Raw genomic sequence first — 142,602 nt, forward strand, 5'->3', positions numbered from 1 at the left:
GATTACAATTTGCACCGAAGTTTTAAAATTCTTGCAGTGAATTCAGATCGAAGAAAAGTTGAACAGAACAAGATTTTATGCACTAGGGTTTGTTATTAATTAGGGTCTTTGATTTAGGTCTATAAATTACGTGCGTGACAATGATTTATTATAGGATGTATTATGGCCACCTTGATCTACAAATAGCATTATCGTGCACAATGCCATGAAGACTTTGAACTTATAGATCCCAATCTACGTCTTTCGCTGACAATGCAGTCCGAAATTATGTGTTTTTGTATGTATTATGATATATTCGATGTGTAAATTCAGCTTTTCAATAGATCGATGAATGACACTTTGAACATTTTGATAGCTCCATGGATCCTTTAATTGTTTTATCTTCTATGGACGGACTATGAGATTTAAGAATTGATCTTGGACTTCTCGCGACCTCTCAGGCTTGTGAATTGTATCGATCATTCGACTCAAGACGTCGTGACCTTGCGACAACCCAGTTTGAGTACCCATAGGCAATGAGGCGAAGATAAGATCGTAAGAAGCGGAAAATGGTGTTTAAATTGTCTACTTGTGAAGTATTGTCCTATTTTGACCTTTCTTGTATGTGAAGGTATGGAATAGTATTAAATAGAGCTACAATTATTGTGCCACACTGACCTTTACACCTAAAATCGTTTGTGTTCCTAAACTTCTAATTTGATCACATATGCCTTTATACTCTCCAATATGATCAACTAAGGTCATTAATTAATAAACAGTTTATCAATTTTTTCATAAATTGGTGATGACGAGAGTCCACTTTGCTCTAGACATGTAAATGGTGTGTTTCTTGCATGATTGAAGGCCAAAATCTAGTTTGAGTGAGCAACACTACATGAAAAAATTGATGGGTTAATTAAGGATTGGCTATAATCAATCACATTGGAGAGTATAAGGGCACAAGTGATCATGTATATTAGAAGTTTAGAGACACAAATGATTTTAGGTATAAAGTTCAAGGTGGTAAAATGAGTTTAGCTCTATTAAATATAAAAACAAAGATATAAATTTTTTTCCTTCTGTAATATATGGAAACTGTTGTAACAATATATTAATGATTACATCTTCCATTTGCGGATAATATGGATTCAACATATAAAATATTACACATCGATCATGACAGCAACAAAAGAAATTCAAGATCTGTTTCGGTTTCTTGATCATTTTCTTGATATGGGGCCAAATTAAGAGAGATTGGTATTTTCTGTATGTATTTCGTCACTTACCATAAATCACTGAACCAATAAATCCCTGATCAAACATGAAATCTACCAAAATTGTTATATCTAATCTTTTAAAGAAATCGCTAATTGTTGCCTGACCACCTCCATAATAATACGTTGTGCCTCAAGGACTTTCTACATATATAATTAAACAATTAAGCTGTATATGTCTTTCAATCCATATTAAAAATATGGTTTAGTGAGTGATTTGGCAGGATCTACTCTATAAAAATTGAGCTGTGAACTACAAGAAGACACTTTGAAGATTTTGATTGCTCGTTCCAGTTATTTAATTCAATGTCGCCTACCAATCAAATAAATGATCACCAATTGATATGAACAATAACTAATAAAACAACTATTTAAATCATTCTCTCCTTTCATTAATCACCAGTCAAGATTTGAATATGCAGCAACCCAATAATGCAGAATTCTGGTATCCCAGTCTTATCTGTGTGATCTTATTTAACTATATATCTACATTGCTTCGAGTTTTGGTTTTCAGGGTTTGTTCCATTAAGTTGTTTATCTGTCAAATATTAAACAATATTTAAATAAGTAATCTCACCATCCATTTTGCTCAACAGCACAGAAAATGATGAAAATGTTTCTTGTATGTATATATATGTAGATGGATCTCATATACACTGAGATGAAATTGAGTAAGAAATCCCACACCTCGAGTTGAGCTGTGATGTATCTGCTGTGAGAAACCCTAAATTAACTTGCAAGAATCTTGGAGGAGATAATGTGACGTGGACGAGGCAGAGAGAGAGGCATGCATTTGAGTGGTAACCAAATATTGAAAGATCGAGATCAGGGACTGGTTTGATATATATTATATCTCTCTGTGTGAAAAACAACAACAAATGAAATGATGATATATTGGAATTGGACCACTGAAAGCTCAATTAAAGAACAATTTGTGAGACCTGCCTGCCACAACTAGTTCTCCAGCAATATATACAATTAATATAGAATATATATATATATATATATTTATATTGTGCAGGTCACCGTGTCTAAAGTGTATATTTTCATGGTAATAATATAACAACTCAGACTTGTATTTATTTATGAAGGAAGCACGACGTATTATTGATTCGAAAAGTTGAACTACTACAGAGAATATAGCAGCCATGTATCAAGTTATGAGTCTTAAAAAATTATAATTTCAAAAATAAAGATGCTCATGTAATTTTAGAAATCTCCAAGTTTTTTTTTTTCTTTTAAGAAATAGCTACAACAAATTTTTTTTTTGAGTTTTGCTATTGGAACCTTCAAATTTACTCACTTAACCTCTATACTTTTTACACCTCTTATCAAATTTCCAAATACTAAATTTACTCACTAAACTTCATTAAAGTTCCTCAAATAACCTCACTCATAATTTGCAAACAAATTATTATCTTTAAAACAAAAAAGTTAGTCATTTCAATGATTTAATTACTCTATAAATCTTAACTACATATACATTAAACAACATGCATAGATATCTTTTCCAATAAAAAATAAAAATCAAACACAAGGTATTGAGTTTCAAGAATTAATTTCTAATTCATAAGAAAATAACATGAACTATTCTGTGTTTTTTTTTAATAATTTTTTTTCTATTTTAGCAGTGCAAAAAAAAATTGAAGAAATCATTTTTTTAATGTTTATTTTTTTCTTTATGTTTTTGTACCTCATGATTAATTATTTAAATATTTTTTAGTTTTTAGTTTTTTTTTTTTTTTTTGCAAATATGATGGATAAACTTAAATTTAGGTCAAAAATCATAATAGGATTTATATTGTTTTCCCTCACCAATATGCGTTTAACATATATATCATACATTTTTCTGTCACATGATCTTACTCATATTTTTAATTCTTATTAAATATATATGAAAGCTTTTATGAGTATGTAGTGAAATTGGAAAATGAAAATAGATAAAGAAAATAATAAAGAATACAATCTAATATTATTGAATTGGAAAGTCTACATAAAATAAATATAATATTTTTTGGGTATAATTATTGTCCTTAATAGTCATTTTATAGTAGGTTATATATGTCATTTAATAATTGATAATAGAGTGAGGTCAAGTGAGCAGATTTTGAGGTCTTAATAGAAACTTTTTTTTTTTTTTTTTAAGACAACCAACACAGAGACTTTTTTTTAGGACAATCAACACTGAGACTATCAAAAACTGAAGCAACAACAACATTAAAAGAAAAATTATGGCTCTACGACTTGTTTTTATTGATTGAATGACCAATCTTTATTAGTTTATTGGGGCCGCGACCACTTACCCAATTTCAGCTTCAAAATTGCCCGCTTACTTCCACTAAGAGTTTTTTAACCCCATTTACCCAATTCAGTGTTAAATGACAATTTCAACCTTCAATTAATTAAAAAATTACAGGGTCACTCTCTCTCCTCTATCTCTCTCTACAGCTGCTGACCGATCTCTCTCTCTCTCTCTGCAGCTGCTGACTGATCTCTCTCTCTCTCTGCAGCTGCTGACCGATCTCTCTCGCTGGGATTTGCAGCCGGTGCTAGGATTGGTGCTGCAGGATGAGTGGCTGGGTAGATCAATATCCGGAGGAGCACCGGTGTCCGGCGGCGATGCGTGCAGAGGCGCTGGGCAGCGAGGTGGCGGGTGGGCTGCTACGTCATCGCCGATATGGGTGCTGCGACGGTGGGTGGCTGACAAATCCGATCTGGGCGCGGCAACGGTGCAGAGGAGTCGTCGTTGAGGTCGAGATTAGGTCTCAAGGGCAGCGCGGAGATCAATTGCTCTGGTCATGCTGTTGGGTGCGAAGATCAATTTCTCTTGGCTGGGTGTCGTGAGGCTGGCGGCCAAAACAAATTTTTTTTTTTGGGATGGCGGCAATAAAGAAGAAATAATTTTCCTTCTTAGGGTTTTTTTTTTGGACTGAAAGAAACTAGAAAACTAGAGTTTTTTTTTCTTTCTTGGCTATTGGCTCTGAGCATGCTAATAACGTATAAAAGTAATATGAGTATTGGGAGACAATAATATGAGTATTGGAAGGCAATAATATGCATATAAATTGATCAATTATGCCTGTAGTGTATTCATTTTGGTTTTGGGAGTTTATGCAATTCACTGGAGGGCAATAATATGATTATTGGGAGGCAATAATATGAGTATTTGGGGGGGGGGGGGGGGGGGGGCAATAATATGATTACTGGGGGGCAATAATATGGTTACTGGGTATTATTAGGGGGCAATAAATTCAGACGCCGGAATCTGGTCACCAGTCCAGTAGTCGGATTCCGAATTCCGGATTACGGTCACCGATCGCCGTAGTCCGCTACCCGAGTCAAGCAAGGTCTCCAATGACTTATTTCTTTAAGTGACAAAAAAGGAGAGGCAAAATTGTCCCAAAAATAAATAAAAATGAATTAAAAAATACTTAATTGGGTATTAGGGAAATAATCTCTTAGAGTGTTTGGGTAAGTGGACAATTTTTAAGCTAAAATTAAGTAAATGATCATTTCCCCTAGTTTATTAGCAATGAAATCTGTCGAGCTCGCACATAATGTGATGGAAAGAAGCAGATGGACGCATGATGTCTTGGATATGTTTGTTGTCTCCCATTAATGCTCTTTAAACTCGGATATTTTTCTAACAGTAGAAGGATAACTTTGTAGTGATCAGTGACACCTTTTTTTCCCATGTTTTCTCCAAAAATAACTTCTATTACACATGGAAAACAAGTTAAGAGAATTTGTAGTATCTTTGAATACATAGAAATAACGCAAATACCATCCAAAGAATGCGATACAAATCAAGCATAAGTCAATAAGAAATATCAAGTGCTCAAAAGAGACAAAACTGAGGGCAAAAATCTAACCAAGGTCCTCAGAGGTTCTAGGCTAATGAGCCGAATCATGAAACTCATTTGCGTATTTTCTTTTTTCATTTCGATGAATTCTTTTTTGGTAATATTAACATCTTTGGGTAAACTACTATAAAAATATTCTAATTATGAAAAAGAAAATAAAAATCAATAGGTCGGGTGTTCCTCTAAACGGCTAAAACTAACATCTTGGACAAAAGTCATTCAGACTCCAAACGCAGAATACCAGCTAACCCAAACTCGACCAATTCCAATTTTCCTAGCTGTAAAATTCCATCAGGACTTCCTATATAACAGTGATTGGTCACTCTGTACAGGCCAAAGCAACTAAGAATTTGCTTGTCGTTTTGATCGCAAAGAGAAAGCAATGTCCAACCAAAACCAAGTAGCTTCTCATTTCCTCAGTTGGAACTTTTTTGTCTTGCAACCACAAACCAACTTGGGGTAAGAAATTCTGGCAGACAACTCATTGCTTAGTAGAAAGTCACTATTACCAAGTCACTCTTACATGTCACCTCCCTCCTTTATAATTATGTGTTTCGAAATAGGGTATATATATCTATCTCATGTACTGGTGTAGTTCTGTGTTGCCCAATTATCCCAAACACCACCTCTCATTTTACTTGAGTGGTACGCTTTGTGGGGTTTGAGAAAAAGAAAATAAAAGACCCAAGTGTTTATGTAAGACAAAAAGAACTTGATTGTTTGAGTGCATGCGTTCTAGCTAGGGTCTTGTTTTGTTTTGTATTTTTGGTAAAGGTATGTTGAAGCTGGGTTTAATTTATCTCTAAATTTAAGGTTTCGTTTGGTTGACAGAAAAAAAAATTGGTTCATTAGTCTTTCTTATGAGCATAGAAAAGTAAATTTTCCACTAGTTTCCCAGCCAATATATGTTTGGAAAATGGAAACACCAGAAAAGTAATGAGAAAATGTATTTTACTTTCATTTCCGATGTTTGGTTTGTGCATGAATAAGAAAGTAGATAATATCAATTTTCCAATAATATACCTATTATCAAAATATAAACAATTCAAGATTCAAAAATTTAATGGATAATTTGGTAATAACAAAAAGTAAAATAATCTTTAGGATAGGTAATTAATGTGCAATCAATGCAAGCAAAGTATGAGGAAAAATGAATCTCATGGGGTGTGGGAGGATACATTCCCCCCCCCCCAAAATTTTCCCTTCGTGCAGGATAATTCATTTCCTTGAGTGTGCCAAACACAGGAAATGATCAATTTTCCTTTCCCAACATTTTCATTCCGCAAACTAAATGAAGTAGGCCTGGGAATTCAAAGCTAACAAAATCGATACAGATCCCGTCCGATCCGAGCCGAAACCGATAGGCTCGGTATGAAAAGATAGTTCTCTGGCATCCCGATCCAAACCGTACCGAAAACTATGTAAACGGATCGGCACCGGCATGGGTCAAATACATACCGAATTATCCTAGCCGAGCCGAAACCAGATCATGACCTCCGAAGCTCCGCTACCCGTGGCGGTTCTGTGTCAGATTGAGTCGCTGGGATTCGTGGTGAGCTATGGATACAGTTTGACGGAGATGGCGCGGGTAGTGGTGTCGTGTGCATGGATGTGGTGGAACTGCCATGATTGGTCTAAGACCAATTATTGAGGGTATGAACATGGGTTGAATATTCTTCTGCTTCTCCTTCTTCTTCAACTAACAATTCCCACATATCTTTGTCCCAAATCCCAATCCACCTATGCACCTACAGCAGACCCACATTCTTCCTTGCTCTAATCCACCTCTGCACCACCAACCCAGGAACCTAGTTCACGAAGTGAGTTCAACGATGAAAATGTGGAAAACCCAGATCGTGAAAATGAAAATGTGTACCGAAATATACCGAACGAATCGGTTTCGGAACCAATCGGTATCCTTGACAAAATTCCGGCATCCCGAACCGATCCGAGCCAACTATAAAGTCAATATCGATGTCAATATAGGCTCATTCCAGAGCCGAGCCAAACCGATCTCAGCCCTAAAATAAAGCCTAAAAGTTTAATCAAATCTTGAAAAGGTCAACAATGGAAGATGAGAGATGTGAGAAATTAAAGTTAGGAATATTTACGAATCAGACTAGTTGGCAAAATGTGTGAAACTCTGCCATACGTTTAGAGATTCTTTTTGGTTTAGATAATTAGAATTTAGAAGCAAGGAACTTCACATATTAGGCCAATTTTGTGAAATATTTTTAGTTAAAATAATGTAGCAGATGCGTCACCTCCTCAGCACTTTATGATTTCGCTAAAGATAAGATTTATTCTTACATTAAAGAGAATATTTTTAGATTAACATAAATGATTAAACGAGATTAACTTCTTTGTACAATATTGATACTATTCTCAAGCGGGTAAAATCTTTATATGATACCCGAACAATCACGAAATGTACTTTTTGGTACTTTCAAATTTTTAGGGAGTCGAGTGATACATGAATTATCTCTCCGTTAGCTCTTTAGTATTTCCGTCAATATTTCATTAAATTAGGGATAAAGTCGTAAAAATTCTATTTTTTATCTTTTTTTTACAAACTTTTTATAAAACTAAATTAAAATAAATTAAACCAGGTTAAAAAAAAAAAAAGGGCCAGAATTGAATTTTTTTAGTGCCAGATTAAACCAGGTTAATATATAGATTTACCTATTACCTCCATTGGTTTATCCTATTAATTGTTTGAGAAAAAAATTATCTCATTAATTGACCAAAATTAATATATATTAATTTTTGATAAAAAAAGACAAAAGACAAACAAAAGTAGTTAAATTAATTTCCCCAAGTATCCCTTGAACAATGAAGAATGGATTGGGTATTTTTTTATGTGTCAAAATATCTTTTAATTATAGATATTCAATATATTAAATATTATAATTCTAAATATGTTAAAGGAAAAACATATTATGTGCCTTCGTCAAAGCGACTGACGGAAAGGGAATCAAGGAATCAACGATTACCATCAATCAGCACAATTATAGATCAATCAGCATTCAATGTAATTAATATTTCCGTTGTAATTCTATCCCTATATAAAGGGACTATGAAATGAAATGAGTAGACAATTCCAATTATCATTTTACTTTTACACGTTATCAGCACGCTCAGAGCAAATAGCAAAGAGAAAAAAAACCTAGTTTTCAAAAGAAAAAAAACCAAACCCTAGATTTTTTTTTCTGCCGCACCAATTCCACAAGCAAAAAAAAAAATCCCATGCAGATCGGGGACCGCCAGCCCACGTCGCCGGCCTCTATCTCGATCCAATGGACTTCCCCCCTCGATCCTAGCCCTCTAGGCCGCTCGCTGCAGTCTTCAGCCTACAGCACCACCTGCAGCCTACACCCACGCCTTCAACCAGATCGGGGACCGCAAGCCCTGCCTAGCCACCGCCTGCGCAGCCACATCCTGCTCGCCCAGACTGCCCCCTGAGCCTGCAACATCGGCTGACCAACCATTCCAGCCGGCCTCAACCAAATCCCATCACTGCACCGATCCAAACCGACCAGCAGCACCGATCCAAACCTGCCAGCAGCCCTGCTCCAGCCTAGTCCGTCCTCCTACCCACGCGGCCAGCCCACAGCGCCGATCCCAGCACAAATCGCTGAAGAATCCGGCAGCCCATCTGCAGCAGCGCCTCTGCCAACGCTCGGATTGGCCAGCCGGTATCCGCTCGTCTCCTGCACCGGTCCCAAAGAAAAGGTCCGGTCGAAAAAAAAAGGGGAATCCCAGCCCGAAAAAAAAAAAAAAAAAAAAAAAAAAAAAAAAGAGAAGGGCCCAAGTATACAACCGGCCCAAATAAAAAATATATATATATATAAAAAGCAGGCCCTGTAGGCCCAGAAACAAAAAAAAACAGAAAAAGAAAAGAAAAAAGAGAAGGCCCAAAGAAAAGACCAAGCCCAGGAAAAAAAAAAAAAAAAAAGAAAGAAAGAAAGAAAGATCAAAGCCCACTGCTGAAAAGGGAGAGGAAGCGGCCTAGTTTCGTAAGCCCAAAAACATCGCTACGCACGCCTGCACCAACACGCTTGTGCGCTAGGATTGTTTTATTGTTTTCGAAATCAAGTATGTTCTCTTTAATTTATTTAATTTCATACTATGGTAGATTCTCATTATTTGTTTTCTTGAGCATGTTATATATTTTATTGTTTATGCTTTTATTATAAATTTTTCGAGCATGTTTAGTTAGATTATATTAATCATTTTAAGCATGCTTTGTCATTTATATTTTATATGATTATCATTAAGCATGATTTATATATTTTTACTGTTTAGTAAAATTTCAAGCATGTTATGTGATTTTCATTTACGCTTTATAATTATGCGTACACATGCATTTTCATTATGTTATTGCTTATATTTTTTTTAGCATGCCATATATATTTTGTGATTTATGCAATTTTAGCATGTTTTATTTTATTTACGCTTATATAATTTTCCTATGCATGCCTTTATTTGCTATGTTTTATTATTAAATATGCTATGGCTATTTTTAGAATGCAATATACAAAAATTGCGTTTTGCCATGATAATGAAAATTCATGCGTATACACACACACTTACTGTGATAAAGTATTTTCACATAGCATCGAAAAATGTGACCATTACGAATCTTGGTCTTGAAATCTAATTCATATTTTGGAAAATAATTCACGTGGATGTCTTTATGACTGCGTAATTTATTTCTTCTCTCTTGTTTATGTAGATGGCTGATCCAACTCGACCTGAGTTTGACATTTTGGACTCAGAAGGACTTGAGTACCATCGTTGGGTTTCCGATATGGAAACTGCTTTTGTGGCAAAAGACTATACTGACCCCAAAGATGATGAACTATCTAATAAGGTGAAAGCAGATGCCTTAATGTTTCTGAGGCGACATATTGATCCTACCCTACGCTGGGAGTACCTTCAGTTGAAGACACCCAAAGAATTGTGGGATGCCCTTAAAGGACGTTTTGGGAACATTCATGACACTTTACTCCCAGAACTAGCTATTCAGTGGAATGGAATCCGCTTGCTTGACTATAAAAAGGTCAGTGACTTCAACAAGGACATGTTGCGCTTAAAAGCACGTCTCAATTTTTGTGGAAGGGAAATCACAGAAGATGATATGATCTACAAGACTCTTACCACCTTTCCTAATTCAGCTTTTATACTAGCGAACCAGTATCAGTTGGATTATGACAACAAAAAAATCACAACCTTTAATAAGTTGATAAGCCTACTGCAAGTGGCTGAGAGACAAAATGAGATTCTCTTGAATAATAATGCCAGGCCCACTGAGACACAGAAAATTCCCGAGGCTCATTATTGAAAAATGAAAGGCGGAAATAACTCCAATGCAAGGGGGTTTAGACGTGCTGATCCCTACCCACGTGGCAACAATGCACCACGTGGAAAGGGACATGGGGATCATGGAAACAAAATGCAAAAGGAAAGAGTTGCCAATGAACCATGTTATAGGTGTGGATTCATTGGGCATTGGTACAAGAACTGCCAAGCAAACAACAGAGTAGCAGCCAATTACAAGAGGTATAGAGAGTCTAAAGAACAAGAGCCTCACTATATGGAAGAAGAAGGTCATGACCAAGATGTCAACCTTACAATTGCAGACTTCAATGGCAAAGAGGAACTTGCTAAGTCAATGGATGCTCTCAATCTTGACTGATCTGTTTTTATTTTCCAAAGACAGTTGCGAAGGCATAATGCTTCACTTTTAATTAGACTATTGTTTGGTCTTAAAGTTTATTTTCAATCATGAATTGATGAATAAGATTTCTGAACAAGACCTTGATTTGATTATCGTTGGCTTATTAATAAATTTTGAATTTTATTCTGACGCACTGAATTTATTCAAATTTATTTACTATACACATATTTACATGGTTCGACATAGCACTATAAAGATGTAAAGCAATACATCTAGAGAAAAATTATTAGAATGAAAAGAATACCATTCTACGCAAATAGAAATACTCTAAAGAATATGAGTTATATTTTCTAAATACCTCCCATTTATTTGTAAGAATGAATGGAGGAGAACTTGAGTGCTTAGATGATAGTGGGACTACCCACACAATATTAAGAAATAGGCAATTATTCATTGAACTAATAGCTTATAATTCCTCTGTGACTACGATGATTGGATTATCACAACTAATAAAAGGGCGAGGAACTGCCAACAATTTTTGCTGCCTAATGGCACAACATTTAAAGTCACATACGCTCTATATGCACCAAGAGCTAATCGAACCTTGTTAAAGTTTCAAAGCTATTTGTGCCAACGGTTATCATGTAAAAACACACCGTGAGAATGGAACTGAATACCTTGATATTACATCTAATGACTGTGGAAGGAAACACATCTTAGAGAAACTTATTAGTCAATCTAGTGGACTGTACCTCACTACGATTCGGATCATTGAATCCTATACTGTCACCAACAATGAAATGTGGGACACTGACTCATACAGGCTTTTGCATGACCGCCTATGGCACCGAGGTCGTGACATGATGATCCTTATTTTTAAAGAACTCACACGGACATCCCTTCTTTCGAGTGAAAAATGAGAGAAAAATCCGCCACACTGCAAGGTGTCGGTTCTAGTATTGCTCAAATGCAGTTATTGCCTTCTGAAGTACCAGAAGCACTACCTCCCTCCCATTATGCCTCATTGACTAATTCAAAGGCACATCACTCGTTTTGCAAAGCCTGCTCTTTAGCAAAAACAGGATCGAGACCTTCCTATGCTAAAGATACAAAACAAAAAAATTCCATTCTTACAAAGGATACAAAGAGATGTGTGTGGACCTATCCATCCAGAATGCGAACCATTCAAGTACTTTATGGTTCTGGTGGATGCTTCGACAATCTGGTCACATGTCGTTTTATTGTCCACAAGAAATGCTGCAATACTCCTAGCACAGATTATACATTTAAGGGCTCACCACCCTAATCACCCTATCAAGTCTATAAGGCTTGATAATGCTGGAGAGTTTACATAAAAAATATTTGATGATTATTGCATATCTATTTGGATCGATGTAGAACATCCTGCATCCCATGTGCATACACAAAATGGTCTCGTAGAAACCACCATCAAAAGGCTACAGATGGTGGCTAGGGCATTGGTTATGCGCACCAACCTGCCTATATCTGCATGGGGTTATGCAATATTGCACGCAACTTTACTTATTTGTTTCAGACCCACAACTAGCCAACCATTTTCTGTGTACTAGTTGGTAACTGGATATGAGCCTGACATTTCACACTTACGCATATTTGGTTGAGCAGTATATGTGCCTATTGCGCTCCCACAGCGCACTACAATGGGTCCTCAGAGACGATTAAGTATTTATGTTGGATACAAATCCCCAACAATTATCCGCTATTTGGAAACCTTGACAGGCGATCTATTTACCTCTAAATTTGCGGAATGTCACTTTGATGAAACAGTCTTCCCGTCGTTAGGGGGAGATAGGAAAAAGGATTTTCCAAGAAAACGACAGGAATTGTCGTGGTTTGTCCTCACTCTGTCTCATTTTGATCCCCGCACTTCATAAAGTGAAAGTGAAGTGAAAAGAATAATCGATCTTCAGAACGTAGCAGATTCGATGCCTGATGTGTTTATTGATATCGTAAAAGTGACAAGATCACATATACCAGCTGCAAATGTACCTGCAAGGTTAGAAGTCCCCAACAAGGGGCACGGTGCCGCAGATAGAGGCACTACAACCGCACTTAGTGGAGGTGTGGTTGAGGTCGTGGCTCCCCAAGGAAGAGGGGGAGGTCACTTGGTTCGATTGACACTCACCCAAGGAAGAAGAGGGTGGGTAAGGCACAAACCAATCATCAATGTATAGAATCCCTCTCATGAGATTGTCTCTGATTATAGTTATGTCCATGAATCAATACTGGAGGACGCTCCGATGATAAAAATGATTCCAGAGAACAAAGAAATCTCAGAGGATTATGAGAGTGCGTATGAGTTGATAGAAAGATCTTCCATACACATTGATGATATATACTGTTGCTCAAGGAATCATAGAGCACGATGATATCGAACCACGCTCTGTTGCAAAATGTCAACAAAGAGCAGATTGGCCTAAATGGAAAGAAGCAATCCAGGCAGAATTAGATTCTCTGACAAAGAGACAGGTATTTGGTCTGGTAGTGCTAACCCCACCAAGTGTAAAGCTTGTAGGACATAAATGAGTCTTTGTCAGAAAGCGTAATGAGAAGAATGAAGTCTTGAGGTACAAGGCTCGCCTTGTGGCGCAAGATTTCTCACAACGCCCTGGAATTGACTATGAGGAGACATACTCTCCCGTAATGGACGTTATAACGTTCCGCTACTTAGTTAGCTTAGTAATTTCCGAAGGACTGGAAATGCAGCTCATGGATGTGGTTACTGCATATCTCTATAGGGATCTAGATTCAGAGATATATATGAAAAGTGCCTGATGGCCTTGCATTACCCAAGTCAAGTGACTCTAAACCACAGAGTGCGTTTGCAATTAAGTTGAAACGCTCACTTTACGGATTGAAACAATCCGGGCCGATGTGGTATACCTTCTAAGTGACTACTTGATTGGAAAGGGATATAAGAACTATGAAGTATGCCCCTGCGTATTCATAAAGAAAACAAGTTCCGGATTTTCAATTGTAGCTGTATATGTCAATGATATGAACATAATAGGTACTCTTGATGAAATAAGAGAAACTGCGAGCTACTTGAAATCCGAATTTGAGATGAAGGATCTTGGGAAAACTCAAGATTCTATCTAGGCCTTGAACTAGAACACCGAGTTTGTGGAATACTAATCCACCAGTCTGCGTATGTCCAAAAGTCAGGCGATATAACATGGACAAAATGCATCCTGCTAGCACTCCCATGATCGGTCGAAGCTTGGATGCAAGGAAAGATCCATTTCGTCCAAAGGAAGATGATGAAGAGGTGTTGGGAGCTGAAATTCCCTATCTAAGTGCAATAGGCGCATTATTGTACCCAGCCTAATGTACTCGACCATACATTGCATTCTCAGTGAACTTGTTAGCTAGATTTAGCTCAGCGCCAACGCAGCGTCACTGGAATGGTATCAAGAACATTTTCGATACCTAAAAGGAACCATTGACTTGGGACTGTTCTTTCCCTACAGAGAGACAAGAGGGACCGCAGATGAAACTGCAATCCCTGAAGGAAATATTGATGGCGAAAGTGCCACTCACTACACCGAAACGCCAAATGATGTTCTGATTGTTTTTGCTGATACTGGGTATCTCTCTGACCCACATAAAGGTCATTCCCAAACTGGTTATGTATTTACCATTGGGAACACGGCGATATCTTGGAGATTAGCCAAGCAAACCCTTGCGGCTACCTCCTCGAACCACTCAGAGATCATCGCTCTATATGAGGCGATCCGTGAGTGTGTATGGTTAAGAGCTATCATCACACATATTCGAGGGACTAGTGGTTTGAGTTCTACCACTGAAGAGCCTACTTGCATTTATGAAGATAATGCAGCTTGCCTCGAACAGATGAAGCTAGGATATATCAAGGGTGATAATACAAAACACATGTCGCCAAAGTTTTTCTACAATCAGCAACAACAGGCCCTCCTCAAGATTTAAGTGAATCAAGTAAGGTCTGAGGAGAATGTGGTAGATTTGTTCACCAAATCATTATCTAAGGCCATATTTGAGAAACATGTGAAAAACATAAGAATGCGAAGACTTTCCAAGCTCCCCTGATTAATGTAAGTATCAGGGGGAGGTGTAGAAGGTGCGTTGTGCTCTTTTCCTTCGACCAAGTTTATTTTTGTCCCACAAGGTTTTTATTGTTACTTGGTAAGGTTTTTAGTGAGGCAACAACTTATGCACCATTTCGTCTTTGACTTGGCACAAGGGGGAGTGTTAAAGGAAAAACATATTATGTGCCTTCGTCAAAGCGACTGACGGAGAGGGAATCAATGAATTAACGATTACCATCAATCAACACAATTATACATCAATCAGCATTCAATGTAATTAATATTTCCGTTGTAATTCTATCCATATATAAAGAGACTATGAAATGAAATGAGTAGACCATTCCAATTATCATTTTACTTTTACAAAATATGAATTAAAAGACTATTTTACCTTTGTCATTTTACTCACATAAGTGTCACATGGCCGCCACATTAGCATTTTTAACGAAATAATGGACGAAAGTATTAGGGGCTAACAAAGGAATAATACAGATACCATTAGACTCTTTTAAAATTTATAGGTACAAAAAATTACATTTCGTGATAATTTAAGTACTATATGAGGATGTTTCCCTTCTCAAACACTTCACATGAATAGATGACTTATATCCATGTTTCCATGCAAGCAAATTATTCTCCAAGGAAGTCTGGCTGGTAATTTGATCTATGGATCATTTCATATCAGTAGCTTGAAAACCCAATTAACAAGCCAAAGGGCGAATTGAAACCTTCTCATTCAGTACTGCTCACCAATAACTTCCAAGAAAACGAAAGCAGCTCAGCTCGATCAGCTCAACAAAAAGCAAAACATCTTGAAAATTCATACAAGAGACATTAATTGGCGATGATAAAAATATATATCACGACAAGACTTGACGAACAAAACAGCAGCCTCGTTTGCCTCGTCAACCTGCAACAGCACCCAAGATTCTGCTTGAAAACTATGAAACCCTTCTCGCCGATCGGATCTTTCCCAGCGTCGTTTTTCCAGTTACCAATCTCATACGTCTCCCTGTGCCCTCCTCACTTGGCTTGTCTCACCACCAAACAAAATCTAAAGGAAAAAAAAAATAACAAGACTCTGAGCATATCAGCATCACGGGGAAACCAAACGGATTGGGTTGGTTTTTGGGTTTATTTGGCGGTAGCTGCTGGTGACAGTTGGTTGATTCAGATTTAGGGGGGTCCCTAGCTGCCTGCCTAAACGATATTGAAGGGTTAGGATTGATTGGACGGCCTAGTAATACTGTTGGAATGCCGGTTGGGAATTGACACGACGGGTCATCTGTCTATCAATCCATCCTCAAGCAACTACTACCGCAGTTATAGAAAAGAGAGGCAAATCTCACAAGCAAGGTGTCTGGCGATAGTCAGTTTACTTCTAAATTACTTAAGCTCTCATAATTAAAGCAAACTCATGGCCTGAGAAAAAACTCTCGTCTCATATGAGTGAAGACTGTGAAGCACTCCTTTCCCCTATAAGACTATATATGCACGCAGAAAAAGAAAAATTGCTTGCTATAACATAAATTTTTTGGCAAAAGTTACATTTTTGAAATGAGATTTCTAAGAAAGGTTCATATCGGATTATTATCGGCTCTTGATATAGGAACCATAATGGGTTTCAAAAAATCAGTCTTGAGAGGTTTACGTACGTGAAGCGTGTTACGGAGTGATGCAACTCAAACCAAACTCGTTTTCCAAGCAAGCACCTCAATTTTAAACATGGTTTCTCTAGATCGATCACTGATTCAACTTCCAAGTATAGAAGTTAAGGAAGAATGAAAAAGGGAGCAAAGAGTATTAATTGATCTTACAAATGAATCAACTGATAGCTAGTTAGACAGAATCAACTGATAATATTGTAGAGCCGAAGGGTACACCCAATCGGGTCGGAACCTTTCTAACTGTGATATGAATATGATCTGTCTCTGACATTAGTATGTTACTCTGCATTCCTCTCCCTGTTTCTGCTACCGTACAATGGTTTCTTCCAACTTTACATCTACTTGTCAAAAAACTAAAAGCAGGATCAACAGAAACGTCACGTACGGGATCTTTCGCTATCATTATTCTTAATCTTTTCTTGCCAAAGAATCTTACGGTTCCTGCAAATCCAGAATTATAAGCACAAGAGAATATAGTTGCTCCAGTCTCAATTAATGGTTGGCTATATATCGAGTTCTGCATGCATCAAGGCACTTCCATCATGTTATAGCCATGGTTATTTAGTTTCTCATGAAACAATTATCTTTGAAAATTTCAAGCCAATCTATTTATCTTACTTTTGGTTACAAGATATTTCATTTATGCGTCCGAAGTTAAATGTAGTACTTAATCTCATATTTGTTTGGGAAATTGAGAGTAAGCTTGACGTGCACTCCCTTTTCACATCTTGCAGTGATTTGTTACTTGTATTATGTGCTCCATGCCATGGTGAGAGAAAGTTAAGCTCAGCAGGTATAACATCTTTCCAGAACACCATCGCATACAGCTAGGTATCCTTCGAACAAGAGAATGGAGAATGAAACTGGAGGTTATCAATTGATGGAAGTAACCACGTCCTGAACGGAGCAGAGTAAAACATGTACACGTTTCGCAAGGGTACTGGTCCGGACCCCTCATGCATAATCTTTTGAGATAAAAATATTTTCACACAAAACTTTGACCAATTATATTGGGATCTTGCTCTCCCAAAACAAGTCGTCAACACTGCAAACCAAAAAAGAGGATAGCTGCAGTAGTTTGTTCTCTCTTTTTGTTTGTTTTTTGAAAGGGTAGTTTGTTCTTGTATAACAGAAACTCATAAAAGCAGTGATCTACAGTTTATATCTATAACGATAATCGTTTCCGGGGCGGGCCGATCTCAGTATATATAACGGTGAAGGATTAATTGGTTTATACTTGAGTTGTAGAACAGTGAAAGCGAGATTGATATAATTCCCTTACATAGCTCAAGTTAAAGAATAGTTGGTAGGAATTAGCATTGAAGATGATAGGTTCCAGCTTTTACTGGGTATATATTTTGCAATAGTCGCTCAAATTTTCCAACATTTCAATTTCTTGATGCCAGCCATATTAGATACAAGTTATCTAGGCCCAAATTTAAGAATTCTTAACGGGTGTCCAAATTACATAAATAAAAGTACTGCTATCTTAATGGATGCACAGCCCAATCTACAAAGAAATCTTACTCACACACTTGTGGGTCATTATAGGCATTGTTGATCTGTTAATTTTGGGGTCTGAATCTGTCCAATCTGATCAAGATGCACAAGCTATATGAAATGGGTTCCTCGATATTACATAATAGATGTGCAGTTAGGTTTTCGATTTGGTTCAACGACAAGAAAGAACCAAACTGGCTGAGCTTCTTCAAACACTAGAATATAAAAAACTAACTCATCAGATATACAAAGATGGAATGCTGGGACGGAGGAAAAAAAAAATTGATTTTATTACCTGCCCAGACCTTTCATTCAATTTACTTATATGCAAACCATGGGAGGCGCTAAACTGCTTTGAATCAGAGCAGTATTCACCACCCCATAGGGGAAAAAATGGAAAAGAATAGGTAAAACTAGAGACAGCAATGAACTGACTATTAGTCAAGTTGTTCAGAAGGAACTTGGCCAAAAATATCGGGACAACCATCCCAATTTCTTCGTTCTCTTGCCTCCCAATATCCACCAGTATACCGGTAAGTATCGCTTGCTTTATCCTTTGCAAACCACTGCGGTTTCCAACCACTTTCTTGCATCTTTCGAGCCTGAATCTCAAACAATATACAGTTAACCGCCATTATATGCCAGTCAAGAAATTTAATACACTCCATCAAGAATACCATAGCTGAACCTACTACATAAACACCTAATTGGTCGCCTAGCACTAATGCAAGGTTATCCTAGTTTGTCGTTTTGTCAAATTTATAATCCTGTATTCCTTCTCATTCTCACTGATATACATGTTTCTGCTTAGATATCATTATTCCAAAAAATCTAACTGATTCACAGTAGTTTATTTTAATACTTTGTGTGCGCCTTATTATGACTACAAGTGTAAAAGATTGGGAAATGCACGGAGTTAAACCCAAGATCAGTTATTTTGATACATGTAAAACTTGGTTAGATTAACATACACTTAAAACAGTGGGAGTCGTACCTACAGCAGATGCTGATATAGAGAGTTCACGACATATGGATAAAATGGGAAACAGAAATACATAAATAGGTTGATATTATTTATTCAAAAATGCAATATTACCTGCCGTTGCCTCTGCTCTAGCCTCAACTTCTCGGAATTTGCCATTTCATATTCCCCATTTTCCAGATACCTTTGATCTGGTCTGAGCCTTGAATCTGTTGGGGGCAACTTCTCCTGCACATGATTAAACTCGAAGAATCATAATCTGATAGCAGTGCATTCAGAAAAAGCAAAAGAGATTAACTCCATTCCACTTTTATCGCAATCAAATGAGTTTATCATCAGTTCAGACGTTTTAAAGGTCTTATTTAATTCACACATAAAAAAAAAAAATGTAAAGTAAGCCAGGTGGAATAGTTTCAAGCAGTCCTTTTCATACTCAGTCAATCTGAGGAATAAACAATCACCTTCAATCCAGGCAAGAGTTCGTTCATTGTGATGGCAAAGCGTGTTAAGTTATATCTAGTAGGGAACTTAGGTGGCTTGCTCCTCTTCCAGAGCAGGCGGGCATCAGATAAAGACTCGAATTTTCCCTTCCCTGAACAGTCTCCATTAACATAATGCATGCTCTCATCCCATTTTCCAAACAACGTTGCCACTGTTTTCCCATGCTTATCTTGAACTATACCTTGTACCTGAAGGGGCAAAACATATGTAAAGTGAAGATTGTATCAAAGAATATGTAGCTGGTATGAAACAGACACTATGTCATATTTGTTTATTTTTACATGTCTTATTCCTTTATTTTCTAAAACATTTCAGAATACATTCCAAGCAATACCCTGTGTAGAAAAATGTGGCAACAAAGTCATGAGGATAAAAGAAAGGATTGTACCTGGTGAGGATTTCGGTCAATGATAGACTGCTCCTTAAATTTCAGCCTACATTGATATTCATGCTTTCCCTGTATTCGCATGGTACCGTAGTGATCACAGTAAAGCTTTCCTAATATGAGGTTGTAAATGGAAGTTGTAACCTGTCAGAAAAGAGCTTATGTTCAGATAAGAATCCAGCAAAAGTATTAACATTAGCTGAGTTTGTCAGGTTCGCACTTTACTCCATTGAAGAATTTCACCATCATCAAATTCCAAGGTCAGAACACCAACAGGATCAAGCTGAATTGAGCGGCCCCAGAATTTGCTTTTCAAATTGCTATCTCCATAGAATTTCCATCCTCTACCCTCACAATGGCAAGCAATAATCATGGGGTGATGACTAACCTGACACCCAAAATATAAGGATCTTCAATATGTGATCCACAGATGAAAAAGAAATAAAATGAAAGGGACGGTGACTAAGATGTAGTGAGCCAAATACTGAACTTCTACCACAAAACTCTTAAAGGCTGGCTATTTTCCTTATTCCTCAAATAGACAAAGATATCTTCCCAGAGTAATTTCAAACCCTTACACATCTTTGAGGCATTAACCCTTGTCACAATCAGGGCTCATCACTTTTGAGTCCTTTATTTTTAAGAGTTCAGGATGTATGGGGGTTATTTCTTATTTCATTTCACACACCCCTCAAAGATCCAGCATACAATGTTCAACATTCAGTAAACAGGAATGTTACATTCAAGATTTACTTTTTTATTGAGAAAGATCATGTTTAGCGAGAATGCAAGCACGTTAAATATGAAAAGCTCGATATATGCACCACTCTATTTGAACAAATAATTCTTGCCAACCCAGCTAGGACAGCGTAAAGCTGGTCCAACCTAATTTAAACAATTATTCATATGCATAACAGATCACCAGTACAAGAACAAGGGAAATGCTATTGATAGTGAAAATATGAATTGCAAGTTGAGGTCTGAAGACTTTTTCACACCTTCTCTGAGAAAAACCGAAGGCCTTTATCTGGATAGTCAGCCTCATATGTTTCCCCTAATAATGGATTGAACGGTTTGCACATCCTTCCTTCAGTTGAAGCATATCCAGATACAGCAAAAGCAGCCACATTAAGAATCCTCATAAGGCTATTACCCTGCAGGACTTCAAGGGAATTCAATATTAAGTTGAGGGAGCACTAAACTAATTTAATTTTTTTTTTTTTTCTGAAAATAATTTAACTTATTCAAATTCCCTTTATAGCATTGCAGTAAAGATGACGTCGTGGTCTTACCCTTTTGCCCCATTCATATGCTCGATCAAGGAGGTATGAATATTCCAAATCCTCAAAACATTTTTGTAGAGAAGATAGAGGCTCATTGAAGTATACAGGGAGACAGATTTTCGTGAGGTCCTTCCCAATGTTGTCCTTAATCATCGACCAAAGACTAACACACTTCTCTTTCTCCACAGGGTCAGGCAATTTCTTACGTCGCTTGACAAATGGAAAATCAGCTCTGAGTGCTGGATCTGTACCATCTTCAGATTCAATGGCATACAAGCCATCATCATCTGAAGAGACGGAAGATATCCGATAATCAGACCCATTACTTTTGAAAGAACTTGATGATAGAAAATCACGCGTATCAAAGAAAGCATTGTCCTCTTCATCCGTTTCTTCTTCTGCAGCATCAACTCTTTCATTATCATCATCAGATTCAGTTGCACTTCCTTCTGAAAAGTTCAAATCAATGTAGGTCTAAATCAGCCCAAGGAAGCATGACCTAAGCCCTAAACCCATTTCCCTTGCCCAAATTTTAACATTGCAAAGGCTTAGTCATTCAGGAGCATGACAATGACAATCAGTTGTCGCAGGTAACAAGTAATACAAGATCTTAATACACTACAAAATACTTACCACTAAATTTGTCTTGTCTAGATCTAGAGGAAGCTCCAGAATCTTTGAACTGTCGGCTCTCATCAACCACTGTATTCTCCAAATCTACCTTTTCTGTCTACACAATGAAGTATAAATAGCAACTTCGTTAGAAAGATAAGGATATAAAAACCCTGCACCAGAAGATAAATTCTCAAGGAAATAACCTCTATACGAACATAGAATACATAAAATAAGTGACCATACACATCAGCAAAATGAGTGGCACTGTCCAATTAACTAGTGTCTTTTTTTTTCACACCCTTAAAATGCCACGTGTCCACCTTTCTTTCCTCCAGGTAGTAACCAAACTTTTTGTTCCTTTCTCATTTAATGAAACTCTGGTGCATTTAATATGAATAATTGAGTGAGTAACAAAGGGAGTTTTGGGGGGGGTAAGAGGGTGTATTGACAACAACATAGATTGTAGAAACTGGAGTATGGGCAAGCGGGCTACTTCTACCCGTATCTTAAATGTAGGGAAAGCACAGTGTAATCCTCAAACATATTGATGCTTCAAAGCCTCACCACTTATTCAGGACAATAATTGAGGTCTAAAGGTTATAATATTTACAAACACAAAATGTGTGAAAATGAATGTGGTAAGAAGAGACAGAAATGATTGCTTGATACTTGTCCAGTGTTAACACAGAAATTTAATTTAAATATATAGATCAAAGACAGAAGTAAACTTATGAAAAAAAAACTCAATGCAACTACTTCCACCCTCAAGTAAAAGCACTAAAAGCAAATCTTCTACATTAGACATGAACAAGCAGTCCACCAAAACCGTAAAATAAAACTTGAAAACCTTGGCAACTAAGTCAAGCAGTTAAAACTGAAGGACCCAACCAGCTCATGAAACAGCAGCACCCTGATCAGTAAGAAAAAGGAAAAATGGAAAACCTTGAAACTCACCGGATACCCAGGAACACATATATGCTATAAATTCATATAATCCCACAAGTACACACACAGTTGTTCACAAAGATCCTTCTATTCCCCTCTATCCAAATATCACAGTAAATCAGCATCACAACACAATTTGACAAAACAACTGCATTACCCTCCTCTTGATTACATGTTTCTCAATGAAGAAAGAAACACGAGGGAACTATGCAGTCAACCATACTTCTTAAACAGTTTCTGCAACAAACTCAACACTATGCTAGAGTGAATAAAAGATGATCAAAACTTGACACACCAACAGCAATACTATAAATTAGGCACTTTCTTCACAAGTTTTAACCCTAGAAATCTGAAAGTATAAAAAATTGAACCAACAAAAATTTGTATAAACTTTCCCCAAGCAGTACCATTTTCAAAGGAGAAGAAATTTTCCTATGCTGAAATGAGAAGGCAATCATATGTACCACTTTTGAACTAGCAATTGATGGATCATGTATATAACAGAACATTTATATGGTTATATGAAACATTTTTCATAACAATAAATAAATAAAATGAAAGAACAAACTTTGGCCTCGACGCTTTCAAAAGTCTGCATGAATGCTACATAAAACTTTTATCATATCTTTACAAACTTCCAACTGGCTTGTTTTAATCACTTTTAAGTTATATTCTATGGAAATCAGTGTAAACTGCAAACTAAACAACACTGACCACCAAAAGAAGAAACTTAACAACATCTACAGGTAGAAACTCTTTGATGAAACCACAAAGCCACCAATTGATCCCACCACTGCCAGCACACAGCCGCAGTCACTACCTGTGTTAACCACCTTAGCTAAGCAGTACATTCATTTAAATTTTTAAATATGTCCTTCAAAAGAAAGACACCAAAGTTTTACTGAAAGAAGAAAAAGGTGAAAAACTACTATAATAGAGTTCTACCAATGTATCTTAGTACTTTGGCAGGATGCAGTACATTTTTATTATTTTCAGAAAGGAGTGAAACTACTATAACCGAGGTCGACCCTTTGTAACCCAAAACATAGGAGGTAGTACAAGTGCAAGTCAAAGAAAGTGTTGTTCATATCAAGTATCTATCATAACAAGATCCACAAAATACAACATACACAGAAGTCCTAATTTCTACCTGCCTTATAAACTACAGAATTGAGAACACATCAGATACTCAAAAAATCATAAAAAGTGCAATCTCAAAAAGAAAATACAAAAGAACTTAAATTTCCAAATCGGGGAGCTGTGTGAACCTATACACACTACACAGTTAGCCTTAAATTACATAGATAGTCTAGTCTTACTGTAACTGAGGAAGGATACTACAGTGATCTTAAAATTTCATAAGTCCTTGAGGGATATTAAATGTCAGGGGGACATCCTCAAGAGGAAATGCAGGTCTCTACAAAAGATTTCTAAGCCCATATCGATTTTCAGACGTCCAATTTAGTAAATATAAACCAACATATTCAGTCGTCTGGATGATTTTCTACTTTTTACTTTTCCGTATTAGTAGGGACGCTCAACAAGAACGTTCTGGTTGTGCAGCCCAACATCATCTTCTGGTCTAGTGGACCCGGCATGGTTTTATAAATTGAGTCGATTCTATATAACCACCTCCATTAACTAACACACCGAACACTCAAATCACAATCAGAGGAATATTATATTGAAAGAATTACAAATTTTTGAGGAAAGAATAAACAGGAGCCTCAACCTCCCACTCTGCACAAACAAATCACAACAAACTTCTACTCCGCAAGCTGAATCTCTAAAACAACAGCCTCCTAGAAATTTACTGGGTGGTTTAAAAAAAAACAAGAAAAAAAAAAAAGAATAGAAAAAAATTCAAATTTCTACATGGTAGGAAACCAAAGAAGAACCCCAAATTCAACTGACGTAATGTTTCCATACCTCTAACTGTCGTAGCGTGTCAATTAGGAGCCACTGTTTCTGCTTGAGCAGAAGAAGCTGGTTATGCAATGCAGCAAACTCTGTCTTCATAATCTGTTCACTTTCCTGAATGGCTGCCTCCCTCACACCTTCTTCGACCAGGCACTGCCTCAATTTCTCAGTGGACACCGCTACATTGTCTACCGGAGCCATCAATTCACTGTTGGAAATCCGCGGAAACATGTCTTTCACAGCCTGCAATGCTTCCACCCAAGCGAGACGATCATCGCTCGATTCTGCCCTCAAATGCAGCCTCTTTGTACCGGTGAAGATTGAGAACCGCCTATCATCAGATTTGCTTTCACGGATACTAGAGACCTGTGCATCAACTCACCACAATTACCACCACATAAATTTCATTCAATTCAACAGATTTACGAACTCGAAAAATCCTATAAACGCTTTCAATAATCAAAACAGATAAAGAAACATCTTCTTGATTAGGAACTGAATCAAAACGGCAAAATGGAAGTCGTTTCTGGTATAAAATACAATAAAAATTGGAAAACCAAAAATCGAAAAACGAATGCAAAAAATCAAAACCTTGAGATGAACTTCGCCGAAGGGCTTGCGGCGTAGCTGTTGAGAATTGGGACTCCTATGCCTCGAAAGTCTCCGAATCGACGTTTCGCCGATGACCTTAGAACCTTTCTCCGTCTCCGGCGTAACGACGATCCTATCAGGTCCGTGAATCTTATAATACGAAAGAACTCCATCCTGCAAAACGAACCACCTCGGCCGCCAACCTTTACCGTAATTCACCCACTTAAACAGTATTCCCGATACGCCATTCCCGACGATGTCGTTTATCTTGACATCCACCGGCTGCTCCCTTCCGGTTGAAGGCCGCGCCACAGCCTCGGCCGCCGCGATGGCGGCAGCGGCGGCAGCCGCCGTCGTCCGCTGGCTGAGGCGGCTGTAATCGACGCTGGAATGGTTGCTGTGATTGTTGCTGTTCGGCTCCTTGTGGACGCTGAACCGGGTATGCGGATCGGATCTACCGTAGGAGGTCATTGGGGTGCGGCCGTGGAGGTCCGGCGAGGGGGAGTGGTGGTGTTCGGAGAGGGTGGAGATGCAGCAGAAGGGATGCATATGGAATTAACATGAATGCGGCGATCGGAGAAGGCTGACGTGGCGATGGAGGACGGAGGCGGTTGGGGATTTCATGGTGGAGAATTGGGATTGAGGATTTTTGGATTGAGAGAGAGAGAAAGAGAGAAATTTGATGAAAGCGAGAAAAGCGTGAAAATTGGGAGGAGACGGTTACGAGCTGAGTTTGAAATGGTTAAAGAAGAGAGAATGGTATTCGATTTTTTGACGACGGTGGCGGAGCGGTCAATACAAGAGACTTTTTTTTTTTTTTTTGGGGAGCCGGGGGGGTGTTGCTTTAACGAACCGAACTGGTGCGGAACTTTAAAAGGCGCCAGGCGGTTGGTCATATCAGTCGTCATTGTACGTGTTATGAGTTTCCGGGCTTTTTTCTTCTCTTTTGGAGGGGATATGTTAGGGTGCGGGAAGGATGCAGGGGATTTATGGTGGAGACGGCCGCCGGGTTGCTGGGAGAGAGACATGTGGACGTGGGTGAAGGGGACTCGTGGCGGGAAAGTAGTGGAGAGTGAGTTACTGAGTTGTTGGGGGTGTTTTGGTGAGTTTTGACGGGGAAATTGTTAATGGCTTTCACGTCTTTGACTTCGGATTCGGCTCTAAGCAGTTTTGTCTTGGGGGCAACTCCAACCATAAAGTCTTATTTGGGGGTGCTATTAGCACCCCTTCTTATACTATTCTGCTATTCATATAGCACAAAATTTTCATCTCCAACCATATAGTACTTCATGGGGTGCTATTTTCACCATCTATTCTTGAATAAAATATAACCAGCCCCTTAACATATGCTCTGCACATGTCACTTAGGTTTTATTTTTATTTTTTTAAATTAAAAAAAGTTATAGCAGTTTCTCTCCTGATTTTGAGAAAGTTTATCATTTTTTCATGAGAGGTATTGCAATATTTTGAAATATGATATAGTCAATTGACTATCTTATCCTCATATAAAAATAATTTATTTATTAATATCTATATTAAGATATGAGTACAATGTTTATCAATATTATATCAAAAACCTGTCTCAAGTCTCATTTAAGTCTTAAATATGGGATAGAACCCCAATGGTTGGAGTTGCCCTAAGATCACTATCTTGTTTTGCATCGCTGTATTAAATATCCCATTTCTTTTTTATAATTAGTCTTCTTCTAACTTTATTTTTTGGTCGAAAACAACCGAATTATGATCTTGCTTGCATGGAGTGGGACAAGTGAGATTGTGTCGGATTTTCTATTTTGTTTGGGTCGATTTTTACAAATAAAATACTTAATTTAGAAGAAAACTAATACATTAGTAGTTTATTTCACAACTGCGTTAATTCACACTAACATGCTTACAACTGCGTTAATTCACACTAACATGCTTAACTAATTATGTAATAATGAGTTTTTTTTACCAAGCAACACCGTTTTTAAAGAAACATTCTTCGTATTGGTTTCCCTATTGGTCAAGCTTCTCTCCTTTAGCTTCTCTAGTGACGTTGTAAATGACGGGCAACCCAAAAGAGCGAGATTGAAATCAAGGAATTGCAAAGACACGAAAACTCAACTTAATTCCAAAGCAAAGAAGATTCCCGTCAGCTTGAACCCAATTATTATATAATTAATATATATATATATATATATATATATATGGATCTATATCAAATTATCAATAACAAATCATAAAGATGGGGTTTGTTTTGACTATAATAGTCGAAAGGGAACCTTCTATAGTCTATACGTTCTCGATAAACAAGAATGACTTTTGCTTTTCAAAGCGAGTAATATTATAAGTTGGATAAGTCCTATGTTTATGGTCCTTAGGTCAAAGTTACCAGCACCAGATTCATAGATATTTATGTAACTTTTTTATACTAGCATCGAAATTATCAGCTACGTTGACTTTAAACTCTTTTTTTTTTTTTTTTTTTTTTTGAGAAAAGAAGAAAATTCATTAATCCAAGAGATTACAACGACAGGGATGACTCCGATAAATCTCAACCACTCTAACTAGAAAAGAAGACCTACTCATACCCCTAATATAGAACCAGCGCATACCCCTAATATAGAACTAGCGGTTACAGATATCATGAGCCGATAATGGCTCAACTCTAACCACATAAATCCCCCTTTCTTTTGGGCTACATAACATCAACTTATCCCATGAGTCCCGATACATTCTTACAGTCAACCTCAAGAAGAAACTAACCCTTTCCAACATCATGTCATCATATACCAAAACAGCCAGTATATGTGTAGGGGCGTCTCCCCATTACATTGACAACAAGAAAACATAGAAATTAAAACTAGTCCCTGGAGATGACACCATAACAATGACATAATCACAAAACCAAGACAACCAAACCCTCGCTCAAATGAGGAAGGACTACTTATTAGACCTGACCAAAAACCAAAAGATAAAAATCTACTAATGCAAAAGAAAAATCTGCAACGAACCGCTTTCCATTCCCCCAAAGTTGACTCTAGCTTCCCAGAAACAGCCACAATAAGATGAGAGCTTGGAAGGTCAGTTAGCTCAAATCCAAATCTCAAGCATCTAGGCCAAGGATAGAGGCGCGGGCAACCCCACTCTTGAAAGAAATCCCACCATTCCTTTCCGTAGCCACCAAACCCAAATCTAATCTCAGTGGAGACTAGAGATCGAGAACCATCCTTCCACCATGCTAACCTGCTCCTCCCTTGACCAGAAACTCCTACTCCTTGCGAACCAATCGAGAAAACCAAACCTCGTTGCTCCATCAATCCCATTTCAACCTGCCATGTAGCACCAGACAGCTTTGTGGTCGACTCCAAGCATTGGAACCCAAATCGACTACGCCGTCCTCTACCAGTGTCGAGCCCCTATTCGCTTGTAACGCAACCGGGCTCCACCATCGAAAACGTATGAGTGAAAGATAAAGAGAGGCGCTGCACCCTCAAACTCCGACAGCCACCCGCCACCCGCCGCAACCAAACAACAACCCGTCCGGCCACACCCATCAAACAACGACGAGGCTGGAGCCATCGTCAGTGTGAGGGCGCCGCCGGACAGGCGACAAAAACCCTAGTGCTTTTTCCAATACTAATTCTCTCCTATTTTTGCAGAGCGAATGACTATTGCAAAAAAAAAAAAATTGTAAAGACACTTATATCAATTTAGAAAAAAAACTTTAAACTCTTAACTAAATTTGAAGTATTTTGTAATACTATATGGTATAAATATAGAGTCAGAAACTAATAAAATAAAATGTTAGATACTTAGATGACACATCTTAAACAGTAATTAATCTAATAACTATCAACTCTAGAATTCCAATACTCCCAAATATTTTTGATAAATTTGGCAATAAGTCAATAACTACCTCTGTTAAAAGTAATAATATAATGGAAAGACGACAGTTCAAGCTTTGAAAAGACCCAAAGCACGTCCAGTTGGACTATGTTCTGTGTCTTTAATTATTATTACTTGGGGGGTTCTGGGGTTTAAGGTCAAATTAAGATACGAGCTGGGATATGCTGGCAGCCTACCACTAGTGTTATTTTACGTGTCCTATAGTAGTGTGCATGCACTTATTGATAATATCTAAATAAAGACAAAATGTTAAATTAAGTTGGATTAAGCCAATGACGAGGCGGATGGATTTGGAATCAGTACCTTCGGATATCCGAGCGTGCTAAACTGCTAATTGTTTATTAATCATTAATTGCATGCATATAGCATGATTTTCGTCAGAGACCAATTCTTCCCTATTACCTTAAGTGCACATTACAAATTTACAATATTTGTATACCACATCTTCGAAACTAACACAACCATGATGCAAATGCTTAAGTTATGCAAAACATGTTCACTTACACAATCATGATTCACATGCTTAATCGCATGCATATTTCGTCAAAGACCAATTCTTCTCTAATATCTTCAGTGCATATTACAATATATGTATACCACATCTTCAGAAACTAACACAACAATGATAAAATATATTTATCGTTCTCACTTAAGTCATCCCTCATTTGCCTCACAATTCATAGTTTGAATCTTTAAAGTATTAGCCTAATAAATTCGCGAGTGCTGCCCAACTGCTTGATCACGTAATTGAGATGTAATGTTATTATAATGTATAATTCATCATCTTTTCTCTTCTTTTCGAAATAACATTAAATAAATTTTTAATTTTTTTTTTTAATAATTATATCAACAACTTATATTTTTTTGGTCGAACTCACGACCTTATATTTACAGAAAAAGAAAAATTTACACCGGTAGACCAAATGCTATCGGGCAACATTGAATAAGATTTTAGTCATTTTATGGGGACCATAATTTTGTGGGTGTATTTCACTAATCGTGGGTTAATAATTTGCATGGTCGGTCGTTGCTGAGCGCTTCTAGAATCTAGAGTTTGCACGTGTAGTAATAAATATCACCAATCTTCTCTGCAAACGGCCCCTCTCTTGTAACACTGTCTGCATGCGACACGTGTCACTTAGGCAAACATTCGCAGACTGTCAATGACAATTTTGATCGCAGTAAAGAGATAAAGCAAACGACGACGGTACACTGGCGCGTAATAATTAACGTGTAACGGGTCGCAGAGAATCAGAGTTGGTTTGACTGAGAGGACGGTCAAAGCGTGAACACGCGTGACGATGTGACACGTAGAGGTCGTACCTTGTGAACAGCGAGAAGTAATTGTTCACTGCATCATCGTACGACCTGTCGGAAACACACAGTATCTCAGTGGACAGAAGCACAGAGAGCACTGTGCTTTGGAAACTGTACCTTTTAGTCTTTTTCTTTTTTCATAAAATATTAGAAAATCTTAGCAATTAATCCTCCACTGCATCAAAACTTAATGCCTGCCATTGTTGTAGTTGGTGTAATTTATTGATAGGTTTGAGGATATGTATTTGGGTACAAAGTATTTGGTGATACTATGGTACAAGTTCTTCATTATGTTTGAGGAAACTACCAAACGATTTATTTTTCTGTCTTTAAAAAGAAGGATAAGTATTTCCAAAAAAAAAAAAAAAAAAGGAAAAAGAAGAAGAAGAAGAAGGATAAGAACAAGATCTTTCGTAACAGATGGTATTTTGATATAATGAATCAATGAAACAACGCATGAATCAAATTGCTTTGTTGGTCCCAATTTTGACTCCCTCGTTCTTTTTTTTATGATGCAATATGTCAAAATAGAGTACTTCTATTCATATTTTTAAAATTGTGATTTGAACGTCTTATATTTTTTAGTGACAGTTAATTTTGTCAACTCGTATAAAATTACCGATAAAGACACATGCATATGAAGAAGAAAAAAAATCTATAGCAATTCGACCAATACATCATATTGTCTTCTTGTTCAAACTACATTTCACGTTTATTGGGTTGAATCAAAGTCACTTTTATGATACTCCCTTAAGTATTTTTAGCCACTTTCATAGTTTCTTTCTACATCTCCTACAATATAAAACCCTAGTCTATGCCTCAAATCTAGTGGTATCAATAAGCAAACTCGACATTCTTGCATTAAGATTAGTTGATGATTACCGGGTGTGTTGCTCTCTAGGCTTTAGTTCAATCTTCTGGCATAAAGGGGAGTGGATGAACATGGTTATATTTATGATTATTGTAAGGCATTATGCATACTTTTGGGTTTTGGCTGCTTCACAATACACACTCTGGATCGATGTCTTGGCCAGTGGCGGATCTAGGATTTGAAAATAGGGAGGGCTACATATTTATGTGTTTCTTTGGGCGAAGCCCAAAATTTTTTTTTAGTACAATAATGCACAGGTGTGCGAATGCAAGAGTGGAGAGATAAGAACTTGAGAGTTCAAGTGTTCAAAGATTGAATTTAGTCCGTAATTTAGACATTTTTGCGAAGAAGAATAATAAGAATTTGTGATGGACGGAGAGAATGGAAGAGCCAGAGAGGAGTTTAACTTCGATAATTTGAGAGTTCGGGTGGCTTTGTTAAACAAACATACATATAAACAAAAAATATACATCATATATATAGTTTTTTTTTTCAACCCAAAAGTTTGTTCTGAATATAAAGCCATGGATAGGACGAAATAGTTAGCAAATAAACCCAAGCCCAATCTGCAAAGTTAACTCTATAAACTTGAATTGATTACTCGACATTCGAATGAGGCCAAGCTCCTGGCCGAGATATTGAGATAGCACAACAATTGATAAAATGATAAGTATTGAAATCAATTAAACCCACAACAATTACACAGCAGAAAGAAGACCCATTGATCGACCTTGATAAGTTTTGAAATCAATTAAACCCTTTACCCACGTCAATTAAACATTTAAACCCACATCAATCAAAGTATATATTTAATTTTTTTTTAAGCCTAAAAATCTCGGACGGGCTCCAGCTCGCCCAAGCTTCTACTTGGATCCGCCCATGGTCTTGGCAATATCATGGGTACCAAATCAATGGAATAGGATACATAATTGTTATTTCCAACGTGTTATCATACTAAGATGTGGAATGCGAGATCTAGTTCCTTTGAAATGGATTATGTTTTGAGTTCTATTTGGTCGTTTTACTGGTTGATTATTCTCCCAATGACATCGACAAGTTCAGCTGAACTCTATGGGTAAAAGCATTTTAGAAAAAATAGGGAGGTATAGTTAGTAAATTGAATATTCAAAAAGTAAACAGGATTTCTCATATCTGGAGAGGTCTAAATACTAATTTTAGATATATGAATAGAAGTACTCGTAAAAATATCTCACTGCTTCCTAACAAAATTTAAAATGTGTATTAGACTGTTTTGCAATTCTTAACCATAAAAAATTGAAAATTGGAGGGGATTGATGTTATTTTTTTTCTTCTTCCATAAAGTGAGTGACTATATGAAACGATAACAATGTAATACATAACAAATTGATTGGTTCGAATTATTCCCTTATATTGTGAGTTGTAATTAACAATTATATTCCCAGCTCAAAATTTAAGAAGGGCTGTCACTTAGGACTACATGTATTGGTGGTGTCGACAATAGTGACATCTAATAATTAGTCACTACGATGTGCTACCATTGATGGGGATCATTAAAATGGAGACACCATTTTACTTAAGATGCTTGGCATATGGGGTTGCTCATCTTTTTATATTCATTTGACTTGTGAAAACGATGTGTAGTTTGATTTGTTATTAACACATGTTCCACCAAGCAACTGAAATTTTTATTTATTTTTAAATAGTTTATATTATTTCAATATATATATATATATATATATATATATATATATAGATGCTAAGCCTTTTCTATCACATTTTCACTTGATCAGGGGAGTGTATTCCATGCACCGTCAGTGTATGGGTACTTGCAATATGAATGAATGTAATTTTTTTGATATTAAAATATATAAAGGAGTGGATTTGATGAGTGATTGTTATTTTTTTAGAGATTAAAATAACCTACAGTGCACTTGCACTGTCGGTGCATATAATCCTCTCCACTATCAGTATACATCTGTCATAAACATATCATGTACATAAACGAGGAAAGGAATGATATTTAACAATATACATGTAATCAATATATATATATATATATATATATATCTCTTTTTTTTTTTTTTTTTTTTACAATTTCTCTATATCGGTCTAATTTTTCCCAATGTTCCAACTTCCAAAGAAACTCATTTCTACCGTTTATAACCTAAAAAAGATAGGAATTCCTCTTTCTTTCTTGGTCCACCAGCCTAGCATTTCCCTTAATGCCATGTGATGATCCAATGCATCTTTGACTAAACTCCTTCCTTCCCCACCTAAGATTTCCAGTTTTCCACTACGACAAGGTAAGTATCTGTTTGATATTAGTAGCGCACCTTTTAAATGATGCATGAGAGCTTTTAGGGGCTAAACTTCATTTTTTATCCTTCAAGTTTTGACCCAATTAACTGGCATATAAATATTTCACTTTAGCCGATCCATTTATTGGATGCCATTCTTTTTCCAACCACACAGCATCTATATTTCATACCAAGCTGGAAGGCTAGAAGGAATATCAAAAGTAAGTCATAGCATACAGCACATCTGATGCCATTTTCTTGCCACAGATCTTCAAGAACATTAAACTGAGACTTTAAGTTGCTTTCCTCTAGATGCAAGAACAGTAGCACCAATTCTTAAATCTGTCTGTAACATTATGAAAATTGACCGGCAATTATTAAGTACCAAAAGCATAATTAACATATCTTTCAATCTTTTACACTGCACACCATCCTTTCATTTGCTTGGTTTGCCACTCAGATGAACAATAATTTATGTCAACCAGTACACGAATAAACTCCTGTGAAACTCAACTCTCTCTCTACTTGATTGGACGCGACCTTTGATTCAAACAAGAGAAAAACATGAGTGGAGCTCGTATCATGCATGTGGGAGCAAGTGCTACACCGTGTAACCAGAACTGTTCCACCTTGGAGCTACAGAAACTCTCTTACGAGAGCAGAGATTTTAAACACAGATTTAGCCACTGCAACCTTTTAGTAATGGATAACATGAAATTCATCAGGACATTCCAAATGTGAATGCCAGCTTTTATAACCCAGGCAAATACAAATCTTAGGGAGACAAAAGGGTGCAACTTGATGTGGGTTGGTATTGGTAGACCCTAAGCTTGGAAATAAATCTCATACGACCTTCAAATATGTCCAAGGACTGGAACCTAATAAGCATTTCATCTTTAGTTTAACTTGACCTTTTGCACCCTGTACAAGATGCCCCTAACCAATTTTTGGGACACTCATAAAGTGTCCTACATGGACGGCCCAACAATAGGGTGGTGTCCAAAACAATGTAGCTCACTTTGGACAGTCTGTACATCACAGAACGATGTGCATGTGGGATGCGGGGTTTTCTCTGTGTCAATTTTGTGTAATATTCTCTAATTCAGAGAGGACAGCATGTACCCTACAACCATAAGACATGCCATTAAAACATTGTTGGCTTCTACAAAAGAAAGATTCTATCCTACTTGTTTCAACTATTCACAGGAGAAGCCTTTTCTATTTGCACCACAAATAAACAGCCTTGCAAACACGAAACTTTGATAGGAGGTCATAATTGGTCCAGAAGGCATTCATGGTTTGTGCACACATTGAAAGATTAAAGAAAAAGAAAAAAGAAACTACATATATATTCACACTACTTCAAAGAAGGTAGGATGGCCAGATTTTCTACAAATGATTGATTACTCAACATAATCTTTCACTTTGTTTGCAAGTTAACACAGTACAGTGGTTGTAATCATATGTACTGACGGTGCGATGCAAGAAAATACATATCTTAGTTTGAGAGAGATCTATAACGAAAGAGCAACTAAACAAAATATAATTCTTTTTTGAATAAGTTGACAGACGTTTAGGGACAAATGAAAAGATATAAAGACCAAACATTCTCCAGCGGTGCACATGAATCAGTGAGACGTAGCCAGTGATGCATCCTCTTTTAGTGAAGTTTTTGTCTGACTAATCCCTTGAAGAAGTCAAAACTATGGACAAAGAGAAACAATATAACATGGTTACCTACGTTAAGAATAATCAGGCTTATGTCTAAACAAGCTCTGAATTATAACATGCCAATTCATCAAATTGCCAAAATGTTGTAATTCATCTTATAGAGGAATGCACTGGATGTAGCATACAGAAGGAATACTTTCTTAACTGTACTTGATCATAAAAAAGTAAAATAGGCAAAAAAAAAGGGCTAAAAGGTTTCTCAGGAGAGATTCTCAGCGATCCTCTAGCTCCACCTCAGAACCTTTTTTTTTGTTTGGACAAGAAAAAAAAAAAAACACCCACATATTTATACAACTATTGGTTTTGAGACTATTAACAAAAAATCACATGTTAATGATACCCTACCAGTCCTGCCTAAAATCACCCAAGAAAGTAGATCTGGATTTAGAACAGGAGGAGAAGGCAATGATCAAGATGTCAGTAAATGAGATGGTAATGCCTGTGAGAGATTCCATAGTAACTGTACTTGGACAGATACGAATAATACAGCAGACATGGGCAGAATTTTACTACACTTTTGGACCATGGGCACGTGTGAGAAAAACTCTGCCCATGTCTGGTGGAACATGGAATTTTCATTTCTTCACCATGGGATGCCTCAAGTTTATCTAGATTGTAGTCAAGGACAAATGGTTTTAAACAAATAGCTTGTATAATGCAAAACAGGGACCAAACCAGGAGACTATTCAACTGATGGTAGGATAAAATCAATCAATATGTCAACACTGGAGCAAAACTACGTTAAGATATAATAACATGATTGCATAATACTTATACCACAGTAAGAGTTTTATAATTCTGGACTGGTCCTTGAATTGGAATGTATGCGTCTGATACATGCATATAGAGGGTTTTTGCTTTCCTTTCACAAACCAAAAATATTGAAAAAGGCAAATGGAGATGACTAGCAGTGAAGACTCGAGAACTCTTACACAACATGGGGCAGAGGGAAGAAAGTAGAACTAGAACAGTAGATGAGAAAAAAGACGAAGTTCTCATAGGGTAAAAATTGAAACATATTAAGCAACTTTACCTATTTCCATCAGGATGGAGTTCACACATCTGATTGTCATCACCAATAGCTAACAAATATCCCGCAGATGTTAAACCCTGCACAGATTAAAGATTTAATTGACACCAACATATGGTCTTGATGATAAGTTATCCAAACCATCTACACCCTTATTGTATGTCCTAGAACTTTCTATTGAAAACATTTGAGAATTTCATGATAAAATTATGGAGAAATGCATATACACTGCAGTGGAAACAAAAGTAGTTTTATGTAAACTAATAGGTTTAGAATTTGTCATTTCCTTCACATCAACGATTCTCACACCTCTTTACCAACAGCTTCTACAACTGCAGTATATTAAAAGAAATGGGCAAATCATTTTGCAAATACAAAGCTAAAATTCAGCAACTAAACTTTCTGTCTGAAGAATTGTGTAAATTTCTTTATTTATTTTTTTAAATCATGAGAAAGCTAAGCTTAATATCATCAAAACAATTTTCTAGTTTGTCACACCTGAACAGTAACCACGTTCTCCACCACCTGGTCGTCATTCTTTTCCTGCACAATAATCCTCTGCCCACTGCAGATATCAAAACAAACTTGAGTTCAAAAACAGGCCTATGTTCTTGGGCAGAGTTATTCTGATTGATATGAATTTTTGCAAGAATAAATTAAAAGAATGAAAAACAAATTTCTAACCGTATTTAACTTCTCAGTTTAAGGTATTACACCAACAAATAGAAATGAAGAAAAGTAAAGGCCTTATGATTACTAGAGCATATGGTCATTCTCTAATCAGCTAAAAATGGCCCCATGCCCATATGTTTATACATCACTTATTCCATAAAAATGCTGGAGATGTTGGACTATACTAACAGAGGGGCTAACATCATCCATAAAAAAAGAGAGAGAAAAGGTCTCGCTCCTGGACTACGCTTTACAAGAGGTTGGGATATGGCTTCTGTAGGCTGAGTCAAACAGTTATGGTGTACTGGGTGAGATGAGCTTACAAAAACATTTAGTCTTAGGTTTTTTTATGCCAAAAAAGACTAAACCATAAAAATGCACATAGGAGAATCCAAATAAACATGTTAGCATGTCACCTGTGTAGCCATGTCTTATAGTATAGCTCCTCTAGAGGTTGAAATCCTGCATGACATGAAGAAAACTTTCATTAATGAATACACTTTTGTTCTTACTCATGAAAGTAGAATCTTATTGCTGAAACAAATTGGAAACAAAGTCTGTTAAATAATTTTTGGAGTAAGAAATAATTATGTCTACCATTTCATTTTCCATATGTTTCTATCAGAAAAACATCAAGTTTAAAAGAGAAAAGAAAAAAAAGAAACAAACAGCAACCACAATTGAGAGAGGATCCAGGCACAGGATTATAAGAATTAAAAGGAAAACTCTTTTGATGGACTAGGGACTTGAAAAAAATGAAGATAACAAGGTATCAACATGCATAGTAGAGGTGAAACTGTAAAACTAGTATTAAAAACTCAAAAATAAAGGAAATGGTATAATTGATTTATACCATTTACGTTTATGGTGAATTGACATAAGATTTTTGCTTTACCTTGATTTATAAAAAGATCATAAAATTTCTCAAATTTGTTAAAGAAGGCAGCAAGAATCTCTTCTCTTCTAAACTGGTATGTCGTAGCAGACAATTCTCTAAGAATTGCATTCAAGCATGTAGTTGGTTTCTCATTATCGATATTCAAGCCGATACCTGCAAGAACAGAAGTAAATTAAGTATCTTATCATGATGTACATATAATTTAATACCTTTTTTTTTGAGAAAAAAGAAAAAGAAAAAAAGAAAAGTATTTATGTGCATGCGTGGTGGATACTGTACATTCGTTTAATCCTTTAAAGGAACAGGTTCTAGTTGCCAATAAGTGAAACCATGCAGTTTAGATATGCTAATCAGGACCAAGGACGAGACTAATTACCAGCAGACACATTGAACTTCGTCGACTTATATGTTGACGTGCATAAAATGCCTCCAACTTTGAGGCCATTCAAATATAGATCATTTGGCCATTTTATTCTAACATCAATATATGGCAAGCCCTGAAATGGAGAAGATCTATCAATGTCATTATCATAGCATCACATAATAACAGAAAATATGCATTCTAACAATCAAATACACGTGCAAGGCTGCCAAAAATACATGGTAAAAGAGCCTAATCGTTTGCATAACATTTTATAAAGCCTGGACAATTTTGTAGTAAAATCTATTACAGCGTGCTTATTCTGTGTGTCTTAGGTTTGTAACCTTTCTGCAGTAAAATACTTGCTTCTATCTGTCCAAGTGCCCCAACTAAACCATGAATAAACTATAAACAACGCACTTACATTCCTATCACAAACATCCTTTATGGCCTCAGTGATGGCTAGAGACACCACATATTGTATCAGTGGCACGATCCGCCCATCCTCCATCTGCAGAGTAAAGGAAAACAGCAGGCAACCTTTGGGAGACTCCCACACATTCTTCGACCGGCCTGCGAAAAATCACAATCTTCTAACTCTAACCACAAAATGAACAATGCAGAGAACACAATACAATCTCACTGAATTGGTAATTGCCGTTTTAAAGTCAAACCTCGCCCTTTGTACTGAACATCAGCAACACAAACCGCACCGTTTGGAAGCTCACAGAAATTCCTGAGATAAAACTAAAGCATGATTCACTCTTCCGGCACAGTGTTTACTTCTTCAAATTTTTACAGACGGAAAAATAAAGAGTAAGCCGTTACGAAACTTACTGAGAAACGACGTCCTGCGTCGACGGCAAGCGCGGCGACCAAAGCAGCAACCTACCGAACCGATCGGTGGAGAGAGAGTTCATGAACGAGTCGATTCCAAAAGCGTCGTCTTCCTTGAACGGTTTCTTCAATTCCGAGTCTAACAGAATTGAAAGCTCACAGTTGTCACTGAGCTTCAGAGCGTTACTGTTCTTCAGCCCCTCAGCAATTTGACTTTCCGCCGGCGATTTGCCGCGCAGCACCAACGTACAGCTTGAATTGCAATCCATGCCTGAACCAAAACAAAAACAAAAACACATAAATTATTTTGCTGAATTTTCCTTGGTTACGAAACAGTACGAACAAGCTAACCTGAGGCGGCTGAAATAGCCGAGCTCGTTCTGCGTGAGAAAATTGCTTTCTTCAGTGAGTTCCGTACAGAAAAAAACCCCAGCGCGCTAGTGAAGAAGAAGGTGGAGGAGGAGGAGACCATTCACTTTCATTGAGAATATTGAAACGTTTCGGGTTTTTAGGGACGGAAAATACAACTAGTCAAATCAGAACGACCTCGACGGACGACACGTCATCAACTGTGGGACCCACCGACTTAAACCCCAATATAAAAACCTTCACCCCGCCCACTTTAGCGGCATTTCAGTTTCAGCGTTACACGAAACCACTTAAACGGCATTCATGGAGGAATTGCAGAGCGCTCTCGGGAATCGCGGCCTGACCGTTTCGAATCTTCCGGAGAAAGGCCGTTGCATCTTCACCACCGAAGACTTCTATCCAGGTCTTCTCTCTCTCTGCTTGCTCTGGTTCTCATTTGCTTGTTTGGACTAGTGAAAACGGTGCGTTTTGAAATGCAGGGGAAGTGATCATAAGTCAAGAGCCCTATGTGTGCGTCCCAAAAAACTCCATTGCTGACCACAAGTGCGATGCTTGCTTCGAATCCAGTAACCTCAAGAAGTGCTCCGGTTGCAAGATTGTGTACTACTGTTCCAGCACCTGCCAGGTTTGCCCTCAAGCTTTGAATTTCGCTCATGGAGCTCTTTTAGTTTTCAACATTTTCTTTCTAAGGATCGGTTCTTGTGAATTCGCAGAAGTCTGAATGGAAACTGCACCGTCTCGAATGTGAAGCTTTCTCGAAGCTTCCCATTGAGTTCCGTCATCAAATTACACCTCCTATTCGTCTCACGATCAGACTCCACTGCCGTTCAAAATTACAATCTCAGAAGGTAAATCAATTATTAACTGCAATTTTTTTTTTTGGAGATGAAGTTTTTGCTCTTATTTTACTATTGTGTGTGTAGACTATTCCTACTTCTGCTATGGACAACTACGATTTGGTGAAGGCTTTGGTGGCTCGTATGCTTCTGAGCTTTTTTTCTTTCTGATTTCTGTTTAGTTGTTATATTCTTTGGTAGTTTGGTTCACATTGTTGATTTCTTTTGATGAAGACATGTCAAAGATTGATGATGAGCAAAGGTGGCTGTATGCTCAGATGGCTAACCTTGTCAGCTTGATACTTCAGTGGCCAGATATCAATAAAAAAGAGGTTGCAGAGAACTTTTCAAAGGTGAGCAAAAAGAAATTTCTGGTGTTCATTCTTCCTTGTTTTGATTAGGACTTTTTTAAGCTGCATGATGAGATTTACTGTTAGTATTACAGCACTTCAAACATTCTCTTTCCAAAGCTTAGTATTATGTATTTGCATCGGTGACTGGTAAACGGGTTAGGAAATGATAGGTAGTAAAACTCTAGTGTTTGAAGTAGTTCAGGCCTTTATGCAAAAGAGATAATGAGATGTGTAATTTGTATTGTCAATTCGGCAAGCACCCAACTCAACCAATGAACCAAAGCAAATTATCATGTGTATGCTGCCGTTTGCATTCATTTTAGCACTCATTTTGTTATTAGAAGTACAAATTATTCATTTTACCAAGGGATGCCCAAGATTCATCTCCATTAGAAGATTAATTTGGAGAGCAATCATTCTAATTCTTAGATCTTTCTGAATTTTGATTCTCTACAATCCGTGCAGATGGTATTCAATGCACACACAATTTATGACAGTGGATTAAAGCACTTGGGTAAAGGACTGTATCCTGTCATTTCAATCATGAACCACAGGTAACTATGTTAGTCAATGGCCCAGTTCTTAATTTTAACCTCTTGCTGTTGGTTTGCTAAATTGTTCTGGTCCTGTAGCTGCTTGCCCAATTCTATTTTAGTATTTGAGGGGAGGTCAGCTGTTCTTCGTGCTGTGCAACATATACCCAAAGGAGCTGAGGTAGTCTATGCTTCTTTTCTTTGTTGGTAATTTGGATTTTCTATTAAAATTGAGAGATTACATCCACAATTTTTGGGAAGAAAATTTAGAGACTATTTTCTGATCTCAGCTTATAATTGATATGCTTCAAGTACTTCACAGATAGACACTACAGAAAAAAAAAATGCTAAAAAAAAGTTATTGCATAATGTTACATTGAAGGAAAGCTGGATCCTCCTTCATTTTTCCAAATTGAGTCTAGACATATCCCTTGGTCATTTTATAAACTGTTCCTTTAACAGAAAGAATGAGAAGCTTTACTCTTCAAGAACGCAAATATTTAACAATTTTCTTCAATGCACTCATCAAACTCACTCCTAAGAGGTTTATCCTCGCGGATGTTATGCAGATTTAGAAAATGTTTTATATCTAGATTTTTTTCTATTACTTTCGTAAAAAGGAAAAAAGAATCTTGTTCTCTTATGAATAGTTGTAAACTTGTAATGTCTTATATGCTGTAAAGATTTATCTTTTTTCTTTTCTTTTTTAAAGTTACTTTGTGTCATGCCATTGCATTATTTTTAACAGCAAGTCAATTTTTAACTCTAAAGGATTCTCTGTTGGTGAATTTTTTTAAGGTGTTGACAAGTTACATTGACCTTGTTGGAAGCACTGTAACTCGGCAAAAGGCGCTAAAGGAACAATACCTTTTTACCTGCACATGTCCCCGCTGCATTAAAGTGGTACTCATGACTATTCTGGTTTCTGTTTTTATTGTATTGAAGCATGTTTGCAAATTATGTTACACTTTGTCTTTTAGTACTATACCTAAATCTTTTTCTGTCTTCTGATGATAAATGAAGTCGGTTGGTTTATATTGAAGGGTCAGTATGATGATATCCACGAAAGTGCATTTCTGGAAGGCTACCGATGCACACATAATGAATGCGACGGCCTTTTGCTTTGCAACTCTGGTATGGAATTACATGTAGACTAGTCAGTGTGGTGAAACGAATTAGATATTAAATGCAGGTAGCTAGTTCAAACAAGTCAATCTAATATCTTGCAATTTGGATGTGCAGATGATAATGGATTCATATGCCAACAATGTGGACGTCTTAAGAGCAAAAAAGAGATACAAGAGGTGGAAAGTAAAATAAAATCATTGCAGGAAAAGGCTCGTATTGCTGCAGAGTCCGCAAGCTCTTATATCAGTATCCTTCTTTCTTTGTCTTGAGCATTACTGATATTATTTTAGCAATTGGAGGTTTTGATTATTGACAATATTTTCCATGGTTGTCACCACTGGGATTGACAGTGGTTGCTTGTATAATAGCTTTTGTACTAAGGAAAGAGAATTAATTACATATTTTGATATTGAACAGCTTGATCTTTGACTAACTTTAGCTTATCAGGAAGTAATAGCTCTGTATAAGGCAATTGAGACACTCCAAAGGCAACTGTTTAATCCTTGCTGCATCTATTTGATCCCAACTTGGGAGGGGATTATAGAGGTAGCTCAATGAGTTTAATTATTTTTTTGTAATAATGAAAGCAGTTGGGTAATATTTGTAATGGAAAGAAGTATATATTAATCAAAAGGTTCTGGAGTGTTCAGAATTGTCAATTTGGAAATGAAACCAGTCTTTATGTAGTTGATATGATGAATTCATCTTTGTCTTCAGAATTCAATGAAGCTGGAAGACTGGAGTGAAGCTCTAGCATATTGCAGATTGACCATTGCAGTGTATCAAAGTATGTATTTTTTTTTTTTTTTTTGAAATAGAAGATTAAAATTCTTACAGTGAAGCTAAAATTGAAAAATATGTCCTGTGTCTAGTTTATTTAGTGTACACCAAAGTTCTGGCTTCTTCAAGTTGGTGTCCTCATGGTATAACCGTATAAGTGATATTGGATTTAGTTTTTTTTTTTTGGCTAATATATTGCATTTTAGTTTAAAGGTCAAATTAGCGATGTTGATTCCTGTTGCTCAGTCAATTGGCATCTGTAGAAACTAAACAGAAATAAATTAGTTTTGCACTTTTGCTGGAAGAAAAGGAATGGAAGGTATAAGGATATTTTGAATTGATCAGTGGAGATGTGTGCGCTCCTTATGATTAGAAGTTTATACTTCTTTTTTGACAAGCACACTGCATTTAACTTATGACAGTATTAGTAGTAGGAAATTGTGTTGAAAGATTGAAATTTAATCATGAGTCTTCATGAGTCATGCTTATCTGTTTATAAATATTCATACATCCTCGGCAGTTGAATTTGGTGACTTATATGTTGTTGAACTTATGGTTTGTTCTTCACACATGACTATTGCTGAGAAGTTGCTAACATGTGAAACTACTCTATTTCATTGTAGGAGTATATCGGAACTTTCAATCCTTTCATCCTTCACTTGGATTGCAATACTATACCTGTGGGAAGCTTGAAGGGTTAGTTTATTGTAGCTTGAATTATTGAGGAGTCTTCTATTGAATGATTTGAATCTTTTGAAAAGCTTATCGCTTGTCACAGGGTACTTGGAGAGGCTGAGAATGCTGTGAAATCTCTGACCAAGGCAGTCGATATACTGCAGATTACTTATGGGACAAGTACACCCTTCATGAAGGATCTTTTCAGTATGTTGGAGGAGCAACGTGAAATTGAAGCTCTCATCAATGGAACAGATTACTAGATTAGTCTGTTACTCCTGTTAACTTGCTAATTCGTGGTATTGAAGCTCTCATCAGTGGAGTAGATTACTAGATTAGTCTGTTACTCCTGTTAACTACCTAACTCGTTTAGGATTTGCTGTTGAACATTGCACTTCTGCTATTACTTCCACTTATATTGTATCAACCTGTGGAAGAGTTACATTAGTAGACACAAAAAAAGAAGTTCGAATAGGTTATGAAATGGCAGGACTGAATTTAAAGCGTGGCTTTTTTGGGATCATAAAGCTCACTACACCTCACTGAGCTCACAACAGACCCTTGTTCAATACACTTCCAACCCTGGCAAACTTGGTTTAGGTTCTCAAATTATGTTCAACTCAATGTAGGACTATATCCGAGCTTTCATCCTTCCTAGGATCGTTAATAATGCGACACCCATTAATTTAAAGGAAATCACTGCCTCGTGCTTCACTTAATCACCGGCTAATTTCTCATTAGAGTGCTGCATATCAGCAATTCAGCATGGCCTTTTTCCACTCCCAGGTGCTCTTCATTCAATTTCAATTTTCTATTTTTGGCCGAATTCATTTAATTTCTTCAAGGCATCATATCATACTATGATTTTTTTTATCTTAGCTAGAAATTGAAATTCCATTTGAAAGAGTTAAACGAAGAATTGCTACTAATTGTTATTGTCCTGTTTGCCATGACCAACCTGAGACAATTTTACATTTGCTTAGAGATTGCCCTGTTGCCCAGATGATTTGGAATAGTGTTATATGCTTGGATCCAGGACTATGCAGCTTGATTGGTATGGGTGGTTCTTTGCTAATTCTTAATGTAGGAAAATCTGTTATGGTAATCTCCAATGGTGTTCAATATTTGTGTATACATGTTGGCACATATAGAAGTGGAGGAATAAAATGGTGTTTGATGAGGGGTTTCACTATCCTTTTAATCCTGGGAAAGTTGTTATTGATTTTGCCAGGGAATGGAAATCTGCTAATACTTTCAAGCCTCAAGAGTCCAGTAAAACTTCTGTTAGTTTGTTGTGGAAGAAACCTCCTGAGCATTACTTTAAATTAAATGTTGATGGTGCTAGAAATCTTAATGGGAAAATTGGTGTTGGTGGTGTCTTGAGAGATTTCACTGGTGCTTGGATTTCTGGGTTTTATGCTAACCTTGGTTGTGGTTCTGTCCTTCAAGCGGAAGCTTGGGAATTACTTTTGGGACTACAAATGGCTCTCTCTCACCATTGCCGTCATCTTCTAGTGGAAAGTGATTCTCATGTGTTAGTTTCCCTAGTTCAGTAAGGTGTGGATGATTTGCACCCCTTAAAAACTATTATTATTATTATTATTATTATTTTTTTGAGTGGAAGACGTCAATAGAACCAACACACACACCCATGCAGTGTATCCCAGCATAGCCAGACTAATCACTGCACCGCAGACGCACGAACCATTGGGTGTTTTAACTAACCCAAGTCCCTCAAATCTGCTTTGTTGCCAAGCTCTCCAAAGACAATTGCACAACTATGATCTTAAGCATGTCTATCGTGAAGTAAATTAGGTTGCCGACATTCTCTCCAAAGCTGGTTTGGATGCAGAGATTGGAGCTCAATTCATGGAGCAACCCCCTCCACAAGTTATTTCTAGCTTGCTTGATGACTTGTGTGAAAGTCTTAGAATTAGAATTATAAATTCTGAGATGTAATTTGTTCTTTGTTTTTGTTGCGCTTTTTGGTCTCCATATATCCAAAAAAAAAAAGAAAAAAAGAAATTGAAATTCCATTGAAACTCGGGGAAAATCCGAAAATACGAATGTGATAGACAAGGAGTCCATCACAGGTCACAACGCCCTCGATGGACGACACGTCATCTACGGTGGGACCCGCCGACTAAGCAAAAAGAAAAAGTAGTGAAAACCTTCTTCGCCACAACAAGTTTTGGAGCGAACGCCGGACGAACATCATGGAGGAATTGCAGAGCGCTCTCGGGAACCGCGGCCTGACCGTTTCGAAACTTCCAGAGAAAGGCCGTTGCCTCCTCACCACCAAAGACTTCTATCCAGGTCCTCTCTCTCTCTCTCTCTCTCTCTCTCTCTCTCTACTGCTCTGGTTCTCATTTGCTTGTTCCGGTATAGTGAAAACGGAGCGTTTTGAAATGCAGGGGAAGTGATCATAAGCCAAGAGCCCTATGTGTGCGTCCCGAACAACTCCGCCGGTAACTCCAAGTGCGATGCTTGCTTCGAATCCAGTCACCTCAAGAAGTGCTCCGGTTGCCAGGTTGTCTACTACTGCTCCAGCACTTGCCAGGTTTGCCCTCAACCTTTGAATTTCGTTCATCGAGCTTGTTTAGTTTAGGGACCTTTTTGATTTGAAGTCTCGGCGGTTGTAATTGCAGAAGTCGGAATGGAAGCTGCACCGTCTCGAATGTCAAGCTCTCTCGAAGCTTCCAGAGGAGAAGAGAAGGGCTGTTACGCCTTCTCTGCGTCTCATGATCAGACTCTACTGTCGTTCTAAGCTACAGTCTCAGAAGGTCTGTGATTGATTTCTCAAAATTTGGGATTTTTTTAATTTTTGTTGCAGATGGAGATTTTGACTATGTTCTTGTTTTGTTTGTAGACTATTCCTACTTCTGCTATGGACAATTACAATTTGGTAGAGGCGTTGGTGGCTCGTACGTTCCTGAGATTTCTACTGATTTAGCTTTCCTTCTGGTTGTGACTGTTAATTTGTTTTGTATGACTCATTGTGTTGATTTCTGTTAATGCAGACATGTCGGAGGTTGATGAGAAGCAAATGGTGCTGTATGCTCAGATGGCTAACCTTGTCAGCTTGATACTTCAGCGGCCTGATATCAATATAAAAGAGATTGCGGAGAATTTCTCAAAGGTGCACTTTTAGAAGCAATTTCGGTCTTCTTTTTTCCTTGTTTTTTGATGATTGGGAATTCTGATTCACTGTTAGTATTACAGAATATTAGATATTCTCTTTCCAAAGCTTCAATATCACATATTTGCAGTGTTGAACCCGTAGGAAATATTCGGTAGTAAAAGTTTAGTGTTTTTGAAGTACTTTTGGCATTTTTGTAAGGACACTTGGCAATCCCCATTTCAACCAATGAAAATCATCATGTGGTTCCGAAGAATATTTTCAAGGCTATATTACAGTGCTGCTGTTTGGATTAATTTTAGCATTTCTTTTATTTATCAGCTGCACATATTATTTATCTTACCAAAGGGTGTACAAGATTCATCTCCATTGGAAGATTATTATGTTTTAGTGCAATCTTTCTAATACTGAGGTCTTTCTGACATTTGATTCTCTATGATCCATGCAGTTTGCGTGCAATGCACACACAATTTGTGACAGTGAATTGAAACCCCTGGGCACAGGACTCTATCCTGTCATATCAATCATTAACCACAGGTAACTATTTTAATGGATGGCTGTGTTCTTAGTTTTACCCTCTTGTTTGGTTTACTAAACCGTTTTGGTGCTCTAGCTGCTTGCCGAATTCTGTTCTATTATTTGAGGGAAGGTCAGCTGTTGTTCGTGCTGTGCAACATATACCCGAAGGAGCTGAGGTAGTCTATCCTTCCTTAATTTGTTGGTCATTACGATGTTCAATTACAAAGGAGAAATTGTGTTTAGGGTTTGTGTCTAGAGATGTTTCTTGACCGATAGGGGGTGTAATTTGATAAGCTTCAACTGCTTTACAAATAGACATTAAAGGAGACACATTACTACAAAAAGTTATTGTATAACGGTAGAGCTGGATTCTCCTTTATTTGGCCTAATTGAGTGTAGAATTCCTTGGTCATTTTATACAGTGCTTCATTAACAAAAAGAATGAGTAGCTTTATTATGCAAGAATGGAGTTATCTTAACAATTTTGTTCATTGCGTTCACTAAACTCACTCCTATGGTTTTTATCCTTGCTGATGGTAATGCTGATTTAGAAAATACTTATATCTAGAATCTTATTCTCATGTGAATATTCAAATGTCTCAATAGTTGTCAAGATGTTATCTTTTTTTCTTCTGTGTTGCAAATTTACTCCTTATCATGTTATTGCATTATTTTCTACAGCATGTCAATTGTCAAATCTAAAGTCTTCTCTATTGGTGAAATTTTGTAAGGTGTTGATAAGTTACATCGACACCGCCGGAAGCACTGTGACTCGGCAAAAAGCACTGAAGGAACAATACCTTTTTACCTGTGCATGTCCCCGCTGCATTAAAGCGGTACTCAACTATTTGTTCTCTGCCCTTCTATTTTTAATCATATTCAAGCATATTTGGGAGTTATGTAATATACTTTGAAAATTGATACTGGATTATCTTAACCTTTTATTTGTTCCTTTTGATGATAAGTGAAGTTGGTTTTATATTAAAGGGTCATTACGAGGATATCCAAGAAAGTGCAATTCTGGAAGGCTACCGATGCAAGGATAATAAATGCGATGGTTTTTTGCTTCGCGACTCTGGTATGGAATTACCTGTAGACTAGTCAGTGAGGTAAAACAAAATAGATATGCAGGCAGGAAGTTGAACAACTCATTTTTATTTCTTGCAATTTGGATTTGCAGATGACAAGGGATTCATATGCCAACAATGCGGACGTCTTAAGGGCAAAGAAGAGATAATAGAGATGGAAAGTGAAATAAGATCATTGCAGGAAAAGGCTATTATAGCTGTAGAATCTACACCTTCTATCAGTATCCTTCCTTCTTTTTGTTGAGCATTACTGTTTTTTTTTTGACAATCAGATGTTTCAATACTGACAGTATTTTCAATGGTTTTGTATTTGCACAGGCTTGCTTAATTTTTTCTTCGGTACTATGGAAATAGAATTCTGTTACATATTTTGATATTGAACAGTTTGATCTTTGACCAAGTTTAGCTTACCACGAAGTTATAGCTACCTTGAAGGCAATGGAGACACTCCAGAGGTATCTATGTCATGATTTCTGCATCTATTTGATCCCAACTTGGGAGGAGCTTATAAAGGTACCTCATTGGGTTTGATTTTTATTATTGTGTTATAGTAATGAAAGTTGTTGGGTAATCATTTGTAATGGAAAAGAGTATATATTTATCCAATCATTCTGGAGAACAGACTTTAGCTTTGGATACTAAACCAGTCTTTATATAGTTCTTTTTTGGGCGAAGTCTTATATAGTTAATTCAATGAAATCATATTTGTCTTCAGAATTTGATGAAGGCAGAAGACTGGAGTGAAGCTCTAGCATATTGCAGATTGACTATTCCAGTGTATCAAAGTACGTCTTGTATCTTCTTCTTTCTAAAGAGATTATTTAATTTCTTATCATTTTAAACTAAACATCAGAATATGTTGTGTCAAATTTAGGTATTAATTTCTTTACGTTCTTTCTTCAAGTTGGTGCCTTCATGTTATAAGTTATTGCATTTTAAGTTTAATGATCAAACTAGTATTCGTTCTTGTTGCTCAGTCAAGTGGCATCTGTGGAAACTAAACGCAAACAAATTAGGTTCACTAAAAGAAATGGACTATAAGGTGTTAGCATATTTTGAATTGACTCAATTGAGGTCAATGTGCGCTCCATACGCAAAATAATATATCCCTAAACTTCTACAAAGCTCCTTTAAACTTCTTCTTTGACAAGCCCACTGCATTTAACTTATAACAGTATCAGTAGGAAAGTGTGTTGAATCTTTAACTTGAGTGATGCATCTGTTTACGTATATTCATACAGCCTCTGCAGTCCAATTTGGTTTTTAAAAGTGCCTGAACTAAATGCTTGATTCTTCACATATGAACTACTGCTAAGGAGTTTGCTAACATCCGAAACTGCACTCTCTTTCCCTGTAGGAGTATATCCAGGTTTTCATCCTTCTCTTGGATTGCAATACTATACCTGTGGAAAGCTTGAATGGTCAGTATTGAATATTAAATTATGGCGGAAGTCTTCTGCTGAATCTTTAAATAAGTTGATTACTTGTCACAGGTTACTTGGAGAGACTGATGATGCTGTGAAATCTCTGACCAAGGCAGTAGATATACTGCGGATTACTCATGGGACAAGTACACCCTTTATGAAGGACCTTTTCAGGAGGTTGGAGGAGGCACGTGCTGAAGCTTTTATCAATGGAGTAGATTAGTATGTTACTCATGTTAACTTGGTAGCCTTTTAGGATATTTTGTTGAACATTGCTCTGTGCATTACTACCATTATCTCAACTGATGAAGTGTATCAGTTTTTGTTCGTCCATCTGTCATTGTCAAACTGGACGCATGGGTGAAGAAAGGGTATCATATTAAGTGGTTTCTACTTTCTTTTGTATCAAAGATCTTGGATGAGCGAGGAGACTAAACTTTAGGCTTCATACGGCAATGTTAATAGCCATGGAGTTGAACCTAGACATTCGTCATGGAGTTTGTTTAGGGAAGCTTGTTTACAAATGAATTAACAATCCCAGCATGTAGTTTGCTATCTGTCCCATCCCGAATGATTTAGGGGGGGGGGGGTTGGGTTAGGGGGCAGAACAATTTACACAACAGTATAACTACAGAATCATTGTTTCTGAAGCCTTGGGGTGTTTGACCTGTTTCCCGACAGCAATTAAGCAAATCTAATTCAGCGTTCAGAAGTCTGGCTGCAACAACTGACCTTCTCTGACCAAGTAAAAGACAATATCACATTGTAAACGACCTGGTCTATATGGAAACCCTCGATGTCGTAGTAAGCCCAACATGAATCATTTGCGGCGGAACAGTGGAAGAAGAGAGAGAGTAGATTACAAGTGTGTGGTAACTGTTGGTTTTTAGGGAGCTCTTAAGATGAGCCTTATAAAACTTTCTAACCACTAATTTAAACAGGTAAGACTTTGTTTCCATGTTGTATCAAATGATGGAGTGAGCAGAGTAGAAACTTAATCATGCTAGGATATTGTTCCAACTTCCAATAGTGGCAGGCAAAATTGTCCTGACAACAATTATGTTGGTGGTGTAATTAGAAGTATGTAGACTTAGGGAGCCCTTCTAATGAGAACAACTTTAATGAGGATTCGTTGAGGACTTTCTAATCAACGGTTTGGGAGATCTACTTTTTTATTACATCAACGGTCAGTGTCTCATTTTTTTCTTCTCCGGGATCTCTCCAACTACCTTTCCTCGCATAGGTTATGTTTTTACTTGCATAAAGTTCCATCAGTTCTTGTCATCATCAATTTCTCATCTGAGTTTTCTTCTCTCATCATCTTGTTGTGTTATTGCATATTCGGATTTTGGGCCCGAAATTCTACTGGATGATCCTTATCCGATCCCTGTTAGGACATACACTTGTTTTAGGGCCGACCCCCTTTTCTTTTGAGTCCGATCCCGAACCTAGCAAAATCTATATTGGGTCCGGCCCGTGCCCAGCCCTTATTAAAAATTTAAAATCTAAACTTTTATCCTAGTCTCAAAATATCTCATCGGGCCACCATGTAAAACGACCCGGTCTCAATGTCCTTTATTCCGAAATGACGTCATAATAATAAGCCCAATGCGAATTACTTGTCGAGAAGTCTCGACTCTCGAGCATTTGGGCGGAACAGTGGAAGAGGAGATAGTGCTGCAATTGCAATCCTCTCTTGGTGGTTTAGGGTTTTTGGGGAAGTTTTACTAGGGTTTAGAAGAAATGGCCGCCGTTCCAATTCCTTCAACGATTAACAGCTTGCCGTCTGGGATTGTCGAAGACATTCTTCTACGGCTCTCTCTGAAAGAAATGATCAGATGTGTCTGTATTTTGAAGTCCTGGAATGCTTTAATTCGCAGTGAATAGTTCTACAAGAATCATTTGAAGAGGTCCCAAGAAACCAACAATTACTAAATGATTGTGATGCAAGAGGATGAGCCATTATAACTATGGTTTCTGTCTAAAAGGAAGAAAATTTCTTGTTCTAATTCTGCAAACAACCTCCTTTAGAGCGAAATTCTTGAGAAAACCAATGGGCGCTTGATCATTTTATCAAATTTGCTGCTTGGGAATTGAGATTTAGAAGTGAAGGAGTCGGAGTTTTGATGGAGGAGGCTGAAGGAAGTCGAAAATGACTTCAGCTTGAGACCTAAAGGAGTTTTAATTCTCAAAACACCAAAACGACGTCGTTTTGGTGTTATAAAAAAAAAAATTTGAGCGTCCACGTTGAACGCCTTTGGACTTGTTTTTCGTTCCTTCGCCGCCTCGCCAACAAAACACACTCATTTTCTCATGCACCTTGCGCCTTTTCAGCCTCAAGGCGCGCCTCTTAAGAAGAGGTATTAAATCATGACAAAATCATCGGAGGAGTACGAGGAGGCATATATATTCAAATTGGTCGGTGAGAGAATGTTTTTGCCTTGCAAAGATATTCCTTTGTACTCAAAGTAACAAGTGTTATATATGAAGGAACATTATAGGAAGTAACAAAGAGGATTCAAATTTGCTCACCACAATTAGTTTTGTGGTGATATCACCATCTTATTAAAATATGACATGTTCTATAGAACATAGAAGTTAACCACGGTTATCATTATCTTTAAAGAAAAAAAATCATGGTTATCATTAATTGTTGGTTCTCCCTTTTACTAGTCATTCTCCATTATCACATCTTTTCTGGGTTGTTTTGCTGGTTTACTTTAAGAATATGGAAGAAAGGAAAAGTAGAGGACAAATTTTGCTCACTTGGGCCATTTTGCCATCTCTCTCCTGAGAGTTCTCTCACTTGTGTATCTCTATTCGAGGGACAAATTCAGCAGTGCTCGCAAGATTGTGCAACCCTTGGCACACCCTGAGAGAGTGACAGAATTTGTGGGCTGCTGTAATGGTTTGCTGCTCCTGCACAATCGATATCACGATCTAGACCTGGCAATTTGGAATCCGACGATTCAGAAATTCAAAAGAATTCCCTTTGCACCCATTGAGTTGCCGGCTGGGACTCAAAGGACACATACGATGTATGGTTTTGGATATGATCAATCCAGTAGTGACTACAAAATTGTTAGAATTGTGGAAGTTGTAAATGGTGAAAGGGGTTCGGAAGTGAAGCTTTACAGTCTGAATCCAACTTATGGAAGAAGATTCAAAGCTTCCCTTACACAGGGAATTCATCTCATTTTTATGCACCTGCCGTTCCTCTAAATGGTGCTATACATTGGCTCGTGACAGATAATTCACATTCCCAAAGTGTAAGAGTTATTGCTCTTGATCTCTCAAAAGAAACTTTCAATGAGTTTTCCACCCCGTTTGCTGATGTCGAAGGCGGAATTGGTTTGGAGGTGTTGGGAGGTAGTCTCTGCATTTGTCTTAATCATTTCAAAACCAGTAATGAAGTCTGGAAAATGAAGGAATATGGAGTGGCTGAATCTTGGGTTCATTTCTATACTGTTGAGTGGAAGGTTGTGAAAAAAGCGTTTGAGTATTGCACAACTTTGGTCTTATCAAAGATTGGTGAAAGGGTTCTTTTGCATAACGACTCTAATTTGACCAAGGGTTTCCTTTTCTGGTATAATTTTGAGACAAACATTGGAAAAGTGGTTAGAATTCCTGGTTCGCCCGCCATTTTAGGGCAGCTATCTGTGCAGCCAACCTTGGTCTCCTTGTTGATTCGGTGACTTTTGCAAGGCAGCAACAAGTCCTTCCTATAAAGAGGAAATATTCAAGCAGGCAAATTTTGTAATTGTCTATTTCAACGTTCTTTTTAACTATTTTATTTGAATTTTGCTTATTTAAGTCTCACATGTTCGACTTTGATATGCTCAAAGAGAGTGCCAATTTAAACCCTGCAAATAGTAGTATAGAATAAGTAGGGTATCGTTCTAAGCCGGGGATTGGGGTATACTTCTTGTCAAAAACATTAAACAAATTAGTTTTATCCACAAAGTATAAAACAAAAATAAAACAAAGTATCCATACAAAATTACAAGATAGGGGGAATTTATAAAAGTTTGTATTCTAATCTAATTATATAATACATGTGATCGATCAACCATGAATCAAGGAAAATATGGACGGATAAGATGTAGAGATATAGTTAACAATCATTAACACGAAAAGAGGCAATCTAACCATAAACCATGGATCAAAATATGTGAATGAAGAAATAAATCAAGAACAGAGATGAACGCATACAAAGTTCTTATTACTTCCCTTAATTAAATTAACTAGATGAACGCACCATAGTTAACCCTATTAAACATGCAATGCTAGTCATAGGACGCTACTAAATAACAAAACATATTTAACGCATTAAACACTAAGAAAGTTTGATTGATTTAAGCCAAGAACACAAGTTGGAACGCCATACAAGCATGCAAGACTCTTCATTGATTTACCTAAGAAATTATAGGTTTTCCACTTAGCAATTAAGACCTAGAACGCTAGCAATCTTAATTTGGATTCAATTACATGCTCAATATTCTAAGTTTGCAACCAAAGAACACAAAACACATAAAAGGTGGGATTGAAGCACAAAATCAATGAACTTATATCATCACATATTAAAATTGCAATTTATGAATTCTAGAAACCTAAAACGTTTTCATGCTTCATGATTATTGGAAACTAAACATCAATACATAAACTTTATTCTCACAAATATTCGAAACATCCATTTATAACAAAAACCTAGAACGCTAGTGAAACTGTTTTTGACGTTACAAAACAAAGAAACCAAAAACAAAAGATAGAATGACATGGTTACACTTTTGAAGAACTTCAAGGACGCAAGATGATCTTCAAAAGGATGGAGGATGTTGATGATGACTACGGCAAGGAGATGGAGATGCTTCATGGCTTCAATGCTTGAACAATAGAGAGGGGACGAAATTTAGAGAGTAAAGGGGAGGAGTTATGAATTTGATTCTGGGTTTGATGATGAATAAAACGTCCCAAGGATGCATCTATATATAGGGGTCAGCAAACTTATTCTCCAAGCCTTCTAGATCCTTCTTTTAAACCCCTTAAATTAGGCCAAATAGCGGTGTGAGCAACAAGCAACGTATCTGGACTTGTTTCCATCCTTTCTGCATGTTGTAATCCCTTAAAACTCTCCAAGGATGATGTCAAACACTTTTGGAAGCCTCTAGGACGTCCCACATGCAATATTATCTTAAATATGAAGCATAAATTCGGCCATGGGCTTCTCGATGTGATTTGGGCTTCAAAACCGAAATTCCGGTCAAAAGTCTGATTCGCGTGCAGCTTGACCTCCCTATACTTTTTTTTGTCTGAACCTCCCTATACTAAATTGGCCATAACTTCTTCTAGAAAAATGATATTGACGAACTGTAAAAATTTCTGGAAACTAGATATCCGTAGATTTCCAACCATATAAGGATCATCATCTGGTTCATTCTAAGATGCTCTCAGGACTCTGTCGAAGTTGACTGATCTGCAGGCAGATTTCCTAATTTGAATATGATTTGACTTTGATGCGTATCTTGCGTCCAATTAGGATTCCTTGTCTAATCTTGATTGCTTTGCCGCCATATGCCTTGCATATGTCGTCCATTACATCATCTAGAAGCTTCATGAATGTTCTTGGGCTCTCCTAGTCTACCCCGGTATCCTCGTATCATCAGGACTCCTTATGCCAACAGGTTTCCTAGTCCAACTGAGATTCTGTCATTTGTCATTTCTGTCATCATTTCCACGAGCTTGACTTCTAGTTGACTCAGGATTCCTACTTCAACTGGGATTCCTTTTCCTAGTAGAACTGGGAAAACTTCATTTCTCCATTTCTGATCATTTTTCCGCCTCATTTCCTCCTTGCCTTCATTTTAGACTCAAAACTACCTAAAAACACAAAACTAAGTTAGAAATGATAATGTTAAGAGAATAACTAAGTAAAATGTAGAGATAAATGCACTAAAAACATAGGAAATATTTGTCCGATCAGACTTTGTTCTTGTCAGTGAAGGGGAAGGGTCTGAAAACGCAAACAAGGTGATCTGGAACTAAGCAGGTGATTGATAGTCTCTTATTCTTCCATTTGAACTCTCTTATTGAACTAAAACATGCTGGATTGATGGAGATAACAATGTCCAAAGATTGAGTCGAAGGTTATATTGGTATGGGATTTATAAATTTGTTCTTGATAAAGTGGATCGGATATCCAGGAATTAGGTTTGTAGTGATTCCTATAGCTTCTAATTATGAAAAAAATAATAATGATAACTTTTTTCTCATCTGTTAAACAAATCTTTAGGATAAATGTTTTGGTTTCTATATGCAAGTCTGAGAAAGAGTTTAACAATTTGATTGAACTTTCTGATTATGTTGAGTATTTATCTATGTCGCAATGATACGTGTTCAATATACAAATGATTTTATACAAACCTATAGCTGCAGATACCTCTGATAAGGTTTCTAGGTGGGAAATAGTGATTTTACATAATGCCTATTGTGTATGGATTGAATTTTATTTTCCTTTGTCCATAGTATGAAGGCATTCCTGGAAATGGAGTAGCTTCAACATAACTTAGGCTGCTGGAGTATCATTAGAATGATAGATAATATCTAACATATAAATGGTTGATTGCTTTTGGGTGAAATAATGAATACAAAAGTAATCAAGATTATTTAAGTTTTTGGCTGTATGGTAGGAATCTGTTTCCAACAGTTATTACCAAAGATAGCCCTTCATATGGTGTCTTCTGGTAATTGGCGCAAAACCTTGGTGATATTTTGGTTAAATTTGTGGCCTGAAATTAAAGAAATGCCTAATGCATATTTGTTTTCATTTCCATGGTATGTCTATGAGCCATTTGACCTGCAAATGCATCATATATTGAATACAACCAGCAGCACATACTATCATTTCGTAATTTAGAAATAATGTGTCTGTATGTATATGTACTGCTTTTCAAACTAATGCCAAACCAAAATTTGAAAAGGGAACTCTTCTACTTACCGTGCGCAAACAGTATGAATACATCTGTGTAATCTGTTGTCTCCATTAATAACAAATTTAAGGTATTTATAGCGGTTTCATACTGTTTACCATACTCAAACTCTCCCATATATAGAGTTTTGTGTCTGTATGTATATGTACTGCTTTTCAAACCAATGCCAAACCAAAATCTGAAGAGGCAACTCTCCTATTTACCCTGCAGACTCAAACAATTTTCTGCCTCATTTTTCAGCTTCAGTACTTTCTACTATATCCTTTTCGATTCTTTTAATCTTCTGAAATCATTTTGGCACTTATCTGTGTCTAACTAAGAGCTAAACCTCTGTCTTCTTCCCTCTACGTGTCTGTGTTATTTGGGTGTTCATAACAGAAATTTGGGTGTCAAAAGTTTACTTTACTTATTTGTTCCAAAGTCAGTTTATAATTATCCAAAATGGTTTGCGTCTAGAATTGTTTATGAAAGTAGAACCAAGAAGCATCTTTTATTTTCAAGCCAATGAAGAATTACCTATTGGGTGTTTGTACTTTATTATGCTCGATGGCATTGACAATTTCATGAAGTTATGTTCTTTGATAGCACCATACCATATAAATTAGTAGGATAAGGCGTGTGAAATAATATCTTTTAAGAAATCTCATTGTACCAATGCAGTGCATAAACTTTATGCTCCAAACTGAATGTTTTACTTTATATTGCTGACTTAAAAAACATAAATGCTATGCGTCTGTATGTGGTTTATTTGTAACATATCTTCTTTTTACTTTTGGGTTTGCAGGTTCTTTAGAGTATATTGGATCTGTAGCTTCTCTGTCCTTTGTCTTCTCTTACAGGCTTTCATGGAGGGGAAAAAAACAACAAAAAAAAACCCGCAGCATCCCACGGGTTTAAGCACTATTATTTGCTTCTTCTTTTTTTTGAAATAATGTTGTGCGGGTTTTAACATAGCAATGAGCATCATCCAGTCTCAATTTTATTGAAGATTACTTTCTGCAGGTGTTGTTATTTTCTTGTGTTTTGTGGCCTCATATGGCCTTGTGACTTGCAGGTTTCAACAATTATGAGGAGGATTTAGATGATGTAGTACAGTTCTTCTTTTGCAATGGGATGTTACTTGTCTTTGAGATACTGTTGTAAATGCTAATCATGAGATATGCATTATCCTTGAATGACAATTAATAGTCTTTTATTTTCTCGTACTAATATATTTCTGTTCACCATACGCTTTGCCGTTAAACTCCGGTTTTAATATTGATTTTGCCCAAAGCTCATCTTCTTCCATATTAAATAATTAAATATAGAAATTAGATAAACAAAAAGTGAAATTAAAACAACAAATTAAGCAATGAGATTTTGATCATTAGGAGTGTAACCACTGAGGCACTGACCTTGCATTCGTTAGTTTTCTTTTGATATCAAACTTTAGACCTGATGTAACAAATCGATAAAAAAAAAATATCATTAGAACAATAGCTAGTTTAGTACTCATTACACATTTCATATTTGTTTACAAAATCTTCCGCAGATTGTGCTGCATACAGTTTGATTTTTCCGAATGATTTACGGGGACAAAACACATGACACAACAATCCCCGTCTTCTATTCTATTTAACTAAAACAATATAACACAGCGGGATTACATATCATTACAAAAGATAGAAACAATGATATGTAACCAACCAGGCATGAATTCCCTAACCCTAAAGCAGCTAAACAGAGCACACATCTTGACCACCAAAAATAAGACTGATCATAGGCTTGGACCATCACCTATTTGTCTCTCTGAAAGTGTTCCTGGAGCTGAAGGCAAACTTTTGACACTTGGCAGAGCAATGTACATTGTTGGTCACGCGATGTTAATAACTGAGACGTTGTGGATGGCAAAGGGTCTTCAAGCAGTTGTTTAAGCTGACAAACAAGCTTCGACGCTTCAGAATCACTGGTACAATTTTGGCCAATAAGTCGAAGCAATTTACAGCTGTGATCATGAGAAGATGGCTGGGTTGGAACTGGGGGAACAAGAAAAGGGTGCTGAAGTAGTTCAGGGATCCTCCATCTTTCATTGCGGTCCCAGGCAAGGCACTTTCTCATGAGGTCCAGAAGCCAAGGGTTAGGGACTGGTTCATATGAAATTTGATGGTTAGGATCTGTTATAACTTTGAACTTGGCCCAGAAGGTCTTGTAGTCTGCAAACGGGGTCCTCCCGTATACCATCTGATAAAGGATGCAACCAAGGGACCAAATGTCTGATGGCCGGCCACACTTGATAGTGTTTCCATCTGCATCAGTCTCATTGCACATGAATGCCTCTGGAGACATGTAACTTAGCGTACCCACCTGCAGAGTAGATTACAGAAAAGCTAAGCAAAAGCACATATAGTAGCTATCCATGACCCCCAACAAACCATGATTAGTCAGAAAGTCAAATCCGCTTGAACAGAACATTGAGGAACAATAAAATGAGAAACCATCTAGATGGAGAATATATATTTGCTCATTCACTCGAAAGGGAACAAGCTCAATACCTTTTTCTTGACTGTTATTAACAGACAAGAACAGACAGCAGATCCAGAGAATACTAATTTACATTGAAAAGGGAGCCTAACCTGAGAATCCCGTTGGATGTTGGTTGTATCACTCATTATAGCTTTAGCAATCCCAAAATCAATCAGCTTAAGAGAGCCTCTGACAAGCAGGAAATTAGCTGGCTTCAAGTCAGAGTGCACAATTCGCTCTTCATGTATGGTGCTGACTGCCAGAAGAATTTGCTGCAAAGAAATAAGCACATTCAAATGTCAATTATCCACACCACATATATTCAATTCCCAGAAAGAAAGTGAAACTCAACCACTTTAAATGTGTTAGTTTTGGTCCCTTTCAGTAAAGAATGGAATGCCATAAAACAAAGTTACTAAATAAACAGAAGATCTACCTAATCATCAAACCTTTAGAACAAAAGAATAAAAACAAAAGGTGGAACCTTTTAGACAATCATCCTTTTAAAACTAAAAACACAAAGTAGTGCATAAAATTGTAAATGAACCAGAATAAGTTATTGCTCAATAACCTGCCAGTAGAATCGTAGCCAGTTCTCATCTATGGTCTGATTCGACCCATCCATTTCCTTCCACTTCTGGGACAGCATGTGAGCCAAATCAATTTCTCCATATTCAAGTACCATGTATATATACCCATCATCCTTGACTCTGCCATCTTTATTATTTATGGAGCCACTCAATACTGCATGCAGTAAAGCCTTATCTGTCACCTAAGAATAATAGTATGTATTAGAATACATTTTCAAAAGTAGAACTAGAGAGCACATTACCAATTATGAACCTAGAACATAAGAAAATTATATGAGAATATGGCAAAACAATAACTGATAGCGACCAAACTAATTATAGAACGGGAAAGGAAAAATATGTCCTAAACGAATTAAGTCTGCATCCCTTGCTAACTATAATATGGTACTGAGATTTACAGATAAGATCACTAGGATTTCCAACTGTAAGCACTACTAACGTCCATCACATAGGAAAACATCCTAATATGGTCATCAATATCACAGGTAATGTATAAGACCTTGTTCCAAGAAGAATGTAAGCCACAAAATTCACTGGATTAAATGTAGACACAAGAATGCTAATCATTTTCACCATTAATATGGAGTCATTTTTCCAGCAAACTTTCTTTTGCTTGCTGAAGAACCAAATCAGCAACCTAAGCATACTAGGACAACCCCAATGCCACCTCAACCTCCTTCCAACCCTCTTTGGCTATTCATTTTGCTCAAGTACCAACCACCATTTGGCCACCTGTTGCTCAAAGCATTGAGGTAATCTTGTAAAAAAAATTTAAAAACATCAAAATCTTTTCTGAATCCCATTATTTGGACTAACAATACTTTTGGCCATGTTGAGATCAAGATTTCACCACCAGAACTCTCAGTTGAATCTTAAAAAGCAATTTCAGCTGCACTTTACTAGCATCCTAGGTCCTCATATATCAAATTTGAATTGCAAAGGTATACAATATCTCAATGCTGTAAATGTATAATAATCTAAATGTTATTAAATGAACAGTGTCAGGTTGAAAGTTAAGTACCTCATAGTCTATAAGCTGTATGATGTGGTTCTTCCCCTTCAACTTATTCAGATATTCGATTTCCTGACAAAAACCAAAAGCAGTGGCATAGTCACGCCCTTTCAGCTTGATTTTCTTAAGAGCATAGATTGTACAGTCTGATGATATAACTTTGTGGACCTCACTGCTGCCTCCACTACCTATTTTTCCAAGCCTCTGATAGAGCTTCCCATTTACTTTAATAAACAAGTCAGAATCTTTATTTTTTTTACGAGGAGCTGGAACAACTTTACCACTTGCAGCCTTTTCTTGTTTTTCTGATTTTGAAGGCTCTGACTTTGTATCAGAACATAAATTTGGGGGCAAAGTAACCTGAGATCGTGCATTGGCAACATCACCTGCATACGATTCAACTTCAGTTTGCTTCACATCGGGAAGAGAAGGGTTTTCCTGATATTCACTCTCCGACAGCTTGCAGCCTTTTTGCTCCTTAGAAAGGTCATATTCCTTACCTTCGTTTTGGGTATCAACTGCAGAGGTAGAAGGTTGGGCTGCAACAGCTATCTGGGGATTGGACATTGCACCGGTGCCCCTTAAAGGAGCATTTGATGGTTGAGGGTTTACATTAGAATCCTTCAAGGGTTCTACTGGCATGTGATAACCACTATGCAAACTAGAACAATAAGTTGTTGACATGGGTGCTGAAGTAGCATGGACAGACGTTGTAGTAGCACACGATGGCCCAACAACTGAGGATTGAGTCATAGGCTGGCTTAAGAAGTTCCTGAATTGATGCAACTGATCTTGAGCGGCAGTTGTTCTCTTTGCCAACAAGGAAATCCCACCATCAGACTTCAAACAGATATCCGCTTCTGTATTCAGAATATTCTGATGCTTTGAATCATGATTTATGACAGCTGATGCCTCTGCTTGACTAATAGAAACCCACTCCATTTCTGTCAATGCAAGTGAACGCATATGAGATGATAAGGTCTCTGATTGAGTGGCCATATTATCATCAGCCCCTGCATTTTGATAAAAGGGAAAAATATTCGAAGCATAGCAACAAATTCAAAATAGTATTTTGCACACAGCATCAACAATAATCATAAAAATTGACAATGTCACAAACAGAGCTGCCTATGAATCACAGAAATCAAAACCAGCATAGTCAAAAGAAGAATGGCAATCTTACCCAGGGAAGAAGCACCAGTTCCAATTGAAAATTGGACCTTCTTTTGAGCATCAATCCCTTGAGACTCAAAATGACAGGAAGCACCAATGTCAGGCTTAGTTTGATCTATGGGCACATCTAAATTCTCATCAAACGTGTGGGTGATACTGCTTGAATTGGAAACTGCCGTAACACATGCATCTTCCTGAGTTTCCTTGGCACTAGTAGGCATGTCGTGTGGCTGCACACTTGATTCCTTTGCAGTATTATCCTGCCCCTGCGTAGCTACATCTCGCGAACTCTTTGTGTCAACGACAGCCGCACTTGAAGCTGAACCTTTAGTTACTTCTCTTCGGGGAGCCAACATGCGCTTAGGCCTTATGCTTGTCTCTGGTGAGTATTCCACGAAAATCAGCACTTAAGGAATATAGGACGCATTTCACCCATCAAACTCCAAAGAACTAAAAAGTAATCCCTAAGTCTTATTGTATCTCACATTATCATTTGTACAAACAGATATGTTCCGATTCAGATAGTCTGTGATAACAGCCTTAGCAAACAATCATACTTTCTTGAAGCCCCAAATCAGAATTTGGGGTTTTAGCAAAAACAAGTACAAATGCACAAGTAATCCAAGTTCTAGACTATATTAGGTATATTCACAGTAGAACCCTAACCAGAAAAGCTCTAAATTTCGAATCACGAATCCAACCCCAAATTCAATTCAGATTCAACAACCCTAATTCCTGGGTAAACCTTGAGAGAGTGAAAGAGAGAGAGGTACCTAGAGGGCGGTGGCGCTTAAGCGCGGCCTGAACGCTGCGGAAAAGGTCGGAATTAGAGGAAGACGACGACGACGAAGTGAAATCGGAGTTGATCGGACGCATCAAATTCCGGGCGTCCCTGTCCATGGCCGGATCTAAGTGGCATTTCTATGGAGGGAGGAGGGCAAAAAAGGTATTCGAGGAGAATACTGAAATGGCGGGAAGAGATTGAGGTCGGGGGTGCATTGTGGTGGTTAGGGTTTTAAATCTCCATGAAGAGAGAGAGAGAGAGAGAGAGAGTGCACCTGAACACTGAAACCACCTCACACTGCTTTAGAGGGAAACACTGCGATTTTGAAACACAGGGCCTATTGCCGCTCTTGGTTTCTATCCCTTAATTGGGCCAATACCCACTGGACTTAGAATTATGTTTTGTGGGCTAGCCCACACATTCCACAACTATATGTAGGTATCGGGGCCCAATTTATCCCCATTTTGAATAATTGTTTCTTGTTTATCGAGTTAATGAAAAAAAAAAAAAAAAAAATGCACGAATGGTCATAACGATATTGAATCATGAATAACATCGGAGTTTATATGGTGTATCTAATAAAGTGGGTCTGGATATCATTCCCATACAAGTAACCATCATTTAGATGATCTGCTTCTTCTTTTTTCTGGTTGTTTTGAATAAGTTGATTCTATTTATTATATTCGTCTTTTTGTATTGATCTATTTTTCACTAACCCAACAAACAAGATAATGTTGTTCAGCTATAGATGCAAAGCATCAAATTAGTACCTACTTAGCAGCGAGGAGGAATGATTGGACAAGGTTATGTATAGGGATGGCAATGGGGAGGGTAGGATAAGGGGATTAAATTACCATCCCCATACCCGACTTCATTTCCCATCCCCTTACCCGCCCCAATCCCCGTAATAAGAAACTGGGGATTCCCCGTCCCCGTCCCCATTGGGGATTAAGTCCCCGTACCCGCCCCAATCCCCATTAACAATATTACTAATTTATTATATAAAAATTCACACAAATAATTATTGATTGTAAAGTATGAAGTTAAAATCAAACATCAACATAAAATAAATTCTTTATTTCAATCAAACAAAAACAAATATAAGTTTCGCTTAAAAAAGAACAATAAAAGTCTGCATTCGACAAAAAAATTTCACAATCAACTACTTAGTGTAACCTAACAACTTACTCATTCACTCCAACAAGTTGAATTGAATAATATCAAAAATATATTGACATAATTTAAATATTGACAAAAAGATGAAGTTTACATAGATATATTTATAAATAATATCAATATTCCACTAAGGGATCCCTTTTTTTGGTCTTTTATAGGGATAGGCATTAGACCAACTTTTAGATCATATTTTCACATATTAACCGTTCAGTTTTTAGATCCTAATGTATAGATCACTTCTGCAAATTTTCAGCCAAATTGGTGATCGTTAAGGCATCCAAAACTGCAATTTACACGAACGGACCGAATCTGTCGAACCGGAACCGTTCGTGTTTATAATGGTAAATTGAAGTTTTGGATGCCTTAATGATCATCAAATTGGCTGAAAATTTGCAGAAATGATCTATACATTAGGAACTAAAAACTGAACGGTTAAGATGTGAAAATATGATCGAAAAGTTGGTATAATGCCTATCCCTATAAAAGACCAAAAAAAGGGATCCCTCACTAGAAGGGCCATGTATATATATATATATATATATATATATATATATATATATATATATATATAGATAATTCTTATTGGGTGGGTATGGGGATGGAGATCAAAATACCATCCCCACCCCGTACCCGATTTCAAAATTCGAATACTGGGGATCCCCATCCCCGTTACCCGATTTCCCCCAAATTTCTCCCCATTAAGGTCGAATACCCGATAGGTACCCTACCCTATGGGGATTATTGCCATCCCTAGTTATGTATGTCAGCTTACAACTAAATTTGACGTGTGATCTCATCTGACGAGAACAAATATGTAAGACTATGAAAAATTGAGGTTGGAAATTTTTCTAGAATCGTTGTAAATCTGTATATAATTAAGATTCTTATTTAATTATGATATCTTATAATTATAGAAAATCCTTGAATTATGGAAAGATTGTTTCCTATTAGAGTTAGACTACTCATTTGTACTTGTATATATACCCTCATTGTGGGATGAATATTGATCATCGAATTAACCCTGAATTGAAGTATTTTTTTATACTTGGTATCAGAGCAGGTTCAATCCTTTGAACTTGCGCTGCATCCTTTGAATCCTGAATCCCGAAGAACACCACAAACCGCTGTGTACCACCACTGTTGAAATCAAACCATCCCTGAATTTCAAACCACCATCACCCTACTTTTTTTTTGAAAAAGAAGAGAAAAAAAGATTTTTTTTTTTTTTCCAAAACATTCATAACCATCTTGAAACCCTAGAAAATGCAATCCTGCGAAAATCCGAAATTTCTCAATCAATTAAAGAAACAGGCTGTGGGGCATTCGGTAACTACCGAATTTTCTGTTACGGCTAAACTCAAACAGGGTCCTCCTCCAGGCTTCTCAGGACCTTCTCCACACCATCCTCTAGGTAAACCAAATCCATATACAAACAAAACGTGCATTATCTGTGGGGAATTAGGTTATAGTAAGGAGTGTGCTATGAAGTGATTGGTTACCCTGATCCGTGAGACTTCACCAAGAAACTGTGAAAGAATCTGGGCAAGGCCGTTGTTGCTACTACAAAGGAAGTTTACGTAGACAATGCCTCCGCTAATGTAGTGCGGTCAGGTATGAAGGGTAAGGTTACTTTTAGTACATGGATAATTGATACAGGTGCATCTGACCATATGACCAATGACCCTAGTCTTATAAAAAACCTTAGACGTTCCCCTCAAAATGTTGTCTCTACTGCTGATGGTACTCCAACTCCGGTCACCGGAGAAGGTTCTATTGCTTTATTTGATACATTAACCCTTGAATCTGTCTTAGTTGTTCCATCACTAGCTTATAATCTCATGTCTGTTGGTCAAATTATTTTAGCTCTTGCATGTATCGTGACCTTCTATCTGTCTTTCTATGTGTTTCAGGACATTCTGACTCGACGGGTTCTTGGTTATGGTGTTAGAAGGGGAAAATTATACTACCTGGATCTGATAGAGACTGGAAAGAAACATAAGCATCTTTTGAGACAAGCTAATCAGATCAACGAGGTAGAGAATGCGAAGGAAGCTGTATAGTTATGGCATCGCCGTTTAGGTCATCTATCTTTTAGTTATCTTAAGAAGCTGCAACCTCATTTGTTTTCAGTTGTCAATGATTTGGATTTCCATTGTGATATTTGTGAACTGGCCAAGAGTCACCGTATTTCATATTCACCAAGTCTTAATAAAAGTTCTGTTCCTTTTATGAAGATTCACTCTGATAGATGAGGTCCTGCTAAAATTCCTTCTCTCTCTGGAGCTCGGTATTTTGTAACGTTTATTGATGATTGCACTCGCATGACATGGGTGTCATTACTGAAGAATAAGAGTGATGTATTTGGAATGTTTACCGAATTTCACAAAATGGTGGCAACTCAGTATCAACAATCCATCAGAGTGTTTCAATCTGACAATGGTGGAAAGTTTGTGAATGGCCCTATGATTGAGTTTTGCCGGTCACATGGAATTCGTCATCAAATCTTCAGTTCTTATACTTCTCAATAGAATGGTTTAGCAGAACAGAAGAACATGCAGTAGATGAAAGTTGTTCATGCTTCCTTGTTTGGCATGAATGTACCTTGGTTCTATTAGGGAGAAGCAGTGAAATCAGCAGTATATCTTATCAACTGTACTCCTTCACTGGTGATTGAGTTTCAGAATCCTCATCATAAGCTTCATACACTTTTAACTATCCCTTCTATTCCTAATTTAGAGCCCCGAGTGTTTGGGTGCACAGCTTATGTTCATATTCCCACGCCTCAATGCAGCAAGCTTGATCTCAGTGCTCGTAAGTGTATATTTGTTGGTTATGCTGAATTCCATAAGGGTTATCGATGTTCTGATCCTCTTACTGGCACTATACATGTCTATCTTGATATTGCTTTTCGTGAATCCGATCCTTATTATTCAGGGAGAGTTTCGGACTCTTCCCTTTAGAGGGAGAGAGTTCGTGAAGGAAATCCTAGAGATTTATTTGAATTTGAAGAATTAGAAGCATTGGAATCGAGATTTGGAGTTGGGAATTCTCCAACACCGGTTGACAACGAAACTAAAATTGGGACAGTAGGAAATGAAAAAGAAAAAGAATCTGGGGACATTGAATCTATTGGTGGTGGAACAGTGGGATCCCCAACTTACCAGGATAGATGCGATGTAGGACCATCCCTTGAACCGAGCTGACGTCATGATCTGTCAAACAAGACAAACGCATCACTCCAAGACGTCAGCTTGCATCCCCAAAGTGACAACGACGCTTCAATGCGTCTTGGAATATATGAAACATCACAAGCTGATGAATTACCCATTGACCAGCCCAACTGTGATACACCCAATGAAGAGAATATAATTCAGAGTTCTCATTTGTCAGAGTTTTTCCCCCTCTCTACATCATCAACTGAAGAATCATTTACAAATCTTCCTCCTCAGGTACCTTTAATTTCAAATGAATTATCTGGGGTAGATAATATTGATTCTAGGAAATCACAGAGAGTTACCAGGGGTATTCCTAAGAAATAATATGAGCCAGACATCAAAGCCAAAGCTAAGTATCTTGTAGCTAATTACATGTCTAACCATAGGTTGTCTGGGTCATATGCACTTGTTGTTGATCAATTATCTACTGTATCTATTCCTAGTAACGTGCAGGATGCATTAACGGATCCAAAATGGACAAAGGCGATGAATGAAGAATTAGAAGCTCTTCAAAAGAATGCAACATGGGAGTTAGTACCTCTGCCGGCTGGGAAGAAGACTGTAGGATGTCGTTGGGTGTTTATTGTGAAGCTTAATGCCGATGGAACTATTGATAGATATAAGGCGAGGTTGGTTGCCAAGGGATATACACAACGCTATCGGATTGATTATGAGGAGACTTCTGCACCTGTAGCAAAGATTGTTAAACAATGAGAAGCGTGGCTTGTGGTCCACCGTTGTACCGAGACTGTCCCAACTTAACCACCCGATAGATGTTGGGTTTTAATCACAAAAAGCCTCGGTGCAATTAGGTGTGATCTATCCACTTATAAGTTATATTTTATTTATCACTTTTTCAATGTGAGATCTTTCCTCTCCAACGCGCCCCCTCACGTGCAACCGAACTCCACGTGAAATTAATTAACAATCCAATTCCCACATTGGAAATTGGGACACCAGTCTCTGATAGACTTAGCCAATATAACAATCCAAGGCCCACATTGAACACTTGGTAACAATCTAATCAGAATATTCCGATGGCAATACAAGGAACCCAAATTCGGGCCCATGACAATTGGAGACGCAATGGGAGAGAGACCCACTCTAATACCATGTTAAATAGTGACAAGTGTGGCTCGTGGTCCACCGATGTACCGATACTGTCCCAACTTAACCACCCGATAGGTGTTGGTTTTAAATTACAAAAGGCCTCGGTACAATTAAGTATATTCCATCCACTTATAAGTTATATTTTATTTGTCACTTTTCCAATGTGAGATATTTCCTCTCCAACAAATATCAATACTGTCCGGATTCTAATCTCACTTGCAGCAAACAAATATTGGCCCTTGCACCAGTTTGATGTGAAGAATGCGTTTCTTAATGAAAATTTGGAGGAAGAAGTATACATAGATGTGCCCTCAGGTGTTAAGAATCACCTAAGTGACGTTAGCAAGGTGTGTAAATTGAAGAAATCTTTGTATGGCCTGAAGCAATCTCCAAGAGCTAGGTTTGGAAGATTTTCAAAGTCCATGAAAGTCTTTGGGTACAGACAGAGCAACTCTGACCATACTTTGTTTATTAAACACAAGAATGGTAAGATTACAGCTCTTATTGTGTATGTTGATGACATGAATGTTACAGGGGATGATCAGAAAAAGATGAATGAATTGCAAAAGTATCTGTCAAAGGAGTTTGAAATGAAGGATCTGGGACAATTGAAGTATTTTTTGGGTATTGAAGTTGCAAGGTCTAAGAAGGGGATTTTGCTTTCACAAAGGAAGTATGTCCTTGATTTATTTGCTGAAATGGGGATGCTGGACTGCAAACCAATGGAGACACCCATTGAGATGAATCACAGACTTGCTATTTATCTCGATCAAGTTCCAACTGATAAAGGGAGGTATCAACGTCTTGTAGGAAGGTTGATTTATCTTTCACATACTAGACCAAATATTGCTTATGTTGTGAGTGTTGTTAGCCAGTTTATGCATTGTCCTAGTAAAGAGCATATGGATGCAGTCTTTCGTATTTTGAGGTACTTGAAGATGGCGTCAGGCAAAGGGTTACTATTTGAGAAAAAAGATGAATTGGAAGTTGTTGGATATACGGATGCAGATTGGGCTGGTGATAAAATGATAAAACTGACAGATGTTCTACATTTGGGTACTTTACTTTTGTTGGAGGGAACCTTGTCACTTGGTGTAGCAAAAAGCAGAAAGTTGTTGCCAGATCAAGTGCAGAAGCTGAATTTCGAGGTATGACACGTGGAGTTTGTGAAATGTTATGGATCTATAATGTCCTGAAAGACCTAGGTTACAAGCTTAAAAGGTCTATGGATTTGCATTGTGATAATACAACTGCCATTGAGATTGCACATAATCCAGTTCAGCATGATAGAACAAAGCATGTGGAGGTTGACCGTCATTTTATTAAAGAAAATCTTGACAAAAAAGTTATTAGATTTCCATTTGTAAACTCAAATGAGCAATTAGCTGATGTTCTCACTAAAGGAGTGTCCAGGAAGATATTCGATAGCTCGATTGACAAGTTGGGCATGATAGACATCTATGCACCAACTTGAGGGGAAGTGTAGAATCGCTGCAAATCCGTATGTAATTAAGATTATTATTTAATTGATGTAAGAATAGAAAAGATAGTAGAGTAAAAGAAAGATTATGGGGGACTAGGTTTTTCAAAAAAAAGGCTCTGGGCTCCGTCCGGCAGCGTGTCCATGGGCACTGTCTTCGGACGGGATGTGTTGTTGGGTGATCTTCGTTCCCCAGATCGAGGGGATTGGTGTCAGGTGGTAGGGGCGATCAGGATTGTGGAGTGGCGGTGGTTCAGCTCTGGCAGGTTGATGCGGTGGGTTGGATGGGCGGGGGTGTCGAGTTCTGTGGTGGTTGTTCGCAGACTGGTTGGACGAAGTCGGTGGGTGATGGTGATTCTGTTTTTGATTGGATCTGTGAGTTTTTTCAGATCTAATCTGAGTAGGATGGGTAGGAGGGCAGTGGCTTGGGACAATCGGGATGGAGGTGCATTGTCGGTGTCAACTCGCAGGTGGAGGTCCAATGCAGGCAAGGGCGATCTGATGCAGGTGGTAGCGATTCGTTGCAGAAGGTGATCCGACGCAGGCAGAGGTCCGACGCAGGTGGTGGTCCGATGCAGGCGGTGGGCAGAGGCTGGCGGTGGCGATCCGTTACATATGGTGGCGACCCGTGGCAGACGGTGGCGCTCACTGCAGGTGCAGTGTCAGAATTGGGCCAAGCTTTACACAATGGTTGTGACCACCTTACTATCTAGGTTGTTGCTTGGGTTGGGCCTCTTTTCTTGGGCCCTACCCAGGCTATTTTTTTATTTAAAGTTTTTAGTTATTTTTATGTTTTTTTAGTAATAAGTCCCTACATCTTTAGTGTAGGGTTAGTCGGGCTATTCGCCTGTGTGTGCTCTCAATGTGCCTTGTCTGCTCTGGGTAGGCAGCGAGTTCCTTGCTTTGTCAAATGGTCGCTACCTCCTAGTGGCTGGGTGAAACTTGATGTCACTGGATGTATTTTCCAGTGGCAACATGGTGGGAAAGCTGTGAGAATGGATATTATGCTATGCTGTATTCGAGTTATCTTTTCATTGTGTCACCGCTGGGAAGCAAATAGAACCTTCTGGAGCGAGTTCTTTGTTAGTTGGTGCGTATTTGAATACAATTGTTTAGTAGAGACTCATGATATTATTTCAGGATGTACTCTAGGTGCCTATTGTAAGAAGGGGTTTAGGCTCAATGTCCCCTCCTTGTATTTGACCGTTTCATTACTCAAGGTTTGAGGGCAGCCGCACCAGCCCTTTATTAAAATATATATATATATATATATATATTTAATTAGGATATCTTGTAATTATAGAAAATCATGTAATCATGGAAAGATTGTTTCTTATTAAAGTTAGACCATTCCTTTGTACTTGTATATATACCTCCATTGTGGGATGAATATTGATCATCGAATTAACCCTGAATTGAACTATTTTTTTCTACTATTTTGAAGTTAAAAGCTATGGCTTTACTCTTAAGATTTAGAATTACTATGCTATATTAGATGGTGACTAAATATCATATTAGTGAAAAATTGAGTTAGAATTAAGCTAAATCAAATTTTCATCCCAATGTAACAAAAAAACATACATCAATAATGCATCAATCATTCAAACTCACCACCACTAACGCATTCAAAAGACAAAATCGAAATACAATTTTCAGTATCAAGTGGGATACCAAATTTTGAACTTGCAGTTGTTTACTGTTTACGGTACACACTTCCAACATCTATCTGTGCTTAAATCTAATCACAATCTGGATACTTACATCAAATGTGCTCATTTAAATTTGAAATGGGATTACTTGGTATTATTTGGCATTACATGTCACCCCACAAAGTTTTCTTGTCATTTTTCCCCCACTCAAACATCTTTCTGATTCTAAATAGTAAATACAATATTCGAAAAGGACCAAATATCCAATTAGCTTCACTTTTACACATTGATTTTTGGATTGTTAAGTCTGTGATTCCCATAGTCTCCATACTTTGTACTCACTTAACAACGGTTACCAAAGCAAAGGCTCTTTTATCCTCTGGTAAAGCTTAGGAATATGAAAAGCAACAATGGACAGATTTAATTAAATAATGTAACCTAATGGTGGGGTGACTGAGATTTTGGTGCTTATAATAGAAGATGGCTTTATTCCAAAGCATATGGGCATTGCATGATTTTGAGAGCAAAAGGAATCAAAATGAAGCAGCTTTTTTCCCCATAAGGAGTTGAGTTTTGCACCATTATTGTGTAATTAGTGTGTTTACCTTATTGTGCGCTTTGCTTTGCCCCAGAAAAGTCTTTCCTTGGGGTTAGAATGGTTAACAATTTAGCCTAGTTTATGGTGTCACCTGCCTGTGCCATAAATTGCTGTTGGCTTTGTGAAAACGAGCTCGCAATAGTATTGCATCCCATCAATATATAATATGTATATTATAATCTACACTTTTGACGTACAATTACACTAGTTAACTAGAGTAACAATTTTTCACTCGAAGCACCAATTAGGGAAAGTAGTTAGTTTAAAGACATGTAGATAACTGCACATCGAACAAGTAAAAGGTCAATAATCGTTAGTTGGGAGCATGGCACACTAAGATTGACAAAAGCTAAGATTGACCCCGTTTGTTTATGGGTAATTCAATCTGGAGAGAACATTATCATATACTTAACGTTTGATCATCATATTCATCAACCGACCATTATGCAACAAAACTCTAGCATTTTACCTTGTTTAATAATGAATTTTGGTAATTTTGGATGTAGTATAGATCTGTCACAGTGATCCAAATAGATATGGCTTGGTTGATCATCAAGGTCAGATGAATGAGATGATAAGTTAGCTACAGTGTCATCATATTTTGGAAGACTTAAGCTATAATAATAATGGATGATTGCATCATTAACATATCAATTTATTGTGCAAATTATGAATTAATTAACTGATTATAAACCAACCCTTGTATATATAAAAGAGCCCCACATAACCCTAATCCAGAAGCACTTTTCTACAAAAGCCAAAGGAGCTCTCTTGGCCTTTGCAACCCCACCCTCCTCTTAGCTATCATGTCTCTGAAAGCACCCCATCTGAAACTCTGAAACTAAATCCTCAAAACCCCAGCAACAGCTTCGCTCAAACATCATGTCTACAACAATGGCCAAACTCAAAAGCCAGAAAAAACCCACCAAGCCAACCCACCAAAAGAGCAAGAAACAGAATCAAAACCAGAACCAGAATCCCCAAAAGCCAGAGATCAAACCACCCTATTGGGCAGTTGTAAGAGGCTTACTGACTTGCAAACATCACCAAGCAGTTCAGCTACTACAACAAGAAGGTAAACATCACCCACAGAAACAACAAAATGAGCAACTAGCATCCATGGAGGAAATGAGTGCTGCCAAGAAATGCAAGAAGATGAGATGCTCTGGCTCATTGTGCAGCAACACAAAAATCACACACAGGCCTGAGCTAGGATCTCCTGAAGTCCACAAGAAAAGGGCTTCTTCAATGGGCTCCTCAAGCAGCACAAATGAAACTTCAAGCAGATCCATGAAGGCTCCTCTGCATGAGCTCAATGGAGTTGTCTCTACCTCTTCTTCTTCACTCTCTGCATCTTCAAACATCTCCTCTGCTGGTGGTTCCTTCAGAGCAATGCCTTTTAGAAGGTTCTCAGGCTGCTATGAGTGTAGAATGGTGGTTGACCCTGTTCTTGGTTTCGCCAGAGACCCTTCTCTCAGGGGAAGCATTTGCTCATGCCCTGAATGTGGAGCCATTTTCATGAAAGCCGAAAACCTGGAGCTCCATCAAGCTCTTAGGCATGCAGGTACTTCATTTTCAAACATATTTGATTTTCATTAAAGGCTTTATTTATAATATTCAGGTAGCACTCGTGAAGTCATTATCGTCTTCAGTTAGTTCATCATTTTTCAATGCACAATTTTTTCTCACATAGTTAATCCCCCATTACTGTTCCTGCATTACTTTCATGCCCCTGAAATTCTTAAGTCTTTTATCTTTGCGGCATTTCATCAAACAACAGTTTCCGAGCTGGGTCCAGAGGACACGAGCAAGAACATAGTGGAGATCATCTTCCAATCCAGCTGGCTCAAGAAACAAGCTCCGATTTGCAAGATCGATCGCATCCTCAAAGTCCACAACACACAGAAAACAATCTCCAAATTCGAAGAGTACCGAGACTCCATCAAAGCCAAGGCCACCAAGCTGCAGCTCCCGAACAAGAAACACCCACGTTGCATTGCAGACGGCAACGAGCTCCTCCGGTTCCACTGCACCACCTTCGACTGCTCTTTGGGCCTTAACGGCTCCTCCAACCTCTGCAACTCCATCCCAAGCTGTAACGTCTGCAGCATAATCAAGAACGGGTTTAAAGTTGATAGGAGTGAGTTGGCCGGAAGTAATGGGATTCTGACGACGGCGACGAGCGGGAGGGCGCATGACATGGCGGCAGTGGCGGCGGAGGACGGCCGGATGGCTATGCTGGTGTGTCGAGTGATAGCGGGGCGAGTGAAGAAAAATGTGGATGGACAAGGTGGTGGTGGTGCGGTGGAAGAGTACGACTCGGTGGCCGGAGCTGTGGGGGTGTATTCGAATTTGGATGAGTTGTATGTGTTTAATCCCAAGGCTATTTTGCCTTGTTTTGTTGTCATATATGGAGGGTTTTAGATTCTCATGGCTATGGTAATTAATTAAGAACTAATTATTCTGTTTTGGGTACTGACTGATTGATCTGTCTGGAAATATCTTTGATTCTCTCTTCTAAGATTTGGTGTTTTCTGGGAAGTGAATCATCACTATCAGCTTACTGGCCACAGGCCACTACCCCATGAGCAGCCTCTTGTCTTTTTGTTACATTTAGTTGGTGCAAGAAACAAAACAAAACGGTAATAGTACTATTCACATTTTAATCCACATTCATCCATACGATAATCACATGGCATGCATGTGTCTCATCGGCCCCGAATCATCAATTCAGATTAGACCGAATCGTCAATTCAGATTAGATCTGAATTGTTGTTTGTATATCTTACGTCCATATTTCACTTAATTCAGTTTTTGAAACATACATGTGAGTGATCGAAATATAATACTCCGAACACTGTTGTTAGACAATTCGAACAAACTCAATAAATCCATAAAATATGCTCGTGAAAGCATCCCATAAATAGTGATTAGTAGTGGATCCCTTAGCGATTTTTAGTCTTTTTCTGCACATAGGATTAGCGGATTTTTGGAGTTAATTTTTGTTGTGTGAACCATTAAGGTCAACGAGGAACCCTAAAATTGTAGGTGAGACTTTGGGGGAGTTCAAATTCTTAGCTGGGTAAATGACAAACGAGTATTGCTGGATGACTTGCTAGTGTAGTGTGTACCTATATTTTATCTTCATGAAAATTTGTGCAAGTGAGAGTGCATTAATGACTAGATGACACCAAAAGAAAATATTGAGTATTGGAATTTGCATGTCCTAAGAACGAGGAGCTCTCTGTCTCTGTGATTTTTCCACTTAAATCCAAAACTGTATTAGGGCACTATAGTCAAGTTCTGAGGGAAGAAGACGATATAAAATACCTTGAAAAAAAGATTACCAGACTTAATTTACTGCAGAACCTAATTAGTCCATTCTGAGGTAGGTTTGGCTTTTACATCAAACAAAAGGAAATGGACAAGCTTGCGCTTTCAAGGTATTTTCTTTTTACACTAAACAAAGGGACACGAGGAACCTGAAGTCATATAAACTATGTTTGGTTTAAAAAGAAGAGACCAGCAGAAATGAACATGAATTCTGGTCATGCTGAGTGAACGCATAGAACCTTTGAGCATTAACATCCTTCAGATGCTAGTCTCTGACTCTCTGTTGAACTATTTGAATGACCAGCAAGGATTTTCTTAGGTATTGTCCTACTTAATCACACGGTAATTGGTAGTATTCTCACCGATTTTTTTAATGTTACATCGAAAAATTTGTTTTCTTTTTATTTATTTGATCAGAATTACATAAATAAACGATTTTGAATTTACTTAATGTTAATGTTATGCAGAAATGGTTTTTAATTAATGGGAGGTCCAAAAGATGAATGATTTGCATTGAAATTCAAATTATGGATCTAGGGACATATACTTTACACTACTCTATGCTTCTAGTTCTCTTACTAGGGAGAAGCTACCATCCGAGACATGGGCGCACGAACATTGTGGCATTGCATGTTTTCTGGTCTTGGCATCACCTAGACATGCACCTAGTAACAATACGAATGGAAGGTTGCTCATGGCTTCTTGAATTGTAAATACCTCCCTAGTTTTACTAATCTCTTGACTCTTTTTTTGTACTCATTGCCCTGTCATTTGGATTCATCGTGGTGTCTGATTAGAGAAGGTTCCAACCTCTATAATAATGTAATGATGTACGCCAAAACAGCAAAACGTGTGCCCTAAATTGTCTTCATTGATCCTCTCTTTCTTTCATTATTTTAGGTCGAATAGTTTCCATGATCTCTCCCATCTCTATACTATACTTTCCGATTTTTTACCGTTTTACTTTCAATACCATCAAAGGGTTTGTTGTTCTAATCCTTCGTGCTTACATTTGTAATGGTTAAGAGCACTTAATCTCATCTTAAACTCGAAGTTCTTGTGTCGAAAAGTCTTGGAAGGCAATCACGAAGGAGACATTAGTTAACATATGCTCAAACCATAGGCCCACGAATGCACGAAGGACAACATCATAACTTCTGCCATGTTCTTGGGATGAGCCAAATTTGGCGCCAAAAAGGAAACCCACCAAATTGTGGCTTACACCAATGATCCGTCTGTAAGTTAAAGTGTGTTTACTCACACAACTCATTTCATCGGAAGCATTGTGTTGCTTTTCTTCATGAGAGGATTTTGTCAACGATTTCTTAAAATGTATCTATTTTATTTTTAATGGAAGATTTTTACTGACGACCTGGTCTTCCTCAAAAGTGTGTCTATTTTTGTATAACTTTTTGGAAAAAATTCAGCTTACTAACCTGTCTTTCAAGAATTCATCAGTTCAGTCCATGCACTTTTAATTTAATCAAAAAAATCCTTGCACTCTCCAATTTCATTAAATTGATCCATTACATCACTACTCAGTTAATTTTCTCTATTAAGGTGCTGACGTGGCCAACTGAAGTTTGATCTAGCAGTTTTGTGGGACATTCTCACAGGAAAAATTCCCAAAATACACATACAAGTATAAACACAAACTCTGTCTTCTTCAACACCCCAAGAATCACTCTCCACCTCTCTCTCCTCTCACTTTCTCTCTCTAATGACCTCCATGAAAGAACCAGCTCTCTCTCGTCGCAAAAAGGCCACTACCAACCACACTCAGCCTAAGAAGCTCTAGCTCGTCTGCAAATTCTGGCTCTTTGTTTGTAGCATAGCAATGGTTATAGTAACGGAGTCGGGTTGGGTCAGGGGGTTGGTTCCGAGAAACACGGTGGTGAATCGCTGAGGAAGATGGTGTTGAAGAAGCAATTGCTGGCCAAGCAATCGGATTTGGTTCGTGGGTTTGGTTTTAGTGAGAATAATACGGAAGTTGGTGGCTTGGGTGAGACTAAGAAATGTGAAGTGTATGAACCCTTGCTTATAAATTTAGACCTTGATTATGATGACCCCCGTTTTCACTGTCATAGTCTATGGGTATTTTGGAAATTTTCCTTGTGAGAAAGTCTCACAAAACTGCCAAATCAAACCTCAGCTGGCCACGTCAGCACTTTGACAGAGAAAATTGACGGAGTAGTGAGGAATGGATCGATTTGATGAAATTGAAGAATACAAGGATTTTTCTGATTAAATTGAAAGTGCAGAGACTGAACTGATGAAGCCTTAAAAATATAGGGTAGTAAGCAGAATTTAATCCTAATTTTTTTTTCATTATGTAGCCTTTTACCAATGTAGTCAAGTGCATTTAATTGAAACCTTATCTCGTGGAGAGCTTCTCTCTGTAGAACCTAGATAGAGAAACCCGATTTGAGATTTGAATCCCCCCCCCCCCCCCCCCACACTCTCTCACCCAGATCTTGATCCATCTGGATCTAGATTGACAGTTGAAGAGCTGGGGGAGGCCACAATAGCAAAAGCTTCAACTTTTTTCCTTCCATCTCCACTGTTCATCATCTTCCTCAAGCTGTTTTAAGCTTTTTCTCACCCTTGTGGTGATTTTGTACCCTCTGTGGTGTATTACCTTGCTATGTCCAGCACGGGAGGGCCTTGTTCCTCGATTTTTCTCTTATTTTCTTCTCACTGTCAGACATTCCCTCACGTTTCCAAATCAAAAATCAATCAACCCCATAACAAATCTCTTCTCTCCATCCTCAAACTCCAGGAGGTTTCATATGGCTGCAATTACAAAGTGCAAGTCACTTACCTAGGTGAGTATGGGTGCTCACGCATGGGTATTTTACCCCCCATTCTCCATTGTTACTGTTCTTGTTCTGGTTCTTTGTGTTGGATCTCGAATCCTGTTCGGCAGCCATGACTTCTTCTTCGTCTTGATGGTGGAGGAAATGATGTTGTTGTGAGGGATTTCATCCCTTTGGTTGTTGTTTGTATTTTGATTTGTGTATTGGGAGTTGGATGGCATCGGTTCACCATTACCGATTTTCTGGTTGTTCAGTTACGGCGTCTCTTCGACGAAGGTTCGTGGGCTGGGCCTCTTATTGGGCAGTAGCTAGGGTATTAGTAGTGGGCTAGGCCTCTTATTGGGCCTATGCTTTAGTTTTTACTGTTTTGATGATTAGTTTCCTAATACTAGCTCTTTTGGAGCCGAGGAGGAAATTAATTTTGGGGCTGTGACCACTTACCCAATTTCAGCTTAAAAATTGCCCACTTGCTTCACTAAGAGTTTTCTAACCCCATTTACCTAATTCAACATCTACTGACAGTTTTGCCCCTATTAATCAAATTGAAACTCATAGATCTCTCTCCTATCAGACTCTCTCTCTCAGACTCTCTCTCTCTCTCTCTCTCTCTCTCTCTCTCTCTCTCTCTCTCTCTCTCTCTCTCTCTCTCTCTCTCTCTCTCTCTCTCTCTCTCTCTCTCTCTCTCTCTCCAGCCGACAGTGGCGACCACGCCTTCTTCGTCTACCTCAAGCTCGACGCCGGCTAGCACATCCCAAGCCCCATCTTCCCGTCAATCGCCGAACACCGTTCTGGTGCCAATCACCGATCTGGTGCTGACCACCCTCAATCACCGATCACAGATCTGAAGCTCCCATCTCGCTGCGGTGCCGGAACCTCACCAAACTAAGACCGGTCGGAGATGGGCTGCAGGTGAGCGACTGAAGAAGAGGACCTGGAGAAGACGAAGGCGGAGATGGGACCGGTCGGAAATGGGCTGCAGGTGAGCGACTGGAGATGGGCTGCGTCGGGGCTGGGACCGGTCGGAGATGGGCTGCAGGTGAGCGACTGGAGAAGACGAAGGCGGTCCGGTCGGAATCGGGCTGGAGGAGCATGGGTGTCCACAGGGGAAGCGTGGGTGGCCGAAGAAAAATTCTGATGGTTTTTTTTTTTTTTTTTTTTTTTTTTTTTTTTTTTTTCTGATTTCGATGGGAAGAGCTCCAAGAATGGGGAAGGAAAAAAAAAGAAGAAAAAAAATGAACGTTTACAATTGAACATATAAATTGATCAATTGTGTCTGTAGTGTATTCATTTTGGTTCACTTGAGGGCAATAATATGATTATTGGGGCAATAATATGAGTATTGGAGGGCAATAATAAGATTACTGAGGGGCAATTGTAACGTCCCGAACCTAAATTTACCAGTTTACAAGTCTTTCGATGGGTAAACGACATTTACATTTACTTTTTGGCTTCGTTTCGACATTTTAGGGGGCCCTAAAAGTTGACTTTTTGTTCGGGTCAAAATTTGAGAAAATTTCCTTCATGAAAGTTGTAGTGGACGTTAAACCGAGCGCGTGCATATGTGGTATGTAAAAATCGGAGTTCTTATGCGAAAGTTATACACGAAAATATGAAAGTTACTGTTCACAGTAAGTAGTATATATTTGAATTTCTACTGTTGGCCGGTAACTTTTCTTTTTTCTCTCTCTCTCCTCCTCCCCTGCGTTTTTCTCTCTCCTTTCGGCGATCTGCAGCTCCGGCACTTCCTCGTTTTCCAGCCACCTGGTGGTGCAAGGTTGATATCAGTAGACTCGTCTCCTCCTCCTCTTGACGCTGGCAGTGGTAACTCACGGCGGTTTGGCCGGAAAACGACGCATCGAGCATTGGAAGTTTACTGTAGCAGTTTAAGTCAACGCCATTTTCTTCCTATTCCGGCCACCCCAGACGATAAAGTTTGGTTCTTTGGAAGCGCCTTAGGATGTAGATGCTACCCCCTGAATCTTGTGCACCGATTTGAAGCATGGAGGAAGAACTGATGGCTGGAAGATTTCGATCACTATTCACGGTTCGAGTTCAAGCTTCTCCTTAATTGTTGAGGTACTTCTACTAATTTTCTGACTTTGTCTCAGTTGAGAAAGTTGTTGGGTCTGTTAAGTAGGTGCTGCTACCAAAGTTTGGTGGCCATCGGAGTTGGTGGCGGTAGCAGCGGCGCCGCCACTGTGGGCGGCGGTTGCAATGTGTAGGACAGTGTTTTGATTCTAGTTTTTAGCCTATTAAATCCTATAAATGTTGTAGAGCTTGTATGTGAAGTTTGGTGAATTTTGGAGGAATTTGGAATTATTTGTGATTTTCCGAAGTTTGGAGTTTTGTGATTGAATTGTGGGAAATCCGGCCGTCGGATTTCCCTCGTTTTCGTTGTGGAATATGTAAATCGAGGAATTGGTGTTAATGGTGAAGTTTGGATTATATTGGAGAAGAAATGAAAATGTTGATTTTTGAGAATAGGACATTGGAATCGTATTTAAATTCCGGATTGTTATTTACGAACTATAATTGTATACAGGGCGACGTGCCGAGCTACTGCTCGACGTAGGAAACCGGTAGCGTGGTCGCCTAAATAGTACTGTGAGTGGACATTTATTTTAAATTAATTGTGCATGCAGTATATTAGCATTTTCCGATTGAGATTTAATTTATAATTTGAATTATTGAGTTTTATGGTTTTATGAGATTTAGTTTATTGAGTTTTATTTATGAATTACGAGGTTAGTATTGAAATTCCTTCCCGAGGGCTTTCAATAGATTTTCAAGCTAATTATTTATGAGTTATTGAGTTGGGAAATGATTTTCTGGAAGTGATTGATCAAGAAAATATTATGAGAATTATTGATTTCAAATATCAGTTTATATGATGATATACGAGTACAAAGGATTTAGCAAATATTTGAGCATGATTGAATTGTCGAGATTTATTGAGTTTTGAGCTCCGCACTTATCAGCTTTGAGTTAGATTGGGATTTCTTTCCGAAAGCATTTATTGGTTTATAGAGTATTTGTTTTTATGCTTTCGAGGATTTATTGAGATTTGAGTTAGCAAGATAGCGAGATAATCCTGAGTTATGCTTTCGGTGAATTGTTAATGATTTATTGAAGTAATATCGAGTTTCTTTCCGAAGGCAAGTAATTGAAAGAGGTTGTTTCCAGTTTATTGAGGAGGCTATCAGTCAACGCATGCATGCATTACCTAGTTGGCAGTCCCTTCTAGGTAATAGTCTGGTTGGCAGTCCTTTCTAGACTACAGCCCGGTTGGCAGTCCCTTCCGATACGTCACCTGTTTGGCAGTCCCTTCCAGATGACATGAGGTAGTTAGTCGGCAGTCCCGTCTACTACCTGTGGTTAGTTGGCAGTCTCTTCTATCCACCGCCTCCTGTTCCGGTTGGCAGTCCCTTCCGATGCGTCATCTGGGTGGCAGTCCCTCCCAGATGGCATGAGATGACTAGACAGCAGTCCTTTCTAGTCATCAAGCAAGCCTCTTGAAAATGATGTTTTAAAAAGGATTGAGGATGAGATTTTAAGAGATTGCAGTAAAGATGATGATTAAAAGTATTTCTAAGATTGTTACTGCATGCGAGGTTTTAGAGAATAACTTGGGAAAGCATTAAGTTTTACTTATTCATTCGAAATTACTTATTTTTCGTCCACTCACTCTAACGATTTTTAAATGTTTTCCCCTAGGCCCTTCGGTTTTAAATGCCCAGTTTGCAGGCCAGTTTAGCTTGAGGTCGAGCGTATATGGGGTTGAGGCATAGCTGTCATAGCTTCCGCATTATAAGAGTATTAGTCCTTTATCTTGTATTCTATTCTTTTGTACGCCTGTACATTAGATTGCTCTGATAAACCAGGATATTGATATTCTTAAGTTTTTAATTGTTTGTGAAATGGGAGACGTTGTGATACGGGGAGCAGGGTGGCTCCCGAAGAATAAGGGTGGATTATTTTTTTGAAGTGTAAATGTCTTTCTACAGGTTTTTGGGTAGTTCACTTTTAGAGGGAGTTCCGCCAAATTTTTGGTAGAATAAATTGGGTTAATGCTCATACACCCCAAATTTGGGAAAATACTTCTCATACACCCCAGTGTATTATTTTTGTTCTCTTTTACACAACTTTTTCTCACTTTCTTTCCTACCTACCCGTCTTTTCAAAATCCCTACCATTAGTACCCCTTTGTTGTTTTGGTCTGTTAGAGTCTGCATCTGCATATGTCTCTTTCATAAATTTATGTTGTTTTAGAAACGTGGTGGGCCCATCAGAGTTTGTTTCATTTGAATATATATGAAGCTGACAGTCATCCTCTAATTCGAAAGGTAAACAGTATAATTTACTATTCATAATTTCAATTGTAGACAGACTTGAGCTTGTCGCTATATGCAAACATACTACTAAAGAACTGCAGAAAGAGAGAGAAAAACTGAGAAAATTAAAAACCTATCGGGACAGCCTTGATAGAGAATCTCCCAATTACTGGGATATTATTTATAGACTTCAGACTAGAATCTATAAAATAGAAGAAGAGATAGAAAATCTCCTATATGTTCTGGAAGAGGAACAAAAACCTCTGAATTATTTGAGCATTGGTTAGATCCGCACACCACTGGTATCAGAGCTTGTAAAAGGCTCAAAGGAGAACCCCTCCTTAATGGGGACAATGTCAGAATTGTTACTAGAGAAAATAAATTCTCTACTAAAAGCTTCTGATGAGAAATATCAGAAGATGTTACTAGAAATATCTAGATGTCAGTCGACACTAGAAACAATACCTGCTATAATCCACCAATTAGAAAGATTGGAAAACAAACTGGATTATATCAAAGATCTTCCAAAAACGGAAGAAGAAAGACTGACAAGTGTCAGTAGAAAAATCAAAGAACAGCAAAAAACGCTGGAAACTATACTGAAGGACAAGAAATTGCCTACAGTAAAAAAGAAGACTAATGGGTTCAAACCATTAGAGAAACCAGACTCAAATCGTGTTCCTAACATGATTTTTCTGGAACCATCTACTAGTCAGACTAGTATCCGGTATGAAAATCCGGAGAATACAGAAAAAAGAGAAATGAAGATGTTAAGCATCTTTGGAAAAAAGAAAGGAGTTCAACTCCTAAATTCTGAAGAATTTGAATACAATGAAATCGAGCATGAGGTAAAAAACTCCTCAATTCCAAAGCTAGATTTCAAACAGATCTACCGACGGGGAACATTTGACCTGATGGACAGCCATCATTTCAAAATACTTGAATTCACAACCCCTTCAACAACAGGAGAAACAGATCTCTTAATGATCACCCCTGCTGAAGTTGCCAGAGCACAAGCAAAGCAATACCAATTTATGCACATTGGAGCAGTCCAAGTCGGCATAAAACTATTGGCAAGAGAAGGCATCAACTGTTCAGTCCTATGTGTCCTGCAAGACAACAGATTGACAGACTTCCAAGCTAGTCTGTTGGGAACTCTAGAAGCATCACTATGCAACCAGGTAGCATATTTCAACTGCTTCCCCAACTTTTCAACCAGCTTGAAGGATGCAGCCCACTGCCTCAGACTGAGAGTCAAGACAGACGGGATCTCAATGAAAGAAGAAATGCAAGAATTGGCAATAGTATACAGAGTGTACTATAAACTGATGAGCACCACAGTGGAACCAAAGACAAGGATCTCCAACATCCCTGGTCTCACTACTGGATTCCTCACCAGCCAGAAGAACCATTCACAGCAGATTCACAAGGTTGCTTGGAATGAAGTAACTTTTCCTATTGAATGGAAACTGTCCGGTCCAAAAAAACTGCCGGAAAGAGCAAAAGCAAAGATCTACGAGAGTAGACGCACTGGAGAAATCAGCCTCAACTTTGAAGATCACAGGAAAAGTGATGTCTGTCCTGAAAACATCAGGATAAATAGCAATCTTCTGAGAAGAAGTTACAGCACCAGAGAAGCCGGTGTCAGTGGTACAAAACCCACTTTTGAAGAATCAATATCAGAAGAAGATCTGGAAGCTGATCTATGCAGACCAGTCCATATGCTCAGAGCTAAGAAGCTTTATGATCTTTACAAAGAAGCTGAGAATTGTGAAAGTCCTGAACGATTAGAAAAACTAATCGAAGAAATGAATGAATTCAAATGCAGAAAGACAAGAAAAGTCTTTCCTTATCAAGATGTTGAAATGGAAGAAGGAGGAAGCTCCAGAACTTTCATAAAAAAAGAAACAAGGGAAATGAAACTCCCAGTTCAGAAAGCCCCCACGGGTAAAAAAGGAGAAAGAAATTCTCAAAGATTCGTCCCCGAGGACAATCTGCCAAGAGTTCCGATCACGAACTATGGCATCTGGTTGAATCTAGACAAGAGTCTAGACAAAAGAAAAACCATTGACCAATGGGTAGATAGCCTGATGATGGCTTCTGCACTGACCCTTGGAAAATTTGAAGCACCAGATTTGCAGGTGTACTATGAAACTACTCTCACTGGAGTAGCAAAAAAGTACTACCTATCTTTCAAGGAAACTACCAGAGGAAGAGACTGGCTTGAAGAGATAAAAAATTCAAAGTCTCCGTATGATTTTGCAGTACCCCTGTACGATCAATTCTGTGGAGATCTCTCAAACCTGAGTGAGAAAGCCAAAGAAACGGCAAAGTCGAATATCTATGCTCTCAAGATCTGTGACATGAGATATTTCGAAGAATACCTGAATGAATTTCAGGAATATTACTGTACAATTGGTGAACTAGAGAATACTGATCTAGTTAATCTGTTGCACAGAAAGCTCCCTGAACCATGGAGAACAGCTGTGAGAGAAAGCATAGCTGAAAAACCAATTGAACGATTTTCAGTTGGAGGAATTGCCGACAGAATCCGGCAACTACTGAAGGAGCAATGCAAAGCCAATCTTAGAGCTAAGATGGCCAAGAAGCAACTCAAAGGAGTTGAAAATTTCTGTTACGGAATACTGGATATGCCCACAAACTGGGGATGTCATGAATCCAAATTCCACAGAAAGAAGAAAAAAGAAAAATATTACTCGAAAAAATTCAAAAGGAGTAATCAGAGAAAGAATTGGAGATTCAAGAAAAGCTCCAATTACAAGAAGCAACAGGATGAAGATCCAAAAAAGAAATTCTTCAAGAAAAGAAGAATACTCAGCAGCATAAACAACCTAGCAAGAAAGCTTGCAGATGTTGGTTGTGTAAAGCTGAAGGGCACTATGCCAATGAATGCCCAGAAAAGGGTAACAGATCTACTAAAGCTCTCTTTGAAGAATATGAGCAAATAGTAGAGGTAGCAAACATGAAAGGCTACGAAATAGCCTATTCTGATGATGAAGATGACGACAGGTCAGTCTATTCTGCCTGGTCTGAAGAAGAAGAAAGTTCATCAGAAGAGTCTGAGATAGATTATGAAGTAGAGTACTTCGAATCCAGACAAATGAACGTTTTGAAAGTCAAAAACTGGGAAGAAAGCAAGACAGAATCCTTCATGTCTTCTTATCAGGTGAACCCTGGTTCATTCGTCTGTGACTACTGTTTATGTCACGAGAAGAATGGTCTCCCTATGTTCTGTGAAGAATCTAAAAAGACGTATCACAAAGAATGCTTCATAGCTGAAGCAAGAAGAAAAACCAAGAATGGTCTTGTCAGCCAATGGGTTGAGCAAGAATATGAAGAGTATTTCGCTGAGAAAAAAGTGAAAGACGTTGAAACTCTGTTCCAGGAAACCATGGAACAAACAAAGAATGTTGCAACAACTGTAGTCCAAGAAACGACTATGGAACAACCATCTTCCTCAGAAATAAAGGAAGAAATCATCGGTGAAGAAACAATCGATGAAGATATTGAACTGGTTGAAACACCAGAAAATGTTCATCTCTTAGAAAGACAAGAGATAACTGCGGATACTGATACATGGGATCTACTTGGCCAACCTTCCGGCAAGTTTGATTACAAAGTCAGATATGATCCTCCCCCCTGGTTCAGTAATCCAGACAGCAAGGAAATAACTCCTACAGATTGGGATGATGATGACAAATCACCCACTCAGGAAAATGTTCCAGAAGAATGTAAACCATTCATTCCAACGGAACAAGCTCAAGAAAATGAGCCTCACCAATCAAAAGTCGTCTCTACAAGTAGATACAGCAACTACATAGAGATCGGACTCAAGTTCCCTGATCACAGGAAATATCATCTACATGCTTTTGTAGATAATGGATCAGGCTTTACTGTTGCAAAGAGATTTGCAATTCCAGAAGAACTCTGGAACGAAGACAAGAAAAAGTCAGCTACTGGTGTTACATTTGATGGAAGCCATCTCACCATGAAGAAAGTAGCAAAAAATGTTCATATCACCATTGGTGGAGGAACATTTATCATCCAGAATGTTTGGCAATCTGAAGGCAAAGGATCTGATTTCTTGTTGGGCAATGATTTTATTCTCCAACAACGATTCATTCAGGATGAAGAAGCGATAGGCTTCAGGAAAGGAGAACGGGTGTTCTGGGCTGACCGCCTCACACATGCATTCAGTGTGGCCGGTCCCGGTTTTACTACTCAGTATCAGAGATCGCAACAGAATAGTGGTGATCTTACCCCCTACAAACCCAAAATTCAACCCATACTCCAAATCAAACAACAAGAAGAACTGCTTGTTGAAGAATCTTCAGAAGAAGAAGAAGAAGCTAGTAAAGATGAAGAAGCTAGTTTCATCCATGAGCACAACCTCAAGCACTTTCAGAACAAGCTTGAGTCTCAACAAACTCCCACTCTTGACAAAATCAAGAAACTACTCGAGCAGAATGTGGATACAAATCCTCAGAAGTTTTGGGAAAAAGACCCAGTGGTCTGTGAATTGAGATTGCATGACATGAATGCTATCTGCCATGTCAAAGCCATTCCTCAGTACAAAGAGGAAGATCAAAAAGAATTCCGAAGTGATATTAAAGATCTCCTGAAGAAGAGATTAATTCAACCTTCCACTAGCCCTCATCATGGAGCATTCTACGTGAGAAATCATGCAGAGAATCTAAGAGGAAAAGCTAGAATGGTTATTGACTATAGAGATGTCAATAAGAAGACTGTCAAAGACGGATATCAGATTGCTCAAGTCAGAGTCCTGATCAACCAGCTCAGAGGAGCTAAAGTCTTTTCGAAATTCGATGCAAAGTCGGGTTTCTGGCAGGTCAAGATGCATCCTGAGAGTGTACCTCTCACTGCATTTGGAACACCACAAGGTCATTACGAGTGGCTGGTAATGCCTTTTGGTCTCAAGCAAGCTCCCTCAATCTTTCAAAGAAAGATGGACAACATCTTCAAGCATGTAGCGGAGTTCTGCGTCGTCTACATAGATGACATCCTGGTCTTCTCCAAAAACAGAGAAGAACACATGAAGCACCTCCACGAGGTAGCAAAGCTGATAGTCCAGCATGGAATTATCCTAGGTGAGAAGAAAATCTTCTTTATCCTCGATGAAGTTGATTTCCTAGGAATAAACATCAAGAATGGAGTCATAAAACTCCAACCTCACATCCTTGAAAAGATCTGGAAGTTTCCAGACAAAATTCCTGATGCTAAGAGTCTAGAGAGATTCCTTGGTGTCATAAATTATGGGAGAGATTTCATCCCTAGAATCTCAGGGTTAACAGCAATGTTATCTCCCAAGACAAGTTCCAAAAGGAAATGGAACTTCACAGAAGATGATGAAAAGATCGTGAAGCAGATAAAAAACCTCTGCAAGAACCTCCCTCCTCTTCAACAACCAGAAGAGAATGATGAAATTATCCTCCAGACAGATGCGAGTGATAATTACTGGTCCGGTGTTGTTCTGGCGAGAGCGCCTGGAACTAACATTGAAAAGATCTGCAAATTTTGTAGTGGCAAGTTCAGCCCTGCAGAACTGAATTATCCCACAGGGGAAAAAGAAATTTTAGCTGTCAAGAAAACGATTTTAAATTCTCCAGCTTATCTGGGAAAAACCTTTACTGTCCGCACCGATTGTGCTAGAGTAAAGAATTTTAAAAATTTCAAACTTGACAAAGCTGCTGATAGGGGAAGATTAGCCAACTGGCAATTGTTTCTTAACCAATATGATTATACTGTTGAATTAATTGCAGGAAACAAGAACTATCTTCCAGACGCATTGACCAGAGGACTGGCAATGTTCAGCCAAAGAGAAGACGACGAAGGTCGTAATCCCAGAAGCAGAAGGACTGGGAAAGAACAGGAACCTGAAGAAGATCCAAAAGAAACCAAGGAGAAAATCCTTAAAAGGTTTCTGCTAAGCTCAAAAGGCTTGGCTCCAACTGATCAATCCCAGGGTAAAGGATTGGCTAGCCCGTCTCAAACGGCAGACGGTAAAGGCACATCAAGACCGTTGACGGCTGCTGCTTTGCCAAAAAGCAGACCAACTCCTAGTGGAGTTATAAATGTTTTTAATTACGAATTAAGAACTTTTGATACTCCTGTGTTCAGAACTGGCAGGAGACTAGCGTATCACCAGAAGGCAATCCTGGATAATCTCTTATTTGCCTTTCAAGAAAGAAGCAGTGGATTAATGTTCCCAGCTCTGTTTGCATTAGCTGAAGAACTCTACGAGAATGGTAGACCACAAGGTGAAGAGCTTCATACACAGCAGAGTGCTGTAAGGAAAGAAAAACTATCCTTCCTCGAAAGTCCAGAAAGTGCTAGGGTCCCTATCATAGCACTCAATGAATCAGACTGGTATGAATTCCATAATCTGATAGGAAGGCACAATCCTGAAAACCTAGTTCCTCCAACCCTCTTTATTGTCTCAGGACCATATGTTGGAAGATACCTGGTAAATGTTCAGAGTGAACATCCTCAAGAACACAAGCTATGGCTTGTTGAAAATGGTTTTGTCCATAATTTATGGACTAAAACTAATGATGATCTAAGAGGCTTGCCGCCTATTATTGTCAACACGGTCAAGAACATCAGAAAAGACAACTGTATGCTTCGTCTGAAGTTCAGATCCACACCTCCTGAATGGATCCAGAAGACAGATGGTGAAGTTGAATATATTCCTCCATATCATTATGTGAGAATTATTCAAAGAAGATATCTTCAACCAGCCTGTGTAGCATACAACGGCCAACCGAACTCTAGCATTCCTTGGATGAAGGCCATGGCTCTTGACTACATCAAAAAGATCATCTCTGAAGACAGCAACAACACATTCCTGGCAGCAGGAGAAAAGACAATTATCACTGCTTACGATCATCCTGACGTAGTCAGCAGCGATATATTCCTATCTCTAACCAGAAAAGAGATAGACTCAACAATGGCATGCATGAGTTGGGTGGAAAAGCTTGAAAATGACAACCACTACAAGATGTATGTTGATACAGACGTCGAGGATAATGCAACAACAACTCGCATGGCCCAGACAGACAACAACTCCTTTGTCTTTGGCCACAATTCTGAAACGGACGAGAACATGTGAAGCTACAGGTGAAGAATCGGCACCAAAATAGCAACTGTAGAACTTTAGACTTTTCTAAAGCTACTTTTGCTTTTTCCTTTTCAAAAAGAAAAGGTTAAGTGAAAAACATTTCACTTTTTCCTTTTGCTTTTCCCTGACCAACCTCCACCAGCAGAAGCACTACGAAAAGCAGAAGTCACGGAGTTGTCCTGTACATTTTGATATTTTGAGTTTCGCTCCCTATATAAGGAGCTTCAGCTTCTCTTAGAAAATATTCGAAGTTGAGATCAGAAAACCCTCTCTGAAAATAAAAATAGAATAGCAGTGTGCTTCCTTTCCTGTTTAGGTGTGAAGTAGTGTGCTCTCAATACAAGTAAGTAACTGTTCTCATTCTTATGGATAGATAAACAGCTTTTGCTGTTTACCTGAGAATGAGGCTCTGATTGTTTAAAGCTTTATATGTATATTTGAATAAATAAATTCAGATGGATGTTCACCCACTTCTTTAATTTATAATGTTTATGTCATTATCTTTACATTTCATAATCATATTTATCATGCATAGTTTACTATGTCAAAGTTTGAACATTCGAATGCATGCATCCCATGGAAAGCCAAAGTTCTAAAGCTTTACTGTTCAGCCAAAAGAATCAGTTTTAAAACAGAAAAATTAGGACAAGCAGCAGTGATTCCGCCCTGTGAGTAGCCGTTTAGACAGGAAGTCGTTAGGCGAAATGTGGCATGTTGAAGGCTAGTCTTGTTTTTGTTTTAATGTTTTTTATTGTTTCCTTTTGACTGAATAGAACGGTAGAAGAATCTAAGGTCAACATAGGATACAGAGGGCATTTGTTTGTCAAAACTATCCATGTGAGTCTTTGCCTTTTGTCAATAGTGAAATACCAAAGTGTTGGGCAATTGGGAAAAATACCAAGGATTTTTGGGTATGCGGGAATTACCCCATTTCTTTTAAGGTGGGCCCCGCAGGGCCACTCTGGATATTCAAGGTGAAATCCGAGGCGGGTCCTGTCAGCAATAAAATGTTTATTAGGGCAATAATTAAATTATTTATTTAGATAAACCTCTGAAATCTTTCAAAATTCAAAACATCTTCATTTTTCACTAATTATTGATCCACGATAACAAGTTTATTGGGGGGCAATAATATGATTATTGAGGGGCAATAATATGATTACTAGGTATTATTGGGGGGTAATAAAATCAGACGCCGGAATCCGGTCACCAATTCAAGCGACCGATCGCCGGATTCCGGTCACCGGTCGCCGGAGTCCGCTGCCAGCCACTAGTCACCACAGTCTGGCAAGGTCTCCTATCACTTCTCTCTCTAAGTGACAAAGAAGGAGATGGCAAAAGTGTCCCAAAAATATAAAAAAAGAATTAATTGGGTATTAGGGAAATAATCCCTTAGAGTGTTTTGGGTAAATGGGATTAAAAAACTGTTAGTGGAGCAAGTGGGCAATTTTTAAGCTGAAATTGGGTAAATGATAATTTCTCCATTAATTTTCCGTATTAGTTTTATGCCTGTTTGGGCTTGTCCAACAGACTGATTGTGTGTGTCTATTTTCAGCCCATTGGGCTGGCTATGGGGCAGCTTAATTGATCTCCTTTTCCAAAAAGAAAAAGAGTTTTATAAGGCAATCATAGAGAAGATTAGTTAACATATGCGGCAACCTTAGGCCCCACGCAACGCCAGGGACAACATCATAACCTTTGCCATGTTCTTGGGATGAGCCAAGATTGGCGCCAAAAAGAAAAAGGCCACCACAACTAGGTAACTTTGTTTGTGAACTTTCTTGCATTACTATAGGTTCTGAATCACTATTGATATCAGTGAAATACTGAAAAAGAAAGAATAACCCAAAGGCAGGCTTGAGCTTCATGCTCTCACTTTAAACAGAGAAAGAGGGGGCATGGTCACTGGAAATGATTGAAGAAGAAAGCTACGTGGCATTGAGAAAGAATTCTGTACCAGAAGAGACCCAACAGCAAAGACCAGTCTCCGTAAATACAGTGAGGGTTACAGTGATGTTGTGGGGGGGCTCACTGCTGCCTGAAACTGATGGAAGCCACACCTTGTTTCCCATTGTGTCGGATCAGGCTCATATGGGATGGACCCGCTGGACCATTTCCCAGGTTCAGGTACCAGGACCATCATGTCTATGTATCCATCATGGACCTTCCTGCATTAAGAGCAGTCACTTGTAGTTCACCCTGTCGGGAACAACCTTCAATATGCAATTCTTTATTGCTTTGTGATCCTTTTAACTATTACTGTTTGATTGAAAAAGATAATATTGGGCTCATTTAAAGGCAGAGGAAAATTTGACAACTGATCAGCTCAAATGATGCTCCTGGTATATATTTCTAGTCGCGGAATTGTTCTCTAGTATTCTTAGAACTTATACATTAGACAAGGGTTCGGATTACACAGGTGCAGTTGCTTAAGGCCAGCCTCTTGATCAAAATTTCTCTTGGTTTAGAAGTGGAGTGATTAAAAAACAAATAAGGATTCAACTGCACGGGGAAAGATAATCCACTTACGCTTGGGAATACCAAACTTGAGTGGCAAGGCTCTTTTGAGTTTTGGATTCACTTCCAAGTTACTGGAGATCATTGATTGCTCATCACGACAGCCAATTTTTGCTTCCATATCCTGATCTTACAACTGGCAACTTGCTCTGCTACTGATTGTATCATCATACCCCAGATATGATACACAGGATGGGAAGCTAAATCTGAGAACCACAGAAATGAAGGCAACATCAAGAAAAGAGAAACATATTAGTGCTCAATTATAGCATGAGCATGCAGAAATTGCAGGCAAATATCACTAAAACTACTTCAGGGGTAAAGATGCTAACCTTCAAATAGATCAACTATGGAGGAATGCTGGGTCTACATGATAGGTTTCGGTCTACTGTGAATAACAGTTGAAGTTTTCATTCCTTGGTTCTTCAAACTTCACCCTACCTCTGTAACAAAATGTAACAGATGTGTTCTTCTTCCTCCCCTTCTGTGCAAATTCCTTTAAATAGGGCAAGAAACAATTGTCAACCACAAAGTTTGTCTCAGCATGGCCAGACATAAAACATTTACCCCGTTATGAACAACTGAGGACGAGAACACAGTTATAAGCTACAAAACATTATGGCCTATATGAGAAATGAAGTAGGAGCCTAACTAGATGGTGGATCATCATGTATTCATATTTATCATCTCTGTTTATAACTGTGATAGAGTGACAGATTTCCTGTATTAAAGAAGCTATTAACATATCAGGAGCATACATTCTACATGGGAATAGGAGCATCTGTCATTTCCTAAGATAGCATCACAGCAAGACTGCAAGACTAATAAGAAAATAAGCCATACCTGCAACCAAAGATAAATATCATGTACAGGCATCTTTCTGAGCATCCATGCCTGCAGTTAGCTCTATGAAGAACCTGCACGTAAAGAAGAAACTTAAAATGAATAAAATAAAAATGAAAATAAGGAAAAAGTGGTAGCAAGCACAAAATCAAGCTAAATTGAGATATAGATTTAGTCTGTCTGCTTTTTGCATACTCTTTGGATATTAAAAAATTAATTGGATGACCTGACTAGATTCATATTTCAACCTCAATAAATAAGAGAAAAAGCAGTCTGAGTTAAATATTTTAAATACATTAAAAATAAATAAAAAGAATAAATTTGACATACCATAAGACAAATACATCTCTCTGGACTTTGCCACCAAGGCCTCCTTCTCTGATCTTTGCAGGCTATTCAGTACAATGATCCATCCCTATGCTCATGTACAGACTTGATTTTATAGTAGCTGTGGTATATTGAACTGAAGAACTAGTTTCTGCACAAAGCCTAAAGCACTCTTTCTTATCTTGAAATCTCAATCCAGCTCTTTCCTTCTTTTTTTGCACCCACTTTCTTGACAGCTGTTCTAACTTTGCTTAAATCAACCCACATTCCCAATTCTGCATAAACATTTGAAAGTGTCACATATGTGGAAGGGTCTTCTGGTGAAGTTGCAAGAAGGCGATCAGCAACAATATTTACTAGTTCAGTGTTTTTATGAGTTCCACAGGCTCCAAGTAATGATCTCCATATGATTTGGTTGGGTTCAAATGGCAACTTAGCAATGAAATCTAAAGCCTCTTTAAAACATCCAGCTTGACTAAGAATGTCAACCATGCAATAGTAATGCTCTACACCAGGTTCTAATCCATGCTCTTTTTTCATAGAATTAAAGATGGTCCTTGCATTTTTAACAAAACCAGCATGCCTGCAGGCAGAAAGAACTCCTAGATATGTAATTTCGTTCGGCTTCAACCCTGATTCTATCATCTTATTGAAAAGTTTAATTGCTTCATCAGCTCTTCCATTTTGCCCACACCCCACAATTATTCCAGTCCAACACACAGTGTCTCTGTCTGCCACAGAATCAAACAGAGCCAACCCATTCTCAATAGCACCACATTTTGAGTACATATCAATCAGTGATGTCACTACAACCCCCTCAGATTCATATCCACTCTTAACACAGAAAGCATGAACCTGTTTGCCACTTCCAAGAGATGTTAAACTGGAGCAAACTTTCAGAACAAATGAAATGACAAATTGATCTACTTCTATATCCAAATACACCATATCCCTAAACAGTGAAAAAGCTAACCAGCTTAGTCCCATTTTAGCACAACCTATGATCAAACCAGACCACGCTACAGTGTCTTTCATTGGAAGCCTGTGAAACAACCCCAATGCATCCTTAATGTTTCCCACTCTTGTATACAGGTCTGTAAGAATGCTTCCAACAACATAATCCAACTCATATCCTGTGGTGACAACCAAACCATGCACTTGACGCCCAAGTCTCAAGTTAAGCAAGTTGATGCAGGCCTTTAAAGCACCACTGTAAGTGTAAGAATCCATCTGTGCACCTGAGCAATGGACTTTTGAAACTAAACCCAGAGCTGCACAATTATGTTCATTAATGACATATCCAGAAATCATGGAATTCCAAAGTGCCAAACTAATGGAAGCATTGCACCTTGAGTGCTGACCAAACAACTTTATGGCTTCATCCAATTGATTGAAATTTGAATACATATCAATCAGTGCTGACAAAGTAAATCTATCAGACTCAAAACCGGACTGTATAACATAACAATGGATCTGCTTCCCAGAGGCTAATGAACCATAGCAAGCACAGGTCTTAAAAGCACATGGGAAAGTATAACAATCAAGCCTGAAGCCTTCCCGGTGCATCATACTCACAAATTCCAACGCACGCGGGCTCCCATTATTCACAAAACCAGCAACAATACTGTTCCACGATGCAGCATTCGGCTCTTTCATCCGACGAAACAGCCCCACCGCCTCATCCATCAAACCAGCCTTACTGTACCCCGAAATCATCGTGTTCCACGTCGTCGAGTTCCTATCCAACATCCCATCAAAAACCCTCTTGGCATCACCCAAACTCCCACATTTCACGTACATATCCAAAAGGGTGTTCATCAAAACAGTGTCAAACACCAACCCAGCTCTAGATATCCTCTCATGGATCACCCTCCCCAATCCGAGGTCACCCACCGAACCACAAGCCTTGAGCACAGCAGAGTACATAAACCCATTGGGCCTCCCCAAACCCCACTCCACCATAAACCCATATAGCCTTACAGCCTCACCACCTCTCCCGCACTTGGTATACGCAGAGACCATGGTGGTCCACGTGACAATGTTTCTGTGAGGCATTTCGTCGAACAGATGCTGTGCATCGTCGATCAGACGAGGCGAGGACGCGTACATGGAAATCAGATTGTTGGAGAGGAAAACATCGGCGGAAATGCCGAGTTTGATCAACTGGGAGTGAAATGCCTTGCCGTGATTGAAGGCCTGGACTCGGCGGCAGTGGGTGAGAGCTATAGCTATGCGGTTCAAGTACATGACAGCCATGAAGGAGGGTATAGGAGGCCGTGCATTGCCTCTGATACAGACAGGGGAAGACCACACGAAGATTGGGCCTGCATGCCTGTACGTTAGTCCCCACCGCATTGCATTACATCATCAACTTTGGATTGAAAAGAGTGTAGTAGTGCCCTAGTTTATGTTTAAGTTTAAGCGCCGCGATCTTAAGTAAAAGTTCTTACAGTGCGACAGTTTATTTTTTTATTTTTTATTTTTTTCAGGAGGGTTTTGGCGACGACTGATTTGTTGGAAAAACAGTAAAAGATGAATTTTTTATTTAGGTGAGACTTTTACTCAAGTCTTTTACGTAAATATGTGTCTTCTTTTACTAGAGACTTTTGTTTTGTTTTTTTTATTGGGACTTTACTACCTGACATTATCAACACAGTTGTGGAGTCTTTAGTTGAGAAGTTTGCTGAGGACTTGACAGCTAAAAAGGGAGTAAACCTTATTTTCCAATGTAGAGCGAGATGATCGCTAGAAAGTAGAAATGGACGTGTTCAAAAGTCAAACCGAACTCCCCCCCCAAATCCCCAATCCCCCATGTAGCCACACCATTTGGCATGCCAAAATCTTGTCCAAGATACAATGCGAAAACATGTAACAAGTATTTTCATTATGTACTTAGAAATACATTGTAGGCTAACAAAAAACAATCAAACTCCAAACAAATTAGGCAACCCCTACCAAATGTGACTTAGTTGGCATGCGTTACCTAACTGAAAACTTGCATGCTCTACGTATTTGTCTATGTACTGAATGTTGAGCAAGTCTCCCCCCCCCAACTTTGCCAGAGGCAGCTCAGAAGTTTATCCCAGATAACAGATCTAACATGTATAAGGGACAAAGAATAACATGAAATACAGAATTCCTTTCTGCAACCAAAACTGGAAAACCTGCATCTCCTGACCAACTGCTTGGACTATCTACATTTTTCCACGGGCCACAGCAGGATTTAGAGCAATGGGTCTCTTCAAAATCCACAGAAGAAAAGAGCCAAGACCTCCATGTAATGTGAAGCATATGATTGACGATGGTACAAGAGAGAAACTTATGAAGCGTGGGATTTGTTTGTTCCTCTCACAGCTTTGTCATGAAACCCGAGAGTGTAGATGGGACAATCCGAGTGTTATTGTGTCTTTGTAGACATCTACATTCTGGCAAAGGGTAAGTGTACACAGAAGATTTTCGTGTAAATTTTTTCACTCTTGGTATAATCATTCCCTTGCGGTCACTCTCACTGAGCATTGTTTGCATCTGAAGTCTGAAATCTGTCCAACTGCAAAACCAATATTCACATAATTAACATAGTAGCTGACTGTTAAAGCTTATAAACACAAAATCTTCACTTAGTAAGGGCATTGCAAACAGAAATTACTTTATTTTGATTGTATGGTCTTTCTGCGGGAAAATACCTGATACCCATGTCCTGCAGCAGAACAACAAGCTTGCGCTTGTCAGGCACAATAGTCTTGGAATGTCCACCATGGATGAATCTCCGATGACCCATTAGGAAATGTGGGAAGTTCCCACCTTGGGTTGTTACAAAAACCTCACTAAACAAGCATACTGTATAGTCCAAAGCTGCCAATCTTGAAGAATATCCCTAGGAAACGAGATAACAGGAATTAGATCAAATGTGGAAGAGTGACGACCTCTATAGTCTTTATCTTCGATACAGCTTGTTTTCTACAGATTTCACATGATTTAACCAGATTGACCTCTTAAATTTAAAAAAATCTAGAGCTAGAGCATATGAACTTTTAGGACAGAATATTTCAAAGTAACATGTTCACTCATACTCTCCTGGGAGCACATTGCCTGAAACCTAGCAAGAGATACCTCAAACGGAGCAAGCTCATTTGGCGTTGCAAGAGACTCTTTAGTATGCAGATAGGGAAACATCTTCAGCAAAGGGGCTAAATGCTTCTCTGCCCTATATATTTTCCCCGATGCTAAATATATTGCAGTAGTATTATCAAATCCCATACCCCGTAGCACCATTCCAACCTACGTTGACAAGATAATGAGCAGCAATTAATTATTCTTCTACAAAAGACAACAAGTTGATAGAGGATGCACGCTGAATTATGAGCTATGAACAGCTGAAATAATAACTTAAGGGACCATTATCCCTTTAGAAAACATTTAGATCATATAGAAGAAAAATCGTGCAGTCAAAGTTTTAAAGGTATAATAAGCAATAGTAGTGATGTATATTAAAGTACCTCCAAGGGGGTGAGTGGACATTTTCCATTAATCCTATTGAGACCTGGCAGAGTTACACGGCCTTTACGTTTGAACTTATCTCCCCACCCTTTTTGTCGTATTAAATTCATTTCCACTTTTTCAGCCTCTCCTCCATCATACAAACAGCATGAGAATGCCACCATGTCCTGCAGGATGAAGAGAGATGGTTGATACGACGATTCACTTTCTTGACCATTAAAAATGACTAACCAAAAGTTTAACTGTTTGGAAACTAAGCTTTATTACCTCCTCAAAACGGAGGTGGATTGAAACATACTTTCCACCACTCCTTGAACTCTTCTCTATCATTCGTTCAACTAGTTTCTTTGCCAAATTTGATATGGAAGAAGAGAATTGCAATGCTTCATAATTAGAAAGGCATCTTAGATACTGAATAGGAGGTGGGACACTCATCGATAACCTATTAGCAAATGGAGCTATCCGTACAACCCTGAGAACCAAATAAGCAAACAAAGACAACCTAGAAGTAAGTTTGGAGAGACGCTAAGATTCTTCATATTCATATCAATAGAGTATCAGAAGCTGAAATAAAGTTGTTGCTTGTTGATTTTTCAAACAACGTGCTTGCTTTCTTCAGCTCAATGAGAACACCAATAGTATCACATATATGGAAGAAAATAACAGTTCAGTACGTACCCCTGGCTCTGCAGAACAGGATAAACTTCTCCTGTGTAATACCGAACAGGAGCCCAAGCTTCGACACGAATATTTGGTATGTTACTGATGTTATGACCATATCTCTCCAGCAGTACCTCAGGTAGTTCTTTAACCACTCTAACGTAGCCCTCAAGGGTAGCTACGAAATGATCTTCATCATATATATCGCTAAAAGTACTGCAAAACAAAATATTATTGTTAGCTATTTAAATTGAAAGCACAATCAGTAAAATCATTTAAAGCAAGGCCATAGTGAGGGTATCCTCAAAATGAGTTTTGATACATATTCTTGGCCATTTAATGAAGGACTGTATGTGAGCCTGCCGATCTCATTTAAACCGAACATGTTGAAGCTGGTTAGACATTGTCATACAGTTTCTTATCAAGATTAAAATGAGGCAAGTTAGTCAGACTCATAATTTGCTGATCTCCTGATTTAAACAATAATGTTAAGTTTTAAGAATTGGCATTTAAACAATAATTACTTTACCTTTGATCTCTCCAAACACTATTGAATTCAAATTGAGGAATAACTAGAATTGCATTCAAAAGTCCAGCAAGAGCCACGGCGTTGCAAATCTGTGAAAAAGCAGATTTAATAACAAGAACAAACCATATATTTACACCTAGAAGGGATATGTAGTTACCAAATATCACACTTGGATATCTAGCAGCCTTAATGTTAGAAATTAAACAAAAGAAATTTTAAGTAAAATAAGAACAAACGGAGAACTGGTTAGAATTATCATACCGCAGAGCGTTGTTGGTTAAGACCGCCATTAACCTCCACTATCAAGTAACCACTAGGGGAAGCGTTGTCTGACATTCAGCAGATAATATTAGTACAATGTACATAAAAACAATAACAAACTCTCAATTTTTTCTCACCATGTGCATAAACATGAAAAATTTGCTTCCCATAAACGTAAACAATATCACTGGACAAAAAAGATCCATGACCTCTGATTCCAAAAGTAGTGATCTTTCCATATCCCATGATTCAATTACTAAAATTTGTCTATAGTGTAGCAGCCATCTTAACAAACTTGTGCTAATTCATACATACCAGACTGTGGTCCTGCAGTTGAATGTGGACAAGGCTTCTGCTCTTTCAGCTTCCTTCTGTATCTCCACACAGAAGACAACTACACAAACAAAGAAACAACCAATCTTCTCGATTAGTTGACGCAATTCTACACATTATCAATGACTTACAAACGCGAACATGATTCTGAGATTCCCATTAAGTTTGAACTTCATAATTCAATTCACATTAAGTTCAACTACAAATTCGAGTACTTGATCCGAATCTTAAAACATCACTGGAAACACTGGGAAAGATTTGAGCTTGTTTGATCAGAAAACTGCAATAGCGCTTCTTTTTAGTAATTTTTTTGTCTTTTTATCTCTTGTCCTCTTTCTATTTCATCTTCTAGTCTCTCCAAATTAAATATCTGAACTTCAAATCTATCACTTCTTTTCCTTTTCAAGCATTTTCCCAGAATCCAAACACTCAGCAACAGAAGACCAAATATATCATAAAAAAAGAAAAAAGAAGAAGAAGCAAAACCTCGATCGGAGTAGAATTGTCGGCCTGAATATGAGGCCAGAGCATCTGAAATATCTCATGGCTCCGGTAAACCGACCCGGGGTGAGGGGTATGGCCCACCAGAGAGCAGAAGGGGCCCACACCAACACACATGACAAGTCCAGAGACGTACAGAAGGGGCAGAACCACCAGCAGTCGCAAGAACCGACGGAGGACCAGGAAGCCGGCGACGACCGACATGGGTTTTGACCGGAGTTTCCGGCGGTAGGAGGAGACTGAACTAGAGTTACGGCGCGGTGACGGTGGCGGGCTTGGAGATGTGCTGCTGCTGCTGTCGCTGCCGCAGCCACCGCCATTGCCGCCGTTGTAATGGTGGTGGGACTTGGCTTTGGCTCCCATGTGAGCAAAAGACTTTCAGTGAGCGAGCAAGTACGTTTGTTAGACTAAGAAGCTTAGAGAGAGGGAGTTGTAGAGTAGTGTAGAAAAAGATGGGTTTTTGAATCAGAGAAATGCAGCAAGATTATTTGGGAGAAAGTGCATCTCAACAAGAAAGAGAAAGAGAGAGAGAGAGGATGAGTGAGTGGCTCGAGCTGGAGCCGACGATGGTGACACTGAGGTTATGGGAGCTTCCATTTTTGTTGTAACGGTGTATAACTGTATTTGTAAGGGGTACGATAGTGGGTTTAGCTTAAAACCTAGTATAATACTATAATCTAATCTGGTAACTGTGTAATTACAAAAGAACTCGGGTATGTCCTTATTCTGTCTGATAATTCTCTTTCAATCGTGCTCAAAAGAAAGCGAGAGGTATGAGAACAAAAATTCTAATAAATTGTGAGGTTTGAGATGCACTTTAATTCGGATGAGGCGTCAATATGAATTTGAATGGCAAAGTTAAAAGTTTTTTTTTACTTCTCGACTATTGCATTTATTTGTTTTTTGCTCATCAACATACATCAATTTTTCATTCTATATGCGTATCTTATATAAAATATCTCGTTTGCATAAGTATAAAAGAAAATGACAAAATTCATAAAGCTACTAATACCATCTGATGCTGAAAGGTTTAGGCCACTAGACATGTTCAAACAAAATTAAGAGTTTATATTTCTTCAAAATTATTGAAATTTTTCAATTTGAGCTTACCAATATTTGAGCAATATTAAAAATATATTCGAAATTAGTTTTTTGGTATCAATGTTGACCATTATATATTGAAGTTTCTTTCGACACTAGCAATGTCCATCTTTTTTTTCTTTTTCTTTTTCTTCTATAAAAAGATGATCAAAGGGTTTCACTCCTGCCCCCATGGTGACTCGAACCCATGACTTCGTACATAGGTAATGGGTGCTCTAACCACTGAACTAACACCACTTCGTCGACACTAGCAATGTCTAACAAAACTTCGATAAATTTGAAGAGTTGAAATTTCAAACCTTTAGAAAGAAAAAATTACATACAATACATCCATCACCTCCAACCAATCAATTAAAGTCAATCTAAATGACAAAAAATATATATATATATTTTCCAATAAAAAGGTCAAATTTAATAAATACATGTAACACAATGACTCTATTTTACTTGAAAGATCAACGAGAATGGTTCATATAACCAACATAGATGCTTGGCAAGTTGGTTGGACTTGAAGATCACCCGGGAAAAGAACACAAAATGATTACATAAATCGTCAAATTGGAACTTGCTTTAAAAGTTGGACATATATGTATCCATGATAGATCATTAGATCCGGAGATGCTTTTAACATAGATTGCCTTCCCTGACATCAAGTCAAGTACCAGCAGAAACTAAAATGGTCAGCAAATAATGTTCGGTGGGGTGACCTCACTGACGGACTTGGGTTTTGGATGGCTCCTGAGCCGCCGAGCCGAGCCAATCTACCTGTCAGAAATATTAGATACTATATTTCATTCGTAACGTTCCCGTTAAAATCCAATAACGGAGGCTCTCAAATGCAACAGAGTGCATTCCACACAACGGATCCCGTTTGCAAGTGCGGCGCCGAAGGCTTGGTTCAGGATCATTATCCCACATTCCCACCGTATCAGCACTTTCTACTTTTATATTCCTCTTCGTATTAATTTAACTAAATAGTTGCCAAAAATAGATAATAAAAATATGTGGATGAGTACACTTTCGATCAAATTTATTTTATGTATTGAGACTATGTTGTACTATATACGATAATGACAATTGTCAAGACAGACATAAGTAGTATTCATCTAGTCAACTTCATTACCAAGAATTACAGACTCTAACTCTATTGTATTGGGTGTGATAATGATTATTGTCGAAACATATATTAATAGTGTTCATCTGGTCACTTGTCCAGCTGATGACTAAGAAATTTATGATCATATATCTTTCATTTTATGATGCTAGTGTAATATGAACTCATGATTTCGACAACTTAAATTTTAATTGGTAACAACAACCATATTTTCAAGAAAAATAATATGCTTCGAGAAAGTAGTATATTCATTGATACATGCACCTAAGATACTTCTTTTTAACCATATCACATCAACTCAACTCGTCTTCATCAAAAATCAAGTCAATATCGAAGTGGCCAAAGCACTAGGCACTTTGATGTAGGTTATATTAACGTTTTCATTTGCCTTTATAACATATCACTTTCATCCACATGCTATTCTCTATTAGTAGCTACTAGCTAGCTAGCAGTGTTGGCACTACTTAATACATGTAACGGTTCCACTGGCCGTCATTGTCCAACTGAAAAATGGGGCATTTCCATGAATATTAAAGACCGAGTCCTCCTAAGAGGTCATGTAAGATTGATCATCAATTTTAGCAAACCTCACAATATTCTAGAGGCCACATTGGCATTTAACTTCTAAATAGGGTTCGCGAGCTAGAGACAATTAGTTAGGCTCACTGAGAGCAACTCCAACAGCTTCCCTATAATTTATGTATAATAGGGAAGCAAAAGTCAAATCTTTAACATCTTTTTCTTCTATAATTCCAATATATTTAATATTTTACAGCAATATGTCAATATCTAAAATCTCCATATTCTTCCTTAAAATTTTAAAGATTGCTATAAATATAGAGAATTTGGTTTTCTTTTTCCTCACTTTCCCTAAAATATGGATAGTTATAGGGATCTGTTAGAGCAAAATAGGCTAATTTTTTCCTAAAGTAGAGAAAAATTAAAATATGGGAGAGCTGTTGGAGTTGCTCTAAGTATCAAGGAGATTTGGAGTGGATAGTAGTAGGCGTGTAGAATGTTAGACCCAAAAAACCAAAGCAAAAACATAACAAACCTGAAGGACCACTAATGGATGCCAAAATAAAGAAAACCACCGCTACGGAAAACTGTTGGGGAGCATTTTAGATATTTCATGACTTGAACAACAAGGAGGCAATGGGGATGCCCATAATCAATAGCAAGGATTGTGAGCCGTCAATTAGTACCCTCTTTTTTATGAACGAGTGTACGATGGCCATACTCTAGATCTTTTAAGAACTTGATGTTGACGGTGTGTAGTTATAGATGCTAGCTATATTTGGGTTTTTTTTTTTTTTTTTTTTTTTTTTTATGTCTTTGTTTTTTTTATTATTATTATTTTTTTTATGAGTATATATTTAGCAAATAGTCGACTAATATACATCAAATTTCGATTTCATCCTACCAAACAAGTATGTTAAGCTTATACATGTGCCATTGGAGTCTTATACATGTGTGCTGTGTGACAATGAGCTAGAGATACTATTCATTTATTTCGTAATTGCCACTTTACTAGGCAAGTATTATAGATTCATGGAGAGTTACGTCAAGTTTGCTTTGATTCACAGACTGATGCTCTTGATGTGGTAGGATGGTTGAATTTCTGTGGAAAGAATATGTCCAAGCAGGCTTTTGAAGATCTTATGTATTTGCTCTGGAGTATTTGGAAAGAAAGGAACACTAGAGTTTGGGAACAGAAAACGTCTCAAGCTTGTGATGTTGTTTTGAGTTCCAGTACTAGACTAGCAGAGTTTCGGACTATTAATGTGCACAAAAGGGGTACAGGGCAGAGAACAAGAGTGGTGAAATGGATACATCCCCCAATGGGGGTCCTGAAGGTCAATATTGATGGATGTTTCAACCCTGGAACACGGCTGGGGGGACTAGGGTTTGTAATACGTGATTCTGTGGGCACTTGGATAGCAGGTGGTGTTTGTCCTATTCGGAATCTCTTCTCAGCAGAGCATGCAGAGGCCTTGGCATGTCAAGCTGCTGTAAATTTTGTTCTGGAGCATAACATGTTGCCTGTGATTATTGAAATTGATTCTTTACTTGTGCAGAGACAAGTTGCTAATCCTCCAACTTCGAATACTTATGCATTGGGGAGGATATATGAGGATATTGTGGTCAAGTTGTGCCTATATTCTATTGTGAAAGTCATTCACACTAAGAGGGTAGCCAATTTGGTAGCTCATCTTCTAGCAGATCATGCTAAGATTTTACAGCAGATTTCTGTTTTTTTTTTCTAAACCTAGTTTTTTACTGGCTGCAATTGCAGCTGAGACCATTGTAATGTAATCTCTCCCATTTTCAATAAAGGTTGACCTCATTTTACTAAAAAAAAAAGAAAGTATGTTAAGCTTTCTTGTAACAAAATGTTTTCCATGAACAAGTCACTTTTGCATGGAAAGAGATTTAGAGCACTGATATGCACTCACGTACACCAATAGAAATGAACAGCTAAATAATATTAAGTGTACTTTTTGGTTATTAAAAAAAAATCACTACAAATATCAAGAGTTAAGATTAACTAATAAATGTGGGTCACTTACACTGCCGATGCAAAAAAGATAAAAACATTAGTACACAGTTCTTTTTGGTTTTCTGTTGCACACACACACACACACACATATATATATACAGTGGTGTTCACCTGGTCAGTTGCTGACCAAAAAATTTATGCTCAACAACCCTCAGATTTACATCCAAAGGTGGAAAACAAAACACCTTAACTTAATAATAATTCTCTCTGCCCTTGGATTTACATCCAAGGGTGGTTGAGCATTATTTTTTTGGTCAATAACTGACCAGGTGAACATTTTCGTATATATATATATACTTGTCATTCACACATGCTCTGCATGTGCAAGTATTTTTATTTTTTTTTTGAAATAAAAAAGAAAACTATCATTATAGAGAGAAAGATAGTAGGAGTAAAAAGTGGGTTGTGGTTTATTTTTTTTTTAATAATAAAAGTATATTTTGTAAATGTCATAATTGTCCTTGTGATTTAATTAATTGTCAAAGTTTTTTAATCTTCTAAGATCATTTCTGTTAAAATTTTCGATTTTGGCTAATAAATATTATTCTCTTAATAATAGTATAGATATATATCATAATAATACTTGGATTTTAAATTCATAAAAGTATAAGGAAAAAAAAAACAGGGCTAAAATGGTCAGAAAGAAAAGACGTGGCACGGGTGGAGGTGGATCCCATCACGTGGGGAGTATGAATTCGTTAAAAGAATAAAAAGGTAAAAAAGAGTGCAGAACACTCCGAGACATGCGGTTCGGCCACTTTCTCAAGCACGGATGAAGCTCACATTTACCAACTTACCCCTCGTCCGACAACGTCGTTCGACTTTGGCAAGGTTTTTTTTCGTAAACTGGCATAAGTTAAGAATACTTATTAGGTGTGCGATCCCTGTATAATCGCAGTAGGGATTTGGCACGTCTTCTCGTGTTGTTAAGTTGACTAAGGATTCATGACAGTTATTCACGACATAACATAATCCGCTTAATAGATTTAAAAGTAATCCATGACGTTAACGTATAAATGTAACTTTTAATACTCGAATATTCGAAGAGTGCCAATAACAGCACTCTATAATTAAATTCCGATCTTACTCCTCCATAGACAATGAAATACCGATGCACCCCAAGGGTATGGATCATCACGGACTCGTAATGTATGACACTCTAGGTTTGCTTTGAATTTGAAACAAATGGGTTTAATATGATCAGATCACAGGAGACGGCACTCCAAACTTTACTGCGAACGGGACTAATGTCGTTATAGAGAGAAAAGGACTAGACCTGGGTGTTTCCATTAGAAGGTTGAAAAGGACTTGGAAAAAGAAAATGCATGCCATTCAAGTAAGTATATACCACAGGTCCATATACGGCTGGAAGTGGGAGCAGTCACTTTTGCATTACAATTTTGTTCCTGTTCAGCATGAATGAACTTCCACGGCTCAAAACAAGAACAAGATATAGCTAGCTTTCGGCCCAAGCAATCGCGATCAATAATCTCGACCCTCGAATCACAGTTCGTCGACCAAGTCACCGAGGATAAGAAAAAACAATAAAGCTCCAAAATCATGTGGAAAATTATTAACTTGGAGAAATCTTAATGCACCGGACAAACGGTTCAGAAATGGCTTATCGTCACAATTCCTCTGCAGTTTCCTGCTTCTTACATAATGGCTTCTCAGAAATGAACGTTCCAAATCTGTAACGACAAGAAATTAGATGGGGACCTGGTGGGGATGTCTTTTCTACCAGCCATGGATTCATAAACTCTAGAAGCTTGTTAGGGGGAGAAGTAAATTATATTAATGGGTCAGTGCAGAAAATTCAACAACATTTTTATATGATATTTATTTTGCTTCAATTAGGAGCTCGATACGTACAAGTCTGTATTTGTTTTGTATCTGCAAAGTCCAGGACGTCCTACCTTCTATTTAGGACAGTGATCGGCTTTGGACACAATCCGACAGTTTAGATCATCGAAGGCTGTCACACGAACTAGAATTCAAGATCTATGTACGTAAGTGGTTTAGGAATAGGAAAACGAGTTTTCTTTCCCTTAGGAACAGTAATTTGATTAGGCTTGTACTCGGCTATAATTCATGTAAAACCCACTTTATTTAGATCGAGAAAATCTTAATTTTACAAGGTTCCTATGATGTCAATCCTATTTTCGCTAGGAACAATCGAGAATTATTAAAGATATACAAGTAACCCATTAGGTTAGAGAGCCAAAGATTAACACAAAGATTTAAGCTAATTAACAAGTTCTTATAATCGATTTTAATTAAAAGAACAAATCAATTTTAATTAACAAGTTCTTATAATCGATTTGTTCTTTTCCATAACAAGATCAGGTAGGAGAATAAATTTCTACGCGAGGCAAGCTCCAGAGTTTCGTGATGGCGCATGACAAGGCGCTTACGACGTGAAGCCCATTATCAAACAGTTCAATGGAAAAGATAACTTCATGTTATGGCAGCGGAAGATGAAGAACATCCTAATCCAACAAGATCTGGATGATACTATTCTCACCATGGAGAAAAACCCCACTGATATCACAGATGAGGATTGGAGGAAGATGGACAAGAAGGAAAAGAGCTTCATAGAGCTCCATCTTGCCGACAACGTGATGCTTAATATCGGAGAGGATATCAACGCCGAAGAGACATGGGAAAAGCTCGAGAAAATTTACAAGGGTAAAACTTTTTCCAAAAAAATTGAACTGTACTCTCTTCAGATGGTAGAAGGTGGGGATGTACTGGACCATCTGAGCAAGTTTCAGAACTGTGTTACAGAGTTATCAATGATGGGTGAAAAGTATAAAGATGACGACAAAGCACTCTTACTTCAAGACCAAGATTATGTTCGGTAAGAGATTGATGAGGTTGTTGAAGCTCTTCAATCTCATGTCAAGAGGGATGAGAACCCCAAAAGCGCACAGGGTTTTTGTGCCAAGGGTAAAGAGAGGGATTGGTCAAAGAGCATAAATGACAAGTCTGATAACAAAATCATACCAAATTGCAAGGGAATACATAAGAATGGTTGCTTCGTATGTGGTGCTTCCGACCACTGGAAAAGAAATTGTGAAGTATGGAAAGAGAAGTTCTATTTAGTTTAGGAATTCTTTAGATTGGTAACCTTCAACCGAAGGGCGTTACTCTACTTACTATCACAACAATCTGTTGTTGGCTAATGTCATTGACAAGTATGTAGGTACTATAGATGCTGCATTCATAATCTCTCTTCAGAAAAAAAAAATCGATTGTTTCTCAATATACATTTAGCTAAGAGCCAGAATCATGAAACACCAAGACTTGCAAGCTAGCTGTATCTCAAATACCAAATATGATAAAGAATGCTCTAATTTGAAAACCAAGGACAGATGGATCTTCAACAGATAAGGGAAAAACTACAGTTTTATGCTTGATAATTATCCTTTCAATATTATTTAAGTTAATCTATTACAGTCATTTTTCTGGAGAGTTTATATTGTCGACTATTCTGACACTGCTTCATAAAGTTTCCAACTTAATTAAAATGGTACATATCATAAAGGATAGCGCAATTACAACAGAAGTAGACCAGTCTCTTCAGTTGGATGGTAATGCTGCGTGGATTGTCCCAAAAGCTCCAACCCTATCGCGAGGAATTAGGCGCAGTTCCGAACCATGCTTGAGGAATACATTGCCTGAGAAAGAGTCAAATTTATATGAGACCAAAGAGATGATATGGACAATAATGCTGAATTCAAGACCATATAGCTAATAACAGTTTACTGTGTAAAATAGTAAATACTTGTTTTACATCTAAAGGGACATATATCATATAATAAAGCGTCATTATACAGTCATCATAGAAGAATCATTCCGAGCCCCCATTGAGGCAATTCTGCCTTCAATGACCTTTTGTCTTAGATTCCTATCTAGAAGCCATTTAGTTTCCAAGTAATTGCTAATATTTTTTATCACAGGATGATACTTAGATCAAAGAAGGCCATAGATCCTATTTCACTGTGAAGAATGATAATAAGCAACAGTCTCAAAAGCATGGCAAGTAGCAACAACCATTTCCATCATACTATAGCGCACCCATTTTTCTCAAGATATTGGGTACACTCCTTTTGTGGCAAGGGATATTGAACTATGTCATATCAAAGCCTAATTCTGAGGAAGGAATTGCTATGGTACGGCAATACAATGCAGCTAAAATTTCATTAGGACACAATTGAATGGAGAAGGGAATCTCGAGCAATAGAGATAAAGCATTGGCATACCTGCACTTTGCTGAGGGTTAATTCCAACACCATCTGCAAAATAACAAGCAACAAGTGAGGAATGACAGAAATCTAATATCAAGAGGTAGACCTTACAACGGTGATGCTCAAATGTCTATAAGTGACATAAACTTGCTTTTCTTGATTGTTACTCAGCCAGTTACAAGGAATTGGGGAAATTACATGCCAGGATATATAAAAGCAACAATATTTGACCACTCAAGGGCTTTGATAGCCTGGGAATAAACACCTCTTGCCGAGAGTCGCCTCATGAATTCGAAACTGTTTTATCATTGTATATAAAGCTTTATCCTTTCTCATTCTCCCCTCGATTCAATAATCCCGATTTTAATTCCAGCCTAACATCACTTCCCTCCTCTGTACATGGATTAAAAGCCCCTGCTCTCAATTAAAGACTACAGGTTCCTAAATTCAGAGGATCTAATCCAATCATTAAAGTATCGCCGTCACTTCCCAGAAACCAATAGCCCTAATCTGATCAATAACCTCTAAATTCAACTAACAATCAATCAAAATTTCCAAGCACACACGGATCAACAACAAAAAAAAATGATGATGCAGAGCCCAGAAAGGGAATATACCGTTGGTGATGATGGCGCTGGTCTGGGGAGGCACTTTGAATTCCTCGGCGGCGAATTTGAGCACGGCGGTGAAAGGGGCTGCCTCTGGAACGCTAAACCTGAAATTTTTGGTTAATTTATTAGAATTCGAACAAGGAAAGAGGAATTGGAATAGAAATTGAGAGAGGGGATGTACGAACACTTTGAAGGGCAGCTTTGGATCGGAGGTTAGAGTAACCTTGAATGACACCTTTCCACCACCCGCCATTTTTCTCTTTTTGTTTGTGCGACGAGTTTCTCAGAGACAGACAGAGAGGTCTATTGAGAGAGGGCTCCGACCAGTTTCTCAGCAATATATTCTGGGTGTATTTTCAAGGAGATTTTTTTTTTCTTCTCAATTTTGTGTATTTTTCTTTTGTTGGACAGAATTTAATATGTATCTTTTAATTTATAAAAGGGTGTGGCTATTGCCACCCTACCATTTTCTTTGTTCATCCTATAAATATTTGAATTATTGAAAAACTATATTACTCAAATGCAAAATGACTAATAAGTACATTAATTTTCTAAAATTTAAATCTTTAAGGAAATCTAAATACATAACTAATTAAATATAAAACTACCTAATTTCTCTTCTGATAACATTAATCTTCATCTTCTCCATCCAATTTTCAATTTATTACAATTTTGTTTTTTATCTTTTTGTTGCGTCCTCATCGTTAATTAGTTATTAAATTCACAAAACCATTAGTGTTAACTTCATCAAAATCTTTATAAACACCGAAAGTAAAAAATCAATCTTTTTTTCATTGCTCATAGTAGCACTTACTATTTTTTTAATATGGATTGGAATAAACGAACATTGAAGCTGAATGGAAAAAAATAAAAAAATGGAAGTAAATCAAATTATGATTTTATTAGGAAACTTTAATATATTTTAGGACTTTTTTTAATTGATATAAATTAAATGAGAAATTTACGTTAAACAAAATTTCTTTTTTAATTTGATATGTCATATGATGGAGGATATTCCTGGAAAGAGAAATTGGTTGGATAAGTAAATCTAATAATTGAAATTAAAATGTAGGGTGTAATGAGCAAGTAGAGTGAACAAAGAAAATTATAGGGTGGCAATAGCCTCACTCTTTATAAAATTAGCGTTATACCCGTAGCATATTCGGAGTAATATAAACCCGTAGGTTGGGTTCGTGTCGAGTCAAAGTATATCTCGTGTTACAAGAGACAAATCCAAATCCAATCCATTTATTAATCATGTCGAAAATTTAAACCAAAACCCAACCTATTTATTAAACGGGTTACCCATTTAATGAATATGTAGCGTTGTGTTGGACAAAATGACCCATTTAACCGCTAACACTGCGACCCATTTAACTAAAAAAATGCATAAATTGATTAAATTCACTAAAAACTTCATAAGACGAAGAATATAAATAATTATATATAATTCATAAATAATTAAATCCAATAATGATGAAGCAAAATATTTCAAATTGTCAAATCCTATGATCATATACTCCCAACGTCCAAAATTTCAAGAAGAAGTATAGCATAATCGAGTTATACAGGTTCACTTCGTATTGGCGGGTTGACCCGCGACCAACCTGTTTATTAAATGGGTCATGATGGGTTGTCCCGCTGCCGACTTGCTTTTTAATTGTGCGGGTTCAACCTGCTTTATTTCATGCAGGTTTAGAGTCGTGTTGGAATTGACAGCCCTAGGTTCAACCCAAACAGGTGAAAACCGAAAATTACAGACATTGCCATCTCCATTGGAAAAAGCGCCACCATTGGAGGATATTGTGGTTGTTTCGCCGCCGCCTTTCCTCCATTGCCCTCTACCATGAAGCTGCGAACCTTCGATCAGGCACCCAGAGCCCAGAGGGATTGGGTCGTTCTAATGTATTGGGAACTCATATGGAGGGTGTGCTATATCAGGGTTAAACCGTTGAAGGTAATTGGATACAAATTAAGACAAGGTCCAACGCCCCAATACCATTGTTTACTTCAAATAGAAGGCAGAATGAAGAAACGGAAAAGAGGCAAATTCTGTTCATAGCAGATGCATTCATTATTTATCTTCAACTGAAGGAAAAGAAAAAACTGAATAACTTGACATGTACAACCAAGATGGACAATCCTCTGGAAAAGAGACTGATACATTCTTTTGAACTGGCTCTGTATAAGTTCAAAAGGGGATGCAACACACCTCTAAACTCAGGGAAGAAAAAGAAAAAAGAAAAAAAGAACATTCTTGTCAAAAAATGATCCATAAGTTAATCAGCAGTAGCAGTACAAGCATCTTCGCCCACGATCTCGATGACTTTAAACCAATTGATCCACTGCAGACAAGCTTGTTGTTATGATATGTACATACCGGTTGCTTCCTGCATACAAACACATATTCAGAGGAAAACAAATGTTAATGATTGCACAACAAGCAAAAGGCAGACACAGAATGCTTTAGCATTGCTCTTGTTGATCATTGCTCTAGATTTTGTCTAAGAACATAGCACTTCGTATATATGTACTATCAAGAATCAAAATTTGATGTTCACTTTCGTGAGCTCTAGTATTTAAAAGTAGGTAATGGCAAACCTGGATGAGCAGAATGCGACGATATAATCAGTGCCTGAGCAAGTGAAAATACTGGATGGATCATCATACGCGTAACTATATGCAGTAGGGCATGCTTCTTTGAACTTCTTGGAATAATATGTGGGTTTACATACAGCAGCGTTTCCATATACCCCTCTGCAACAATACTCATCAGTGTTGTACACATCGCAGGCGCTGCGGCAGCCAACAGTCTTCCCATTTGATTTCACAGACAACTCATTCGGGCAAGTAGTCCTCAGGTCCCCATCACAACCAGAAGCACTGCAATTTCCCGAACCATTAACAGGTGTGATAGTCAATGGCAAGTTAAACCCATCAACAAGACTAACATCATAAAAATCCGGCTGCGCAAGTGTAAATTCAGCAAGTGATGCTGGGGTGTTTCCTGAGCCTCCACACTTGAGGCTGGTGCCACATGCCCCAGTCTGGCATGTTCCATTGCCATTTTTGTCAAAGTTGCAGCCGGTACGACCCCATATCCGGCCTGACCAGCTAACCGGAGCTGTGAATACAATGGACTGGCCTGATTTTAGTGGAAAGCCACCACCGTTGAAGTTCTCCCCAGGAAATACTGCAGGCCAGATTGTCTCTTTGCAATTGTTTATAATGGTGAAAATTCTAGCAGACTCGGACAACTTGGGTCCTGGAGACAAAAATTCAAGAAACTCAATTCCTCCCAAAATAAAGAGGATGGCGCACCAATTAGCTATAAATTTAGAAGGGTTCTACATCTACTCCCTTACTACTTTTAATCATATGACATTGTTGTACTAGTAGGATTGCAACATGTTTACTTAAAGAACTTATATGTAAAGGAGTATGTTCCTTATCAAATTCCTATATCAATGCGATTGTAAAAGAAAGATTAAACCACAAAGATTGTTATGATCAAGAAATACCTGATGAAACAGTGATCATAGAAACCAATAAAACCGGTAACCAGAACACTTTGAATTCTGTTGCCATATTACTACTTGCTCTGTCCCTTTCTTCTATTTCACGATAAGGGAGCTACTATGGTATTTGAATATGACTGGTGCTTAGGAACTTACAACATCCGCATATAAAGAATTGAACAGGGTAAAGAAGAATACGTGTGGACAAAGCACTACAATTCAAGCCAAAGTTTTGGGCATCCTTAGCTATGTGATTCCTTTCCTAATCCATTTCTGCAAGTTTATTAAGGTTCTCTTCCTCGTTCATACTTTTACTTTCCAAAAATCAAACACCAATCAGAAATGCACATGTACCTGCATAAACAAATCCCCATCTCCAGAAACTATTCACTCCTTTACTTCAAAAGAGAGCCACCATTTTTAATCAATATAAGTTCCACGTTCAGAAGCCAGAGAATTCACTCAATTCAGATTCCTAATGCAAAATTTGGGAAGATTTTACAACTGTCTGTTTGATTGATTTAAAAGTCATTTCTTTCGGTTTTCATGCTTTTCTTTCTGGGTGAATAATTCTTTTCCTAAATTTTCCCAGAAAGCAAAGGAAAAAGTACAATAGAAATGAGAGAAACCCAACACCTGAATTGGGGTTGAAATGTTGGCTTAAGTTAAATGTGAGGCCGGTGCGGCTGAAACATCTTGTCGCTACGGTAAACTAGGTCATCAGCAACAACCCGCTAAGTAGGTTGAGGCAAATGACGACTGCCGTCGGCTAGGACTGAGATGGGCTTACAGCAAAAAGGCTAGCAGCAAGTTTTTAAGTGAAACGAGACCAGGAGATAGAATGATAGACGCACCGTAAAGTTGTAAACAAATACGGAGTTTAACGCGCGCGTGGGTAGACTGCAACAAGGGAGGAGTCAAATCCCACCATCAATGCCGTATTTGCCTAACAAGTCTGCAACATTATTACTTTTTTTAAAAATGTGAGTTGAGCGAAATGGCACAATCAAAATATAGAGCAAACAATTCCTCCACTGACCACTCAACCCTTTTAATCATCAAGGAACCAAACGGGAAAAGCAAAAAAATAAAGGACGAGAAGAATCTACCTCTAACCATTCCCAAATTCAAGCTAACTCAATAGCTTTAATCGTCATCATCTACGCCGTAATGGAATTAGGAATGTCAAAATTTGAAGAAAAAACACCAAGAAAATTTCCTCTATAATCACGAAAAATAGCTCTATAACCACCAACACTAGAGTCTTTTTTCCACGCACTGCTATCTGAATTTATCTTAACCCATCCAAGAAGAGGAGAATGCTAAATAACCTCAGTTATCTTCAGACAGGACGATGATTACATTGAGCACCAAAAAATTTCAAACTCGCAGATCTTGAATCAAGTTATTCGTAGAGCCTTTTCGCAAGCTGACTTGTTGCTTGAATATACTCTAGAGTTTCTTTGTTTATAAGTTCACTTTTAAAAAAATGAGCTCATATAGATTTGTAATGAGTAGCATTATTGCTTAGATAGAAATATTTAAGTGTATGTAGACTTTGGTTGTTTGATTAAATGATATCAAGTTTTATTTCATAAAAGTTTCACCAAATTCCCAAGGATTATGTTACTAATAGATTTTTTGATAGGATTGTATGTGGTACCTCAATCATGAGTTACATCATTAAATTTAGGGGGGTGAAATTTGCACACCCTAGATTACAAACCACACACCCTTTGATTTTTTTAATAATATTTCATCTCAAATATTTTTACACTTCCTAAAATACCCTTGAAGTCAGATTCTCTCTCTCTCTCTCTCTCTCTCTCTCATCTCCGAAACCACTGAACCTTATCACTGTCCCACTGGACTCCTCACTCTCCTTTTTGAGCTCACAAACCAGAGTGTCTATCTCCTCCACCATCCCATTTCTGGCGAGAGCCAAAGCCACCTCGGCGTAGACGAACAGGTCGGGTTGGTATTCAGATCGAAAGGCGGAGAAGGCCTGGAGAGCCAGGTGCCACTGATCCTGCCCGTAGAAGCTCTTTGAGGACGGCGTCAAGGTCTGACTTGATTAGGCGGGAGAGGGTTTTGGAGACCAGGGATGGGTTCGGGTCGGATCTTTGGGCCCTTTTGAGGGCTTGGCTTGGATGGCCTCGATGCTGAGGGCCCGGTCTTTGACCAAGGCACCGTGTGGAAACGCGGACTACGGTGGGGGTGGGTGTGGTTGTGAATGGTCTAGGTACGGGTTTGAGGAAGGTGGTCTGGTTTGGGTGAAGAGAGGACGCCATGGATGAGGTAGGTGAAACCGAAGAGCTAAAAGGAAGGGTGGGCCGAGCTCAAAGCCGCCGTGTTGGAGCTCGAGCGCCCCTGGAGTCATAGTCCCTCTTCTTCTTCCTCGTCTTCGTCTTCATCTTCATTTGCTCAGCCTCGCCTCTCTCTTACTTCGCCGTTTCTCTCTCCTCTCCCTTCTCCTTTCTCTTTCTCTTCTGGAGCCGTCGTCGATTCTGTGACGGTGGCGACGACGCTGTTTCGAGGACCGGTCGGATACGTCGGAGCTTGAAGGAGAGGACGACAGTGAATCATCGTCGCTCGTTTCCGGCAAATGCTTCTCCCTCTTGCTTTTACTCCCCATTTTGCAGTCAAATTCAAAATCAAACAGTAACAACGAGAAGGTGAAGATGGGTGTCGACGCCGTTCCAAGAGATGTCCGAGAAGGTGAAGATGGGTGTCGACGCCGTTCCAAGAGATGTCGGAGAAGGTGAGGGAACTTTGTCGTGGTTTTGGAGAAGAGAGAGAGAGAAGAAAAGACCCCAACAAAAAAAAAATCTGACTTCAAGGGTATTTTAGGAAGTGTAAAAATATTTGTGATTTAATATTATGTTAATGCTTGGATCCGTGGGGATCTAATTAACGTAAAGAATGAGAGAGAGAGAGTGTGACACGAGATGTATAGTGGTTCACCTCCCGCCTTAGCGAGAGACTACGTCCACTTGAAAGCTTATACTAGTGTGTCGAGCCTTACGGCCCAAGTGCATTACAAAGTGTGTAATGGAGTGTGTTGAATGTGGGAGGAGGCATTCCTTTTATAGATGAAGGAATGCCTCTCATTTACTTGTTCTTCGATGTGGGACAAGCAAAGCTACTATTCTAGTCTATTTAACATGTAGAAAGCTATGTTATGGGGGCATCTTGGCAAGGGCGGAAAGGTGGCTTCCCGGTGGCGGATTTGTGACTTCCGGATACCGCCGCGTAGCCTGAACATAGGGCTACACGATGCATGTCTCGGTTGGGCCTTGCCATGTCTTGTGGATGTCCCAAAGTAGGTGTTACTTATGCTTGGTGATGTAGTAAATACTCCATATTGTTGGAGGTATGTACAAGTCCCCGAAGTCCCCGAGTAAGAGGAGCTTCTTGGTTGGGGAGTTATAACCACGAAGTCATCAAGCATAAGTAACCGGGCGGCACGGAGCCCCTACAAGTCCCCGAACTCCGTAAGCAAGAAGGGACTCGTTAACCTGCACAACAAAGACAAAAAACAGGCATATGTAGAATGCTCGTTGCATTGGGCAACAAATGTGAGTTGCAATGATATGCGTTGGCATATATGAACGTATGGGGTGCGTGATACATGTTGATGTATACATGCGAATGGCGCCGAGTACGATCAAATATGACGTACAAACTCGAGAGCGCGTATGGTCGTGTGAGCATATGGATTGCATATGATAAATGTAAGTTGTATGAGCGCTGCGAAGGTAAACGTTTGTAATTCGTGAATGATGAATACGTGAACGCTTAAGTTTCTTTGGTTGTCGCTTCGTGTTAATGGAACGCGAAAAGAATTCAATTTGTCACGGGCGACAGATGGTAGAAGAATTCAATGTTCCATTAACGTGTTGTGTGTCGAGTAGACATGAGTGCAAAGCTCGAGGATTGCCGGGCAGGCATGAGCGGAAAACTCAGGGTTGCCGGGAAGGCATGAGCGGGAAGCTCGGGGGTTGCCGGGAAGGCATGAGCGGGAAGCTCGAGGGTTGCCGGGAAGGCATGAGCGGGAACTCGTGGGTTGCCGGGAAGGCATGAGCGGAAGCTCGTAGGTGCCGGGAAGGCATGAGCGGGAAGCTCGAGGGTCGCCGGGAAGGCGTGAGCGGAAGCTCGTGGGTGCCGGGAAGGCATGAGCGGAAAGCTCGTGAGCGGAAGCTCAAGGGTTGCCGGGAAGGCATGAGCGGAAAGCTCGTGAGCGGAAGCTCAAGGGTTGCCGGGAAGGCATGAGCGGAAAGCTCGTGGGTGCCGAGAAGGCATGAGCGGAAAGCTCGTGAGCGGAAGCTCAAGGGTTGCCGGGAAGGCATGAGCGGAAAGCTCGTGAGCGGAAGCTCAAGGGTTGCCGGGAAGGCATGAGCGGAAAGCTCGTGGGTGCCGAGAAGGCATGAGCGGAAAGCTCGTGAGCGGAAGCTCAAGGGTTGCCGGGAAGGCATGAGCGGAAGCTCGGGGTGCCGCGAAGGCATGAGCGGAAAGCTCGTGAGCGGAAAGCTCAAGGGTTGCCGGGAAGGCATGAGCGGAAGCTCGGCGGTGCCGCTGAGGCACTAACGGGTAGCTCGATGGTGATGCCCTGAGGCATGAGCGTTGCCGTTGCTAATTATGCTGGGCTGTATGTATAAGTCCCCGAAGTCCCCAGTCAAGGAGGGTGTGCTCGCGGGTTGATACCAAAGCGTAGCTTCGTGCCGTATATCAAGCATAATTAGTGCGAGTGCGTCGTCCATCTAGAATTGTTGGAGCGAACGCTTTTGCCCTTTCGGGTGGGCCCCTGCTAGGCCCGCCAGGGAGTCCCCCACTCCTGGCTATAGACCTCCGTATGGTCGGAAAATTGTTTGATGAGGGGAGCTGCGCGGAGCAGAGGGTGTTGGGTAGCGAGCCCAATCTTAGATACCCAAGCGTCGGGGTTAACTGCCGGATCAATGGCTGCCGTGGGCTGTGTTAACTAGTCCCTAGCTGTTTTCTCGAAAGAGAAACTTGACTGCAATGCCGCGTAGCGGTCATTGTCATTATGAGGCGTTGCCTTACCGCTTGGCGGTTGAATGAAAAATGATAAACACATAGAGCAAGTAATAATATTTTGTTTGAGTGTCCCATACTTATTTAATTTTGCAATTAAAATAGAAGCATGTCATATGTGTATAGCATGTACTTGTAATGTGGATGCTAATATCATTTTTGCATTTTTGTAGATATGCTAATGGATCATTGAGATCGGTATGTGAAGCATGGCATATCTAGCATGTAAGGCCTAGAAGGCGTTGCCAAATCTACAAAATGTTGTTGGCATGCTTAAAAGTTATGGAAACATGTAGAGATACACCAAGTGTGATATTCTATAAGCATGCTTGGAAGTAGTAAAAGCATGTGATTGGCATGGCATTAGCTCAATTTGAAAGAGCGTAAAATGTAAGATATAGTTACTTATCTTATGCCGATTTGGAGGCTAGCGGAGTTGGCCGAGCGTGACGGTTCATTGCTCCGGCGAATCACCTTAGTAGAAGGATGACGATTTCACTAATTTGGGGAAATGATCGGTGATTATGTCTCCCTAATATAAGATAAAGTAAGTGATTAGCATGTAATCTATATATTTGAAGGAATCCCTGCTCGAATGATTTGTTTATATATGTACTCACGAATTACTCCAAACGATGTGATGTCATAGTAACATGAATTGCATGGATGACCACACAATTAAGTGGTTACATTTATTTTGGTCAGAGTATACTAGCTAATTCTGTGAGATAGCATATGACAACATCACGGTATGAATTATGGTTTTTGTGTAATACACAACATGCATGTGCACAACTATACATAATAGTGAGTTTTAGTTTCTCTTAGGAGTATATCAGGTCATGGTATTGAACATGTTCACGTGTATTGATCTGTGCATGGCATTTGAACATATTATATTAACGTATCACATTTATGAATCATATATATGCACTGAGCTGCACTAGTGTGGCACTAGAGTAGCATATATGGTTTGGGATATGCTGCCGGTCTCAATAATATATAGTAGACCACGTAAAGAAATTGTGGATGTGCGTTGTACTAGTTGTACTGCTGCACGCGTATCTTTGTCAGGTTTTGATAGGAGGCATCGAACACGTGGTGGCCAAAGGTCCATATATATGTTGGTATGCACAGTGTAGTGAGCAAGATAGATGCTTTTGATGACATAGGGGTATGTGCGTAGCACATGGGCTCATGGATGCTTTGACAGGTGGGTTGACAAGAAGTACACACATATATATATATATATATATATATATATATATGCATGTGCATGTATACCATAAGTCAATGATTTGAAATGCATGTCGTTCACGTGGTGAAGACAGTTTTCCCCTAAAGCAATGATAATATATCATACTATATATGCCTTGGAAAGAAAAAACTCATATGTTCGTCCGTTTTGCAGAAAGATGGCTCTGGGCCAGGCCTTCGCCGACAAAACTTCAACGTTCCAGCGGGCTAGCACAGCTCTGTGCAGATGACTGACGGTCGGTGGTTACTAGCGGAGGAAGAAGCAGTCCGGCGAAGGTTGGTCAGCGGAGGAGACGCTCAGCGGTGAACAGTCCAGCGGAGGTGAAGTTCGGCGGAGCGGAGGGGAGCTCAGCTAGCGGACCTCGTGGATGGAGCTCGGAGCTCAGCGGAGGTTTGAGTTCGGCGGAGCTTCGGGTTCGGCGGTGGTTTTGTCGGCGGAGGCTCCGAGTTCGGAGGAGCTGGAGTGCAGCGGACCTGCATCTCGGCGGAGGCTCTGAGTTCGGCGAATCCTTGTCGGCGGAGGCGCTGCTTAGTGGAGGCGTTGCTCAACGCAGAAGCTCAGCGGAGGTTCGGAGTTGACCGGCGGTGCGGTAAGACCTCCTGGCGGTGCCTGATGGTTGCCATGGTGCCCAGAGTATTTTTCTGGGTGTGGGGAGAGTTGTGGTTTGTTCAGCGGTGAACTTGCAGGTGTTCGAAGCTCGTCGCTGGCCGCTTGGCGATTAATGTCGACTCTCAGCAGTTGACGCTGATTCTCGGCGGTGTGTCAAAGAGACTTTGGCGGAGGAGTTTTTTGCCTCTGAAAGTGTGCAGCGGAAGATGCTACCCAGCGGTGATGCTATCCAGAGGATGCCAGCGGAAAATGCCCGGCGGTGAAGCATAGAACAGGCTGCCCAGCGGTGAAGTTCAGCGGAGGGTTGTCCGGCGGAGGAGCTCGGCGGAGGTTTCCGCTGACGGTGATGACACTGGCAGGAGGTGAGAGGTCTTGATCTTGCAAAAATTTGGGTGTTGAAATCAGATTTGGACTGGCGCTGTTGTTAGCTAGCGGAGGAAGCTTGGTGATGCCGCCGATGGATCCTAGCGGAAGAAGTTTCCCGCTGACGAAGCTTAGCGGAGGAAGTTCGTCGCTGGTTGCTGTTGGAGCTTTGGTGTGCTAGCGGTGTACAACTAGCGGAAGAGGTTTTGGTCAGCGGAAGCCTAGCGGAGCGGTGAAGCCTTAGCTGGCGGAGCTCGTAGGAGCTGCGGTCGCTGGCGGGTCCTCGGAGCTACAGTTGGGCGGAGGAACGCAGCGGAGGTTGCCAGCGAGTTGGGCGGAGGAGAGCCTAGCGGCGTTGACTGGCGGAGCGGAGAGCAGCGAAGAAGCGGGGTGTCCAGATGAAATCGCTGGGTGTCCAGAGGTTTTGCCGCCAAGTTTTTTTTTTTTTTTTTTTTTTGAATAGTTCAGCGGTGACCTTTTTTGAGTTGGGCGTTGACCAAAAGTTGATCAACCCTTGATGGGCGTTGACTTTGCCTACGGGCGTTGACCGACCCCGCCGGGCGTTGACCAGCCATGTTGGGCGTTGACCGGCCCCAATTTGATGTTGAATGAGCGTCGACTCGACATTTTCGGGTCAAAGTTCGTGGTAGGTGACGAAGCCTTTGTGTTGGCTTCCCACAGACGGCGCCAATGTTAATGCTTGGATCCGTGGGGATCTAATTAACGTAAAGAATGAGAGAGAGAGAGTGTGACACGAGATGTATAGTGGTTCACCTCCCGCCTTAGCGAGAGACTACGTCCACTTGAAAGCTTATACTAGTGTGTCGAGCCTTGCGGCCCAAGTGCATTACAAAGTGTGTAATGGAGTGTGTTGAATGTGGGAGGAGGCATTCCTTTTATAGATGAAGGAATGCCTCTCATTTACTTGTTCTTCGATGTGGGACAAGCAAAGCTACTATTCTAGTCTATTTAACATGTAGAAAGCTATGTTATGGGGGCATCTTGGCAAGGGCGGAAAGGTGGCTTCCCGGTGGCGGATTTGTGACTTCCGGATACCGCCGCGTAGCCTGAACATAGGGCTACACGATGCATGTCTCGGTTGGGCCTTGCCATGTCTTGTGGATGTCCCAAAGTAGGTGTTACTTATGCTTGGTGATGTAGTAAATACTCCATATTGTTGGAGGTATGTACATATTATTAAAAAAATCAGAAGGTGTGTGGTTTGTAATCTAGGGTGTGCAAATTTCACCCCCCCTAAATTTATTATCCAATGTATAGATTTCTTTTTTATATCAATAATTCTTTAATCATTTTGATTGGTTAGACAGTCTCAAGAGTGACATCTTTAATCAGTTAGATAGTGTATTTTGATGGGTTAGACATTTTATTTTGTCATTTATCGTGACTGTTTATATATTACTGGGCGGTTAGACAATCTTAAGAAAAATATGCTTCATAACAAAAATATATAACATGGCATAAAAATAGAAAAAGACATAGAAAATAACTTAATGGAGAGTAAGCGACCTCCACCATGGGTATGACTGTCAATTTCGACACGACCCGATAACACGACTCGAAACCCGCACGAAATAAAGCGGGTTGAACCCGCACGATTAAAAAACGGGTCAGTCGTGGGTCAACCCGCCACGACCCATTTAATAAATGGGTCGGCCATGGGTCAACCCGCCAACACGAAATGAACCTGTATAACCCGTTATGCTATACTTCATCTTGAAATTTTAGACTTTGGGAGTATTTGATCATAGGATTAGACAATTTGAAATATTTTGCTTTATAATTATTGGATTTAATTATTTATGAATTATATATAATTATTTATTTTCTTCGTCTTGTGGAGTTTTTAGTGAATTTAATCAATTTATGCAATTTTTTAGTTAAATGGGTCGCATTGTTAACTCTTAAATGGGTCATTTTGTCAAACACAACACAATCTATTTATTAAATGGGTTAAGCGGGTTGGAAACGGGTAACCCGTTTAATAAATAGGTTGGGTTTGAGTTTAAATTTTTGACACGATTATTAAATGGGTTGGGTTTGGGTTTGTATCTTGCGACACGACAAATAGCTTGACCCGACACGAACCCAACCCGACACGACCCATTGACAGCCCTACCCATGGGCCATGGATTGCGTGGGTAATAAAATTGTCCCAATTCTATGTTAAGAAATGATTATAATGACCACTTCGAAGCATAATAGAGATAATTCTTTCAACAAAATAACAACACGGGTTGTGGATGTCCGTATCAAAACTAGATTATGTTTGCAAATAATGTTTAATGAAAAAATAACCAGAGACTAGGGTACCAAATAGGAAACCAAAAATGAATCGGAACGCATATCTAATGGCAAAAATGATGATGGATTCAATAACAACCTGGATCTCATATACGTACGTAATCTAGTAACGACTCAAATCTTACTTGTGCATCACCACACCATTAACAACGTTATATGTATGGCTGGTTGATTTTTATTGTTGAGATGGTTACTTAATACTTTTGATGGTGCATACGTAGCTAGTGAATGTTTTTATGACGTTTGTGTGACAAATATTCTCAGTATTTATATGCGAGTCAAGACAATGAATTACCTAATTCCTATTTCTTTCACTAAGCCTCTCTCTCTCTCTCGGCTAATTTAAACTCAAAACAGTATTATTACAGGATGAGAACCACTGCAAGTGGCTTAGTGGTTCTTGCCTAGTTGGGTGTGCTCCCCAACCTAGGTTCGAACCCCGAAGCTGTCAAAGTGGTCAGGCATTGTGCTGCAATGCACAGTTGGAGCATTTCACATGCGCCGAAGGGGTTTATCTTGGGCCTAGGAAGCCTCTGAGTTCCCCTTGACAAAAAAAAAAAAAAAATTATTACAGGATGAAACACCTCTCCCTCTTTTAGTCTTCTTCTTCGATTTCATCCTTATTTTCGAATTAACAAAGAAGATCGGTATATCATCATATTTTCTTTAGTAAATTTTATTTTGTTATACCTTTCAGAAAGAGAATCAAGCAATTAGCTCTCTAACCAATTCTCAATTCTCATCTCTCAGTCATCTTCTTCTCCTTCATCCTTATTTTCAGTAAACATAAAAGATATGTATATCATCGGTATTTTTATTTTTGTTGTAGCATGTTTTGAAAGAGAATCATGTGTCATCGAGTATTTTTCTCCAACAAATTATGGTTCATCCTCATTTGGTTTAGTTAGGTGGAATCCAATACCACATTTTCCCCTCTCTTATCGTAATAAAAATAGTTTGAGTTTTTTTTTTTTTTTTTTCAGAAAATAGTTTGAGTTTTCAAAACTATGATTTAGCGAAAATTTTGTTTCGAATTGTTTATATTTTTTTACTTAACTCTTATGTCCCCTGATGTTTTGTATTTTTATTCTTTTTCTATTTTCATTTGTACATATCTCATGGCCATCCCTTTTAAGTTTCAAAATTAGCATTTTAGATTTGTCTAAAAGATCATTACTCTGATTTACATATTTTGTTTTTAGTTTTTTTTTTTGAATAACTTTTTGTTTTTAACTTTTTTTTTTTTGGGAGAATGGTTTTTAACTTTAAATCTGAAGGAATTCAAATTTCACTAATAATTTTGGTGGTTTCTTAACTCCTAATAACTCGAACTCATATGCTGAAACACAAGTGTGGGAGGGCAATAACAAACATCCATGCACTACTAGCAAAACAAAAATTACCCACATATTTTAATCTGTGGGTAATAAGACTTTCTCACACGGATTTCAGTGTGTGATAGTTTTTACCCACGGTACACGCACGGATTGAGTTAACTTGTGGTTTGGAGGGGGGGTAATACTCATCTCACACGGATTATTTTGTCCGCGTGAATATTAGAGGTGGGCCCCACTATCTTTCCATTAATATAAATTACCGTAATTGAGTGCAATCCGTGTGAACAACATTATTTCACACGAATTTCTGTGCCAAATATATATACTCTATTTCACACTGATTTCTGTGTAAAATACAATTCATACTAATTTCTGTGTCAAAACCTATAACCTTATTGACACGAATTTCTGTGTGAAATCCATGTACTCTAATTCTCACTGATTTCTGTGTGTAATAGTGACAACATTTAAAAAAAAAAATATTTCTGCTAATTAATTTGCAACCGAAACATAATAATAGTTTTATTTCTGTACAATAAATATACTTCAAATATTTACAATCAAGTGAACAAATCCACAACTCAATCGAACATGAATTAACTTTACATTCATAGCAAGATGTTCTTTACATTCCTAGTATACATTGTTGTTCAAGGTGGAATATCACTAAGATTTTCCCCCTTTAACAACATAATCCTTGTCCAAGAATGAGCATATACATCAAAATGCTTTAAGGACTACCTCAAAGTAGATAAAAACATAACCATCAAACTAGATAATGGTAGGTGAAACTAACACTTTTAGTTCAGCTGCAAATCTGGAACAGTTTGAAGCATTTCATGTCGATACACATCATTGATGGCTGAGGATGGAATCACAATAGAATGGTTAAGGCATTGCAACTTTGCAACAACACCCCACCTAGCTGGTGAAACTTCTCTCTATGTTGCACTCATTGTCCTCTTTCTGATAGTTAGTTGTGAGTGGCGTGCCCAAGTTCCTTTTCAGAGATAATTTTCTTTATAGAAAATGCATACCTCCTATAAATGGTACAACCGTGATATGCTTAACAATCTAATTACCCTTTTGTGATAGAGGAGGATGAACACATAAGACAAAACCTCAAAAGATATTCATAAAGGTATGCATAAATTTGTGTATACAAGGAGATTAAAGTTCTATGTACTACAAAGAAACATAAAATCATAGCAGAGATAGAAACAACAACAATCAAAACATGTACCTCATTCTTCTGCCTGTCTTTGGATGACAATGGGCTGGAATATGCATTCATCTTTTGCAAATACTCTTGCTGCAGAAGGTAGATAAAATAGCTACTCAGCACTTTATCCTTGTAACTGAACATACTATCATAGGAAAATTTCTGAATATAACATATAGATCTTAAGAAAAAAAGAAATCCAGCTCAGAAGGGACAAAAGCATGTTGGTGAACCAAGTGATGCATTTTGCATCAGAATACACATACCTCATAATCTTCAGCCAGACCTTTCTTGCTCTTACTCTCATCCTATATATCAAACAAAGAAAGATTAGACATTGAAGAAGTTAATGTTTCTACAACATACCATAATTAAACTCCAAAGATACTATAGAATAATGCTTAGCATCTCCTTTCTTTCTCTTGGAGCTTTAGTAGGTAAAGCAGGAGCCCTTTGAACATCATCAAAAAGTTCCTATAAAACAAAGCAAGATCCATTTTATGACCGGTTATGATCCACTTAAAAAAACAAAAAAGAGGAAGTTGAAGAAACAAACAACAATACGACTATACAAGTCAAACAATGACAGAATGAGGATTCTTCTTCTCTAATTTATAGCGGTCCATACAACATACCAAATAGTTCCCTGTACATATGTGATTGATCAAAGGACCGAAAACAATAAATAACTGAACTTTGAACTGATCATATGAAAGCACATTTCTGTAATGTATCTATCAAAAATGTTGTTTACCTGCTCGATCCTTTTTCGGATCATATCCTCAACTGCTACTGTAACCTCCTCTATGATTGGAGGGGCGGGACTAACATTGTGTTCAAAATTTAGATCAACTTCTAACGCACTGTTTGGTGGCCTTTTTGTTGCAGTTACCTGTCCAAAGCCAAAACTAATGTGTAATCCATTTAAAGACTCATGTATTTCACTACATAATTGAAGTTCAAAGTGTCAATTAGTGTCAAAAGTAAAATAAAAGAAATAAGAAACAAACGTACCTCTCCCCTCATGGTCCAAGTTTTGGGGTCCATATTTGCTTTTTCCCTTTGCTCTATTTCGGACTTAAGTTTCAGTTGCTGCTTTTCGTGGGTAGAAAGTGCCTTTTTCCCAAAGACGTCTTCATATCTGTAGCACAAATGTAGAGTCAAGCATATACCAATGCAGATACACAGACACAAACAGATGTACGTAGTAACACTGATTAATCAAAAGCAAAACATATGAAATGGAAAGAAACAACCCGAAACACCTTATAATCAAACTAATAAATATACATGAACAATGTATTTATAATCAATCACTAATTGCAAAACCCAAGTAACTGAATGAATGTAGTACCTTGCATCCATACCATCCCCATCGTCCTCACCTTCCCCTAGATTCATGAGCTAAACAGGCAAAAGGAATTTGAATGAGGCAAAAACCCTAAAATTAAAGATTCAAAAATCAGCAAAATTCTTAAACCAAAACCAAGTAAATAAAAGACCAGCCTCACCTCCTGGCCATCATCCTCTTCGTCCTCATCTTCACCATCTTCTTTTTCATCCTCTTCATCCTCCTTGTCATTCTCATATTCTATGAAGCATGGATACGCCAAAATGGCTTCGTATCCCGTATCGATCCGGGATACGGGTACGATACGCGTAAATACACGTGGATACGAGCGGATACGCGGATCCGTATTTGGGTACGGCCTGGATACGTGCGTATCCTAATCAGATACGTATAAATGTAAATCAACTGGATACGCGGGGGTAATCTTGACTTTTTACCATTAAAAAAACAAAAACAAAAAACGTGAAAAACTCCAGATCGTAGGTCTCGATCGTCTTCAGCGTCTTCAGCTTCAGCGCCGCTTTGGTCGTTCACTCGCTCCTCTGCTCCTCTTCTTCGCAAGTTGCAGGTAAGATCAATCAAGCTTCTCATTGATCCGCTTCTTCGATCAATCAAGTTTTCTCCTCTTCTTCGATCCACTTGGAGCTTCAGTTAGACTGCTTCAGTGCTTCCGGTGCGTTCTCTTCTTCTTAGAATCTTAGTTCTTAGTTGCCTCTTAGTAACGATATGAACTTGATTGCTTCTTAGTTCTTACCCATATGAACTTGATTGCTTGATTTGCTTCTTACCCAAATGAACTTGATTGCTTCTTCCCCATGTGATGCTTTCAAGGTGTACTGATACTAAGGGTCTGATACTAAGGGTCAATCGTTGCTTGATTGCTTGATTGCTTCGATCAATCGTTGTACTGATACTATGGGTCTGATGGTTTCTGAATTCTGATGCTTTCAATTGTTGTACAGATCAGTAAGGGTCTCATGAGTCATGGAGTTATGGGTTAATCTTTCTGTTTCTTTTTATTTTTCGACTAGAAGGGTCTGATGGTGTTATGGGCTTGATGATAAAAGGATAAGGATATGTGGTCTGATGGTGTTTCTTTTTATCTTTCTGTTAATTTCCACAACTGTTTGAGTTGTTGCCACTTGCCACTCATTCCGTAACATCACTAACATGTTAGGAAGAGGATAAGTACAAAATGATAGTTGCAATGGTCAGTAAAACGATTCATTGCATTATGTCATTATGTGATTATGCAAATTTGTGAATTGTGATAAATTGTGTATTTTTCAGGAACCATGAGTGATGGAGGAACACCTCCTATTAGTTCTAGTGCCGGGTCTGTTAATGCCGGTACTAGTAGTGGAGCTGCTGATGCTGAAAATGAGATCATAGATGATAAAGCACCGTTGTGGAAATTTGTGAAGAAGATTCAAAAACGGCAAGGTGGAGGAGGTTGGAAGTGGCAGTGCAATTTCTGCAAATTGTACTACAGCGGCTCTTATACTAGAGTTCGTAGTCATTTATTGAAAGAAGGAACAGCGGGGGTGGCAATTTGCACCAAGGTTACTCCTCATGCCTTTACTGCAATGACCAAGTTGGCGAGAGAATCCAAGGAGAGATTAATGAATGCAGCTCCTAGACATGTTCCTCTACCATCATCACAACAGCAAGGAGGGAGTTCCTCTACTAGTAGCTATGGGATGAGTTATCATGCCTATACACAAGCACCAACAGCAAGTGATAGTGGAAAGAAGAGGAAAACAGCTGCTGGTTCTGTTGAAAAGGCCTTCCAAAACTCAGCTAGGGAGCAATGTGATGGTGAGGTTGCAAGGATGTACTACACCGGTGGCTTATCTTTTAACCTAGCTAGAAATCCACACTATCGAAACTCCTACATTCGTGCTTCTACCCTTCCAGGCTATATTCCACCAGGCTACAATGCTCTAAGGACCACACTTCTTGCAAAAGAAAGGAAAAATATTGAGCATCATTTGGAGCCAATCAAGAAAACATGGAAAGATAAAGGTGTGAGTCTTTGTAGTGATGGTTGGTCTGATGCACAAAGAAGACCATTGATTAATGTGATAGCCACTTGTGAGAGTGGTCCAATGATGTTGAAGGCTATAAACTGTCAAGGGGAATTCAAGGATCATGCGATGATTGCAGACTTGATTATAGATTCCATTAAAGAAGTGGGTTAGGAAAATGTAGTGCAAGTGATCACCGACAATGCTCCTGTTTGTTCCAAGGCCGGTGCCTTGATAGCAAGTAAGTATCCTACTATTTTTTGGACACCATGTGTAGTGCATACTTTGAATCTTGCTGTCAAGAATATTTGCACACCTTCATTACTTTCAAGCAATGCGGATGTGTTTGATGCATGTTGTTGGATACAGCCAGTTTCTGAGGATGTTATGTTCATCAAGAACTTCATTATGAATCATGGAATGAGATTAGTCATGTTTAATGACCATTGCAATTTGAAGTTGCTTTCGGTTGCTCCCACAAGGTTTGCATCAACGTTAATCATGCTAAAGAGGTTTAGGAAAATTAAAAATGGTTTGCAACAGATGGTCATCAGTCCAAAGTGGGCTGATTACAAAGAAGATGATGTTAGGAAGGCAGCTTCTGTGAAGGAGAAATTATTAGATGAGTTGCTATGGGATGACATTGATTACATCATTTCTTTTACTGAGCCTATCTATGAGATGCTCAGGAAAGCAGACACTGATAGGCCTTCTCTTCATTTAGTGTATGAATGGTGGGATAGTATGATTGAGCAAGTGAAGAAGGCTATCTATAGGAAAGAAAGGAAGCAACCTCATGAAGAGTCTCCATTTTGGGATGCAGTGTATAAGGTTCTAATGGCTCGTTGGTCCAAGAGCAATACTTCTCTCAATTGCTTGGCACATTCATTGAATCCGAAGTCAGTATAACATGCGTTTATCTTTTTGCTTGTTTGTTTAATCTTTCATAAATTATAATGTGAATTAAACTTATTCTTATTTTATATCTAGGTATTATAGTTCGGAATGGCTTAGTGAAGATACTAATCGGGTTGCTCCCCACAAAGATTTAGAGATTACAAGGGAGAGGAAAAATTGTATCCTTAGATACTTTGCCAATGAAGATGATCGAAGGAAAGTTAACATAGAATTTGCTAATTTTTCTATGTGTATGCAAGAGTTTGGAAGTGGAGATGCTATGAAGGATAGGTTTATTATGGAGCCTATAACATGGTGGGCTGTCCATGGAGCTTCGGCTCCATCTCTCCAAGCCATAGCCTTCAAGGTTCTAGGTCAACCTTGTTCTTCTTCATGTTGTGAAAGAAATTGGAGTACTTACAATTTCATTCACTCTGTGAGGAGGAACAAGATAACACCACAACGAGCGGAAGATTTGGTGTTTGTGCATACCAATCTTCGCCTTTTAGCTAGGAGAAGCCCAAGTTACAATGAAAGTGCAACTCAAATGTGGGATGTTGGAGGTGATGAGTTTGATTCTTTAGAAGAGTCTAATGTTGGAAGGCTTGAGATTGCTAACCTTTCACTTGATGAACCACAATTAGAGAGGGTTTTGTTTAATGTTGATGATGAAGATGAAGACCTTGAGGATGTTGTCCAAGTTGAATGAAGTTGATAGTTGAATTAAGTTGTGTTAACCTTTTGTTTGAACCTTTAGATTGATAATGTTTGATAGTAATAAACTAGTACTTTGTTTATGTTTCATAATTTTTTTTTTCTTCTAATTATATATATATATATATATATTTAATTGACGTATCCTTCGCGTACTCGGATCCAATTACATTTAAGATTTGCCGTATCCACGGATCCGACCGTACCGTATCCGGATACTCGTACCCGTATCGGTGCTTCTTAGCTCATATTCCTCTGCTTCCGTAGCCTTTATATTAAAGAAACCATCCTCGATTTCGTTCTTACCTCCACCTTCTTCTTCTGCTACATTTTCTTCTTCTTCCTCCTCCTCCTCCTCATCTTCATCTTCTTCATTTTCCTCCACGTCATCATCATCAGACTCCTCCAATTCCTCATCAAATTCCTCGCCGTCCTCCTCCTTGGCTCACGCCATTTTCCAAGTAATTCAAAAATGGGCTCACACTTCTTCAACACCAGATGCACGTTCTTCCTCAGATATGAAGGAATTCAAAAAAAAAAAAAAAATATATATATATATATATATATAAAAATATCAGAAACAAGCCCCAATTGAGTTTGGGAGAGATGAGAGAGAAGTACTCACCCGATGATGGGCTCACCTGATGACCGGATTATTGGCATCGGCCTTTTCATCAATGAGTGGGGATGAAGAGAAGAAGAGGAAACAAGATGAGAGATGAAGGGAGAGATCTGGGTTTGCGGTTAGGTTTCATTTTTTCCAAAAGATTGTCAAGTAAAAAGTTTGGTGGGAAATTAGAATTTAGCTAAAAAGGGTGAGCAGGATTCTAAATCTGCTAATTATAAGTAGAATTCTCACGGAGATCCATGTGAAATACATATACATTTGCAATTGATATCTGTGTATATTGACCTCGGTATCTAATAACTATCATGTTAATTGTCATTCGATTGTTTACACAAAATTCTGTCTCTAATAGAGTTTTTCACAAGGAATTCTATAGCTAATGGTTCTTTTCACACGGATTTCAGTGTTAACATTTCACACAGATATTCATGTGTTACTCATTTCACACAGATGTCTGTACCAAATACTTGTTGCAACGGAAATTCGTCCCTCCATAATTCACATAACATAAAAAAAAATTAACAATTTCTAAATAAACTAATTTATATACGTACATAAATCAGTGTGGAGTGATATTCACACAGATAACCGTGTGAAAATGTTTTAGTTTTTACACAGATATCTGTTACTGTTGTTTTTTCACACGGATTTCCGTGTTAACATTTCACACAGATTTTCATGTGTTACTTATTTCACACAGAAATTTGTACCAAAAACTTTTTGTAATGGAAATCCGTCCCTCCATAATTCACATAACATAAAAAAAATTAACAATTTCTAAATAAACTAATTTATAATATGTACATAAATCAGTGTGAAGTGATATTCACACATATAACCGTGTGAAAATGTTTTAGTTTTTACACAGATATATGTTACTGTTGTTTTTTCACACGGATTTCGGTGTTAACATTTCACACAGATTTTCGTGTGTTACTCATTTCACACAGAAATCTGTACCAAAAACTTATTGTAACGGAAATTCGTTCCTCCATAATTCACATAACATAAAAAATTAACGATTTCTAAATAAACTAATTTATAATACGTACAAAAATCAGTGTGAATTGATATTCACACAGATAACCGTGTGAAAATGTTTTAGTTTTTACACAGATATTTGTTACTGTTGTTTATTCACACGGATTTCCGTTGATATTGTTATTGTATAAATTATTGTGGGCCCAACTATATTCATTTCACACGGTTATCTGTTAATATTTCTGTTTCGCACGAATATCTGTGGATTTTAAATACAGTAAATCCGTGTGTATTGTTATGTTGCTAGTAGTGATGTGATTTAGTTTTGATGGCGTTGGGGTGGCTTGAAGAATTTGTGAAGGCTAATGGTAGTAATAACGTGGAGCAACCACGAGCAGGAAGGCAAGGCTGGGCAGCACCTCCAATTGGATGGCTGAAGTGCAACTCTAATGGAGCTTATGTAGCTCAAACTGGGATGAGTGGGGCGGGATTGTTTTTTCAGAGAACATGAAGGCCAGTTCAAAGCTGCAGCAAGTAGGCCTTTGCAGCAGGTCACCTTTCCATTTCATGCAGAACTTCTAGCCCTTTTCGAAGGAGTTAAAATGGCACAAGGGATGAACTATGATAGAGTTATTTTCGAAATAGATTGCTTTGTCCTAGCAATGGTTGTGAATCAGGAAGAAGGAGATTTATCCATGCTCAGCTTCATTCTCGACGACTTCAAGGCTCACCTTCAAAACTTGACTGAGTTCATGCAAGGTAGTGTATGCACCCTGTGAATCAAATAAGATAGCTCATGCTATAGCAAACAAAGCTCTATGTAATAGTAATAGCCAGAACTGGCTTGGTATTGCTCCCGAATTTATACGGGATGCCATTTTAAACGAGTGTACTCGTTAAAGTTTCAATGAAGTCTGGTTTCAAAAAAAAATATGCTGAAAATTAAGATTTTGTCTTATATTTAAGTGAGCAAAAATGATCGAGGAATCGATGGGTATGAAGGCGAGCTAGGCAATGTTGGTGAAGGCGAGCTAGGCAATGTTGGCCATGTTTTTTTTTTTTAAAGATTTTTTTAGTTTATTAATTAAAGAACAGAGCAGAGACAACAATAAAAAGTGTATAAGGGAAGCTTTGAATTCTCAAACCATAAATGGGTGGATTCAATTATAACTTATTTTTTCTTAAATATGGAAACAACAACTGGGTTTGAAATGAAAAATGCAATACACAAAAAACTAGGCTTTTTTGTATATATGCATTTAAAAGGTAACTGAATTTAACATAAAAACCAAAGGCAGACTAAGGCTTAGTTTGGGACTGTTGTGCTGTGAGAGGAAGCACTTCCGAACTTGTTGTGAGAAGAAGCAGCTGAGTGTTTGGTAAACTATTTTTAAAAATGCTGTGAGAACAAAAAGTAATTTCTAAGTGTTTGGTAAGTTACAAGGCAAAAGTGCTTTGACTGGATATAATTATCAAAATGGTCATACACGTTAATACACTAGGCATTAATGTGTATTGATAATTAAAAGATTTGATTATCTCAACTGGTTTAATGCTCTTCAACAATTTTTGTTGCCCAGAAAATTCTTTTCAAGATCTGTAAAACCTTTCCACTACTTTGGAAGTCACTTTCGGCTTAACTAATATGTTCCTCTTGTTTTTGGCTAATAGGCATCAAAATTTGTTACCGACTTACGAGTTCCTTTCCATCCAAATATGTTAAGAACTTAAGATCATCAGGAAGTCCATCAACATGACGTTATTCTTGTTGTCTAATTGTTGCAATATATATAGCAATGAACACATCAAATTAACTCAAATCCCACCGTATATAAAATGAATTCAATAAATTCATGGCCAATAAAATCTGTCAAACAGGGAATATCTCCCAAATATCCATACATGAAAACATTATAGAGCATTTGTTCATTCCATGCATCAAAACCAAGTCTCTTTTATCTAAGTCTCCTCTTCCTTCCTTTTCTGCTACTTGAAATCAGTAGTAATCTGTATAAACCATAATAGCATATGTTAAAAAAGTACAACCCATTAATCAAAACATTGCAGCTCAAAAAAAAAGAAAAAAGACTAGCATAGAGTGATCAACAATGGACAGTCTCATAGTGATAGATCACTCAAAAACATAATGATAGAATAAACAATAAGCAACTTGTCATGATATCAGTAGTTATTCTTTTGCAATTGATAGATCAACGTGTATATGTGCAATGTGAAATTGGCCAAATATGACCATCTCATAATCTGACAGAAAGTTCTAGTGCAAGTAAAGGTGAAGAAGTTGTGCAGACAACCATAATCTGACAAAGGATCTGTATGTCTTCTACAGAGTCCCAGCAAGAGTGAACTTAAGCAGACACCTATATATATGAACAAAGATGCTAAAACCTAGAAAACTGATTTCAGTACTAACTTGGATTTAACCAAACACCAACGCTCTTTAGAAACTTGAGCAATACCAGATAGAAAACAAAACAAATGCATGTAATTTTATAGAATTTGTTGACAGTAAAGCTATACAGCATGCAAGAGTGCTCACACCAATATTTACATGCAAGTTATTCTACCATTAGTTTCATAAACAAGAGAAAACAAAACTTCCATCTAACAACATAACCGAACAATCATGCACATGTAAAGCAATAAATAAAAGTTCTACCCACTGCAATGTTATATTTCATACCCTCCCTGAATCTTTGAAATCATAGAACTTAACTAGTCCTTACTTAAATCAAACAATTAAAAAAACAAATGGGCAGCACCAACAACATCAATACGAAAAGCAAGAAAACCTCTCTGTTCTGTTTCTTTTTATTCGATCCGACTCCCCCTTCTTCTTCCTTTTATTTTCTTCTCTTCTCCCTTTTTTTTTTCCTCTTTCCCGTCTCCCTCCCTCACTTTAGTCGGCAACCAGCCTTCTTATCTTCCCCAATTTAAAAGAAAACAATATAACAAAAATGATAAACTAAAACAATTATCTAATAACCAAAAAATTATCTCCCTCGCTTCTTGAACAAAAACCAAATTAAAATATATGATTTAGATTCATCTCAGGTTCATCACAGTCATCACTAATACTAAATATAATAAAGTTAAAATGTAGAAGCAAGTGTCCTAGAAACATTACCATCAATGTCATCATCCTCAGACTCATCCTCTTTGATATCTTGAAATCTTGATCCTCTTCCCCGTTGACCAAAATCTGCAATGACCAACTTTACAGTCAGTCTAAAACCCCAAAGGGGTATTGCTCAAACACATTGATAATTCAAACCCGAAATTAAACAAAATAAAATCTAAGAGCAGACATTCAGTATGAGTAGGAGGTTAATGTTCATCAGAAGACATCAGAATATAAAACAATCATCACCATGCCTGCTCCTCAATCCTAAAATTGAATTAAAAATTATGAAATTAAAACAAACAAACAAAAAATTAGGAAGTGGGTATTAATCAATCTCACATACAAATGACTCATTTTGTCCTCATGATTTAATGAATGAATGGATCGGACTTGTCATCTGTTTTCATCATCACAGAGAAAACCCAATACTCACTTCACAATTCAAAACAAATCAAACACAAACAAGAAGGAAAAATTGAAACTTTCGGAGATTTGAATGCTCCTCCAGTCATCATAATGAAAACCCACAACAGTTATATAAATGAAGACAATTTCCAGGGCGGCGGCGGCAGAGTCGGAGGAAGAGCTCGGCGTCACAGAGAAGAGGGAAGGTGGCGCAGAGGAAAGGGATCTTGGGTTTTAACAACAAGGGGCCTTTACCCTTACCTAGATCAGCAAACTCAGTTTCTCTAAGAAATCGAAGCCAGAAAGCAACCAAGAATTTCTACTTTGCTACTTGAGGAAGAGAGAGAGAGAGGCGGTGACAGAGAAAACGCTTGTTCACTTTGAAGATGTGGGAAACACAGAGCGATCTCTCGAGCTGGAAAGATATGTTTTGACTGCAGAGGAGGCTGGGAAGAGAGAATGGAGACGGTAAGCAACCCTATCCGGCTCACAATGTAATGAAAATAATGAGGACAGAATAAGTCATTTGGTAAATTTCATTAAAAATACATTGTTCACTCAGTGTTTTCCACAGAAGCAGAATCCAAAAGCTGGTCCTTGGTTGCTTCTCACTTTCAGCTGCTGGGAGAAGCTATTTGGACCAAAAGCAACTTCTAGAGAATTTACCAAACACCATACTATTACCCCAAAAGCAGAAGCACCCCCAAAAGCAGCTCCAAAATTAATCCGAAACTGGGACTAAGAAAACAAATAAATTAAAAGTTTTAATAAAATGCATCTAGACAACTCGTCAAACATTTATGTTGTAGGGTATCTATTACCTAGATTTTGTAATAACTCACTTTAATCACATTTATATAAAATTTCTATCCTAAGGCCCCTTTTCATTTTTGAGACTCAATGAATAATGCCCAATTCTCATATAAAGTTAATTTCCATTTCAATTTATAAAAATTAAACCAACCTAACAATGGTTTGGTCTAGGGCTGGGATTTAGAACCGTAAAACCGAAGGAATCGCACCGAACCGCACCGAAAGTCTCGGTTCGGTTCGGTTCTACGACATATGTGTTTGCATTTTTCTCGGTTCGGTTCCTAAAGATGTATATTCTGTTCGGTTCCGGTGCTTGGTTTTAAAACCTCTTTGGAACCGAAATACACATGTCATTATATAATTGGATAATAAGGCCGAGCTTATTTCTGTAAAATAGACCCTTTCTCATGTGATCAGGCCTTCCAAATGCAATCAGAGCCTTCCATCTCATCTCATAACATCCTATCCATTCGATCAAAACCCTAAATTGTTATCTGACTTATCTCTTCGACTCTTCCCAAGTTCCCTCACTCTCACTCTCTCAGTCTCTCGAAACACAAAGTCACAAACGGCGCTCGTCCTCGTCTCGTCTGTTGCTCGTCCAGTCGTCCTCGTCTCGTCTGTTGCTCGTCCAGTCGTCCTCGTCTCGTCTGTTGCTCGTCCTCTTCCTCGGCTCGATTGTAATAGAAGATCGAAACCCAGATGGCCTCCCTCAAAGTCTCCCTCAAACCCAGACGTCCTCGGCTCGAGTGTAAGCTTTCATTTTTCTCATTCTACTCTCATCGCTCTGCAATTTCCTCAGATTCGTGAAATCTGACTACTTTTTCCTTCAACGAACACAGCTGCAACCCGCTCCGCCAGTCCGCCTCTCCGGTCTCCGAGCTCCGCCTTTAGGCTCTAGGTATCTCACTATCTCTCTCTCCCTCTCGGAGCTCCGCTCCTTCTCTTCTTCTCTTCTGAGTTTCTCAATTCTAAATTTCTAATCTGTAAAATTGGGTTCGATACTTGGATTTCCATTTAATCTTGTGGGAAATGGGTTCGATTTTGAATGGGTATAGTTGAAATGGGTTCGATTTGACGATTTCCATTTGATATTTTGATGTTGATGGTAATTTTAGGTTTTTAACAAAGATAATGTTGCTAATTAACTGAAAATCACATCAATCAAAATCAAAGATAATGTGGTTGGGATTTTTTGTTTTTAGTATTAGTTTCTGATGGAAAGGATAGTTCTGGGTACAATATGGATTGTGAATTCACTCTGTTACTTGGATTCTGATTAATGCAAGTATAAATTTCGAATTGGGTATTCCATGTGTATGGAATTATTGTGAACTGGTTTGTTTTCCAATTTGAATTTATTAGTTTGATTTTTGGTGAATGACTGAATGCCAGTAATTCAATAAGAAAAGCAAACACCTTTCCTCTATTTCGAAGTTCTTGCTCAAGTTTTGAACGGTTGAAGGAATTTTCCATTCCAATTTGAAAATGTAAATTACAATGCAGCTGTTACTGAAGAGCTGATTATATTGGAGTTACTAAAGAGCTGAGTAATTTTAACTGTTGTTGACTGGTCAGATTACAGGAGGGACTGGTCAGATTGTCAGAGGAATCTTCATGTGTAGCAATGCTTATGCTAATCAGGTCTGTTTTAAACTTTTAATTTGGCCTTGCTTTTTAGTCAATTTGGTGTCCTGTGTTTACAATTTAGCTAAGTTGGTAATGTTTATCCGGATTGGCAGGCAATCTTGAAGGTACAGATTGCTTCTTGACCTATAGATTGCTTCTTGCTTACTGCCTTGGAGTTGGAGATCTAATTCCATGTCTGAAGCATCTGCTAGCTCCTCTGACCCATCCGCTTCAGCTTCAGCCCCTACAACCAAGAAGAAAAGGCAGAAAAAATGATGCAGCTGCAATTTAGTTTGCTGCAAATTGATTTAGTTTTCAGTATTTTAGTTTGCTGCAAATTGATGCAGCTGCATTGTTTAAATTGGACTAAGTTTATTCACTTTTTTGTTTATTTTTATTTGCTGCATGTGAGACTTTGAGTTTGCAGTTTATGCATGTGAAACTTTGAGTTTGTATTGCTGGAAATGTGTATTATTGCAGACTTTGAGTTTGTAGTTGTATTGCTAGAAAGTGCTTGAGTGTTTGTGTTTGATAGTTTGAGAGTTTTGATTGTTTGATAGTTTAATGCTTTCATCACTTTCATGCTTTGACAGTTTGGGAGTTTGCAGGAAATTGTTAATTTGCTATGTTGATGTTGATTTTTGAATATGTATATTGTAGATATTGTTTTGAGTTTGAATGAGTGAATAAATTGTGATATATTGAATCATTTGAATGTATGTATGGAAATCAGGAAAAGTGAAAACTAGAAAGTAGAAACGGCTGAAAAGCAGTGTTTCTATATGGAAAAACCGAGGAACCGAACTTGGAACCGATCCGAGTTTGGAACCGAAAAACCGAGAATGGAACCGATCTGGAATGGAACCGAAAAACCGAGGAACTGACCCGAGCATGGTCGGTTTGGTTCTACATCGGTTCTTGATACAAAAAACATCAAACCCGAACCGAAAATCAGTTATCGGTTTCGGTTCCGAGTTCAGTCCTTGAAATTGCAAAACCGACCCGAGTCCAGCCCTAGTCCCATTAATGCATGCATAAGCCCTCATTAAATTTCACATCCCAGGCACACCAACAGAATTTATCTGTCTCATTTTAAGGATGGATAAAATTTTCAAATCAGGACAGAGCTCTAGCAAAATTTGATTGAAGTACCCATTTGCTAGCACTATATATAGCAAACCCAGTAATTCATTGCTCTCCACTCTAAGATAGCAAAGCACTTTCTCTTCCCTTATACAATCCCTAGCTTCTCACTATTTTCTTTGCTAGCCAGCTAGCCATGGCTAGAAGGAAGGTGAAACTACAATACATTGTCAATAAGAGTTCCCGAAGAAACACATTCAGAAAAAGGAAGGAGGGCCTTCTGAAGAAGGTGTACGAGATCACCACTCTCTGTGACATCAAGGCTGCGGCGATCATCTATAGTCCCTTTGACGTCGAGCAGGAGGTCTTCCCAAGTCATCCCGAAGTCCACGAAATGTTGATGAGGTTCCAAGATATGTCGGAGAAGGACAAGACAAAAAACATGGTCAACTAGGAGGCCTTCTTACAACAACGAATTGACAAAATCCGGGAGAAAATCAGAAAGCTGAAAAGAGAAAACTGGGAGAAGCAGATCACTCAAGTCATGTTTGGCTGCTTGGAGGGGAGAACCCTATCTGACCTTGAAAGGAAGGATCTAAATGACCTCACTTTTATAATTGATCAAAATCTCAGGGAGATAGATATGAAGCAGCAGGTTTCCGAGGAGCACAACCAAGAGGAGAACCAGCAGAATTAGGTGCAAGCCGCACCGATTGCAGTGGAGCTTGACCTAACGAAGCGGAGTACATTTAGAGAAGGAACCAGCAGAGGTATGGAGCAGCAACAACAACACCAGTCCGAGGTAGAGGCGCTGAATATGGAGCAGATGCAATACCAGATGATGCAAGTTGAGGAGCAGATTCAACAGCAGCAGATGTTTGAACAACAACCCTGGTTCGTAGAAATCATGAACCTGCTGCCACCGCAGACGATGGACTTCTTAGACCCATTTCCGCCTTGAGCATTTGGAGACTACAGCAGCGGCAATGCTACATGCCCAAATAATTTGTCATTCTGTTTCCCTTGAAGAATCTATGATTTGAGTTTCTTTTGGTGTGCGTTTTTTTTTAATTCCGAACAATTTTCTTTTAGTTTGGTTTTCTTGCATGGACTTTGGACTATTTAATTTATTTCTGGTTATTGTTTTTGGATTACTTATGTTTATGAACTGGAACAAGTTTGCTTAATTATTATTGATTTGGTTTTTTCTTTTGGACAATTATTGGTTTTGGTTATGTATTTCATAATTGTTGGTGTTTATCTTTTGATATGGTTTAATTTTTTTTATTTTTGAAGAATAGATAATTTCATTACTTATCCATGGCCATAAGACACGTACATTAGATGCTGTCTCATATCAGAATCATAAATGGCACAAGATGTCAGTACATTAGATGCTGTCTCATATCAGAATCATAAATCGCACAAGCTGCCAAGCAAAAGACAGGTGACCCTCACTGTTAACACATACGCTCACTTATTGAGCCTAACAACAAAGAAACAAAATCCTCACTACTAACCTCCCTTTGAACAGTAACCTAGTCACTTAGAGACCTCAATTGGTGTACAACTAGAGAAACTAAGATGAAAGTAGTAGAAGACCATACTTCTAGTATTAGGCAAGAAGACCAGGAAAGTTTAAAACTTTCCTTTTCCCTTGTCTCTAAGCTAGAAATGGCACCAATAGCTACAAGATCTTCATAAAGGGGTTTGACGCCGTCATGCTCTTCAAAGCAAACCAGAGCTCGATCAAAACACCAACCTCCACCTCGGAGTACCTTGTTGCGATTACGCACTGATTCAAAGAAGAGCAAGAATAAATCCCCAGCTTGTTGCTGAACCCTAAATTCTGTCTTAGAATCAACCAGCTTGCGGGTCAGAGGTTTTCCAATCAGAAAAGGTTGGAAGGACCTACGAATGAGGCCACCACCAATCTTTCCTAGGTCAGGAGCGCTGCCTCCTTCAGCGAGGGTAATGGAAGCAGCGAAGCTTGCTGTGACAGCATCAATGGAAGCCATTGGATGGAGAGAAGTCGAGAAGAGAGCGATAGCAGGAAACTAAGGAAGGAGGCTAGAGCGTCGTTGAAGACTAGGTTGAGAGAAAAACTCACCTAGGGTTTTTTCACGTAGTCACTGATGTGGTTTAATATTGTTTAATTATGTATTTCACTTATTGTTGGTTTTTTTGTTAGATTTATTCTCCGATGTAATATGTATTTCTTTTTTAATTTCAAATATAATTTCTTATTTTCCAATGTAGTCTAGAACAATATTTTTTTTTTCATTTTCAGATGTATTTGCTTATTTTATGATGTAAAAACAACAGTTGCTTTGTACTTCAAAGACTATGATTCTGTAGAGACCGTAGTTTGTAAGTCCGATGAGAAGACCATGTAGTTTATTTATGTACAACTGAAGTTCATTAATATAGTCAGATTTTTTTCGCATATTTGTTGTCGATTTTGCAATAACAAGCATATAAGTTCTTCAATAATTTGAACTCAAGCGATCTTTTTTGTCTTTATCAAAGCATTTGAAGGCAATAGTACGGTTAAAATTAGAGATCGATCATTGGCAAAAAAAAACAAAAATCTAGTGACCAACTGACCAATAGTAGTTTTCAAGTTCGCCATCCTTATAGTAAGGAATAGAGGAAGAAGAAGATGAAGTAAATAGTTATAGACATCTAATGATCAGCTCCTTTGCCCGCGCAATGTTTCTAGTTATAATATCTTCACTATAAATATGTACAACGTGCATGACTGAATATGGAGCTTGTGAAAATTATGGGGCGCGTGAATAAATATAGGGCGGCAAATAAATATAAAGCGGGTATTTTAAATATGTGACTAATTAAGGCACATGCATAATATAATGTACAAGGAAGATTTGGGAACAACATATGATGACATAACCGATGGACATTTCGTCTTGTAAGACTTAATTTAATGTATGAATATTCCTTTAAAAAAAAATTAATGTATGACTAAGTCACCCAATTCCCAAAAAAGGACCAAGTTTCACTAGATAAGAAAAGCCCCAATCCATATTACTTCGTTGCTTCAATATCTCCTTTCTTGATTTACAAGTCGATTTTCCTTTTATGCAGTATTCAAGATGTCTTGCGCTTACGTAACCGACTTCAATCTAATCTTGAGCCTTATAATCTCGAATTTTTACCATATGTTTTCTGGGCACTTATTCGAAGCATTTAC

The 142,602-nt window shown here is 38.3% G+C and overlaps 11 protein-coding genes, 2 non-coding genes and 1 pseudogene across 19 annotated transcripts; 4 read left to right on the top strand and 10 right to left on the bottom strand.

The window, feature by feature from the left end:
- Positions 1–18,181: 18,181 nt before the first annotated feature.
- Positions 18,182–26,126, bottom strand: LOC112169981 (oxysterol-binding protein-related protein 1C). The gene is made up of 10 exons (XM_024307115.2): positions 25,289–26,126; positions 24,707–25,063; positions 21,851–21,947; positions 21,227–21,666; positions 20,933–21,088; positions 20,155–20,322; positions 19,938–20,078; positions 19,510–19,737; positions 19,163–19,276; positions 18,182–18,668 (listed from the first exon to the last, which is right to left on the bottom strand). The coding sequence occupies exons 1-10, from the start codon at positions 25,835–25,837 to the stop codon at positions 18,504–18,506; spliced, it is 2,415 nt and encodes an 804-aa protein (XP_024162883.1). The 5' UTR covers positions 25,838–26,126; the 3' UTR covers positions 18,182–18,503.
- An 8,847-nt stretch (positions 26,127–34,973) lies between these two features.
- On the bottom strand, positions 34,974–39,686 carry LOC112170520 (biotin--protein ligase 2). Its single transcript, XM_024307845.2, has 10 exons — positions 39,527–39,686; positions 39,176–39,446; positions 39,013–39,074; positions 38,763–38,911; positions 38,354–38,474; positions 37,975–38,130; positions 37,496–37,541; positions 36,906–36,972; positions 36,411–36,487; positions 34,974–35,349 (listed from the first exon to the last, which is right to left on the bottom strand). The coding sequence occupies exons 1-10, from the start codon at positions 39,645–39,647 to the stop codon at positions 35,307–35,309; spliced, it is 1,113 nt and encodes a 370-aa protein (XP_024163613.1). The 5' UTR covers positions 39,648–39,686; the 3' UTR covers positions 34,974–35,306.
- Positions 39,687–39,691: 5 nt separating this feature from the next.
- Positions 39,692–44,514, top strand: LOC112170518 (histone-lysine N-methyltransferase ASHR1). Its single transcript, XM_024307841.2, has 14 exons — positions 39,692–39,947; positions 40,024–40,169; positions 40,258–40,392; positions 40,468–40,522; positions 40,615–40,733; positions 41,199–41,287; positions 41,366–41,447; positions 42,065–42,169; positions 42,310–42,400; positions 42,509–42,640; positions 42,834–42,940; positions 43,112–43,181; positions 43,798–43,870; positions 43,953–44,514. The coding sequence occupies exons 1-14, from the start codon at positions 39,848–39,850 to the stop codon at positions 44,110–44,112; spliced, it is 1,464 nt and encodes a 487-aa protein (XP_024163609.1). The 5' UTR covers positions 39,692–39,847; the 3' UTR covers positions 44,113–44,514.
- A 1,459-nt stretch (positions 44,515–45,973) lies between these two features.
- LOC112170519 (histone-lysine N-methyltransferase ASHR1) lies at positions 45,974–50,412 on the top strand. 2 transcript variants are annotated; one of them, XM_040508851.1, is made up of 14 exons: positions 45,974–46,165; positions 46,264–46,409; positions 46,498–46,632; positions 46,719–46,773; positions 46,870–46,988; positions 47,437–47,525; positions 47,602–47,683; positions 48,212–48,343; positions 48,495–48,585; positions 48,688–48,816; positions 49,002–49,108; positions 49,311–49,380; positions 49,953–50,016; positions 50,089–50,412. In XM_040508851.1, exons 1-14 carry the CDS (start codon positions 46,066–46,068, stop codon positions 50,240–50,242), a joined length of 1,473 nt encoding a protein of 490 aa, XP_040364785.1. In that variant the 5' UTR covers positions 45,974–46,065; the 3' UTR covers positions 50,243–50,412. The 2 variants fall into 2 exon arrangements, with proteins under 2 accessions (XP_040364785.1, XP_024163611.1); XM_024307843.2 differs by having other exon boundaries at positions 45,981–46,165; positions 48,239–48,343.
- An 8,069-nt stretch (positions 50,413–58,481) lies between these two features.
- On the bottom strand, positions 58,482–63,378 carry LOC112169570 (serine/threonine-protein kinase MPS1). 3 transcript variants are annotated; one of them, XM_024306627.2, is made up of 7 exons: positions 63,056–63,378; positions 62,293–62,661; positions 61,610–62,122; positions 61,119–61,495; positions 60,079–60,279; positions 59,618–59,779; positions 58,482–59,348 (listed from the first exon to the last, which is right to left on the bottom strand). In XM_024306627.2, the coding sequence occupies exons 1-7, from the start codon at positions 63,180–63,182 to the stop codon at positions 58,782–58,784; spliced, it is 2,316 nt and encodes a 771-aa protein (XP_024162395.1). In that variant the 5' UTR covers positions 63,183–63,378; the 3' UTR covers positions 58,482–58,781. The 3 variants fall into 3 exon arrangements, with proteins under 3 accessions (XP_024162395.1, XP_024162394.1, XP_024162393.1); XM_024306626.2 differs by having other exon boundaries at positions 61,119–62,053; XM_024306625.2 differs by having other exon boundaries at positions 61,119–62,122.
- A 9,665-nt stretch (positions 63,379–73,043) lies between these two features.
- Positions 73,044–74,849, top strand: LOC112173487. Its single transcript, XM_024311123.2, has 2 exons — positions 73,044–73,858; positions 74,075–74,849. The coding sequence occupies exons 1-2, from the start codon at positions 73,177–73,179 to the stop codon at positions 74,716–74,718; spliced, it is 1,326 nt and encodes a 441-aa protein (XP_024166891.1). The 5' UTR covers positions 73,044–73,176; the 3' UTR covers positions 74,719–74,849.
- Positions 74,850–91,646: 16,797 nt separating this feature from the next.
- LOC112169489 (pentatricopeptide repeat-containing protein At4g08210) lies at positions 91,647–96,187 on the bottom strand. 4 transcript variants are annotated; one of them, XM_040507759.1, is made up of 5 exons: positions 93,624–96,187; positions 93,294–93,367; positions 92,783–92,946; positions 92,463–92,656; positions 91,647–92,101 (listed from the first exon to the last, which is right to left on the bottom strand). In XM_040507759.1, the coding sequence occupies exon 1, from the start codon at positions 95,973–95,975 to the stop codon at positions 93,798–93,800; it is 2,178 nt and encodes a 725-aa protein (XP_040363693.1). In that variant the 5' UTR covers positions 95,976–96,187; the 3' UTR covers positions 91,647–92,101; positions 92,463–92,656; positions 92,783–92,946; positions 93,294–93,367; positions 93,624–93,797. The 4 variants fall into 4 exon arrangements, with proteins under 4 accessions (XP_040363693.1, XP_040363694.1, XP_040363695.1 ...); XM_040507760.1 differs by having other exon boundaries at positions 91,647–92,132; XM_040507761.1 differs by having other exon boundaries at positions 91,647–92,146.
- A 285-nt stretch (positions 96,188–96,472) lies between these two features.
- LOC112174800 (O-fucosyltransferase 10) lies at positions 96,473–101,012 on the bottom strand. Its single transcript, XM_024312612.2, has 10 exons — positions 100,387–101,012; positions 99,883–99,961; positions 99,568–99,635; positions 99,307–99,395; positions 98,796–98,993; positions 98,385–98,589; positions 98,117–98,284; positions 97,731–97,898; positions 97,304–97,494; positions 96,473–97,167 (listed from the first exon to the last, which is right to left on the bottom strand). Exons 1-10 carry the CDS (start codon positions 100,762–100,764, stop codon positions 96,969–96,971), a joined length of 1,743 nt encoding a protein of 580 aa, XP_024168380.1. The 5' UTR covers positions 100,765–101,012; the 3' UTR covers positions 96,473–96,968.
- Positions 101,013–108,564: 7,552 nt separating this feature from the next.
- On the bottom strand, positions 108,565–110,407 carry LOC112169179 (ubiquitin-fold modifier 1). The gene is made up of 4 exons (XM_024306163.2): positions 110,223–110,407; positions 110,044–110,141; positions 109,442–109,474; positions 108,565–108,856 (listed from the first exon to the last, which is right to left on the bottom strand). The coding sequence occupies exons 1-4, from the start codon at positions 110,288–110,290 to the stop codon at positions 108,759–108,761; spliced, it is 297 nt and encodes a 98-aa protein (XP_024161931.1). The 5' UTR covers positions 110,291–110,407; the 3' UTR covers positions 108,565–108,758.
- A 1,672-nt stretch (positions 110,408–112,079) lies between these two features.
- LOC112173519 (pathogenesis-related thaumatin-like protein 3.5) lies at positions 112,080–113,696 on the bottom strand. The gene is made up of 3 exons (XM_024311153.2): positions 113,559–113,696; positions 112,639–113,302; positions 112,080–112,427 (listed from the first exon to the last, which is right to left on the bottom strand). Exons 1-3 carry the CDS (start codon positions 113,623–113,625, stop codon positions 112,298–112,300), a joined length of 861 nt encoding a protein of 286 aa, XP_024166921.1. The 5' UTR covers positions 113,626–113,696; the 3' UTR covers positions 112,080–112,297.
- Positions 113,697–115,380: 1,684 nt separating this feature from the next.
- LOC121050046 lies at positions 115,381–116,141 on the bottom strand (annotated as a pseudogene).
- Positions 116,142–129,605: 13,464 nt separating this feature from the next.
- Positions 129,606–130,740, top strand: LOC112171636. The gene is made up of 2 exons (XM_024308793.2): positions 129,606–129,995; positions 130,087–130,740. The coding sequence occupies exons 1-2, from the start codon at positions 129,640–129,642 to the stop codon at positions 130,700–130,702; spliced, it is 972 nt and encodes a 323-aa protein (XP_024164561.2). The 5' UTR covers positions 129,606–129,639; the 3' UTR covers positions 130,703–130,740.
- Positions 130,741–135,644: 4,904 nt separating this feature from the next.
- On the bottom strand, positions 135,645–135,712 carry LOC112174892. Its single transcript, XR_002926204.1, has one exon. It is a non-coding gene; the product is annotated as a small nucleolar RNA Z105 (small nucleolar RNA).
- Positions 135,713–135,790: 78 nt separating this feature from the next.
- LOC112174950 lies at positions 135,791–135,876 on the bottom strand. The gene has a single exon (XR_002926260.1). It is a non-coding gene; the product is annotated as a small nucleolar RNA SNOR75 (small nucleolar RNA).
- Positions 135,877–142,602: the final 6,726 nt, after the last annotated feature.

The sequence above is a fragment of the Rosa chinensis genome, chromosome 6 (assembly GCF_002994745.2).
Source record: "Rosa chinensis cultivar Old Blush chromosome 6, RchiOBHm-V2, whole genome shotgun sequence".
Taxonomy (NCBI): domain Eukaryota; kingdom Viridiplantae; phylum Streptophyta; class Magnoliopsida; order Rosales; family Rosaceae; genus Rosa; species Rosa chinensis.

Excerpts from the sequence above, each read along its gene's own strand:
- LOC112169981 (XM_024307115.2), bottom strand. The coding sequence starts at position 25,837 with ATGCATCCCTTCTGCTGCATCTCCACCCTCTCCGAACACCACCACTCC. Across the intron at positions 25,064-25,288 it reads TCGGCGAAGTTCATCTCAAG|GTCTCTAGTATCCGTGAAAG; the intron begins GTTTTGATTTTT and ends GTTGATGCACAG. Across the intron at positions 19,738-19,937 it reads TTGACCGAAATCCTCACCAG|GTACAAGGTATAGTTCAAGA; the intron begins GTACAATCCTTT and ends TTGCCCCTTCAG.
- LOC112170520 (XM_024307845.2), bottom strand. The coding sequence starts at position 39,647 with ATGGTCTCCTCCTCCTCCACCTTCTTCTTCACTAGCGCGCTGGGGTTT. Across the intron at positions 37,542-37,974 it reads TGATCTTTTTATAAATCAAG|GATTTCAACCTCTAGAGGAG; the intron begins GTAAAGCAAAAA and ends CATGTCATGCAG. Across the intron at positions 35,350-36,410 it reads CTCCATCCTGATGGAAATAG|TTTTGACTTCTTCAAGGGAT; the intron begins GTAAAGTTGCTT and ends CTTTGTCCATAG.
- LOC112170518 (XM_024307841.2), top strand. The coding sequence starts at position 39,848 with ATGGAGGAATTGCAGAGCGCTCTCGGGAATCGCGGCCTGACCGTTTCG. Across the intron at positions 40,170-40,257 it reads ACTGTTCCAGCACCTGCCAG|AAGTCTGAATGGAAACTGCA; the intron begins GTTTGCCCTCAA and ends GTGAATTCGCAG. Across the intron at positions 42,641-42,833 it reads GTCCGCAAGCTCTTATATCA|CTTATCAGGAAGTAATAGCT; the intron begins GTATCCTTCTTT and ends GACTAACTTTAG.
- LOC112170519 (XM_040508851.1), top strand. The coding sequence starts at position 46,066 with ATGGAGGAATTGCAGAGCGCTCTCGGGAACCGCGGCCTGACCGTTTCG. Across the intron at positions 48,817-49,001 it reads AGAATCTACACCTTCTATCA|CTTACCACGAAGTTATAGCT; the intron begins GTATCCTTCCTT and ends GACCAAGTTTAG. Across the intron at positions 50,017-50,088 it reads ACCTGTGGAAAGCTTGAATG|GTTACTTGGAGAGACTGATG; the intron begins GTCAGTATTGAA and ends TACTTGTCACAG.
- LOC112169570 (XM_024306625.2), bottom strand. The coding sequence starts at position 63,182 with ATGGACAGGGACGCCCGGAATTTGATGCGTCCGATCAACTCCGATTTC. Across the intron at positions 62,123-62,292 it reads AACTGGTGCTTCTTCCCTGG|GGGCTGATGATAATATGGCC; the intron begins GTAAGATTGCCA and ends ATCAAAATGCAG. Across the intron at positions 60,280-61,118 it reads TACAGCTTATAGACTATGAG|GTGACAGATAAGGCTTTACT; the intron begins GTACTTAACTTT and ends TATTATTCTTAG.
- LOC112173487 (XM_024311123.2), top strand. The coding sequence starts at position 73,177 with ATGTCTACAACAATGGCCAAACTCAAAAGCCAGAAAAAACCCACCAAG. Across the intron at positions 73,859-74,074 it reads TCAAGCTCTTAGGCATGCAG|TTTCCGAGCTGGGTCCAGAG; the intron begins GTACTTCATTTT and ends ATCAAACAACAG.
- LOC112169489 (XM_040507759.1), bottom strand. The coding sequence starts at position 95,975 with ATGCGGTGGGGACTAACGTACAGGCATGCAGGCCCAATCTTCGTGTGG.
- LOC112174800 (XM_024312612.2), bottom strand. The coding sequence starts at position 100,764 with ATGGGAGCCAAAGCCAAGTCCCACCACCATTACAACGGCGGCAATGGC. Across the intron at positions 99,396-99,567 it reads TTAACCAACAACGCTCTGCG|ATTTGCAACGCCGTGGCTCT; the intron begins GTATGATAATTC and ends GCTTTTTCACAG. Across the intron at positions 98,285-98,384 it reads TCCACCTCCGTTTTGAGGAG|GACATGGTGGCATTCTCATG; the intron begins GTAATAAAGCTT and ends TTCATCCTGCAG.
- LOC112169179 (XM_024306163.2), bottom strand. The coding sequence starts at position 110,290 with ATGGCGGGTGGTGGAAAGGTGTCATTCAAGGTTACTCTAACCTCCGAT. Across the intron at positions 110,142-110,222 it reads CCAAAGCTGCCCTTCAAAGT|GTTTAGCGTTCCAGAGGCAG; the intron begins GTTCGTACATCC and ends CAAAAATTTCAG. Across the intron at positions 109,475-110,043 it reads CAGCGCCATCATCACCAACG|ATGGTGTTGGAATTAACCCT; the intron begins GTATATTCCCTT and ends GTTATTTTGCAG.
- LOC112173519 (XM_024311153.2), bottom strand. The coding sequence starts at position 113,625 with ATGGCAACAGAATTCAAAGTGTTCTGGTTACCGGTTTTATTGGTTTCT. Across the intron at positions 113,303-113,558 it reads TATGATCACTGTTTCATCAG|GACCCAAGTTGTCCGAGTCT; the intron begins GTATTTCTTGAT and ends TTTTGTCTCCAG. Across the intron at positions 112,428-112,638 it reads GTCGCATTCTGCTCATCCAG|GAAGCAACCGGTATGTACAT; the intron begins GTTTGCCATTAC and ends GTTTGTATGCAG.
- LOC112171636 (XM_024308793.2), top strand. The coding sequence starts at position 129,640 with ATGGTCATCAGTCCAAAGTGGGCTGATTACAAAGAAGATGATGTTAGG. Across the intron at positions 129,996-130,086 it reads GCACATTCATTGAATCCGAA|GTATTATAGTTCGGAATGGC; the intron begins GTCAGTATAACA and ends TTTTATATCTAG.